The sequence below is a fragment of the Aphis gossypii genome, chromosome 1, assembly GCF_020184175.1.
Source record: "Aphis gossypii isolate Hap1 chromosome 1, ASM2018417v2, whole genome shotgun sequence".
NCBI classification, from domain to species: domain Eukaryota; kingdom Metazoa; phylum Arthropoda; class Insecta; order Hemiptera; family Aphididae; genus Aphis; species Aphis gossypii.
Window position 1 is genome coordinate 52,267,038 of NC_065530.1, and position 113,169 is coordinate 52,380,206.

The 113,169-nt window shown below is 30.3% G+C and overlaps 2 long non-coding RNA genes across 3 annotated transcripts; both read right to left on the reverse strand.

Moving 5' to 3' along the window:
- Positions 1-10,222: 10,222 nt before the first annotated feature.
- On the reverse strand, positions 10,223-32,235 carry LOC126548983 (uncharacterized). Its single transcript, XR_007603118.1, has 3 exons — positions 32,173-32,235; positions 12,637-12,710; positions 10,223-11,005 (listed from the first exon to the last, which is right to left on the reverse strand). It is a non-coding gene; the product is annotated as an uncharacterized LOC126548983 (long non-coding RNA).
- An 18,349-nt stretch (positions 32,236-50,584) lies between these two features.
- On the reverse strand, positions 50,585-82,789 carry LOC126548981 (uncharacterized). 2 transcript variants are annotated; one of them, XR_007603115.1, is made up of 3 exons: positions 82,632-82,789; positions 51,880-52,158; positions 50,585-50,862 (listed from the first exon to the last, which is right to left on the reverse strand). It is a non-coding gene; the product is annotated as an uncharacterized LOC126548981 (long non-coding RNA). The 2 variants fall into 2 exon arrangements; XR_007603114.1 differs by lacking the exon at positions 82,632-82,789 and adding an exon at positions 63,966-64,166.
- Positions 82,790-113,169: the final 30,380 nt, after the last annotated feature.

Here is a 113,169-nt window from a genome sequence, read left to right on the forward strand (position 1 = left end):
ACGACTGTACATGTTATACGTTTAACGTTAGTCGTCGCTCGTCAGTCATTTTAGTTTTTTAATGTAAAAAGTATAACTCCACCGTTGGAATAATGAAATAATAATAATAATAATAAATAATAAAATAAATAATGATATTATTATTATTGCTATTACTATATTTTATATTATTTTTATTGAAAATAATAAATGTTTACAAACTCTACTTGTACAGCAGGCAAAATAATATTTACTTGCCTATTATATACAAAATGATAATAACAATAATACAACGAGGTCGCAGTGATAGAGCGTTTAGTGAAAGAATATTATAAGTACCTACTTCAAGGATGATACGCACTCAGAATTTTCTGATAGTCATTGTTTATAATATTATTGTCACTTTGCAGCTGCAGTTACAGGATAGCAATGCGTATGATGGTAATCAATCGATAGACTGCTATGATGTTAATTAGACCATTTAGATGATAGTGTGTGTGAAGGAAGAAATAATTATTTATTACATAACATAAGAACCGGAACATTATAACCCTGCGTAGGCAAATACTCGTCTTAGTAATATAAGTACCTAGCTATATATTAAATTATAATGTATGTATAGTACGCGTTTAAATAATTTATTTCAGTGCGATATAAAGAATATAACTTGTACGCGTGTATAGGATTTTTTTATACATCTGATCGAGTCGATCGAATTTAGAGCTTAGATGTAAATATAGGGACTACAAATGTGTGTAGGTCCTACAGTACGTATTTGTTATATCATTTAGGAATATATAAACGAAGTCGTAAACGTGCGCGCGCGCAGCAGCTATATGACACTTTCGTAAATGTCTATAGGTACGATTTAATCAACAGATTTACATTTTATTTTTTATTTTTTTAGGCCCCCATATTATAGAAACTTAAACGAATTCCATATCATCATATAGCGCGGCCGGCTGGTGTGAATTACATTTTGTTTATTTTTTCCGTTTCACGGACGTTGCCTGTAAATTGCCTGTTTAATGAGAAAAAATACGTCTCGCTCGTGTATATATTATAATACATTGTATGGGTGATGCCTTCTCCAATGATGGCCGCGGTGCAGAATCAATTCTATTCGTTGTTAGTATATTTTAGTCGTCGTTGTCGTCGACACGTGCGGTAAATCGGTCGATTACCGCGTATAATACCTGTTTATAATATTATAATAATATGCAAAAATGCGTGCATACATATTTCTTACACGCACGTCGTGCGTGCATGTGCTTATGGCTCGTCATAATATTTTGTATAGACTATACTACTTTACTTGACCGGAACTTATGCCGTTGCAGTCACTGTCCAAATATTGTCTGCGCCCTATATAAAGCAACAGCAGCGCATAATATATATTGTAACGGGGTGGTGGCTAATTATTTTCTGCAGCATACCACAGTACGGGAAACGGTACATCTGTACAATGATGGATTTCTACAAAAGAAATCGTTATGCTTACATGCAAATCGATTGTTCACGCCTATAACACTTGTCGATATCGTCAAAACTGTTTAGTATTTAACGATAAATTCTGAGATTATCGATTTCGATATAGATACCTACCTATCTACCGGTTTTTTTTTTTTCAAAAAAATGTGGTTTTTATTATAACCGTAGATGAAGATCTAAGATTTAACCCATATTTCAAAAACTGTATAATATGAAAAGTAAAATATATTTAAACGAAACTATATGGTGTAGAAATGTTTTCTCGAGTTAAAACACTTAAAACTGATACAGCCGTTAGCAGTCCGTCGTATTTCTCGCATTGAGTTATTGGTATATATCACAAAATATATTATGCTGTCTAACATCAACAGCCAATATATTATTTGAACACATTGTCAATAATAATGCACGTTGGTCACGAAAACGTATCTTGATAATATCATAGCATTATGACTTGCATGCAAAATCACGCAAAAAATAATACGGTTTACCGGAAGATAATGACCGACAAGAGTCGTGACACGTACGTTTGTCACATACGACAACCCACAATTTGTCCATATACTGTCCCGAGACTCAACGTTTGTAAATCACATCTGTATCAATGTCATTCAGAAGATATTGATGTATGTTGTACCTATATGCGAATTTATTTAGCAATTTAAGCGACGATGTGACGACAAAATCCTCAATTTCCGCTCAGCGACCGGAGAATCATTATGACGTAATACATAATAAACATCTCAGGAAAAAACTTGATCACAGACATTTGGAAACCATTTGTGTGAGGCGTAAATTTGAAACTTCGTGCTACAACCAATTGCCCTGTACCTCTGTCCGCTATCGTTATTCGTCCGCAGAGTGTACCTATATACGTGCATTGCAGTCTCCGATGACCATAATGGCTTTCAGGATTATCGGGATTATATATTTTCGCGCGTTGTATACGTAATACGTATAATACGTTATTATGCATACATTAAAAGAGTATGTCTTTATTATATTATTGCTATAAAAATATTTCGAAGATTAAATTGTAAACCGTGACATTGTATATCGTATAATAAATGTACGTCGATGATGGGAAAATCCTGTGATGTATAAACGAAAAAACCTGCAGCTGATTTCTATATAAAATGTAAATCGTAAATATCTATATGTCCAAGTGTAACGACATCATTGCTTAAACCGGCTTAGCTGTTACATTATATGTATAAAATTTACATATTTAAATACTTTTAATTATAACGAATTATACCTATAATAATTATTACCTGTAGGCGTGTAATAATTTTCGAACTTAGGGAACTAAAGTTCTATTTTTTTAATTTACCGTAATGATTTTTCAATACTACTTTATTTGTAATTAATCTTAGCATTATTAATTATTGTTAATCCTGTGTAGTTACTCATTTTAAAGTTTTAATTAGCTTAAAAATAAATCTTTTGTTTTTATGTGTGCCAATTAATATCAACTGTAACTATATAAACACTATATTTCTAAAATACATAAAAGTCTATAGATTAATGATAATAAAGTAGAAACTTATTTTTAAAGAAAATCTGGAAAGTTCGATGGACGAAAGATCTCTATATAGCAAAATATTATTCTATGATTGAATTATACGGTCATCCAAAGATCATAATATCGTTAGTATTTCATTTTAATTGACTGGTAACTATATATATTATTATCGTCACCACGAGAACAAACAAATCATGTTTAAATACCTATAAAAATAGCTAAACCACTTGTATGCTGTAATGACATCATTGGTATAGAGATGTGGTTTGATTAAATAAACTCTCTAAAAGCTAAACCTTCCGAAGCCAACTTTAGTAAGAAGTGTAAGTACAGTCGGAGAGTCGAATTAGAATACCACATCTCTTTTTCATTGTTTTTGTTTTTATGATTTAGAAAAATAACGGTTATTTTAGTAATTATGTAGAGGTTGAATTGAAAGTTTCTGATCGGTATCTAGAACAAGACTAAGTATAGGCCGAATGAATAGCTAATAATAATTAATATAGACTTTATATTTTTATGTGAGCTGTAATAAATGACAAAGATAGTGAACTGGATATTTTGATGTGTGACTATATTATACTATGAAGTCATGAAGAGCAATGGTTAATTTGGTTTTAAAAATGTTTCAACTTTTTTTATCTAGATAATATAGTCTATAATAATTATTAAAATATAATATGATGATAAAAAAAATATAATTTTTTTTATAATCACAGTAGGAATAAGTATATATTTATAAAATATGTTAGTAAACAACTACCCGCTCATCAAATCTGTAAATACTTTTAAGTTTTAACTAAATTAAATATTTGTGAGGAATTTAATTATTTTATACTTATAATAGGTATGTATAATATTATAAATTTATAACTGAATCTTCTTTTATTGGCTCACATATAAGACCTAATTCAGATCTTTCCATCACACAAGTGATAAGACTCAAGTTTACGAATAACATGTGTACCAAAAAAGTATATATACATTATAAACGTATTATATTAAATCCTTATTATAATAGGTTTTACGAACTGTAAAATAGCTTCCCCGCCGGCGGAAACTGTCTTTTCTTTTCCTATACGTTTGGTATATTTATTATTTATAAATTATTTTTTCTACCCATGACGAAACGTGTCCTTCTCGATATCCACAGTCTTATACACTACGGCAATATAATTTTACATACTTTTACATATGTCACGAATGTGACTTGGGTGCCATTTGTTTCCCATCATGTCGGATACATAATAATATAGTACATTCAAATAGGTATCATAAATCTTTGAGTAAACAGTGGTTGATTTGCAGCGTGTTGGGTTTCCAAAAAAAAAAAAATAATTTAATGATTGGACAGTTATATAATAATATCAAACACCAATCGTTTTCCTCGAAAAATATGCACAAGTCTATATTAGTATACTTGGGAAAATAGTATAATCATTAGAACGCATTTTAATGGCATCATAATAATATGTTAATTTTAAAATATTATAATGATTTTACTGTGTTAATAAATTCAGAATGTTTTTACTATTATGATAATCGTTGCTATTTCTACAGCTTATCTCAATTTAAGAAATGTAGGTAATTTAAATTTTGTTTTTGGGAGGAGCTGCAGTGGTTGCCGACTGTTGTCTACTATAAAAATATATGGAAATAGTCAAAAATACTATAAAATTAGAATATTTTTCTTCATTTTCAATTTATAAAGTGGGTAGACTGAAACGTTACTTTTTCTTTTATATGTACTTGCTGTGATTGATCGCATAAGTTTAAAATATAAATCTATACTTACTGAATGTTTTTGAATTTAGTTCCTAAACTTTATGATGCTACTTTTCTAAATGTTTGTTATATAAAGACACTAAATATTAAATAATTTACTGAAATATATCGTCGTAAAATATACAACCACTTTAAAATAATAATATAGCAACTATAGGCCTCTGAAAGTTATATCTAGATAATAAGTAAACATGATAGATATCAGGATAATATGTATTTTTATTTTCTAGTATAGGTTATTTTGTACGTTCATAATATTACTAGATTATTTAAATCATAATGTGTGTTCATTAATAATTATCAATATAAATAATAGTAATACAGATGGGTCAATAAATTTACCTAATTTTTAATATATAATATATTGTAGTTTTGATTCTCAATTCTGGTTAATATCGTCCATATACACGTGTAATACCTATTAATTTTAATTCTCAATATTTAAACCATTATTAGATTTTGTATGTATAAGAATCCTTTTTCAGTATCTCTTTACACAATATATCATTCTCCTCGATCTTTGAATGTTTTTTTTTTTGTTTATTATCCGAGGTTGTGTGTATGGTACGTACAATAAATTATTCTCAACATGGCCACACACGATTATAGAGTATAATCCTATTTAATATTATATTGTTTATCGAAATAAATTTTTTCAATGTTCATAATACCTACACATATTGTAAAGGACCACTAAATATGTAAAATAAGAACTAATCTCGATGAATCTTCTACAACAAAATATGCAGATCTTTGAAAATATATATTATACATGCATTATATAATATATATCATGTATCTATGTCCTATGATTATTTTATTTTGTACTTCAAAATCTTGAATTCCTAATTAAAAACTACTGGTTGTATAATAATATTAATGCATTTATATTATTTACGCAGAGTATCAAAATCACTCCTATAAAAATGTAAAATAACATTATATAGTAGTAACTAGTAGTTATATAATGATATTAAAATACTGTTAATTTAAAAGTTAACATTTCATGATGACATGGGTTATTATTATTCTGTTGATATTATTTTTATATCTGATCATAAATATTATTTTTTTTAAACTTTGAAGATGTACCTAATATAGTTTATCTAATTTTTAAAGTATAATATTAAATTTGCACATTCAAAAACATGTTATTAGAATTCTTTATAATAACTATATAAACTATATATATTATATATATGTTCATTTTTATTTCCTTTTTAACTTATCTTAATAATATTATTTGAATTAAAAAAATTATATATTCATAGTATTCATTTTCACATGTTATATAAAGCCAAATGTAAAGCCAAAAAATGTCACCCCATGCAGTATACCTGGTAATATCTAGATTTGTTTATGTATACTTAAGCCACGCGCTTATAATATAGGTACAACTATGTTTAATATAATATCTACAGCATTCAAGCCGGTTAGACGAGCGTTCAACTTCGTCGTACAATTATGTATACAGTTGAACCGCTATTAAACGTCCGGATTCGTTATTAAATCTAGAAATATTAATCTTGGCCCTGGCGCATTATTTTTAATAATAAGTAATAGAATACAGTCAGTTGTATGCTATAATAATAATTTACTCTTTAATAGAAAAATATACAAAATACACCTACTTCAATAATATACTGGGTGCGTCTCACCTGGTTTATCCTCCGGTATGCACTCCTACATATTATATTATCTACTCATAGTACATACTTAGTATTTAGTGCATATATCACTTTTATATGTATAACCATATTTTGCTAAACTTATAAAACTATTTGATTATTCAGTTATTGAAATATAAAATCAATTTTTAAATTTTTTATATGATTCAAACCGTTGTAGTCTTTTGAGAACCGTAAAATTAAATATTTATAATTGTAAATATAAAGTTGATACATTATAATAAGATTATTTCAAACTTTATAGTAAAAGATTTTTGATACTCTGAGACAGTAGAAGTAATTTTTCTAAATGTCAGTAAAAAGATCGAATTGACGAGGATAAGTGATAAAAATTAAAATTCAAAATTTAAGATATTTTGTATAATAATGTTGACATATGCAATAGTATGCCTTAACCTATAATATGATACATGTATATTGTATAATAATATAATATAATATATAATACCTACCAACATCATATGATATAATGTGTATTGTCTGTTAAGAAATTTCTGTTTTCATCTCTCATGAAAAATATACCGGAAAGTGTTTACCAACTGTACCACGCTGTTAGATTTATTTTTCTTAGCTATAGGTTTCATATTGCATATGTTGTTGTGTATTAATTATTGTCGTGTTGGATGTCGGTGCCCAGCAGCTGCCATCGTCTATGGCCGGGGACAATAATAATTTGTCTTTTTTATCGTGATGATTTTCTGAGAAAATTACTTACCTCGTGCCGTGCTCACAATTTTCTAGCGTACTGCTAAAATTAGACGTCCAAATATAAGTCTCAGCGGTACTTCTTTCAACGTCGGTCGTATACTTAAAAATAACACTCCAATTATGCTTGTTCCAATAGCGGGATTTTAATTTGTTTTTCAAAGTCGTTTTCCCGTAACCTAAGACACCTGCTCTGCGTTACGTGTACATCAACAGCTGAAGCTACATGTACCAATTTATAAACATACTATATTATTATCATGTAATAAAATAAATATGATGTGTATTCGAGAGACAAAAAGTCAATGGTCGAAAATGAAAAAAAAAAATTGAAAATACTGAAATTTAATAATATAAAACCCTATGCTGCTACAGTATTATGGAAAACAAAAATCTAGCACGCTTCATGTGTTGTACATATTACTTTTAAAACACTACATCATTTTACGGGACCGTAAATTGTGAATTTTTTTCCTGTTAACACCTATACGTATGAACACTGATTATTTAACTATAAATGTTTTAACTATCTGTCCACTTAATAAAAATAAAAATGTTTATTATTATTTGATAGTCGTCATAAAATTTATAGGAAGAGGATGAGGAGGGAAATCGGCAACCTGCAGAAGTTTCGTCCTTTATGTACTAAATCTACGATTTTGATTAAATCCTTGTTCTGTACGAAAAAAAAATTTATACACTGATGTCTATCGTGAATAATAGGTATGCAATATGTTTATCTGTGGTAAATTGCAGCGAGTGATAAAAATAATACGTAATGATATTCATAAAACGACAAATTGAAAAGGATAATCAATATTGTTATTATAATATAATAAGCACGCTATGTAATAAACCTCGCAGGTAAGAATATTAAGATAAAAATTTACACTTTTTTATTATTTAGTATATTATTTAGGTACATATATTATACATTTATACTACTGTTTATTATTGTTATTATACATATACATATTCTATATTACACTTATACAGTTGTACTCGGCGTGCAAATCCATTTTTCCCTACACATCCATATAGTGTGTGTAACTTCAACACATTTACCGACATGTACTGCAGATGTTAATTTCGTTTTTATAACTCAATTTAAGAACGTACTAGGTGCCATTTTTACGACCAATTAAATTTTTTAAACGAACGACTTATCGTCCACGCGCATACACCTCATCGAAACGAAAACGTCAGCGGCAGTTGCAGTATAGGCACACATGTATATACCGCGGTAGCTGCGAATCGCGCGAGCACACATTATACTTGCATAATATATTATTATTAAAAAAAAATGCGATTTTTTCATGGATAATTTTTTTTTGGGTATAAAAAAAATTAATAATAAAAACGAATGTCATGGTAATAACGACGATTACATCAACAAAATAACCGATTACATGTATATAATATTATATATCATGAAAATAATTATTGTTATAATAATGTGAAGTAATATGATGGTCGCCGACGCCGCTGACGCCGCCGCCGTGGGAGGGCCAAAATACGCGCATCATACTACCTAATATATAATATTATACCTACGTACGATACGTCTTTTTCTTTTCATATTCTCGAACATATTTTAATAGTTTTATTATACACACGCGTATATACCTACATAAAAATATAATATTTTATACGCGCGCCATCGCTGTGCACGGCTATTTTTCATATAATATTAAACACAACTCGCGTACGCGGGTAGGTATACAATATTATTATAATACCGCCATGCCTACCTATGCTACTCATTATTATTACGATGACGGTCGACGACGCCGGGTCCGACGGGCGTTCGGAATCCGACGTGTATAATTATTGTAAAATACGTCCGTACTTACACGCGTTCCGCTTTAATCGACGGCCGAGGCACAGCATCGCGTTCCCCGTGTGTCGTGTGTACCTACGTATGCGATATTAAATATATATAGGTACGTATATATAATAATAATAATAATAATATATTGTGATATAATAACACATTTGCGCCGGTCGTTTGTACGATCATGTTTTTTTTTTTTAATATATAATACGCGCTATTGGTCGGGTCATAATTTTCCCGGGCCCTCCTCGAAATAATTGACGGGGGGAATCGCTTTTACAGTAATAATTAGGTAGTACATATATATACGCGTACAGTCTATAAGATAATAGCCGACCGTTTCTTCGCACTATGGGTGGCTCACCGGCTCCGGTATTCAATGTGTACCTATACCTACCTACCTATCTTACGTATGTTCGAAGAGACCGAGTGCTGCAGCGGGACCGTTTGAACGCAGTCGTGTCCCGACGATATTCGATTATAATATGTTTGAACGGCAATTATAACGAAGATACTGCGACAATAATATGCAGTCATATTTATTGGGCATGGCTTGTTCGTATATTTATATGCGATAGGCGTCGCGGGATATTAAGGATTATTTTATATATTATCGTACGGTAAAAGATTTGTGGAGATACAACGCTGTGGAGACTCCCCGCGAGGTCTTTTCTACAGTCTAAATTTAAAGTTTTTACTAAGATCCTAGTCCGAAGAAAGACACTAGTAGACTTGCACCATATTACGGTCTCATACAAGGGTATATGTGTACGCGTTCGACACATAGGTTAGGACTGTCTACTTTACACGCTTACTTACCACGTATAGTAATGCATTCAGTGTTGAATCCAGACAATTTCTTTGGGGGGGGCTCATTTTTTTTCATTGGTAAATGGAGATACAGTCAGTAGATAGTTCCTATACTGGCAATATGGTAAAAATAAATTATACTTTACTGAACGCCATTGCAGAGTGCGGTAATCGTATAACGAGTATTGTGCATTTAATAAATAAGTACATTTTGTTGAAAGTTGTAATTGTCAGAGGGTGCGAAAGAGATTTCAAAGGGGGGCATTCGCCCCCTAAAGTATACTTAGATTCAACACTGAATGTATTTACTCGTATTATAAAACCTACTCATATTTTAATTATATATAGGAAGTAAATTATAAGGTATACGCATTACGGCACGCAATTTTTCGACGCACGCGAATCGGGAACGATAAAACAATATAATAGTATACCACTGTCGGCTTGTCCTCCAAGTGCATACTCATGTATTCGGGTAAAGGCGGGTAAAGCGCCCGTCGACGTCGCGACATTATATTATCATTATTATTATTATTAATATTATGACGTCGTCACGGGCCGAACGCGATACGCGCCGGTTTGATCTTCGCGTGACCGGAACGAGCACATATATAATGTTATATGATATATATATAAAAAATAACTTTATTTACGTATGTTGGTGTACAATACCTATATATGTACATAATAATGCTATATTACCAAACAGCACGCGCAAGCGCACTTCACACACGCGACAAACGTACTCACCGATACTTATACTATATATATATATACTATATACACTTCCCGGCTTTCAAGCCTACCCGACTCGTATGTAAGTCTTATTACACAATAATACAATAATAATATAGTAATATAAAACGTCGTTTCGCATGGACAAAAGACGTTTTTGTTTTTGTTATGTTTCATTAGTCGCGGTCGTTTTGCAGCGTTTTACATCGCATTATCGCGACTAAACGGAAATTACGACGTCGACTGCGCGAAACCGACTGCAGCAGCAGTAATATGATATTGTAGACGGTTTCGCGCTGAGAGGTCGTACCACGGCGGCAATATAATATCGTAATCATCGTCAAGACTGTAGGACCTTTTCGGTGTTGATTTTGCAATGTAGTAGATATCTGAAAACATTATGTATTAATGAATCGGCATCGAACCTAAAAGTTTATGAAACGATACGGAAACCTGTAAAAAAAAAAAAAAATACGTTTATAAAATATATGTGAACAAATTTTAGTAAATTATTAAGTACGAGCAATGGGCTGATTAAGAATGACACTATTATACTGCTGTTTGGGCCCTTTAAATTGTTTGTTACCAAATCCGCTGAGAATTTTTTTACATATGCTATAATTAGTATTTAATTTTAAAAAAATCTCATAGACATTTAATTCCCACATATTTTGTAAGGTCATCATTTAAACAGTTTAGTTTTATTAGAATATTTTTCATATGGTAAAATAATAGAACCGTTTTTGTTTAAAGTATTTTAAATTATTATTTTTCATTCAATAATACGTATAATATATAGTCTTGTAGATGTATTTCGTTATGCCTACTTTGTGTCTGTATTAGAATTTTTGTTAGTACATTGTCAATGCTCATTTTTTGTGTTTTGTATTGGGAATAATATTATATCTTTCATTGATGATTCATAACTAAATAATTCAATTTATTATGTATATTTTTAGTGTTGAACCCAAAATTTAAGACCAAAATAATAATAAAAACATTTATAAGAATTATGCTAATTTCAATAAATTATTTGTCAGATACATAATGAATGTGTAGTATGCTTTTATTTTGATTTCCATTTAAATTATACGCACATCAGCATTTCGTATGTGTATTATAATATATTAACTAACCTAACCTAACGACACTATATTTTAACATAAATTATTAGGTATGTGTTGAACGAGTTGGTTATGTTATAAATATATAATATACATCTTATGAAAATTAATTAAAACCGGTTTAAAATCGCGAAAACATCTTAATTAATTTTTTGTATTTTTTTTTTATTATTTTCTTCCGTGACTTGTTTGGCACCGAAGATGGCTCTTATATAGTAATATGTATATATATATATTTTTAGTTCATGTCGAGTTTTTACGATTTTATCCAAACAAGATGGATTCAGTAAAAAAACTTTATATTTTTTTTTTGTAATTTATTACTCTATCAGACTTATTATGTTCATCGTCTAAATAAATATATATATATATGTTGGTATAAGTACGTAAAGAACCAATCGGGCAATCGGGGTTGGACCCTCAATGCAATTTCCTTAAAACGCCTTTCGCGTTCGGAAAATGCTATATAATATTGCGTGGAACCTATAATTTCCATTCATTTATGTCGAAACTATTTTTTTTTCGTTTTTGCCCCGTTCGAATTTATTTATTACTAGTAGCGTTGATAACCTACATTTGTTGGGTTTTACGACGACCGCAAAAAGAGAGAAAATAATAATAATACTGTGGAAAATAAGTGCACCCCTTTAGCAATGGTATTATACAACTATATATGTATGATATACTATAATTAATTATTATTTATTATATATTATGGCTTTATGCTATGGTACTATTTTAGTAAATGTAATAATCTATTATGCTGAACAAATACCTATATTGCCAGTTTATACTGTTCTAAGCTGATATATTTTAGCCATGTTAAAAATATATTTATAACTTATATCATTATTATACAATGCATAATATAATAATATACCTGTACTTAGTATGGATACAGGACAGTATGATGTCTTTTTATTAATATAAACTATACTAATGTGATACATAAACACTCACTTATTTTTCTGTTGACTAATTTTCTCAATTTTGAAGGTATACGTGATTGGTGCTATTTGGTTGTCATTCAAATTCTAATTAATTACAAAAATTAATAAATAAATTAACAACCTATTTCTTAGGTATTTTGGCATTTTTGAATTATTACCTAACCATAGAAAAATAATAGTTTTTCAAACATTTTTCTATTTGTATTGATTGCAGTTATATATTGTTATAGTACAATATGAAGTGTATAATATTGTTATAATTTAAAATCACTTATAGAAAAGTAGATAAATGTTATTTTGTTTTTGTCTATAGTGAAATAAAATTTATTATATAAGTGTGTAGGTATAATATATATGTATACAATACACGTGACGTCTCTCAATATAAGCTAATAAACGATGTAACTTAAACGAATGTGTTCATCTATACTGATTGACACAGTGTATACGTTATATAAATATTTACATCGGGTTTGTGGACAGTTTTATTAGTTTTATATTCGACCATATAATAAATTGTATATGCATCGTAGTCGATGCGTACACAAGTCGGACGTAGTTTTCCTTCGCGAAACGGCTGAGAGTGTTAACCTATATTTATTATATATTCTAATATAAACACTCGTCCGATCGATGTTTCGGAGAAACGTCTTATTTTTGGCGCACCCGATTACGTTTTATCGCAAATACTCGATTTTCGGGGTGCGAAACACACGACTTTAGTTGCAGTTTCTATTTCGGATTGAGCGATCCGATATTAGATCATCATATTGTTTACGCGGCCGCACGGTCTGTGTGCAGTATTAAACGGCTCTAAAAAGTTCACTCGACGACGCGATGTTTATAGATTGAGAGACCACCATGGCGATGCTGCGATTAAAAATAGCGGCGGCGGCGTTTACATCACGATATTATTGGTCGAACACTGTTTCCATTTTCTGTACATGTATAGTCTCTGATATAATAATATATACTGTACGCATACACCCCCGTCGAAGACTCGTTTTATTTTGGTACAAAAATAAGATATTTACTAGGTACGTATATATGTATAGTATAATATATTATTATGAAGTATGGACGCGACGCGACGGTTAACTAGAAATGTCATCTTCTCGTGTAAAATCTTCGGATACTGACGTCATTGTCGAGAGGATTGACGACCAGTATACACATCGAAACAAGTTTTCGGTCAAATTTTCGATATGAAATCGTATAATATAATATTATATTTTATAATTATTATAAGTATTCGCTTTAAAATGTTTTCCACGGTCGGTAAAAATACATGTTTTCGAGTTCACGGAAATTTATATTAATATTATGGTTGATTAAAAAAAGTGGCTGCGGTTCAGTGATTCGTTTCGACGGCGAGGTACCTACAACTAGTGGGCATGTTCAATATAAATACATAATATATACTATATAGGTAAGCATGTTATCTTACGATAGATAAGAATGTACAACTTCAAGTTTAATTTTCTTTATTTGCCCATGTACATCATCGTCATGTGTGTCTATCATTATTTGTTATATCAATCCAAAACTATTATATTTATGTTTAGCACCGTGTGAGACTGTATGTGTATAAGTATATAATATCGAACATATACTTATGTATATATATATATATATTTATAAATTGCTTAAGTTAACTATAATTTTGTCTGTTATAACATTAAACTGTTATTGCGGAGCACGTTCGACGTATAACGTATATATTCCTCGCAAATACCAATTAATGTGTAAATACTAAATTGTTTCATTAGTCTCCATTAGCCGGGCGCAGACAAGTCGAGTGAGTTGAAATTTAATAATAAAAACCCTACATTATTACACCGCGGTGACGACATGCTAATTTATACGTTCGTTTTAAATTATCCGATTAACAAATATACTAACAGAATATATTAATATAATGTATAACGTTTTAGCTCGTATTTGAGACGCACGGGAGATAACGAAAGGCCTCGACGACTGACGACAAAAAAATCATTTGTAATTTGGCTTCCTTTAAAGTTTAAAGTATAATTCAACTGTATAACCGTACAGATAATAGGTATTAAATTATATTGTATACTCAACGCAACTATCAAAAAACAACTTAACTCTCCCATTGGTACTCGTCTAATATTATACAACCATAAAAATATATCTGTTAATATTTACTGAAATTTTATTGGCATAAAATATTTAAGGATAGATACACTATGAAGCGCAACCTGCAGGATTTTTCAAGTGAAATTCATAAATAGTTAAACACGGAACATTGAAATAACGGACACTGTCGGTCACCGAATTATTGTCTACTATTCAGAGAATATTTTTTTTTTGAAATTCATAAAAGTAAATATTAAAGAGAAAAAATTGTGCTAATATCGCATAATTTTAATTCAAATATGCTTTAAGTATCTAATGTTTTAATATTATAAATAATAGTTTTAATATTTTAAAAATATATAAAAAATACATACAATAACATAAATTACAAATTCAATTTTGTATGAAAAATCAGTGTTTGTTGTACATTCTAGTGTTAGCATGTTTTTCTGTCTTTAATTTGTCATTATTTTTAAAATATATTTTAATATTAAAATATAGGTATCTAATATTCAGAGGTTTTCCCATTAAAAATTAGTGAAAATGGTCCGCCAAAAAATAAGTGCATTATTGGGAGGTGTTCGTTTGAGGAGATTTTACTGTAATTTGTTTTATATGTGCCATACGTCAGGAATTATTTTTCATACTACCTATACCTATGCAAGTTGCATGTAATACAATCTTCTAAACTATTACAATATTGTTATTATATATATTATATAATATTATTATAAAAACACCGCACTAACCAGTCGCCATTTCTGTTCAAATTAATTTTAAAAGTGTGCCAACAGATTGAAGGAAAGCCAATTTTAATCCTTTGAGAGCAGTTACTTCAAAAAAGTATATTTTTTTTCAAATGTCTATTAAATCAACATTCTTGAATAATTTATTATGTGTACTTATATAACGGTCAAATAGAGCAAAAAAGCGCTGTTATACAAAAAAGTTTAAATTTGTTCTACGTTATATAATATAAAAGCAATAGTATTAGATTTTATTTATATATTATATATACACATAAAAGCAAAATACACGAGACAGAAAACATGATTTATTTAATTTAACTAATAATATATTGTTGTTCATAATTATAATTCTTTATATTTTGGGTCAACTATATTACAAAAAAATTAGAGCTTTTAAAAACGTGTATAGTATGAATAAAAAAAACAAATTAATTAAAGTTAATGTATTTTAGTATATATTATGTTGATAATTTGAAAATACTGTGTTTGGCATCTCAACAAAAACATTAATAATAATGTACAAAAGAGCTAACCGTTACGGCCACACGAATCTTCTAATTTATTTCGTAATAAATAATAACCGTATTTAAATAGGCGTATTTTACGATGCGAAACTCCTTCGATAAAGTGGCCAAGTGCAAAATAAATTTGTGTTTGTCACTTTGTAGCGGCATTGGACGTTTTGCTAGGCGGACGTACTCGTACGCGTGAGTGATGAGCGTATACTTTGATTTATAATATTGTTCTAAATTTACTTGAAAGATGCCTTTCAAGTCTTTCTAGCAGACAAGTAATTAAAATGGAATCGTACATACTAGACAAAATAATATGAAATCGTGGCATTATTATTTTTTTTCATAAAATATATAAATTATTTCTTAAGTTGAAAATATTATCAGTAAAAATTACAGCTAGGATTATTACATATCTTAATAATATACACGTATACGCTTATGTGAGTGTCTAAAATATACTTGCATTTTATAGATATTAAAAAAAAAAATTATTTCAATAATACCTATTTTTATTTGAAATCTACACATTAAAATTATATATTGAATTCAACTACGGACCTCATATTTATAAGTACGATATGCGTATCTTATAATTTTTATAATTGTACGTGTAAGATTTACGAGTACGTTCACACGTTGAAGTTGTTATAACAATTATATTGCGTTGTATATAACTATTATACATTCAACTAATCTTGATAATACATAATCTTAACAAAACAGAATTTCACAATAATCTAAGAATTTTCATTATTTATCTGCACATTAGTCATTAATTACAGAAGACGTAAAGAAATTTAAAAAACATATTATACAGTAAATTATAAAAATGTAAGCGTTATCGAAATATCTTCTGCAGTTTTAACATACTTATTTAATATTAACCAAAGGAAATGTGAAAATATAAAAACAAATTTTATGAAATTGTATTCTACAAAATACATAATATTATGGAAAAGTTTTATAAATCTTTTTTTCCCCAAAACTCATTTGTATGTATTCATAAACACAATTTATATAATATGTATACCTATAGGTATTACTGAATGTACATATTCATAATTATTGTACAAGTTTGTATAATATATTGTATAGATTAGATGAAATTAATACAATCTGTACCGTAAACCGACGACTAAATCGTATACATCATATATATAATGCTAAATACAAGTGTATTCATGCAGTATATAGTTTTGTTGTTTTTTAATATTTAAATTAGAAATTTTATTACACTCACGCGGTAACCGGTGATAATATTAATTATATTATAATATAATATCGATATAATATGTAGGTATATCAAGGCACTGGCGCCCTGCTTTACACAATATATTTTATTTTTGTATGATATATTAATATATTATACAATTATTTATAATACGGGTTTTTATTGTTTTCCCTTATTATTATTTTAATGACGCGTATACGCTATATCGTGTATGTTATCCGTCTGACATAAAAGTCCGGAAACGTAGAGGAAAAATATATCGGAAAACGCCGTCAAAAGAATATTATGTATTTGTACTGTCGGAAATCGTATGATATATATATATATATGTATACGTTCGTATAATATAACCCAAGACTTTAGCCCTCTTCTGTACACACGACACGGACGTTAGCTTTTGTCGGTCCGGAACTCGCATATGCGACGATCTTACATCCACAAACACACACACACACACAAACGCGTGTCTGTCCTATATAAGTAGCCGCCGTACACGCGCACACAAACACACTATATATATATATATATATAAGGTCGGCGATCGTTCTTGGCTCCAGTCGGTCGGCATCTTATAATCGTCTCCGTCGCCGCCGCCACCACACACCACCGCCTCTTCTCTATTCGGCACACTGCACTGCCACCGCACCGGATTTCTCGTACACACAATAATACACGTGCACACACACAGACTCACACACATAATAATATATTATACTCGTATATATATACACACATGGAATGCCGATGCCGCCATGATGGCCGACGACTACGACGGGGATGGCGGCGACCGTATATAACACAATAATAATAATAATAACATGTGTATATCGTATACGTATATACGTATGTGAACGAGCAATGCGACAACGTGGTGAGCAGTGACAGGACGAAAGGGAGGTGTGTGTAAGAGACAGAGAGAGAGACGAAAAACACACCCCATTTCTGTATATGTATATACTTATTATTATTATTATCCCTTGACGAGCGCACCATCCCGATGTACAATGATATAGTATGATGTCGGCAACGGATTTCTCGTAGTGTCCGAAATTTGGTCGACCGTCGTGATTTTAGCTATATATAACCTATATATAATGTATGCATATAATAATATGTATATTTATAACTATATACTATATATGTAAGTAAATTTCTTTACACATTCATCGCTGTATTCATACACTCGTCAAATGTGTGAGCTTTTATACTAATCCCATTAATATAATATTGTATTTAACATAACGCTCATTGTTCACAGCATCCACCTACTGTAATACTACCCGCTGCATACTAATAATACGCGTTAACACTGCATTTTTACACATTAATATATATCTTTTAAGAATATGACTACAGGTATTTGTTTTCTGTACATGGTTTTCTATGTATACACAAAGTATTTGTGTGACGACTATATTATTTATTGTAGTTATACCTTTATATGTTATGATACCCTATTATTCATATAAAATTGACGTGTAAAGATTTTATTGGAGCAAAGTGGAAAATATACGTTTATAGGTTACATGCATTTGACTCATATAATTACTAACAAAATATTAATTATTATGATATGTATATCTGTTTTAAAACTTGCATAGAACATTTTTCAAAGTTATATTTTCCAGTATGCATATCTGCAATATCATATTATATTCACACAATTAATATACAAAATCGATTGTACATTGTAAAACCTATATAATATGCATAATATATTATTAATTATACGATATAAACAATCGTATATTATTTTAAATAATAAATAGGTATACATAGATAGATTCGTATTATACGAAGATAATATTATGCGCATAGTATACCAATACATGTATATGTATGTATATACATATATTTATTTTAGAAGCTTATTAACATAGATTATTTACCTCCACGATTAAAAATAAAAAGTCGTATTTGTATGAGAGCATACGTCGTGCACTTTCGTGCCGGAAAACGTGTTTTCTAACGATTATAATTTAAAACCATATAATACGATAGTATCACAAATATATATATACTCAATACTGTAGCTAAAACATGCATATTAATATATTATATTATTGTGCGACAACGATTTTCACTCTGTCCATACCGATTTTAATATTGTTTCACACCCGCAATACTAGCTGTATAGTATACATATTGTATACGTATATTATACGATGGCGGGAAAGGTTACGCGACCATACACGTGCGATATTTTGAAAAACGTCCAGACACCTCGAGCAATTATATTACTATTTTATTATATTATGCATCTTCCGTTAATAATCATTTTCATTACGCAGACATATTACAGCGCAGAACGTTAATGTGTTGTCAGTGGCTATGCGTATCATACAATAATTTACATAAAAGTGAAAAAACTTATAATTTACTTAGAATTTTAAGCGAGCAAAAAGTTGTTTATGCCATCGGTACAGGTACACGTTCAATATTTTATGTGTAGTCCTCAATAAATAAAAAAAATTTGACATATAACTATTATTATATTAAAATATACGTTTGTAAGTAACGAAATTCAGTTGCACTCTCCTGAATAGACTATTGCACAATATTATAATATTTTAACCATATTATAATATATTATCCATCGTGTCTGTTATACAAATTTAAATCGCGGGAGGTGGAGTTGTCGTTCAAAATTCTTTGAAATATTTTATAATTTGGTATATTTTACATCTAATGATTTCGGGTCTTGACGATCATCATCTTGATTGTTATAATATATTATGTATAGATAGTATGATATATTCATATCGTACGCATTATTCTGTCGTTAAGTTTGATCGTTTGGATAGAACCGTTTGTTTTATAAAATATTTTTACCCACGGATATTATATACTACATATACAAAGTATACGAAATAATCTCGAGCGTCTTCTATAATATTATATATACCTTACATGGCTATACGAATCGAAAAGAGATTATATCGTCGGCGCAGGTAATCCACATGTATAATATATTATTATTTTATATACTCGCCCAATCGCGGTCTGGGAAAATCGTGGCGATCGGGAATTTAAATTAAAAATTAAACTCCACCCAAACTGCACCGCCGTGTTCGGAAATAATCAGTTTCGTGTCGTTCAATATCACGACGGCTATTATTTTACAGATTAAGTGTATATAATTTTCGTCATTGACGTTTACAACTGCAGCGTCGCGTTGCTATCTGTCTGTCCATCGCGGATTACACTATTATAATACATACACGACAACAGCTAAACGCGTTATGCTCGAGATGCTTTTGTTGTTTAATTTTTTTTTTTTTTTTTTAATACGTGGTCTCGTATGTATACAGCACAAGTTTTTTTTTTAAACGTAGGATCCACACACATTATTGATATAATTTATTGAAAAAAATGTTCATGCGAAACGTTGTGACAACTCTTTTTATCATTAATAATGGGTAGGTATATATAATCCGAAATTCGGAGTTTAATTTCTCGCGGTCGACTCGTGCATATTTTTATTCACGTTTAATAATAATATATAATCGTAATAACATCATAATTACGCTAAACGCTTCTATGTTTTACGGATCAAGTATATATTATACGCCGACAATGTTTCATGGGAAGTTTCATAAAAAAAAAAAAAAATATCGTGAAACCGCTCATATATTATGATAATATATATGATACCTACATAATAGGTATATTATAGTTATATAATCATCAAACATATATTTTAGTATACTAAATATAATAGTTTAAATACTAAATTTTATCTACACGCAGATAACCATCAAACACATTTGAAGTGTATTTATTTTTTATTGATAAAAAGTAAAGTGCGAATTTATTAATATATTTAAAATATTATATTTTATTATTTGAATTATACATATTGTATATTATTAATGCATTAATAAACAAAAACCATGCAATGAGATAAAATATTGTAATACAAATATAGTCAGCAACTTTATATAAGACTTTAAAATGTAGGTATATATAGATAAGTTCATATAAATAATAATAGAAAATAATAACAGATTTAACAATAATACGTAACTATCAAAATTACTTATACCTATTTAATGAATTTTAAGACACATTTTAGAATAATGTTAAAATATTATTAAATATTAATCTATTGAATTAAACAAATAACTAAATCATCGCCACAGCGTTTGTGGTATACCGTTATAGGTACTTACAAAATAATTATTATCATGATGAATATTTATTATTTTCCTTGACCCATTAGCTCATTTTATTGAAATGTCGAACATATTTTACAGTTTTTTCTTTTTTTGACAACTACGGTTTTCTGTGTGTCTATAATTTGTAATTTATATTTTAGTACTATGTTCTTTCGCCGTGTCCATTTACAGTGTGAAACATTTTGTGATATGCACGATGATAATTTATAATATGACGTGCCCACAATGGTCACAGTACGTCTTGCATATTGCATGTATATAGCCTTACAAGTTATATTATTTCTGCCGATAATTTAGCCGATGTGCGTTGCCAAGGCTGTGTTTCAAGGGAAGTCTAAAATAATGATAGTGATGAATACCATGCAAAGTTAATAATTATCATATCTATTCTGTTGTTTTTTATTTTAATAAATATTCAATTGACTTTGCATGTTTAAATTTATAGGTGTTAAAATTATATTAGAGATAGGCAGGATCCTACCATAGATACGGAAAAAATAGTAACACGTCGATGTTACTTTTATAACATATTTAATTTTATAATTTTATTTTTATTCTTCAGTTAATTATACTATTGTTAAATAACTCTAAATTCAAACTCATTAAAAAAACGATTTAGATACATCAACATTTTTCAAATTTTATTTTATACAAATATATTGGAAAAGTATTGATTCTTGTGTAAAAAAAAATAATAAATAGGTAGGTATCATAATAACAAGACACTCCTTTAATAACATTAATATCTTAGTATTTCATAATATAGTATGATAAGTGTAAGTATACTTAAAAATACCCAAAATCATATGGTAAAGAAAAATATGCTTAGCATCATGCTTGAGTAAATTATCCTGTATATAGTTATAGATCGAACCATCTAGGTAATTTTTTTGTTAATAGCTGATTAATAATACGATTTAAATATCAAGCGCAGGTTCCTCTGTTTATATAATGAGCTCGCTGAAAAACAGTCCGTTCTGGATTGCTAAAGTATTCAATTAATAAGTAACTAATCGATAATCATATAAGTGCTGTGTACATATATTATAATTGGCGTTACATCAGATGAGTTTATGTGTATGACTGACATAGCATTATATAAACTCAAATATCGTGTGGTTTAGATGGATATAGACTATAGATGTGCACCTCTAAGGAGCTTAAGGGGTAAGCCATAGATCCTGGGAAAATCGGTTTTCTCAAACATACGATTGATATTGTTAAGTCTAAGTAAAATGTGTTAAACGTATATCATATACGTATAATTATATATTATATACTCGTAAGTCGTTGAGGTATTCAGGATCGTAATTTTTCTTTTTCAAAAAACCGACCAAACATCGGCAGCACATAAGGCGTGTCTGCTCGTGACTTACAACTACATTTATATTATATTTCTGTATACACACGGTCGAACCGCCGCCACCGAATATTTGTACGCATACTTGTAAAAATCTCGTGCTATACATCCACCACGAACCAGTTGTAAACCACACACAATCGTAGGCTTCCACGAACTATTATACTTATGCATATCATATATATATGTATTTATTGTTATAATACGTTATACATGAACGTATATATTTATGTGTGTGTACTGTATAGCTATCACGGGCCGAAAGGCTTCCGACCGTATCGCCGCCGCAATTTTTCTTCTGATTTTTTTCGTTAGAAACCGCCTCAAAAATCTCGAATATCGCAGCGGCATATAGTGGAGTGTCGTTTTCTCGATAACATATATTACTACAAAGTATAATAATATATTCGTTCTTGTATATATATATATATATTATCATTATTTACGCACTGCATATTCAATGGAAAATATATATACGATGCACATAATTATATCTATATAATATGTATAAGTATATAACAAGTAAATACACGCTCATATACATGTGACTGACTGACGCGCGTGGTCGGCTAGGCGATCATTATCGTTGTCGGGACATCCGTTTTTTTCTTAATTTTATTTATTATATATATATATATATAGATGTAAAAATATAAAATCCTATACAGACCTAATTAACGTTTTTTTTCTACTCTTCTGTCATATATACACGAATTTACTCGAATATGTCAAATATATATATATATATTAGAACAATGTGTATTCGAGAAAAGGTCGTATAATAACGAACGTCGTCGCGCATGTGTATACTTAAAATACTATATAATCCGTAAATTTCGAACCCTTCATATATATTTTTATAAATACTACAGTATATAATACAATGTATATACGTATATTATACAGTCTCGTGTTTTTAAAACCCTTCTAATTGGGATATATAACCGTCGGCTTTCGTATATCGAAATTCTCACACTCGTCGCAGCGATTATATACACTAATATTATACGCATTTCATATCCCTCTCGAGACTTTTTTTTTCACTCGGTATAATATAATATATATAGATAGATACGCCCCCATACGCCAGCCGTCTACAATACACGAATAATATATATTCGAATTCGAAACCGGCATCATTAAGCTACGGTTCCCTTTTTTTTTTTTTTTTAATATTATTAATATTATTTTTTTGTTTTCTCTAAAATACGGTTGTCGTTATAAAAACTTATTTCTAATAATACATATGTGTAGGTTTAAATAATATAAGGATCGCAAATAATGTATCACACGAATGACGAAGAAGGACTCGTGCTGTACTCGAGCGATAACTACGCGATAAAATGTCGCGGCCTTCGAACTTTTATATAATAAATAAATGAAAAAAAAATCGATACAACTTACACGATTGTATATAATATATATAATGCGTATACTGTATAATATAGCGAATGAATGATGCATAATAACAGACGAGTATATATACATAACTTCGCAAACATAAACATATATACGCGTTATGACGACCGTGTACAGACGGAGTGAAGACTTAAAATGTCGCGAACGCGTATGTATACATAAATAATACGACAATATTTATGTCCGAAGTTGTCCCGGAGAATATTGTGTACATCTCCGGAATTGATCGAATAAAAAATATAAGACGTCCGAACGCGCGCGAGCAGCGCATATAAAGTCGGAAACCATTCGACGAGATAATGAGCGCCGATATAAAATGGCGGAGGAAATGTGTATGTTTGTGACAAATTATATAGCGGAGCGTCACTGCTTGTGGAAGTCGTTCGATTTGCTCGGAGCAAATATTATACGAACTCTGTATAGCATTATACTTACACATATATCGGGTTAATGGACCAAAGTTTCTCGTTGGTATTTATATTTATTTATTTTTTATTTTTTTGCTGCTCTTTACCGCCCCATACATTGTATATGTACATAAAAACCACATATATGCATGTACATGTACACGACGTATATACGACCGAGTTTTGGAGAGTGGTGGTTTTCATTAGCCATACTTCCGAAATGATATTCTATGGGTTTTTACAACGCGCATTGCGCCAGTGCAATAAATTCCGAATGTATCTGTCACTCCCCGCACACATAAACTGAAACTATACATACAAACATACATCCGTGAATTATATTATACTCATCAGTCATCAGTTATCTATCATTCAATCCAATATTGCCATGTATGTATGGATATGAGCTATACATATTAAATCATAGAATATTTATCAATGCACATTTTATGTTTAAATATATATATACATGATAGGTATATGCACTATATTTTATAAATTTTGTTTCTACAGTGTATATTAATGAATTATTTCACGATCAACGTGACTTTTTTTCTTCGAAATGTTAACAATTTTTTGAAAAACTAGCAAGCACAGGTACAGGCGCAATAGCATCATTTATTTAAGCGTAATTTTTTTATTGTTGGTTTATTTAAAAAATATTAACAATTATTAAAACATTTTTATAAATAATTTTAGACTACACATAGATAATTTAAAATAATTAAATAATACACCTAAAAAAATTAGTATCGTTAAAATTCGTTTAATTTTGCACAATATAACTTTATTTATCGTGTTATTACAACCATTTTTTTTTTTTTTGCAAAAACGTTTCAATTGTTTTATTCATTATTTTTGATCTTGAATATATTTAAGTAGGATTTTCAGTTCAGATATACCCCATCTATTTCTATAACTTTTGGCCTATAAAAAACATCGTAAATTTCACTGTTATCGCGAGTTCACAACAGCTAGTATAAAACCAAAAATATGACAATAACAATGGTATCGGAACAAAAAGGAAAACGTGCATTCGCGTCGTAAAAATATTTTCCAATTACAAAAATGATTGCAACCACGCGATATAAATTCTAAAAAAATAAAATAAATAAATAATAATATTTATTAAGCAAATTGATGCGCGCATTTCCATCATCCGGCGTATATGGTGTTGTTATACTTGTTTCCACATAAAAAACTTCACTCTATGCGAGATTGAAATAAATTATGGCGTTCGTATAAAATATTGTATGCTGCATAAAAATATATAATATTGACTATAATATTTATATGTATATATTATATACTGTCAGTCATTTTCTGCATAGAGCCCTATATATACTGTATATAAAGTGTAACCCGAATGGAACTCGTATTTTCAAAACCGTATTTTCCGTACGATATAGTGTATAATATATATAATACACATGTATTTTTATAAGTTTATTCAAATAGTATTATAATAAAGAAAACCCCCGTTAAATATAGTAACAATCTTCATCAAAATAATAAAAAGATTAGGTTATTGTATACAGCCTCATGTAAATATATCTAAAATATTTTATACTTCTATTGTGTTTGCGCATCTTAGGTACTACGTAGCTTTCTGAAAGTTTGAAATGATTTATAAAATTTGTAAAACATCAAACATACAACTATCATGGTTGATAAATTAAACGTAACTTTTAGATGAACTAATGAGTTCAAAACTACATTATACATTATACATATAATAATATCACGTAAACCTCATCGACACTTTAAGTTGGTGATGCGTACATTCTGTATTTTATGCAGCGAACGATCCATCTGAGCTTTTTTTTCGAGGGCTTCATAAAATACAGTTATTGTCATATGTCAGAACTATAAGTAGGTATACATATTTGTCAATAGAACAAATTTATAAACATGGCATTAGGTAATATAAAAAACGAAATTGTATCCCTATATTTTAGGCACTCATACAATTATTTATTATTTTTACAACAGTTCTTTAAATTTTTTTTAATAATAAGCATAAAATACTATTTTATTTGAAAGAAGAAATACAATTATTATTAGGTATATAAAATGTTAAAATAAATTTTCAAAAGCTATATTATAAATAATTGGATTGCTCTGTGAGACATTAAATTTAATATTTTTAGTAAAATGTGCCTTGGATCATGCACATGCCAAGATCCAACGTGGAGATCATTCATACTTTTCATTCACTCAAAATATCTTAATATTATTGAATTGATAATTATACTCTATAACTAGCATAATAATGTGTCTAATAATTGAAGGGATATCTGCATAATTATAGTAATCACAAATGTTAATAATTTATTTATCTTAAAAATGCTTTATAATATGAATTTGATTTGAATTTTTAGGCAATTTTTTCTTAGAATATAAAGTTTAGAAATAAGTATAGGTGGTTCTGAGATGACTTTAATTTGATTAAGAAAAACTGAGGAAATGGGCCGAACGATTTTACGTCACGATACACCTGAAACTATATATATAGTCGTCTCGTGACTTTGTATATGCTTATGAATGTATACATAAAAGTATAAAATACTTATACAAATTGTATAGATAGTAACGCGTTTGTATTTACCCGCAAGGCTGCCATATTGTCGGGTCGGTCTCACGATCTCTGTCGGGGCGGAAAAAAATATAAAATTATACTTAACATATATACCCGATATACGATTATGATATAGGTGCCTCATGAATTTTAAGCACCATTTTTTGCGGGTATACGCGAGGTAGATACATATTGTTGTATGTCATCTTTTCGTATATTTACTTATACACAACACGTATTCAGAAGTCGTGGGCTTGTACAATGTAATACAATATTATACGCATTATATACGCGCGCGACAATGTACGAGAGTTATTTCACACGTGTTTCGCGGTAATTCGATTGCGCTTTTCTGGTCGTCTGTAATACCATTTTATTATCATTTTATTGTCGCGATGTATTCAATATAATAAGCGACAATTTTATTCATTAGGTACAACTATTATAGTACATAATAATGTGTACACGATTCAGTAGCCCGTGCCATATAGTATACACATCTTAAGCAATAGCGTACAAGGCATGCATATTATGTATTTGTCACTATTTTTTTCTTCTCGTCCAGGAAAAAACCGACAGTCCATACACATCTTATAGAAGGCGCGTAAGCCGTATTTAGTACCTTCTGTGACTGTATGATATTTTATTATCGTGCAAAGTGGGATATTATTGTTATAGAATAATATGAGTGAATGTGAGTGCACGCCTGCTAGCTCGTTATTTACGCGGGGGAGAGCCGCGAAATACCGAACGACGGGAAAATCATTTTCGTTGATAAATTTCAAACAGCATTGTCCACGTCATATAATATAATACCTATACACACTAAAAGGCCCAGGTTTTATTACGGGTGTCAACGTGCAATGGTCTATGGTTATATATAATATTATAATGTGCATATCGATCCATTAGTTCTGAAAGAATATATTGTATGCTATTATTAAAAAAATTGCAAAAATTTTTCGTCATTCAAAAATGGGGGAATCGTAGCACAAGTATTGATCGATTCAATATGATGTGGTCATGTGGGACATCTATACACACTATAAATCCGTCGGAATTCGTTAGATTCGTTTCATCTTTATTCATTATTGTTTTTTTATTCAGTGCGCGAGAGAGAATGACGAAAATAATATCGTGATATTATAATGTAATATGTTACTGGATAAATCTGTGCCTTCCGATGTCGTTAATTTTCGCGAAAACAAATTGAGTTAGGCACCGGTTTTACGACGAGAATCAGTTAAGTACGACGGTGTATAATAATTATTGTGGGCATGTATATAAAGTAATAACACGAATACGATCGGCGGCGGAGGTCGTACGATATTTTGACATTAAAATATTTGTTTTCGCCGTATATTATACAGCTTGAAATAGGTAGCCGGTAGGTATATGTACAGTGTACACATATATCTCCTGTTTGTATATTTTATATATACATAGGTACGCGCACTTACATGCGATAAACTAATATGTGGACAGCAGCGTAACGGTAAAAAGAAAATAATAATAATAACAAATACAAATTACTACCCGCGTTTGACTTTTGGCTCGGTTTATGAAATGCATAATTGATTTTCATTTTTCTGTTTGAAAAAAACATCGAGTGTGTATAGGTATTATATTTTAATATGCGAATAGATTGATACTGCTACACATTCTCATAAACGAAAAAATATAGAATAATATTGAAGGAAAATCTAATAATATTCATATTCTATAGGTATAATACCAGCTATACGTCATAATATACTGTTATATGTATAGTGTACACTTTTTTAATAGTGAACTATAATTTTGATTTTTATCCAACGGGATCATTGCCAATATAACGTTATTGTTAGTCTTTTAAAAATATTATGATTTAAATGTTCAAATATATTTTAATTATCGAAATTGTTTTAGATTATTATACTATAGTTGCATACAAAAAACAGACGTACAGGTTATATTTAATAATCAGCACAATAATACCACTGCTTTATTTCAGATATAAAATAATAATTACAAAATTACTTTTTAATATTGCAGAGCTGTGTACAAAATGTATTTGATATTTTATATACACGCGCAGTATATAATATGCAGTCTTCACATTTTTGATACATTTTTAGATTTTTATTGAACGTTTTAAAAATGAAAAATGTATCACAGAAATGAATAGTAGTTATTTTCATGATTTTTTATTAATTTATATGTATTTAGTTTTGGGTTTATAAAATTACAAACCGTGTGAATAGAAAACAGTAACACAACACGCTATATATTAGGTAATAGGTAGTATTTTTCTTTGCTTGTTTTGTATATTTAAATACAATATAACCCCGAAAAAGCAAAACAAAGATTAATATTTTTATTTTTTTACTACAAAAATGCATGTTTGTTTGTAATAATTCGTTTTGTGAATTTACGATCGAATAAGAACGTATAATATTTTAATTGTTACCCACCGGAAAGTTTAAAACACGCGCCGTTAATGAAAAATGGCGTTTTTTCGGGAACGCCATTGCACTTTATATCGTATTATATTATTGTATCGTACAAAGTATAGCTATTGGACGGAAAAAATAATAATAATATAATACGCATACTACAGCTGTACAGTATATATTATATATATATTCCTATTGCTTCGCAGAGTCGTGAAAACGACAGAAAAAAAACAATAAATAATGCAATCGCGTTAAAAGCGGGTGCGCCCTTTTTTATATTCCTATTTTTGTATTCAAATCCCTTGCGAGAAATCTTTTTTCCCTCGCTCGAAATTTACATAAAGCAGCAGTTTTTGGTATTCACCACAAACCTTCAATGATGCACACGTCAGTGCGCAGTACACACCGTAAATATATATATGTGTGTGTACGGGGTGGTTGCAGTGCTGAATACAGAATACTAAGTATTATACGACCTCCCACGCGAAACTTTTGCCACGCACGCATTATTCCAGAGTTCCTTCCGGCAATTTCCCTCGGAGTTTCTACAGTGTATTCCGTTCTTTCCATCCCACCTCCTCTCACCGTACTACTATCGCGGCAGTTTTTATATATTTTAGTCGTTCCCAACCCCATTTCTATGCTAATCGCTCCGATAGAATATACGCGTCGACGGATTTTCTGGTTTCCCCTTCCTTCGCGCCTACGACCAATGTTATCGGAGCTGCTGCAGCGATCAAATAATCTACATAGATGTACCTGCCGCAGCATCACTCGTAGTCGATAAATTAGGAAATTCTTCGACCCGCCCTTCTCATCCCGTCGTTTGGCCCGGAGTTTGACGATTACTTTCGCGTCCGTCCGGGATTAAAATCGAATATATTTTTATATATCGGTTTAATATGTATATTATGTGTACGCCGCGTTCACGTGATAATTTGAATATAAATGGGCGAATTATAAACGGGCCGCAGTAAATATATACGCGTTGGAATTACAAATTATTTTGTATCATTGATTATAATTTATAAATATATACCTACTAAAAACGTCTAAAATTTACAACGACTGTTTTACCTACGACACAATACGCGGCAGGCAGCACCGAGCACCGATTTTTTCCCAGTCGGCTAACGTAATTATTTTAAAAAAACAAACCAAACCAGAGTACACTCAAAGCACCTATATAACCGTTATTATAATATCGTGGTATGTGTATACAATGGCTTATATTATATATTGTTCTTTAGTATCTGTTTGTACGCTTCCGATTTGTTCGACTCGCGACCAATATTTACCGAAGGCGGCATGGAAAACGCGGGCAAACAGACCTTGTGCAAACACGAATAAATCATACGGCTTATGGTAACGTAATTTTTATAATTATAATAATATATTATACATACACTGCTATGACATACCTGTGTGTGTCTACTACCGTGCTGGACGTCGTTCGTCCGTATTACAATACACCGCACGAATATGTAATACAAACACGCTTATACCTATACGGTAGTAACAGTCTCACGATGTATATAGATGCATAATAATATGTGTGTGTAACAAGTTTCTGTTTGTATGTGTTAAAAGACATTATCACCTATACGACCACTGCTACTTTACAGGGTGAATTACCAAGAATGCTCGTCCCGTTTTTCTTTAATATCGTAATTATTTAAACAAATTTTTAGAATTTTTGAATAATAGGTAGGTACTATGAAGACCATATTTTTTTAATTCTGAGATTTTTTGTACTACTAACGATTTTCAAGTATAGAGATATAAATAACTTTATTTTTCTTCTGTAAATCATTTAGCGCATAATTTTTTTTTGGACGTATTAAAATCAAAATTTGAAAGAGTAGTTTTAGAGTTATTTAACTTAGTGTATGCATAAGGATAATAGATCCACGATAATTAGTTTGCAAGATATGAGGGCTATAATGATGTGAACATTTTAGAAATTTGTATTAATTTATCGACATTTACAATTCATCAAAATAGTTCAAGTAAAATAAATCAAATATCATTACATCTATATTAATTTTTTTTAAAACCATTTTTAAGGACTTTTATCCTTTTTACAAATATTTTAACTACTAAAAAATTTCTAGTTTTAATTTTGAATTTAAAAATTTTTAAAAATATATTTGCAAAATAATTTACAGAAAAAATGTCATATTTTCTTGTTTAAAAAATGTTGTATCGCCACCAGATACTTCTTAAATAGTACTAACAATCTCAAAAATTTAAAAGTATGGTTTTTAATAACATTAAATTTAATTAAAAATAATGAACATATTTTTAGAGAATCATCATGACGTATATGACCACGGATTTAAGTTTAAGTTCGAAATTAATATTTTTTTTAAATCTTTCTATACGACTGGAGTAAAATATAACACATTTAGTGACAGGACCGCGGAGTGCGATGGCGATATACTACTCAAAGTTCAATATACACCTGTGAGACTTATACGATACAACATAAAATACGTTTTCGAGAGTACCTATCACACAATACGTAAGTTTGATGAAACGACGAAAAAATATAATAATATTCTATGTACTTACTCACAGATCGCATTTGGTCCTTGTACTTTGTTGTGCGGCCGTGGACTGAAGACTGCAGTCCATTTCGTTCTTATACTCTGGATGACGATTTTACAGTATATTTATACTTGTATTATGTATTACCGAATATTCATATTTTTTGCTCCTTCGATAGTCTTCAAATACCGTTATTGTATATATCTAAAGTCGAGACACGGGAAAAAAAGTTTTTTTTCTTCTCCGTTCGGTTTTGTTGTTGAAAACAATTCAGTTTTTTTTCTCCCGACAACGCGTATATACCTAACGGGATCGTTCGGCGTGTTTGTGTATGGTTCGTTTTATAGTCTTGTTTTGAGCATAACATAGATTTTTTTTCATTTACTTTTTTTTTTTGTTTTTCGTTTTCTGTTGATTTGTTTTGTGTGATGTCCAAAAAACACTCACGCACCCTTTTTGGCTATATACATAATATATATATTATTCGTTCGTTTATAATATATTATAGGTACTGCGTAACCGCACTTAAATGGTAACACAACAATGCTGCTGTAGCTAAATTTATATAATATGGAATTGAGAATTATTGAAAAGTATAAATGAGTCTTTCTCTTTCTCTCTCTTCCCTTGATTACTCTCGACAATACTCACACATTATTTATATATATATATTTAGTTATTGCGAGGGCGTTGTTCATGATGGGTGTCAAATCGTAGATTTAGATTTTATGACGTGTTTCTAAATAATAAGTTTCTCAAAATACTTACTACATGTGTGAACATTTATACATAAAATATTATGGTAATGGAGAAACACAAGGAAGTCAGAGTATGGTTTCCGTAAAAAAATATTGTCGAAAAACTATATTTTTATCTTAAATTATTCTATGATAACCAGTTTGTAGTAGTATTTAATTTTTAAAAATATTTTTAAAACGTTTATTAACACTTAATGAGTATGAAAATAATTTATCTTGATGTTTTCTTTATTGTTATATAGCTGATTCTTGGAGAAATTTCATTGATTAGTACACCAATAACTGTAGTTTGAATGACACAGAAAAGTATTTTGTGAGTTTAATTGGTTCATACATTGTAATAACTAATTTTAATTGAAAATTAAGAATGGAAATTGATTTTTTCTTGAATAATGAATTAATGAATTAATTTTTATACTATAATTAAATGATTAGTACCTATTGGTATACTATATAATCTTAAGTTTTTGTGTATTTTATTTTTTATTAGAAAATATATATGGGTCTATATCTTTGCCCCCACCGCGAGAACTAATAATTCACTCACACGTCATTGCAGTAGAACTTTCGACTGCAGTTTTGGTAAACTATTTGACTATTATAATCAATAATCTATTTCAGTACATACATTTATTTATTTATTTGGTTGATTTGTTTTACACGGCTGAGAGTTGAGAAGGACAATGACTTAACACACTGTGGTTACAAATAATGCTTTAGTATATGTATACGAATATAACGATGTGGGCTCCGCACTCCATGTACGGATATAAAATATGGGTCTTATAAAGCCGGTGATTATTTCGGCGTCTGAGAGCGTGCTCGAGTATATACATACCTAATACGTATACCTATCGTATATCTATATATATAGTTGAAGTGTTCCTATGTATAATAATAAAAAAAAAGTATAGGTGTTGATTTCTAGGATTACGGCGGCCATGAAAAAAACAGATTTAAACGAGATCGATGGATCGATTGTAGCGATACATATTATTATTATTATACGATCAGATGATTCGTCCGGAGTCTGAGCGGAACGTTATTTATGGTAATACCTAACGCCCGTCTCGAACGTTTTCGTCGTCGTCATATTTCAACCGGCCGAGACACGCACACATGTATCACACTCGCACGACGTACATAAATCGTACACGCGTTCCCCTTGGCCCGCAGTGTTTTGCGGTGGGGAGGAGGTTCGGTACGAAGACCGAAATTCCGTTCGGGCGGACGAGGAGAGGGTTGCACGCGGTACCGTAAAGCGACCGGACGAAAAACACGTGTATCGTATTATATATCGTGTTCAATATTATAATATTATTAAAGTATTATATAATATGTATAAATAATCGAGTGGAGTTCTTCTGGCTAGGCGTCACGCAGAAACTTGTCTCGTATCTTGTGCTTAAACGTCGGTTATATTATATTTTTTATAATAATAACATATCTATAATGTACATTGTACGTATGGTAATCTCGCGCTAAGGCGTCCGGTGACGTACGTGCGTATCATAATAATCGTCCATATTACTCAAATAAAAACAATATAGGAACCTGCTCTGACGACGTTCGCTCGTGTGAATATTATGTGATTGTATTATGATTTAACGAATACATAGGTACAAACGGTACAATAGTTATTTAGAAAAATCCTTTAACGAGCTTAAAATCTATACGAATGCGTTTACAATAAATAGATGCTTTCCTATTGTCTATATATATATAATGAACAGTTTCAAATAGGTATATAAACATTTTCAATATGTGTTCTAAATAATTTGCAGATACACGAGTAATTTTGTTATATTTTAAATTGAGTAAAGTCACGTTTTCACGACCTACATAAAAATTCCGTTTTATTTGGACCGGACTCCGGGAGTCTATTAGTAGGATGAGTTTGATGTGTCAGACATTGTTTGGGTTTAGTCGATATCTTTAACTGCCGTCTCTATGTCCATAATATTATTACTATTTTTTTTATTTCAGTTTACATTACAATATTATGATGATAATATTATAAAGTATAATACCTACACTACACGTGTATATAGATGTGAACCTACCTAAATACTTGTAATACTTTTTTCGAACGTCTCGGGCCTATCTCCAAGCCGTTATTAGTTTCTCCAGTGACACAAATACTTCATAAAAATCTTCCATATACAGACCTTAGTACAATATCTATACAGCTATCGCGCGTGCGACACAATACCATTATTATTATAATGCGGACGTGCCGGCGTGTGAGGCTGTATTATATTATTTTATCGTTGCATGTACAATTTGAGCGATTGGCACACTAGCCACACGTGTATAGACACATATAGTATACCTATACTGTTTAGTTGTAGCTTCTATGCTCATACCGATAATTATTACCTACTGATTACTTTTGTGCGGTCACCACGAGCCAAAGTTTCATAACCGCGCCCGACGACCGCTACGACCTGAGTTCGACGCGATATAATACAGTCATTTCGCTGAGACTGCAGTTGCAATAGCGATTACACACGAATACACGACTAGTAGATAACCCGCGATCGTACACGTATATAGGTACTTTTGCAAATCACGGTATACCGCAATACGTATAAACCGTTATACTATATATTATTATTCTACGTTCTAAACATAATATTTAATTTATTTATACAACTTTACTGTAAAAGAAGATTTTATTATAAACGTTTTCTAAGTAAATTTAGGTGTTTTAAATTTTTTTTTTTTTTGGTTAATTAAGTTTGAAGTCAATACAATATTTTACACATATATTTTGAACATACCTATATTTTTAATTTCATATTCTATCCTAGAGAATTTTTTGCTGAGGATTTCATGTATGAAAATGTAATTATGCAGTAAAAGAAACTCAAAATTATAACAATATCTTTTAAGATACTTTCTATTTAGAAATATATTATGCCCTATTACTTTTAATCCGAGATACACTAATATAGCCCCGTATTTTATGATTGTTAATATTTTTCTCAGTCAAAGTTGGTATATGCTGTAAATGATCATCTATAAAAAAATTTTAATATAATTCAATGTTTTTTAATATTTCTATGGCATCGATGAAAAGTTATAAACATTGAAATATATAAATAGAATTTCACATTATATACCGGAGGTTGTTAGTAAAATCTTAAGTGTAAAATATAATAAATATTACATACGTTAATATAGTCTATATTATATAGAATCCCTTTTATTTTTTGAAAGGTATAAATATATGATATAAATGTATATGTTGCACGATGTTTTTTTTTTACTACAATTATGTTAAGTTACTTTATAAATATTTTATATTTTAAATATAGGTACTCGTATATCCATCAATATTATATCAACGGTTGTTTATAATATGGAATTTAAACTGTATAATGTATGACTTAAATTACATATAGTGCCTATATTTATACATTTTTATTTTAAATAAATAATAATCCAAACAACAAATTGCTCTTTCAAGCTTTAGTATCTATTATTATTATTATTATTTCCAAGTTACACCGTTATGACAATTTTCAAGGCTTGTTATTAGAAATTTGAATTGCTGAAATTTGCGCAGAATCCAGCTTTCTAACTTTATTCACTTTCAAGTGGTATGCATACACAATAATATAGTATAGGTAATATTTAGTAATAAAGAACCTCGGAGCTAAGATAAATTTGCCATCAAAGACGTGATTGTGGATAGATAGGTAGAAAGTATAATAATATTTAATAACGTGCATTTTTTTTCTCTTTGGCGCGCGCTTTACAATATAATACAACCCGTGTTTAAAGACCTTCGAGGAGACGATTGCCCAACCATTAGACCTATGTATACGACCTTAAATTATGAGTTGGCGATTTTCATTATTTTTAAACGGCGTACCCCAACTCCCCTCTGACAGAAATCTAATAACTATTATCACATACCATATAATATAAATTTATATACGTATATAATTTATAATATATATTATACCTTCATGTGTAAAAATAGGTCGGGTATTTGTATGTATGCAACGATTGTGTTTTGTTCGTAGATAATTATATACATGATACGTTTTCACATGTATATGCACTTCCAATAATGTAGATAGTACGATCGTGTGTAATAACCTAGGTACAATATATATACGTATGGTAGCTAAAGTATTCCTATACTAAAACGTGATCTCTGACTTGTTTTTTAAAGAAAGAGTCGACCTATGTTATAACTTAAAATAATTAATCGGCGAATTGGAATGTGGATAAATTTAAAAATCAGAAACGTATAGGTTATCTGTGAATTCAATGTACAATATAAATAGAATAAATTATTTTCAAAATTATCACTTTGTTTTTACGAATATACCTAACAATTGTTTTTATTATATATATTTTTTTTCATTAAAAAGCTACCTTCGGTATCCATGACCATTGACCATCCGAGGCGATATTGATTTTACATAAAGATATATTTAGGGCTAGGGTATATTATTGTATTATTTATTAATAGAATTTACATACAATGATCAAATTATTTAAATTCTATACTTAATTTTTAGTGTATTTTATTGATGAAATTTATTCTTGATATGACGTCAAATTTATTAAAAACAAACAATATAGGCCGTGCATATTTACATTTCTCAAATTATTTTGTACCTATATGTGATTAATTCGGTTTTACAACTAAATAATTTTAAAAAATCATTGATTTCGAAAATCCATTTTTCTAGATAAATGTTCGAAATTTTCTATTGTATGCATACGACTTGTACGCTTCTATTTAAGTGTATACATATTACATTCATAATGCGTTTATATATATTTATAAAAAAAAAAAAGTTCATACTCGATATCCGTACGAAAATGTTTTACGAGTTGGCTAGTATATAATATGCAATAAGGTTTTTTTATTTTACGAGACGAGCGCATTATATATATATATATTTGATTGCGAATCAACTTCTTCAGTATTCTAAAGACCTTGTAACTGGTCTCAGTATATATATATATATTTATACATAATAAGTAGTAGATATTATTTATAGAACAAGTACTATAATACAATATTCTCTATTTACAAAACGAATTAAAAAAAAAAAAAAAAAATCAACTTATAATATTTTTAAACCGGACACTAAATCATATTTCACAAGGTGCGTGAAATAGTATTATAGCGGTTATACACAATGTATTCTTATAGGCATGTCGGTTATACCCATCAAATGACAATAATCGATTATAATAATTAATAGGTATGTATCAATTACAACTGACAATGCAAATTTTTCTTTACAATAATTTTACCGTACTGTCTATAATATATTCTATACTAAATTTCGTCAATCTAAAAGTCTATATGATAGCTTATAATTTGCTATTTTATATAATATACAAATAATATTATTATACATTCATATAGCGTACGGGACATAAAACGCATTCGGTGCTGATTTTGTAGATTTGATCTTTTAAAAGCGCATTTATTTAGCTTACCTACCTGCATTATACCAGTTAGTAATTATTATTAAGTCAAAACAGAGACTCAAGTATTCCAATAAATCGCTATTTATATTATTTACCTTCTAAATTATGAGTTATAATCATGTAAGATGTAACGATAGGTTGAAAATATGTTTTTCGTCACTATAGAGATGTTCTTTGGTTGGCATTTTTGCATTTAAATATTTTTTTGTACTAATATAATTGCTTAATTTTTAAATTATACTTAGATATTCGCACTATTTGAGAAAATGAATGGATATTACTCCATTACCATCAGTAATATATTGTGTAGCCTACAGGTATAATAATGTAGAAGGTAACTTATTATTAATTAAAAAAAAATACACCAAGTACATTTGGAATTGGAAAAATAAATACGTATATAATACGTTTCTTAAATTTTCGAAAACAAGTGTATTTACACACACGCATTAGATATATATATATATCTAAAAAATAATATATATTATAGTCGTAAACACAGTCCGTATGTACATGTTATTAAATAACGCTAAAAGTTTAACGTGTTTTCGTTTTATTGGTTGTTAAATAGGCTAATAAATTAATAATGACGGATGTAGGTGCGCGCATTAATTTCAATGGATTTATTTTTTTGTACCAAAACCGTAATTATTATTAAACACTTCATAATTATTATTGTATGGTCGCTTTTTACAAATGGCAGTCGATAAAAATCTTCTAGAACTTTTATGCGTTTATAAACGTTCTGATTATTTTTCACATTTCGTTGTACGCTACAAGGCAATATAATATGCAATTAAACGAACAGAGGCTATTTTAGTGGAAAAAAATACTTCTAGACACTATATTAATAATAATTAATCATAAACAGCTCACAGTTATGGTGAAAAAACACAATTTCCGACGTTTGTATGATATAAACATTATATACAGCCTGCAGGATTCAACTACAAACAAATTATACAAACCAAATGAGACTAATTTTGTTAAACTCGTCGACTAAACTTTTTCTTTCACATCATACTATATAGGTATTTATTTTTATTCTGAATTTGAAATATATTTATTATTTTTCTCTGTAATACTTAAAATAATTATTCTGTGCTATTCTTTTAAAGTTTTTCAATAATCTATAAAATAAATAATATTTTAAACTTTATCTTCGCTTATTTTAGACTCATTTAGAGCAGGCCTATTGTATTAAATGAATCTATACTTTTTGATTTTCAATATTTAATAGTATGACTTAATACATAATAATTACACTTAAAAACAATTCATTATGTTTTAAAATCGTTTCACATGTTCAATTTTTAATATATGTATCTGATCATTTTAAACACATTCGATTTTTATTTAAACATTACAGTTACCTATCAATTTAGTATCATTCAAAAATGGTATATTAAATTAAAATACCTATTAACTAAAACATGTAATTTATTTTTATCCAAAATTTATAGTCTACTTACACTGTTACACTGTTCAGATTTTAACTTAATATCTGTACTTATTATAAATTTTTTAATTTCGTATAGGTATTATTGCATTTTTTTGGTAAAAATAAAAAATATAAAAAACGCCCGTGTCTCGTAGTCACAGGCAACTCAACGCACAGCTGAAAATACAATATTGTTTCTTGTTCGATAGCCGCTGCCGAGTTCTTGTCGTACACATCTTTTGACAGTTCACATAGTCGTTAAGAAATTATTTATTAAACGAAAAATAAGTGGCCAATCGATCTGATAATATTTACGAATAAAGACATCTTTTACGGTAAACGTTTTAACGAATAAAACAAAATATTAAAATTAATTCTATACATTACAATAAGACGCGCCTTCGAATTCCCACGTTATATACCAGACGCCATCTAGTACAAATTCTTTAATACGCGCCACTGGTGGTGATGGCCGTAACGAATTTCCAAGAACCATGTTGAAATACAATATTAATATTATCCATACGGCTGCGCACGTACACGCAACATGATGGTTAACGTCGGCCGGGTAAAGATGCACTTATTGCACTAGCAAAGTATTTCGACGGCAATTTTTTCTTTTTTTTGTATGCTTTCCTAAAAAATTGATACACATTTGTTATTTCGGTAAATTTTCAGTTATTAGACTCTCCAGTATTGATCTTTTCAATTAAACATTTATCAGGCAATTTGATTGTTTTTAGACGAGTATAAACTATAGTATTTCCAAGATATATATTTGAAAGTCAAAGTAGATAAACCGTAACTCATACTCTCTAAAAATCAAATCTATATTACGACGACTGTTCAATAGGTACAACAGTACAACACCATAAGACGTAAAGTGTAAAAAAAGGGTTATATAAAAATGTATATTGGTAAAATAGTATTTAGTTCATTATTGCGTAATAAGTAGTCACGTGATGTCGACTACAAAACAAATACATTTATTTTCACCAAGTATCGAGGTAATTAATAACTTTAAGGTAGCAATTGTCTATTATTGACACAAACACAAATTTATTTTAATTTTAAAAATCAATTGAAAGGAAAGTTGAAGTTGAGTCTCTCAAGACCGTCACTTGAGGAATTGTCTTCCTTCGAAAATGCACGTGTGTGGTTGTCATATCGTTATGATATTGGAATAATATTAACAACTTTATAATAAAATAATTTAACGTTAAACTACTATTTAAAAAACGCGAAAACAACATTTTGTTATCATCGGTTCAATAATATAATATCTGCAGGTTGTTTGACGTCGAATTTTTTTTAACACTTCAATTATTACCGTCCAACTCCAATCGATTGGTGTAGTTACGTGTTTTACACGCCTTCGATTGTTTATCAAATCCTCATATCGAAAACGAGTAGGTATATATATATTAGGTATATACCATATTTGTTGTACCGGCTACATTATAATCCAAGCGACGGATAAAAATAAAAATAATAACAAAATATTTATGGACATAACATTGAACAATTTATGTGTAGGCAGTTTCGTTCAAAAAAAAAAAACATTTCTATTCATTATGGTCGCTTATTTTAACCTCTGGCATCGCACCTATACGTTTTCGCCGACGGTGTAAATAAATTATTCGGTCGCCACTCGCTACTTACCGGTTGCGACAATTTTGCATAAAAACATATTATATATTATTATGTTCGTCCTATAATAATAATAATACGTCATATCCTATGCGTGCTTATATTATTATCGATGTATTAGTAATATTATTTTATAAAAATATGTGGAAAAAAAACAAGCGTCATCGGCGACGCGCGAACCCGCAGTGCACGGGGCATGCATATACGTGTGTAATAATTATTATGGTAATTCGGTTAAACGAATGATTTTCCTCCGAGAATTTAAATATAATAAATAAAATGGGGAAAAAAAAATAGACAGAGAGAAACTGGTTTTTATGCAAAACCGTTGGCCTGCGTGCCTCGCCAGTTGGGTGGCCATTACACGTAGCGCGTTGTTCGGACTATTATAATACACGTACACTAAATCTCATTAAAGGTATATATAGGTATATATGGGCTGCACGCACACAGCGGTATATTATAAGAACAAAATCGGTACACGCCGAAAGGACGCGGAACGGGAGCGGTGGTGAGGTGCAACGACGAGTGGCATGACGAGGTAGGGTTAGATGGACATTATTAAAATACGTATATATTGGATTACGGAGAAAAAAACTTTTGAAAATTCAGATATAACTCGATCAAAGATTTTATGTTTAGATATGCGAGCTAGTCAAACGGTAGCCATTATAAGTAAATACCAATCCAGTGTTTTTTTTTTTATATATAAATTCGATTTTATTTTTCAATATGCAACGTGACTGTACATAGTAATATGGTGTCTAGCACATATATAATATATACCTAATCGTAGTTGAATCTATAAATGTAGACTTTCGAAATTGGATTAGTACTTAAAAATACACGTTTAAATTAACCACGGGCACGAGTTCGTATACGTATATTATGTTTTTCTTAATAAAGTTAAAATACAAACCGGACAGAAAGCGTTCATTCTTTGGTGCGTAAATATGTTCTCACAAGAATTATTCGTTTTTGTCAATCGAGTAGTAATGGAGTTCTAAAACGGTCTACACTTCACTGGAGAAATGAGATATCTAGCATTTAGTTTATGTGTCTTTATTTATACGTTTAATATTATATAATATTATATTGTTAGAAAGCGTAAACAGCTTGATACAACAACTTACTATATATACATGCGATATAATGTCAATCGCCGAGTTCCTCTTGAATTCTTAACCCTAACGCGACGAGCGTTATAATATAAAGGCACGTACTAATTATACATAATGTCCTTTTTCAAACAAGATTTAAAATTGTTCATAAATAGATTAACACATTTATATGAATCGTTTATCATTGTTTTAGAAAATCACAGGAGGTCGATGTACTATAATTCTCTACGGCATATACGCTATATATATTACTATCCCATTTATGATTTCAACAGTATAGGTAGAAGTATTTTTGTTTATGTTGCCGTTTATAGTTGTCACTTGTCAGTACATGACACTCATATTATATGCCTATAATTCAAACATGTTGATGATTATCAAAAAAAAATTGACCAACGGGGTTATAGATTCCTTGTACCTATAATTAATATCAATATGATATTTTTTACTAATTTGTACCTATTAGTGAAGTAATGTTCATACCAATGTATTATAAATTATAACACCTCACAGTAACAAAAAATAATAATAATCAAATTGATATAGATAAACAATTATTAACATGCATATTGTAAATTATTACTAGAACTAAATTTTTATTAGCAATAAGAAAAATAAAATTAAGTGTAATATACTAATATATTTTAAGTAAAAAACTGAAAGTTAAAAACATGTTTTATGTATATATAATGTATAATTATTAATATGATAATTCTTATCATTTTTCGTTATTTTATTTCAGCTTCCAATTTCTTAAAAAAATAATTTTAAAGACAAAATATTTTCAATCCTTTTTTTGTTTATATTAATGTATTAGGTACACATAAATTATGCACAATGTATAATATATTCCTCCCTAAGTTAAAAATGTTAAACTTCCATTCGGCACTGTTATTACTTAAAAGCTAAAACTTAGCAGGTGTACCATATAGTCATGATTTAAAAGTACCAAAATAAGTATGAAGTTACTATAAACGTGTAGCTTATTGATATAAGTAACATACATAATATTATATTATTCTCCACTTTCTAAAACTAAAAAAAAAAAAAACATTGCAATTATAATGAACTTTGCCACTCGTAGATATACCTATATTTTCTAGTTCCGTTTTATATTTATCTAGATTGCAAACAGCATTTTATAATAGGCGCACCTACACTATATATTATTATTTTTTATTATTAATTATTCATTTAATATGATAATACTTAATACAAAATAATAATATGTGAGATGTGACCGCAAAACTAAACGTTTGGATTTTTTTTACAACATTTAAAGCAGACATGCGCAATCACCTTAGTCCTTGTCAAAAAAATAATCGTCACAGAGAATACATTATATTTAAGCTTATGTAAAATCCAGAAATTATTGTCACTGGAACTATATTTCGGCTGATAAATTAATAAAAATTATAAATGATGTAACGGTGTACATCAGCGTAGTCTAAGTCTAGATTTGGGGCGGATAACAGTTTTACGCGCATTTTATTATATCCACTGCAAACTAAAAACTACTGTTGTATTATATCTAATATACCGGCTATTAAGCTATTATGACCTATTTACAAATTTATTATGCCCATAATACTATAATCCTATATTAATATGTTTCCTCGTCCGGTAAAAATGAAAACGTCATTTTATGACTATATTATCACGATCGAATAGTTATTTATATTAAAATATGAATAAAATATGAACATTTCGATTGAGTGTTACTGTGTGTGTACGGTGCAGCATTTATAATATTGAATGTAATCGACGCTACTTAAGATTTTAAACTTACCTATGTATAGAGGATAAACAAACATGCAGTGACGTTTTATTTTATTTTAAATGCATTACATATTTATGTGTCTTATTATAATACGTTGCGTGTTTTCTTTTAATTAACGGAGGAAAATACTGACATCTATCCGAGGCTGCTCATTAAAAAAAAAAAAAAAAATACGAAATACAAAAAGAAGTAACAAAAAAATACCTTTAATTGTCATTTATAGGTTTTATTTCGATTTTCTATACACAACGGCGTAACTCGAGGCCACTGCCGCAGCGTAGGTATATATACACTACACAACACGCAATATCATATACATATATACTCATAATATATAGGTATAAATATATATATATATACTGACGCGTTGTTATATTGGGACACGGTTAACGATAAACGAGTAAGATTATATGAGAATTTATTCGGTGAGTCCGAAAATAGTGTTCGTTGGTAGTTGGGATTTAAGCTTGGTGGATTATTATTTTTATTTTTATTTTTTTTCGTTTGGTGTGCATATATAATTATCATATATCAGTGTATAGAGTCTTTGTCCGGTTAGTCGTGGTTTGAAGTAATAATTATAATGATACATCCGTTCAATTATCGTTATAGTCGAGTCGAGAAAAATTATGATCGTTCTTTTAAATACATATTATTATGAATACATGCGATTATTAATTAGTAATTTAATATCTAATCGTCATGTTAATCATATTAATTTTTGAAAAATACTAATAGATAATTGATAATTAAATTTAAACAAAGCAAAAATTTACATATGGATGTTGATCGGTTTTAGAATATTATATTGGCTAAAAAGCACAATGATTAAAAAAAATCAAAAAAAAAAAAATATGAAATTCATATAGAAAATATAAATAGTTATACTGTATAATTATTAATATTCACATAAATATTTACACGTTTCCCACCAAAATCAATTTTATATAAATAATATATACCTAAGTATTGAGATTTTAACGAAATATTTATTGAATAAAATATATTTTGATTACGCGTGCCTACCGTATTAATATGAAAACTATACACAGTAGTAGGTACTATAAAAGTAGATTATTTAAATAAATTCAATTGTATTCTCCCATAGGCCATAATCTTATATTATATAATTTATAAACTGAACATTTAAATAACTGATTATTTAATGTATGCATACTTGATTAATAATTAAATCAATATAGCGAATATACTATAATATATAGTAAATATGATAATAGAAATTATCTTAAAAAATATTTAAAATCAAACGAATAAATAAACATTTTTTTTTAGTTGCACAGTGAGATAGTACAATATTTCAACCAAATATTATTGTGAAAAAAACTTGTATAACTGATATGATTAAAAAATAACACAATATTATGAAACTTATAAAAATATTAAATTAAACATAGAATATCTATAATAATATGAGGACTGAGGAGGATATTTTTTATTGTTATGAATTTACAAACAATAAACTGTACGTATTATTATATTTTTATTATTATTATTACTGTTATTAATCTTATTTATATTGTATTTATAATATATTATACGAGTACGTTTAGATAAATTAATAAATTAATAAGTTCCGATGATCATGCCATTATTATTATACATCGTATACCTATGTACGCAATATAATGTGTAATGATTTAGGTGGTTGTGAATTGTAGTGATGGAAGTTAGGTTAGATTAACTTGGCTGAAAATTGGCTTGGATAATTTTGACAAAAAACGATGGCAATATTGTACTTCTATATTAGCAGTCTCTGTACGACATTGTCGTAGCAGTTTTCCTAAACGAATAAGACGACGCCACGCGATAGGTCAGACGTTACGCGCCGCCGCCTGCAGGAGAGTACCCGATCGCACGAGCGGTATATCGCCGCCGGGTTGTATTGATTTTTCATCCCTCAGCGTGTGGGCGGAATATGATGATAATAACAATAATAATAATAATAATAGTAATATACTTTTCCAAGTTTTGCGCACGCGCCGCGTCCAACTATAAGCGCCCCCTTTGATTATTTGGGTCAAAAATCCACACCTCGACGGATGTCCGTCGTCATACAGCTTCCGAACCCCGCGAGAGAGATCATCATACGTATTCTAGAGTAGTTCCGTTCATCTATAATCTTTCGTTGATCGTTCAATTTGATGTCAGTATAGTATTTTACGTATTTGTACTATATATTATTATGTAGGTACCTACTTACTCTGCAATATCATTTTAATTTAGGCAAAAAGCAACAAAAAAGTTGTGTTAAGGAGTGTCGCGTGTCTGACGACATCGTCGAGGTCAAACAACATTGATTAGACGTATAAAATACGCAACAAACGGGTACGAAATAAGTTTCCTCGAATTTCAAACATCAAACGCGACACGAGTATGTTATGATTTCATGACTATGATCCATCTACGGTCGTGTGTGGTGTAATATATTCCCTCTCCTAAACTTCATACTCGTTACTTTTCAAATAGTTTACAAAAATCAATATTATAACTCTTGAAAATTGATTTAAAGCAAAAACAAAAATAGTATAATTCCAGTTGATTATAATATAATTTTATATAGTTATATTTTACATTTTTACCATAACTTTATCGTATATTTACATAGGCACTATAATATAGCAACATATTTTTAAAAATATTAATTAGAAGGAAATGACAATAGGAAACAATTGTGCTTCCCTCCCCTAAAACATTTTTTCAAATAATTATCGATGTGCGCTATGAAGGGCATTAAAGAGTCTGTATAAAAACTTATATTATCATGCATAAGTAGGACGGCCAAACCGAAGATAGCATAATATTTAATATTTATCTAATATACCAACAATATAGCACACTATCGAAAAACGTCTTTCCTGTTTTTCGTGAATGTTATGGGCTGCTGAAGGTTTCGCGTAATGTGTTTACTTAATATACATATTTTAATAAGCTTGCCGTCTCGGAAGTATTATCCTGTCCAGAATTTTTCAAACGCCACTGTTTGTTTTTCTTAAAAAAATAAATAAATCTAGACAATTTTCCTGCATTGGCTCATATTATTTTTTCATTATTAACATACAAATTGTCATCGTATTTTTAATTATAATAAATATCTATTATTTTTTGAATAAGAGTAGTATATATTTTTCATTTAAATTGCTTAATAGCAAGTAGGAAATATATTAAAACAAAAAAAAATCATTGTAATAAAAGATAGTAGAATATTAATTTTCATAAATTATTACAGCAGAAATATAATATAATAGCTTTAAAGTAAAAACTATTATCAATCTTTTACTTATAGCTATACACAATTAATAGATTGAGAGTTTTACTATGCTTTATAATATTATATAATTTAAGGTAAAACAATATTTTCTATACTTTATACAAATAAAATAAATAATTTTAACGATTAAAAAAATAATAATAATATAAAGTCATAATATTTGGAAAAAAATAGAAAGTACCTATATAGTATATATATTATTATTTTTTTTTTGTAAAAAATTAACATTGGAAGAGATATGTGAAAATGATATTTAAACATGGTCCCGTACGTTTTGCATATCATAATTATTATTGTGGTGGTGGTGGTAGTCGGGTCGTTGAGTGCGTTAAGTATATCACACGGCATCCGAGTTTCCAAGAAATTGTTCCGGATATCTTTACACGTCGGTAGTCGTATTTGTGGGCACATGGCGTGAGTGTAATAATTATACACGGGAAACGTGTACAAACATTTTCTCCGCTATTTTCTATTCTTCCGACGAAATTCTACGCATCAGATTTGTTTTCAACAAAATATGTTGATGGTCGTCCACCCCGACTATCCGACGACTAACCACGCGCGACCATCCTCGACTTCCGACCGTATAAATACATAACATAAATATATTAAACGAATATACGCATACTAAAGGTCACCTCCAAATGAAATCTTATTGGTGTTGCGATTGTTCGCAGTGGTCCTCGAGCACGTTTAGGTAATCGTATATACTTGTATTCAATATTTAAATACCTACGTCGTATATTGCGTCTATACTAGAATGAAAATGTCCTAATCAGATTCCACCGCGATGTTGTTAAAACCGTGAAATGCCAACAGAAATAAAGTACTAAATCCGATAGGAAAAGAGTGGAAAAAATAATTCAATAATGACGTTTTATATGGAAATTATGCACATTAGGATTATAAAATACTGCTGTATATATTTTCTTTTCATAATTTAGTCGTAAGATAATCGGGCAACCGAAAATTGAAAGAAATTAGTGACATTAAAGCGAATAGATTTTTTACCTTGAACCTGTTTACTTGGGTGCTTATTTTATCTAAAAGTCTTATACATAGGTAATATTTTTTTTCTCCAAAAAACCTGTTTGTTATGTTTTCAATGATTCGCACTGCAATGTTAACATCATTTTTTTATAATATATTATTACTATAATGCATATTAGATGTAAAATAATGTCTTAATGGTTAATATTTCAAGTTTGCATACTTAATTATAATAATTATTATTATTTATATGACGTTTTGTCATCAGAAACATTCCAAAAATTATTGACATGATGCACTTAACGAGTATACTTTATACAGTGTATTATATAATATGGATGTTTTAGTAAAATAATTATTTAGTTTTATCAAACTCCGGTTTGATAGTTAAATTATTACCTATTATTGTGTATGCATATTTATGAAAAATAAAATATAATTAACGGTTACTAGATTTTATATAGAATATTTGATATAAAAATTGTTTGATTCATGATTTGACTTTGCACAATGCTTCTTAGTTTAATTTGCTTTAAGGAAAACATCTTCAATTCATTATATTGTCTTAAGATTAGTTCATTCACTGCTTTATTTGCCTATGTATAATTTATATGTAGGTACTTGTATATTATTTATTTACTAGACACTCTTTTCAAATCCATACTGCATACTTTCAATTTCATCTTACTCTTTTTATCAGTTAAAATAGAGACTAATATATTATAATGTGTAATGCCTTCTCATCGACAAATCGATTCAAAACCTGTACTATACAATAGTGTGACTTCCGTAGTTTTTTTCATGAAATTGTATCCTAGTGTTTAAGTTTTTACATACCAGCTGGATTTTAAATAGTTTTAAGGAGTGCCTAAAGATGTGATAATAATAAGTTGGGACGGCCGGGAAAATGTATTAGACATAGTAATATATTTTTTTAGAATAAAAAAACCTACCTAATTTAAAAAAAAATAATGTAAAACAGCCGCCCGGCTAATGACGAATTCCAATATGTTAGGCTGCGGGGAACCTCACGGTATCACTCGTTAATCGCACGTTCATACATAAACCTACACATATATTATACAAAGAAACGGCATAATATTATTGTCAATTAGCATCATATTGTAACAGTTCTTTATACATTTATAATAAGGGTCCTCGCTGTGTATTCGACGAGGTGTTTTGATGTGAGGATGACTTTCTAAACTATATATTATAAAAATAGGTACCTATACATATATTTTTCTCAGATAATATGGTTCTATGTGGTTATAAATAAACAAATACGAACCGCCCCTCGTCTTGTCACACCCTAAGGTAAATACCTATGGTAATGCGATTGTGATCTATAAAATACACGACAGTCATATGAATACTATATATCGATTATTATAATATACCATTTTGTGCACTTTAGTAGGTTACTTATTTTACCGGTGATTTTTTTCGGCACAGACAGTTTTCAATATCGCTCGACGTATAATGTATATTATAATGTTTATATACATATATACATGATTATGATATTTATGTTATGTAAATATACATGCGGTAGCGTATAGTATTATTACACTGGCTTTAACTTCTGGTGGTGTATGTATACGGTTTTAATTTTTTTTTTTCCGTTTCGAATTTGGAACGTAGCCAAATGAGATTTTTTCTTTTTATATTCGTCTCTCGTACTGCATCAGTACCTCATCCTGTACTCAGCCTTTGACACGACGCATATTATACAAGACTGCACGCGGAACACGCCCCGCGCCCGCCGCGAGAGAGTTTATTGCGCGACGACGACTGTATGCATTTGGCGGATCTTTGGTCCCGCGAGCCAGAAAAAAATATAATAATATACATATCTGTTATTCACACTGCACGTCGAGTCAAAACGAGAGTACTGCTCGAACGGTACACATAATATAATTATAATACACATAGAGACGGAAGAACAAAAACTGTTATTTATCGCTCACGCCCGCTGTGCAATTACATATAATATGCGTTCGTATTTATTACGCGTACAAGCGCTTATCGTATATAACATTATGTACGCACTTGGGACCTATGCGACTGAGGTGCAGTATATAGTATTGTAAGAAATAACGACGCGACTATTTTCGGTGTTCAAATACTTGCTCACGTGTGATTTGTATGTGCGTGCATTAAATCAAAAAAAAAAGAAGAAAACGTTGACAACAAACCCCATCTATCTTCTCATACACCTGAAACAAATTAACATAATATTATAATAATATATAAATAGTATAATAGTAAATAGAATATCGAACCATATTTTAGAATACATCACGAACTATGTTATAGTTCTGCATTGTGTCGGACAGTTAGAAATATATTATAAAATAATAATAACACACGCTCTGTTAAGAGTAGGTTTATCGTTTTAAATCGTTTAAATCGTATATATATGCGTACACGTGAATCATGGTTCATGTAAAGTAATTAATGTCCAAAATGAAAGTGAAATAAAAAATGTGACAATTAATGCCGAGCATAAAAGTTTCGCCAAACCGAATCAAAACTTGCGTTAATATTAACTTAGGTTACATGCAGTTAATGAAATAATATATTATATTAAATAATTTAAAGAAAGTCAGATAAAACATTTAAAATATAATTATTCTACATAATCGAGAACTAATTCATATAAACCTTACGCAATAACAGCCTTTGGTTTGGTTCGAACCAATTCAAATATTTTAGAGCAATATTTAGTCTGCCGATGAATCGGTAGTTAATTTTGAATAATTATTATATTACATTTTTAGTCGCTACAATGCAGTGCAGTTGTTGAGATTAAAACATTAATTTTTGATTGACTTAAAAGGGTCGTAGTAAAAGAACATAGGTCGGTATATATATATAAATAGCTTAACCATTTAAAATAAACGAGCAAAGATCAGACCGTAAACTATATAGGTATAAATGGATATCATTGCTATCAATTGAGTTGTATAAAATATTACATTCGTACTGGAGTTCACTTAAAGCAATTGCTGTGTATATGTATATATATATATATATAATGTTCATAAGACATAATAACTATTTATTTACCTATATCCGAGTACATTCAATACATTATATACAAAATATCAACACCCTATAAATAATAATATAGAATTAACAATAAATGAGTTTATAATATATCAGCGTGAATGCAAATATTCTACCATAAAATTTGTGTATATAAAGTGAAAAGGACAAATTTAATTTCTCACATAGTCGTTTAAGGGAATTGTATAGTTCGTGATGGTAGTCGTCGTAGACGTTATAAGCACGAATTCCGGCATAAGAAGATGGCCATGCACGAGGTCAAAATTTATCAAAATAATATTAAAAATAAAATCTGGTTCGTGTTTGGTCGTCCGGTGAAATTACGATGACAATAATCCAATATTATATTATATTGGTCGTGAGACAACACATCTCAGTTGTCGCGGTAGTCGTGATCGGCGGTGGCGTATGTGGCGGCGACGACGTCCGTCCAAATTATAATTCTGAAAAAAGAAAAGAAAAATAATAAACAAACTGAATAGGTTCGGGTCGACAAATAAAATAAGTGACCGTGATTGGGGTGTATAAGAGAGAAAGAGATTCGAAGCCTCGGGGTGGGGAGAAACGTCTTAATCCAAAATACCATGTATACAGACATATATATATATATATATATATAATATATATATATATATATATATATATATAATGTAATATATGTGTAATGTATACAGTGTTCTCAGATTTACGACTGGGCTGGATTACTCGGCCGGAGCTTATATGCGGCTGTGGTATGTATATGTGCGTAGGACATCATTTGAATTGGTAATTCAGATGGTCGGACGGACGGTAGTGAGTTCTTAGCCTCCTCTGGAAGCATGCCATTTTCTTTTCACTCTTTCTTTGCCCCGTGCTTCCGACTCGTGTTTAAGGCCTTATATTCAATGTTTGTTTTTTTATTTTTTCATCTATTAGTATTTGGTCTTTTATTATTATTTTTTTCGTGTTTTTGTTGTATTACAAGCGTTGGACACGATCTCGCCGACGCTCACGACAACGGCGACTGTGGCCATATATTTATCCATTGTTTTCATCACAACTATATGTCTATACATATATATGACCTTATATCCTATAATTCTGGATAGTGTGTCCCCGACGCGTATTCCACAAAAAAGTATCGATGGATCAGAATATATGACCATAATATCGTTCAGAGAAAAAAAAATATACAATACAACGTCCAAAAAATTCCTCGCATTTATACACACACACGCCATGCATGCTTACACATATAATACATTTTAAATCAATATACAGAATGATTCCCCAAACATGATCAACACCATTTTTCATTGAAAAATAAATTTATTCAAATTATTATGACTGTTGAATTAATGATTAAATATACTTAAAGACTATATTTTCATAAATCCTGATATATTTTTATAACATAAGAAGTTATTTGTGTGCCACCTCTTAACGATGCATATTTCTGTTTTTAAAATGAGAATAATATCCTCTATTACTGTAAATTATTTAGTGAATCATTTTTTTTTTAAAATATTGATGTAGCTAATTCCAAATTCAAACGAGTATTTTTTTGTCTATTCAAATGTTCAAAGAATAAAATAACTTTAAAAGTGTTTTTACAAAAATATAAAGTACCTATAAATATATAATACTAGCTCTAATGTTTATTATTGTACTTGGACCATTTTTACAAATTATAAATATTGATAGATTAATATTAATAACTAAAATGTAAAGCCACTATAGCCCTCATAATATTCATATCTTCAACGTCTTCAAAAATGGGGATGAATCTTGAAAAAATATTTTTTCAATTGTTTTTTATTGTAATCAGCAAAAAATGTTATCATTATTATTTGGTTAATTTTAAAACAACATATTATAATATTGACTTTGAAGCAGAGATTAATACAATTATATTAGATAAAATTATAAAGGTAGGCAACATTTATTACCTAATTAGTAACTCAATAATTGAGCAACGTGATCTATAAATTTTAATAGATAATATTTTGAATAAATAATATTAGCATCTGTATTTAATATTAATATAATATATATTTAAAAAACGATTAAATTTTTATTTTTATGCCCGCGGGAATACAAATAATCATTATTATATTTAATGTGCACTAATTATAAACATATAATAATATTGAATTAAACATCAAATAATTCTTGCATGCGATGCAATGTGTCTCGTAAATAATGTTTAATATGATATTTGATGAATTTTATGGTGTAACTTATAAGGTATATGACGTATTAATAGTATTTGATGACTTATATTTTAAGAACAGAAAATGAGTGTTTAATATAAATTTTTTATTTTATACCGTCAGTTTAATATATTTGTATATTATACGTTATAAACACAATATTAGATAATAATATATAGGTGAACTGAATATACGAGCAGCCCGAGAAAACAATGTGCAAAAATATATTCTACACATTGTTTGTTACATGCAGTTGTATAATATTGGACTTTTAAAATCTCTTACTTTTTTTATTGGGTCGTATAACCGTTGCAATGCTGTACAGTGATGTTAAGTATTTTACAAATGACCATGTCTTCGAGTATATATAATATATAGTATGTGTTTGTGTATAATTTACAGTTGAATGAATGGCTATATATAACGTACACGTACCAATGACAAATCTCGACGTACGCGCCATCAATTATTGCACTTTATTTAAATTACAGTTATTTAACATCAATTGACGCCGTTAAACCGTAGACACATATTATACATTAAACTGAATGAAACGTTCCGGTCAATTTATTAGCGCGATAAAATTATTTTAAAACAACGTCGTATAATATTTCCAATATGAATAATAATAATTAATTACGACCGAGAAAAACCACTCCTCTATTAGATCTAGGTATATACGTGATTCTAATTCAGTGTGTACGCGTGCGCGTGTTTTATAACATAATAAAAAAAATGTACGAATACAAAATTCGTATTAGACTAAAATCGTTCATTTTTTTTTCATTTCTATATTATATTATAGCAGTGTAGCCCCAAAATATAATACGTACATAATATTATGTATTCTATTCATTAGCCTAACACAATTTTCATGGAAATAATACCTATATAAATATTGTGGCCGAGTTTTTCCATAACAAAACACCAAAATTCGAATCCTGCGTAGTGTGTATAATATTATAATATAATAATATTTTTACAAAACATACACAATAACATAATGACGGCTGAATACGTTTACTTTAAATATTTTTTATACGTTTTTACGTTTACGTGTACCTACCTACTATAGTCAAATTGACAGAAAGAAATAGTGAGCGTATAATAATCGCGTACATAATATGTCCGTTGTCAATGTTCTCACGATTTCAATATTTTATTATACTCAGTCACGATTTGCGAACAGTATAATGATATTCAGTTTTACCCATCCACGGTCTCGTTATATAACAAGGGAATAGTTATTTTGAGGAAATAAATGAGTTTTATAGATAATCCATAGATGAGCGTTCGGTATTTTCGCGTCGGTCTGATTTCCTGTTTTAGCGTGTACACATCAATATCAACTCTATTGTTGCGAGCACGAGTTATGTAGCGTTTATATCGACGATAATAATATCATAGACGTAATTAATTTTTGTAAATTTGTATCGCTCAGTCGCCGGCACATGAAACCGTTAAACGCGTTGCACGAACTATATAAAGTGATACGTAAATAATTCCATAAAATACGGTTCACCGTCGTCTTGGCATTGTTTTTGTTAAGGTCGTTCGAGATATTATATGCCTACGGGACGCCGCCGGCTAATGCAACTCGCGTATATATACGGCACCTATATAATGTTATATTGTATAAAATATGATATTGAGCGATGAAAAATATTTTATGTATTAAAAAACACATAGGCAGGTAGGTGTGCGTACTCGATATTATTTTACTATCTCGAATCAAAGGATTGGAAATTTTATGTGCGCGTTTCGCTGTTTCGCGACAAAAACGATTATAATATAGCCATATATATACCTGCCTATACCGTATAAATATAGGCTCAACCCTTTGCAGGGAGCGGGACAGATTCGTGAGTTTCGATATCGGGCGAGAATCGTAAAATTGAATTACTACAGCAGCAAAATCGTGTATTATATTGTACACAATATATAATACATCTCGCGTTATACGCGAGAAATCGGAAAACGCCATTTTACCTTCGTACGTATACCATCTATATATATATATATACGTTAAAAAAGAAACCGGCGAAAGTCGAGAGTTTATCCAATATAATACTATATGTATATAAATAGTTCGGGGGCGAGTGGAACGCGCGATAATAAAAACAACACGGTTCGAAGACTTAGGACGGGGGAGTAAAAACAAACGAAAGCGCGTAACTGTAGCAGAGGTGGAAAGCAAAAAAAGAAGAAAAACCGTAGGTATAGGCAGCCCCCGTTCCACCGACGCCTCTGTACATATATATATATATCGTAAAATCGACACAAAAATCCACTCTACGATCGACAGCATTGTATATACGAACATAAGTGCGCACAGGTGTATAAGGGTATATGTACGAGGCTGGACGCGGAAAGCGGAAATTTAATCCCGCGGCCATTCCCAAAGGGTTTCGCGAGTGAAACGCCGTGAAATAGAGAAAATGATTTCTCCGACACACAAAGTCCCTGGCGTATACCGTGATCCCAAACCTATTTATACAGGCGTGTGTGTGTGAGTGTGTACATTGTGGGTTAGGATGGAGGAGAAGAAGAAGTTTCTTCCAATCAACCGTATCCCCCGCGGGGCCGTGGACCGGACCGGGGGAGTCAAAGTCAACGTTTACGGCAACTGCGTTTTATGATGTCACCTGCTACGCGTAGTGAGTGCAAAATCAATTTTGCTCGACCCAAAACGCTTGTTGAGATAAAAATTGTATATGTTGTACCTATCTATATTGTAACCTACGTGCGATGAACAAATACATGTTCACCTTCCATCTTTGTCAAGTGGATTGAAAAGTATTTCTTAGGACTATCGTATGAAGTATATATGGTATAATATTTAATTAAAACACTCTATTTTAATTAGTCCTTGAGATTTTTATGATAAACGGAACTATATATAAAACAATTTCCACTTTTAAATGCACTATAAGATAAACTATTTTGAATTTGGCAAATGAACTATATAAATTTCAAACTTCATTTCACTTTTACAAATCTAATTATAATACCTACCGTTGAAAATTAGTCAGATATGTTGGTTAAAATAACATATTTTTTGCACAGACGTATAATAGCAGCCCTCAGCCCTTATCGTTCGCGATGGCTTTGCGAATTTAGAATATTATGTATTTAAATATTTTGGCGTCGACGTGGTGCAACGTTAAAATTAAACAACGTAGGTACTGTACATAGAAAATCTAAAAAAATTTAGAATCACGCGTTCGCGTTACACGTATAATAATATAAAATTGTTACGATTAAATGTCAAGAAAAAATTAAGAATAATAATAATAATATAATATGTTTACGCTCCGCAAAATAACATATGGCATACCTATGACTATGGAAGAATATTAATGCAATATGGTTGTTAACGCGTACGACTACTTAATATTGTACTTATATATTATAACAATTTAAACGCTAAGCGTATATACACAATAATAGTATATATATGTATTATATACCATGTATATTGTGTGTGTGTCATGATAATAATATGACAATAAATATATAACGTTAGCATCGCCCCACACTGCGAAATGTTATTTAAATATATTTAATATTATGTACTTATAATATATGTATACTACACTGTTACTTTTATTTTTGCACAGCGCACTATAAATAGGTGCGTGTTATAACTAACGTATTTAGACGATTATTGTACGTATTATTATTTCTGTCATTGTACAGTCACTTTATTGTGTAGGTGCTATATTGTAAATTATAAGAATAGTATGTTGTTTTTTTTGTGTCGAAACACGACTGCGGTGGTGGTCCCTACAACACGAGACGCACATCCAAAAACGATGTACGCGCCGAAGAAAACACAATGACATAATAACATGCTTAATTTCGTTAAATTTCAGCTGCTGAAAAACTGAAAAAATATGTTTAGCTACAATTTTTTTAACTACCAAAAAAGTGGACATATATGTCTATACAACTAATGCATAAGACCGCAAAAAGTTACACGAGTAAAACATAATATACACTCTATTATTACCTATGCAAGAGATGCGAGTCACTATAATAATAGAGTATAGAAGTATTATAGGCATAGTACTACAATATAGTCTGTTTGATTGTTTAAATTAATTAAAAAGAAGAATACAACTGTGCGCATTAAAAACCAGTTGAACACCAATGGTCAATTTACAGTAGCCGTGCGTGTAAGTTATTGTTGCAAATAAAGTGTACTCTATTATAGTCAAAACCCATGGCAATAATGACTAATACTTTGGACTCAAAGATACAGAAAAATAACACACTATATGGTGCGCGAGATCCAAAATATGTCAGAAAAAAAAAGAATCCTTTTGGTTAGACAATAAAACTATATTGAAAATATCATAATTTGAATGCCGTGATTTATTCAGCGATGAGCGACAACCGGTCAATCTGTTCTATATAATAGTATATATTCAAATAACACTTAAACGCGTACACACACACACACACCACACACACGACGTTCTAAACGATGTCAACCATGTTTTTCTCACGCGCCATAATGCGTCCGCGCGCGGACGGATCGTCCCACCACTTGTCTGCGTCGATTACTTTTTTTCCGACCATAGTTATTATATTATTATTTTAATTTGATTTTTGGATCATTATTGCCGTATTTGAATGACGGTGGTACGAATTTGAAGTGGTCAACATTCGTGTAGGACTGATTTTACGAAGAAAAAAATATTATAGGTTTCTACTGAGTGATCCGTAGCCCGTAGGTACAATAATATAGTATCGTCTTAACTTATAAAACTACGACCTGAGTATATTTATTTTCACACACGGGACGAAATTCACGTCTTCGTTCAACGGTTGTCTACAATAATTTGTCAACAAAAACAAATTGTAAATTATAAATGTATTAGGTATTCACCGTCCAAAAGCCAAATACAAAACACTGTTAGATTACCTATCTTTTTTCAAAAAATGTTCAACATCTTATACAGTCCCGACGAGATCCGTTGTGTATATAATATGTTATACATTTTAATGGATTTAATATTATATTATAGAAATTAGAAATAAATAAGATGAAAAATATGCATTTTAAAATAATATTAATTTATTGCTAAAATAATGATAATTTGATATTTTGTACGTGCTATTTGTGATACCTATAAATAATATTTTATATCACAATAATAATTTAATTAGGTGAAAAATATAGTCAATACCATATAACGTAGTTTTAATTGATGGATCACAGGTGTATTTACAATATTGCAGCTATAACGTCATTGCAATGTATAATAATGGGCACCTACACAATAATATAATATTATGTATCAGCTGCCATGCAGTTTGCAAAATGATTGCAAACGGTTGGCAATCATAAAACGGGTAATTAAGATTATTTTATATTGTTACTATAAATTTGAATGCCTGTGTATAATAATTATAATTATAATATCCAGTAGTTTGTACGATTGAAACTTTGCGTGTTTCTACAAATCGATAACGTAGTATAGTTTACTGATGTAGATATATACAACTTGCAATATCTCAAATTATTTTATACCTAATACATTAGAAATATTTTAATAATATGTATTGCGAGAAGAGAACACTTATCAAAATAAAACATACACATTACGTATTGAACATCAAATATATCAAATATGTGCTTATAGGTAGGTAGGTATATTCTGAAAATCTGTTTTCACTATAATATAAAAACCGATGTCACAATTCAGATTTCATGGTGTCTCGTGAAGATAACTAATTACATTTTGAACATGTTCCGTGATAACAATATGGAATCCATTTCAATTTGGTAAACTCTCATGGGAAATCACCCTGCATACACAATTTTATATTACTGTTGTTATCTGCTAACAAGTTAAAAACAAAAAAAAAAACGTTAATATTTTTTAAACCTAATTACGTTGATTATTTTATTCTCGTGGGTCAGTTAGCTGTCATCGTATGGACATATTTTGTTTCGTGCGATTCGTGATGTAATGTAAAGTAAATGGATTCATTAGTCAACGATACCTTATCATTGTTGTTATTGTTTCTTATATGGAAGCTATTATGCACCAGTCATTCACAAATCTAATATTTATACTAGATCTTTATAACATTGATTATAGCTAGAATTGTTCCTGCTATAAATACTTCTATTTAAAAAAAAAAAATTGTGTAATTCAATTAGGTGTAAGTCAAGTTATATAAAAATGATTTTTTTTCTTATATTAGTATAGTATTCTTGACTCGATAATAAAACATGTCCATTGTCCAGTTATACAATTACAATTTAAACATTATTAAGCGGATTATGGATACTTTCCTTACTATTGTCAATTATAAGCGAAACCACTTATACCATTTGGCAGTGATTTTTTATGGCATTTATAATTATCATTATTTTATTTATTCTGTGTACAAATCAAATTATATTCTTTCAATTAAAATGTAAAAAATATACTTTTTTTAAAGCGAGGATAAAATCAGCGAGACTTTGTCGTATATGTAAAATGGTCGTCTTTTGCGATTTACATAATATTGTATACGTATAATATAACGATATAATAATAATATTATGTAGAAGTCAAAAGTTGAGTGAAACAAAAACGTCTGCATAGCGACTCGCGGCTTTCAAATTTTCAACTCATTAATTCCAAGCCTTACCCGCGTGACATGCGCGTTTTCTTATCGCGTGTCTAACGTTTGCAACCGCGAAACGTCATGTTACTGCGCAAATGAAAAAAAAAAGAAAGGGCGAAAAACAAAACCCCCAAAAATACGAGCGAACTGCACGACGTCGAGCGTGCGGTCTAGTCGTTATAATATATTGTACCTACTGCGCGTATTACACGAATTCACAGATATCATAATAGGTTATATTATTATAGTGCATGCAGTATAGGTATAGTAATATTTATACTATTATTATGATTAAATATCATTATCGTCGAGAGGCAGAGAGCTACATAAAAGTAGGAGTCGTTCGGCTGTTAATTAATAAAAAAAAAAACATGGCGGAAAATAATATTCTACATATTATAGACATTTTAATCAAAGGCCGTGGTTCCGTGATATTATTATCATTTATGATATTTATTAACATCTACGGATCATATTGAATTGCTCTCACAATAATCATATACAATAGTATGTACAAACGGGTATCCTGCACTGCCGCGCATCTCGAGTATGATAATAAGGACTCTCCGCGTATTCTCTGCAATGGCTTCGCGTCGGACCAATAGCGCGGGTCGTCCTGCGCAAAGCACGCGCGCGTCACCTCTATACACAGGTAGTGTCGTTTAGACACACGTTGTGTATGTTATTATCATAATGTGAGAACTTCGATGCCTATATTAAACATATTCGTATAATAATATAACGTATAATATAGTGATGTAACGATAACAATTTCATACGTCAAATACGATGTCGTCGACAAAAAAAAAAAACCGGAATCTCCTCGTGTACCGGCTGGTATGCGTGTGATGAGACGGAGAGGACGTCCAGAGAGTCCGTCGAATTTGAATAAAAATCCGTCTTGGGTTCACCCATGGCCCCGCCACCCAACCGCCCACCCCGTGAAACCCGCCGGAAACCTCACACGCGCGCTAGTCCCCCCCCCTTCGACCACATTTATCGTGATACCTGTAGCATAGTAATATATATATAATGATACGACCATATATATCGTATGTACACATTATTATGCGCATCTAATGTATAACGAACTCGCGCGATTGGAAATCGTATACCGTAAACGCGCTGGGCTGTAGTGTGATGGGCTGTGTTATATAGTCATCGCCTGTATAATATGAGATTTCGAAAATATCTTAATTAGATAAACAAAAACACACTGCACGCATGCTCTTCAGACTTCGATCGACGAGATGTCACTTCGTACACGATAAGGCGTATAATATAATAACTATATACCTACCTACTTGATGTTATGCGACTGCGGCGGCGACGTATACCTAACCGATACATGAATAATACATATTATATTATTACTTTATATATTTTATATTATCATCGTCGTGACAGACAATCGGATTCAAAATATTTATGTGTAATAATAATGCATAATATATTTAAATTTCGACGGTTTTTGTTTCTCCTCGTCCATATATACCGCCGAACTTGCCCTGCGTGTATATTATATAACGCGTCTCACGCGAGCGGCAAAAACGAGATGGAATAATATGTTTAGGCACGCACTATCGGGGCGGCACCATCGCGCGCCGGTTCGTCGGTCTTAGAAACGTTTGATTTCTTCTTGAACTACGCCCCACCGCCGCCGTTTAACTTAAAAGGCTGACTTAACCGGTATACATCTTTTTACGCTTTTGACCTGCATGCCATTAAAATTGAAATACGATCAGTAGCGGCCTTAGCACTTGAAAGTCAAAAGAATAAACATATTCAAATCATTATCATTTAAACGTAAACGATTACAAAAAACATCATCTTGTAAAAACAATATTATACGCTTTGATATACGTATAGGCTTGGAAATTAGCGATTACCTACCCTTATAATATATCAACTCAGTTACTGTTTTGGCAAAAACACGATCAACTTACTAAATTGTATATTCATCAGGTAAAGACGATGGGGTTGTGCGTCTACTTTTGATATCATTATAACTACCTATAATGAAAAATACAAATATCGAAAATAACCATCGCGCTCGACTCCTAAATGTTTAAACATTTCTGCGAACTTGACTATAAATAGGTGCGCCATTTAAAACGCAGTCGGTCGTCCGCCAGTACGTCTAGCATATAGATCACTCACACATAATATAATTACATGAATTATTCTAAAAAGTTACACACACGTTAATAAAACCGAGTACGCGATATCTGCCAAGTATAAAACGTATAAAATAAAGAGATTAATCATCGTTTCCCGCGTCGATGAGCGTCATACCATATTGTTAGTGAAGTAATCAACGCTAAAGGTTTTTTTTCCCTACACCGTCGAATCTGTGAACCCAGGTAAATTAACTCGAATCGATTTACTTATATCCTGAGTATATTAGAGTATACCCAACTACGTTTGTGTCACCGCGCCAAGTGGGCGTTTCTATGACACGCAAGGCAATATGATGACATCTTTTCGTTTCTAGTCTGATTCTATCGTATAGAGATGCACAACCCGATTGTACAATATACATAGTATTATTTTATTTAATACTTTGACTATTTTAGTCGAAATTCTCATTAAATGTAAAGCATTATATACTCTTAATAAAAGGTTTTCGACACTAAATAGTGTCCACCGGTGGCTTATACGGAATGGGCGACCGTGTACCATAAAACGAGATGATACGGTGGTCCACCTTGTATACGCACCTACGTAAAGTGTCGACTCGTAAAGTGCGCTCAAAGTATAAAAGCGCGTGTGCTTTGAACGCGTGTCTTACACATGTACTTTCGCTAAAAGCGTTTTAGGGTTTTATGTACGAGCATTACACACGATCCAACTCATAATATGTATATATATATATATATCATACTATGATCATACTCGTAAGATATTTTATTAAATTAGAGATTGCGAATAAAAAACATGAAAAATATTTACAGTAAAACGTTAGAAGCCTATATTCGCGCGCATAAACGTTTTTATTTTATATTCCTGTACTATACAGACTATATAACTTACTAAGTAAATATAATCGAGACGAGTGCCAAAGACTCTCACACAAATCTCAAGAGCATCTATATAAACTTAACGAAGAGACCTCTAAAGAGTCTAAAGTGTTACGTAGGTAGTTAGTCATTTTTATAATAAAAGCATTAGGTACTGCATTTCGTTGTTAGTATACAGCTGGTCACATGACACTTTTGAAGTATCGAAGCAAGCTTATTTCAAATTTGTAACCACTTGATGTATAGTTAGAAGTCACGACTTTTAAGGTTTATTCAAGACTTGTGTGCTCGCGGCCAGTATATATAGCTATATTGTACAATATCTAAAAATAGTTTATAAATATTTCATACTCGATTGCAATATAATATTATAATAGGCAGGAATACAAATAAATAATATAATAAGCTTACTTGACGCATCACACACATACATATATTATAAATCATATGCTGAATGCGGTCGTGCATTCGGGACGTATCGTATAACAATATAATACGCTGACCATAAGGATCCATGAATTTTTTTTCGGTATTTTAATTTTTTTCATTTCTTTCTTTCTCTGCATAATACCGTCGTACCGAACACAACGACGCGTAGGCCTTTAGCGGATTTTCAATACCACCGATCGAAAAAAAACGACTAACACGCCCGGCGATATATACGCAGCCGGTGCACCAGGCCGCAGTTCATAACGTGCCTAATTCTCGCACACACCCACATTCACACACGATTTTACACGTGAACGTGTGCGCGTGTGTGTGCGGGCGTCGAACAATACGCGAGACGAATTCCCGAAATGGCCGACGAACGCAGTGGCGTAGGGTGGGCGGGAGACCGAAAAAAAAATACACTCCTATACGCGCGACATAATGTTCGTATACATATATATATACATTGTCTCCGTCGTCGTATACACATCCCTTTTTTTTTTCTTTTTTTGGTGTACATGTGACACGACCCAACTGCCGAGAGTCTGCGAGAAAAAAAGGAACACGCACGCACACGCATATGCCGCGACCCTCTCTATCGTTTATTTCCATTTTTTGTGGCGGTCATTTCGTATTATTATTATTCGATTTTTTGCCGGGACGTACGGCTAGCTATAATAATATAGGAATTCCGGAACGGATATTTGAGAATCGGGAAAAAAAAAATCGTCCTCGCAGACGGTATACTATTATTATAGTGTACGTACAATACAATATATATATATGCTATACACGTAAACCATTATGCGGAGGCGTCATAAACATTACAATATATACATACGTATATAAAAACCACATATCGTAAATTATTCACATATCTCTGTATACGGACGGTTCTATATAGAATATATATAAATTAACCCTTTCCCCAGTCGCTCGGTATAATATGTGCACGCAGTAGCGCGTGGAAGTAATTTGTACGAAACCTAACGATGGATATATTATAACGTACCTATATATATATATATGACATTATATATACTTTGGACGGTCTGTCCGGATAATAATAATGTGTCCTATAAGCATAACGTATATACAACCGTATACGGTATATAATATCGTCGTCGCCACAACGATAAACAGGTGGGACAGTCTCCAGACATTACCTATTATAGTATATATATTATTATATATAGTGACCGAATTTTAATGGGTGCTGGTCGAAAGGATTTGGACTGCGCATTGTCTAAAGTAGACCGGAGGCGGCTGTATAATAATAATATTACCATACAGCATACCTTAAGCCCACGTTATAAAAATTTCAAAACATTTTTCGGACGTTCATGTCGTCCGGCTGTCGTCGCCCCGCAGTGCGTATAGTCTACCGCAGACGATCGTATCGTGGATATGACCCGGCCGATCTCGAAACACGCGACGATACGAGTGTATACCTACTTGTAAGTTCTACTATAATGTTGTAGTATTATATTCTTAAAACGTTTGGAAGACGACCACGACGTTTTCTTATTTTCCCAATGAGAAAACCCGCCGGAAAAACTCTGTGTTCCCCGCGGCTCGTATCTTTGTACATTATTATGCGCCTACTTGCCTATGACACTAGCGTTCCACGACTGCATTCGACGTGTAATGCGTACAAATGAACAACAAATACACTACTGGACGCACACAATATCGTAAACATACTATATGAACATATTTCGGTACGTACCTGTTGTGTAAATGCACATATATATTGATGTATATAGTATATTATTGGGTATTCGGGTTGTTACCATTCTCTCAATTTTCTTTTACTTGGCGTACCTATGTTTGCAGGGACTCCGTGACGTATACTACGGCTACACGTCTGCTCTATTTTCATAGTTTTCAATTTTTCCGAACAATTCAAGTACAACTTTTATGATATTACATTCGAAGTTATTTTCAATACTCTTCTATCCTAATAGTTTTATAACATTCGTATATACATATTATTTATTATAAGTTATAGATAAGTACTAATAATAGATTAATTTATTCATACGATCAACATTAAATTGCAGTGTACAGGAGTGAATGATATTAACGTGTCATTTAGTCATTTGAATTTTAATATCTATATTCTATATAGATATAATAACCTAGCTATAAGTATTTTTTTTTAGAATTCTTCTCTTTAATTTATTATAAATATATTTCACAATCTATAAGTTAAAGTAGTTTTACAAAAAGCGAAAGTAATGTGCGTGGGTCATTTAGTCTTGAGTGAAAAATCAATCCATTAATAAAACTTCTTTTTAATAATTAAGTCGAAAACATTTATCTCGCGTAACCCCTCCTCCCTGCCCACGTTCAACCCTATTATATAATATACATGTATGCTGAGGCCAATTTATTGGGCGTACCTATATATATATGTGTGTGGTTTTCGTGCTCGAGCCGATGACGTCCGGTATTTATTTATCTTATAATAATATATCAATATACATATATTATCTTCGTTATAATATAGTCGTCTCTCATAGCCTAGTCGTCTATTTACATATAACTATGGCTTGTATACACGTATATGTGTTGTGTAAATGCGTCTCCGATCGGAAAGACACTAATCAATGCCGCCGCCATTGGTTTCCCACGTGTTTATCGTACACGATATTATATAGAGATGTTTCGCGTGATAAAGCTCCGCGGCAGAGGTGTATGATCGCATCGGACGACATTACAATAATCACAATAATAATAATAATATAATAATGGTCCATACGCGGTCGTGTGATCCATCGGATTTCGCTCGTTATATACGGTCATCGCGACATAAATCCGTTCGGACGCTCGTTTTTTACGACGACAGCGGTGTGTATAGTATCGTATATTATATCGCATGATTCATCGCACACATTTACATAATATACACTATTTTTTACAGATATAGAATGGTTGGTAAGTACGAGCCGAATTTCGCTGTTGTTTTATGTCGTGAAAGACAATCACTCGACGTCCGTTAGTGCGCGGTTTTCCACCGGATGACGATATAATATATGAATGTATATAATCGATAGTATTATTCATTTCGTATACATTTCGCGTGAAATAAACGATCCAATCAACAACGGACGCAGTTTCATCATTAATAAAGCGCCGTGTGAAATGCATCTCGTCAATATATAGACGTATAGACGCTCGTGAGAAACACTGTTATATGGGAAAACGTTACGATCAATCATTATATTTTGCAAAATTATTTATACGAATACAAACATTACCCGAGTAGGTACTAGATACGTGCGTTAAAAGTTTATGACGATTTTGAGTTTGTCGCGGATTTTCGTGCCGATGAGCCTAGATCTCATTAAGTATAGATATCTATAGAAGTGTACCTATACCACAGACAGTAAAACAGACTTGGGCATATATTACATACGGTTTGAGTCTTATACATTATAACCATCTATATTCTGAAGAATATTTTAATATATTATACCAGAAATTGGAATTTCAAGTACCGTTTGAATAAAACCCCCGATCAGTAGCTGTATAAGGTTACATAAATCAAAATTACTTTTTTAAAATGATGAAAACAGGTGTGGAGACGACAAAGCGGTGTATGAATCAAAATTATCAAATTCTTCGTGTTTAGTAAGTTAAATCGGACGAATTATGTAAATCACGATAAATGTATACGCTCATTGATTTTAGACACCACTATCCCATCACTGCTGGGATAGAGACTCGCCATGATTTTACGATGTTTCTAAAGTCCGAATTTTCACCAAATGCGTATACCTATGAGTATAATATAAATTAATGTATCGTATATTTTTTTTTATATATTTTCGCTTTATCTGCCGCTTTGCTGTAGCGTGTGCTTTTTTACAACATGACGATGTTAGTCTTCCACCCTATGTATGTATACCTATATATCCGTATCGTTCCCGTGCTATTTAGCTAATGAACTAATCTTGTTCTTTTTCTTTCGGCCATTTGGAGAGACGACCCTTCGGAAAAATATATATAATATAAGATAAGCTTTCGATACGTGCACACACACACGTAAGCCGTTTAATATACGAATATACCTATATATACGCGCTTGTTGTATACTGCGCTGTTATACTGTTGCAGGCGAATCGGCAGCAATTTGGTTTGCTCACGATCGCATCATTTTGGAAATAAAAACACCGGGCACGAAGAGTGTATCATATACGGGCGATCGTATAATATTTTTATGCTACCGAGCGATATAGAACCGTATAAATATATATATATTCGGATCTCACACACACCCACATGAGTATCTCGTGTGTATAGTTTACGGACGAAAGTTGAACACACGCGCACTGGGAAAAGTGCTCGGATTCGGGGACTAGCTCGGTGGTAGTAAAATCACTATTTCGGGTCCCCGTTTGCGCGGATTAAGATTTCTGTACATTGCGTCTCTCAGCTCTCTATACGTGTCGTGTGCGTGCGTGTGTGTGTAATCTCTCTCTTTACTATAATTTTGGATTTTCGGGAAATTGCACACAAAACCTTCGGTCGATTTTATATTTATTATAACACGAACTCGGGTTAGGACTCATATAAATTATTATAAACGTACGACGCGCAGAGGCTGAGTGCTCGCTGAGCTTCTGCCGAAACCCAAATATATACATAGATACGAGTATATATAGATATATTTTATCTGCAAGTAGAGGGTTTTTGAGATGGGCGACAATCGCATTAGTAAGCGAATGGTGCGCTTTTTCCACGAAAAAATTAAAAGGATCGTAAAACTTTCACAAAATAGTATCCAAAACAATATTCACGATCATTCGACTACAGATATAATATTTATTATACACCAGCTATACATATATATACTGATACATTTGCTTCGTTTTATTATTGTTATACAGCAATATTAATAATTGCATTAATATAAGTGCTCGAAAGTACATAGTCGGTCCATAGTAGTAATATATATTGTACTCTGCTGCAGTTAATAACCTATATATTGTTCTTTATCGTCGTACTATATACTATAAATAAATTATGTTTAAAAGTTATCGATTTGCTTTTAACACGATGCATAAGTGCAGATTTATCCACTAGAAATATATATATGTATATGCGCGCTCGTCATTCTCAAAATTATTATGATATGACATAATATACTTAAAAACTTTAAGCATATTATTTTAAGATATCTAGCTACTTTATGAACACAACAAAATCTAAATGATTGTTGAGAGCAAGCGATAAAACGGTATTTTATAATAGTGGTTAATTTGAATTACGTCCAACAAAAATGATTGTAAAAACCCAAAAGGTATTATTGAAAAAATAATATATTTTATTAAGTATTGATAATATTATTTAAAACTCGTTTTTCTGCTTTGCTTTTCTGTACACTTTCTAAAAATATATTTTGTATACTTTAATCTTCTTTCTTTTTTGTAGAATCGTTTTTTCATCAACTATTTACCTAAATTGATATTTATTTATTTAATTATTTATGATTTGACGGGTTATGTTCTTTTTACATGATTATAACAACTTTTGTAACATTAATAACAAAATATGTATAAAGACAAGTATTATAATTACATTTTTCTTGAAAGGATATTTTCATAAATATATATTGTTGACTAAAATACATCTTTGTAAATTTGTATATCATAATTTATTTACACATAAATTATTCTTCAACGAATACACATTTTATGATTCAAATTTGAAAAAGTCTTAAAAGAAAACTTTTAGTTGTGAAACATCAAGATGAGGTGGTTACGTTGTTCATAAATGTATGAAAGTACGTCACGGCTTTGCAATGGATTGGCGCAGCTGAAGAAGCCCATAAACAAAATTACCAAAACGCCTTCAATGTTTTTGCATTTTGACATTCGTTAGAATTTACGAGGCCACTCAGAAACGAAAAAGCTTTGAGTTCATTATTAAAGTATAAACAGAGTTCTCCGTGACAAAGCAAAATGATGTGTTATACTTTACGAGAGAACTATATAATATAACTACTAAACAGAGAGTTCATAAACAACACATAAATTAAACAAACAAAAAATAAATACATTTTTACATTGGTTGTAATTTAATTTAAATTTTAAATCATGCTAATCATAACGTAACTTTTAAAAAGGAGTGTTAAATCTAATAATTAGTAATATCAAAAACTATTCTAATATGGTATATGAACCTTGGTAGTCAAAAAGTTATTTTTATTTTGTTATTATGTTAGGTACATATTATAATTTTTAATATGATTTAACTAATTCTTTCCACAAATCTTAAATATTAGTGTATTAATATTTTCATATTTTGTATTAGGACCCAATTAATTCCGTATTTCGGGTATTTTTTTTTTGTTTATAAATAATTAAAGTTCTTAATTATTGATAAAATTGTGAGTAAGATATATTTCATTTAATTTTGAACTACCTTTGTTAAAAATTAAAACATTTTAAATAAAGTACTTCAAAGAAAATGTATTAAAAAAAATGGTTCTACATAATAGGAAATAATATAATTATTATAGTCTTAGACTCTTAGATCTACATAATATTAGTTATTACTTACTAGTTATTGTTATTTGATTATTATTATACTTTTTTTATTTTGTTATTAGTTATTTAATGTTTCATTGATAGATCTGTTATGTATTTTATGAAATACATATAACACCATATATTTATAAATATTAAAATATCAGTGAAATAATTATCAGAATTTTAACTTACACCAATTACTTTTGGTTTAAAATCATAGGGTTAATTTTTTTAATATATAAGTATATGAATTGTACACATTTATTTTTAACTTGTAGTTTTCTTTTTTCTCCGGGTAATCGAAAAAATGAGAAAATTTTATATTTTCCAAACTGCCGCTGTCTTGTTTTATACATCGTGCCTATACCTATATAGGTACTGTATGTCAAGACGAATAATATCTACATATATTTTTTTTCTTGGCTTATAGAAATTTAATATTGATCAAAAATATAAAAGGAAATACATAAAAGCACGAGGAATTCAAATTTAGACGAAAGCAATTCAGTCGTAGAAAATATGTGCGCGCACATGTGAACAACATTCGCTTGTCTCCGTATATACTACGCTGCAGACACTAATATAATTGATAGGTATTGAAAAGTCGAGAGTGCCAATATATTTTTTTGCAAACCATTTATCCGATCGGTTCTGAGTTTCCTAGGAAATAATATATATGTGTGTGTGTGTGTATCCTATCGAGTTTTTTAAAAGCGTATTCGCATAATATGTTATTTTAAGAACACAATATATACGAATAACTACACGTGTATTATACCTATATAGAGAATTCGAATAATATTTCCTCGTTCTATTATGAAATGCGCATTAAACGGAGTCTTAAATATTGTTTCGATAACGTATGGTGTACTAAAACTTATGTGTTATGTTAAAAATACCTACTACGATTCGTATTTTAAATTCGCCAAGGTATCTATCGCTAAACACAGAGCTGAGACGCTGCTCATATCGCAAACGAGCATCAAAATACAATGCCCGAAACAAACAGTTGAGTCGATTACACTAGCCGTTTACGGTATATTGTAATATGCGCGTGTCGACGTTGAAGAGTAAAATATAACATATTATTGAGACTTATATACAACGAAACCGCCGAGGTCGACAAATCGAAAACGGATCTTTGACCATATAACCAATAGATATATTATATTATAATATTATGTTAAGTTTGTGCACGCGCTCGTCGTAAATCGGAAAAGAGACAAACGCCACGAGTGCACGTCATTTTATACATGATAATAAAATATATAAATTGTGTTTAATATTATAGTACTATGATTATTGTACCGCGACCGTTTCTGAAGTCAAGAGATCCGAAAACCGTATACGTAATAGTAAAAGGTCAACGTAGGAAAACTACGCGTATATATTATTATGTGTTTGCCGCGCGGGGATTTTCTTTTTCGGAGAGGCGAATCGCGTGTAGCTGCAGTGCAGTACACGAACCGATTCGTATATCGTATACTCCCGCCCAGTGTCGGGGTGCCCATATTGATTTACCCCGGACGTTTCCTTTTCTCTGAACACGCAGCCACCCAGCGTTGTACATCCCGTCGAGATTTCAATCCTGTACACAATATCATATACATATACAACATCTCGCCGTTGTGTACAATATGTGCACTGTTATAGTAGTACGTTACGGAATTTGCGGTCATTGTACCTATTATATTCTATTTTATTTTATTTAAAAATAAATAAGAGTTGTAAAACAAACGTTTAAATAAAGATATGATTTTTTTTTAATGTTATTAAAATTCTTTTGACATCGTTAAAACGCTTTGTTTGAAGTATTATAAATTAAAAAAGTAAATTTCTTGAAAATAGAAAATTATAGATATAAATATAATAAATATGATAAATTATAGATATAATATGTGTGTATCAGAATTAAATTCAAACTAATTAGTTATATATTATTTTTGTTTGAATCTAAATAAATTATTTTACACATAGGTATACCTAGTTATTAAAACGTCTTCAATGCATATTGCATTTAATGTTATAAATACACAATCAAAACATTTTATTTGAAATACTTTCCAACCATGATTGTTATAATTTATAATAATATTTATTGAAGCATAGTATTATAAAATTACACATTTTAGATTTAGATATATTAAGTTCAATATGATTAATATTATTTATATATTTAATATTTATATATAAGATTTATACATATAGGTATATCGATAAACCAATACTATGTGCTACTAAATACTATGTCCTATATCATAGGAATCGATGAAATGCAAATTGCAACATTTCGACTAATTTGCCACGAAATGAAATTCAAAAAATCATTTTATATTATTATAAGAAAAACTTTTTCTCAATCACATGCATTACAAAATAATTATAATAAGATCTGGAACGCAGCTTATACGTTCTAATGTATGTAATTTATCATTTGTTATTTTATTATAATTTATTAAGTAGGTATAATATACATACATTAATGAATATATATAAGTAATCTAAGTAGCCTTAGCCTTTAATTATAATTTTAAAAATATTATACTACATGAGTAATTATAATCATAATTCGATAATTTAAATCTGTGGGGTGTATGCACTTGCAATTTGTACCTAACTGATTTTTTCTATACAAAATTAATTTACCGCTTTAAATAACATTTATGGCTCGAGTATGATATTTTTTAGTCATATCAGAGCGTTTGATATAAAACGGCATAGAACCGATCCGCGATAATTTGATTTTGGCGACAAGTTAGAAAATGGTTTTTCTTAAAGCTTAGGTACCTTAAATCAAAACTTGTATTTCTTAAGTTTTGCTGCTAAAAATTTTTTAGATAAACTATTTAAAATATTTTCATTCAAATGAAAATTTCTTTAATTTGCATATTATTCATTATTATATATGTATATTTTCAAATAAGACTTTTGGCAACATTCAGTTATTACTGTCACAAAAAAATTCTTAAAAAAAAAAAGCAAATACTTTTTTCATTATGCGATTACATAGTGTGCCTAACCTATCTAGAGCATGCAACAAAATTCGAAACACCACTAAAATATAATATTATATTGTCTACTGTAATTTGGGGTGGACTAAAAGTCGTCCACCCCATAAGGGTGACTACGCTTCAGCCGAGTCAGTCGCGTATTCAGATGCCATCGCAATAAATATGCTTTCAGTAACCAATGAACAGGTAGTGTCCTCTATCGACACACCGGATGCATTCAAAGATGCGATGGGCACCCAAGCCCAGATGGCGTCGTGGTCGGACCAGGACGGGTTTTTTTTTCACTCGAGACAGGACGTTTTAGTACACTATTTGTTATTTTTTCTTTTTCTCTCTGTGTCACTCGTTCTTTCCTTATATTTTTTCGTTTTATTTTTTTTTTCCACATCCACTGGAACCTATACGGCTGCGGCATCTGTCGGTCGACAAAATAGTTACACGTTCCAGACTGGTTTAATGACAAATTAAAACGCTAGGCATTACTTCTGTTTTATGATTTTTAAATATTTAATTTAAATAAACGAACAAGTAACTATCTACCTAACGATGCATCACAGCGCATTTTTCTTTTGGCAGTGATAAATTCTTTCTTTCACGTCGGTCTTGATCCCTCCGAACTTCAAACATTTTCGCGTTCGAAAAAAGGTTACTAAAATGCATTGTTAAGGGCCGAGACATAATGAAAGTATATTCCGCTAATTTCTATTTCTTTTTCCAACTACTTACACGAATATTCATAATATTATTTTCACAATACGATTTCCTTTTGTGTGGAACTTTTTGAAGAAAATAATAAAAGCTTTCTATTCGAGAAAAATAATAAATGATTTTACAAGCATAAAAATATTAGTTGGCTTATTAGTCATTAAGTTAAGTGAATTGTTAAGTTGTAGCATTTCGTGTTTAATAAAAAAAATTATTAATCATTCATACGAAATGTAATTAGTTCGAAAAGTTTTTGATTTTATAAATTAATTTATATAACTAAAATTATATTTATAAGTCGCGATCGTCTGAACTGTTCGTAATCGATTCAAACCATTTAAGTGTTAGCCTACATAAAGTATATACCTATGCCTGACCTATGTATGAACTTTAACCAAATCTAAAACGCCTGTAAATAATCTACAATAACACTATTGATATAGGTATATTAATAATCGTCTTATTTACTAACGTAATAATATAGAGGGAACCGATGGTGAAAAAATATTTTAGTCAATATAAACGAACGTACAATCGTACAGATAGATAGATGCGTTTATGAGTGAGAAACAACAACGGGACGAAATTCGAATACTTATGTTCAGCTTCTAGACTACGCTTTGAAATATCGATGCGCGTTTGCGCTTTTTGTCACATTTTCACACGGACTATATATTATACTATTTATTGATTATAATTCGTCGTCTCTCGAACACGAAAACAGACCGTCACGCCGTGCTGCACATTACGCAGAGTGTATAGACATAGTGCCTATCTACTATATATATTATATGTGTGTAACTGCAACAGTATACAAACACTCGTCTACACAACAATATATTGTCGTTCTATCGCACAGTACTTTTGGCGGCGCATTTTTCGGGCTCGTGTTTTGGACGAGCTTGCCGCACGCGAGCACACGTTGTTATTACCATTACATTATATTTAGGACCGACTCACCGATATACACACACACACGCATCGTTTTCATGTACTTTATGACGCATAATATATCGTACCCATATAGATATCCGGACGTTTAATAATATAAAATATATAATAATTATTAATAATCTCGTGCGGCACGGCACCGCGTCGGATTATAATATTATAATACGTATTACGCGTATAATATATATAAGCTCCGACTACGTACAGCTAACTACCTACGCACAATATATAGTATAATCACGTGTATATTATTATTATACGGCGGCTGCGGTATACGTGTTCGCTGCGGCTTTTAAAATAATATTTCGCGTTGCGCGCGGTGGGTCTGTCGTCGTAATACGTGTATCATCGCGGCGGTAGTCGCCGAGCGGTCGATTTTTAGGGGTTTTGAAATGTTTTATTTTTAATTGGCGCAAACGTTAATTGGGACGACGGCTGCGAGCGGTCTCGGTGATTTACGGACGAATATAATATATTAATATTATACGGCTCTAGAAAAATGAAACTTTTTGAACGCGTCAACCGTGGTGGCAACGACTCTCCGTATAATATACACCGCGCGTATATATATTTTATCGTTAACGTACATATGTATTAATAACCACACACACACACATGAGCGAGTCAAATATTTTACCGCCTTGTGATGCGCACGAAACCTTCGAAACGGTTGCCAGTTATAATATATACGCGTAGAGAGCCAGCGCGGGATGACGGCGAAACTAAATCATTAAAAAGCGGAACAACACATGTCGTCGTGTTCGGTCGCCCCGACGCGCACATATGAGCTGTACAATATTTTAATACCTATACTATAATATGAGCTGCAGTTGAAAACAGAAAAATAAACGTTTATATCGCCGTCGTTTACCGCAGAAGACGACGGAATATTTCACGCGAAAGTTTGACAAAAATAAAAGCCGATCCCGTGATATGATTCGATAACGGCGGTGGTCTCATAATTTTCATCTAAATATTCTTTAAAGGTTTTTTTTATGCGTTGAAACGACACCCGCAGAGTGTGTTGACCAGACGAAATAGTTGTATAAAAAATATCACTTTAATACCGAGCCGTTACCTACAGTGTTTACTGATATTTATGTGTGTGTATACCTATAAAGGGTGAACGGCGATTCACAATCATGCTCAGGTCATTTTCTTCTTCAAAAACCCAGTTATTCAAAATCTGATTTTTAAAATTTTAAAATTTATTTAATTCTTAAGAACTCTTACATTTTTTTTTTTTGCAGTATAAAAGGAGCTATAATGTAGCTTAGATAATTTGATATCTTTGGTGGTTTTAAAATTTTTTAAATGTTTTTAATTAATATTATTGTATCAATGTATGTAATTTTAAGAACGGTCCAAATATAATAAATCACGTATCAAATATATCATATATACATTTTTAAGGACTATTATCATAGATATACATATTCTAGAATCGGAAAAACTATTCGTTTGAATTAGAATTTGGTAGCTACATCAAAATTTCCAAAAAATACTGTCTATATCACTCCTCGAGTAAATAAATTAACATCTATTAAACATAATAAAGAATTTGAAAATATGGTCTAGAAATATACTTAAAAATTCTAAAAATCAATAAAATTAATTATTTAAAGAGAAAAGAACGGGGGTAATAATTGCCCTAGAATAATATGTATTATATAATATACCTACAGAGTGATTCTTTATCGCTAAACTGTATACTGTAATACGAAATTAAAAAAGCATGTTGTAATTCAAAAAAATAAAAACTTTAAAAAATTGTAACGATAAACAAATGTTACTTTATTTCGACTGTGCATTATGAATGAATAATGAATGTCGTTCGATTAAAGATCCGTCTTGTGTATCATATAGTATACATACTTTAGATAATAAACTTACGATATTATGATAGGGAACACACGACAGCTTAATGGCCGACTGTAGAAGGGGTGGAGAATTGAATAAGTGTATGATATTACAATGTGTCAATGTATATAACAGCACCGAGCTGCAAATGTCTGCCAGTCGTCCGAAACGGCGGCGGGCAAAAATCGGCGACTCGCATCGTAATAACAATATAATATTAATATAATGTGATAGGTATATACGATATTATACGTATTATGATACGGAAGGTTCTTGTTTAATATATATATATATATAGATGTTACTATGTACGCATATGTGGTATTATTATTTTATTATTATACCTTTACAACTGTGGTGGATAGACGTACGTCGCGGGACACTCTGCAGCAGACTTCGCGGCGGCACGTAAGTTTATGATCGCATAAACGGACATAATAACATACATATAAATTATATACATCATAGTCGTATAAAACGACCATACAATAATACGCATTGCCACGATGCGTTATTTTTACGCGATGGTGGGCCCACGTGGTTAACGGTTTCAACCGTATAGGTACAGCCAGCAGCTCTTGTGGAAGAATGTGTCTCCTATCTATATGGAGGCATAATACCTGTACCTATATATAATATGTATGTCTGTGTGTACATTATATTATGTTTTGCGCGCGTCTTTATATGGTTTTTTGATTTTTCTTTACGACGTATTTATTTCGTATTATACGAGTGTAATATAATATAATATATAATAATGATATGTTTATAATGACGTATAACGTATATCATATTATATAATATTATATGTATTATATAGATGTATAGTAACTGTATATATATTAGGTATATTTATCATTTTATAGTATAAAACCGACGAAAATATTATGAACAGTTCTGTGACCACACGCGTGACGTCTCTTTTCACTTACCAACTGCAAGTCGTAGGTATATACCGCTGTAGTGCGTATATTTTCAGAGGGTCGTTTTTGGCGAACCGGTGGCGTATATTATACATAGGTACTATCTACCTCGACCGGAGTGCAAACCCCACGAATAAGTCTTTTAATGTGAATTCATAAATGATAATATACTCAAACTAAGTAAGAATATAATATACTTTTTTTTTAAATGTTTTTTTATCCTTTTCTCGAGTTTCCATGTGTGAGCGTTATAAACAAATAACAATCACTTATATACCTATGCCGGCATTACGCATTTTCCATTACTCACTGATAATTACGAGGTTTCTATACAACCGGTAAGAAATATAACCGTATACGCATTTTAATGAGGGAAATAGCTAGCCTTAAAAATAATGCATAAACAAAATGCCTTGACACCTGCACTTAACACTGTACGATAATAAATATTAATTAGAATCCGTATTATATCTTATAAATTAAAATTCTATTTAAAAGAGTAAACATGACAAACTTCAAGCTACAGTACGATACGATAAGCCTTTTACATTTGTCAAGCGCCGTCAAAGATTTATTAATACATTTATTTGTTATTAACTAGAAAATTATTATTTAATATCAGTATCGACTACCCCAACTACAATTATTATTATAAACAAAACTATATTTTGTTATAATTTTATATATATTTCTCAATACTGAAGTGATATCACTGGATTTTTCTTTTTAGTTATTAATTATTACCTATTAAATAAATAATAATAACAAAAAAAACAAAATAATCATTTTTGTTTTTGATTTGATTTTTGATGAAAAGTCGATTTTTTTTTATACCAGTTTAGACAGTTAGTGAAACTAAAAACATTTTATGCTATGTAATGGTCTTGTTTACCGTTGCTTTCTGTCAAGTGATATTTTTTTTCAAGACATTCGCTTATTTACAAAAGGCCGCTTGTAAATAGTTGTAATGAAGTTTAAAAAAAGTTCTGTGCACTTTGATACTGCCACTTGATTTCTACAGACACTCTACTAGAATTACTCAAATTAGCGTGCTCAAAATTATTTATGCACAGATATTGTATGAATAAAGGTACGAATAATTATGTTTAAGCTAGTACCCAATTAAAGATAGATTAGAATAAACACATTATATTATAGTTTATTCGTTATCATTTATTGATTGTTGTGGAATCGTGCGTGAAGGGTGTTCATAAAAAGCTGAAAACTGTATATGTACTTTTGGAATTAAAATGTTCAGAACTGTTGACGTTAATTACTTACAAGGACAAATCCAACACCTGATAACTGGTGATCATAGAGGATAAAAATATGCCAGTAAGGTCAGCCACTTTGATTTAATAGATAATATTATGTTATATAATGATTTATTGATAAAAATTTACATCAATGTCGTCTGGTGGATTAAACTGATAAATTAAATCGTGTGCAAGTTTGGAGTACTGAAATATATGATTTTAGCGCTTTACGAAAAAAAACAACATTGATTTGACATTAAATTCAAATTATTAAGTATACCTTTATGACAATCGAAATGGAATGGATGGAGGGAATATGTTGAAGGATAAGTACTTTTTGTATTAGGTATTACTCAATATGAACTCAAGAGTGCTATACCGTGAGGATAATACATTGGTGGAAGTTACATGCACTTAGTGTTTAAAATACGATACAAACTGGTTTCACTGATCGCCTGAGATGAAATCGACTGACAATAATTAATGTAAGTACGGTGATCATCATTAGGCGGGACCAATGGGACGGACGGATAACGACGTCCGACGAATATCGAATCAAAGGTTACGAAAATAACATTAATTGTTGGTCAAATAGATTTCATCCTCGTAATGAGATATAATAAAAGAAATTCTTGCTCAATATCAATTTCGTAAATCACAATAATAAAAATACAATTCTTGTAACTAACTGCACCTTTTTCATATTAGAAAACTAAAAAAAAAATTCATATTCAAATCTATATCAAATCAAAGACTTTTAAGTGTAAATACATTTAACAAAATTAAAACATTTATATTTTATATCTAATGTTATGGGTAACAAATTAAAACCGGTATATTATATTTCATAAATGTCGACTAATATTATTTAGATATAAACGAAGATTATAAAAAATATAAATGTGTAAAAAACCAAAAAATATGTCAAATACTTTAGTAGAATTTTTATAATTAGTAGAAGTATGATGCTTCACAAAAAACAATCGCTGTATTTATAATGATCTTTGTTTATATAACCAAACAATTAAATTTAAATTAATATTCCTTTATTTATTTTTATAATATTTTCATCTTATTATAAAGATTAAAGATAAAAATAAAAATGACACATTGTACGACTTTCAGGTAGGTCCTAAATACCATAATTTCATTTAAATTTAAACCAAGATAATTTTTGTGATATAAAATATTTTGTAGATTATATTGGAAATTATTAAGTATATTATACAAAATAAAATTTAAATTATGATAGGTATAGTTAAATAATAACCAAGTATATATGATAATTACAATCATTATATCTAATTATAATAATAATTATAATATTTATAAAGGGGCATTAAAATACTAATATACTTAGGCAAAAATCAATTTTTCAGTAATAATCGTTCAAAATATATGATGCATATTATAATATATTTTTAATATAAGAACTATTCTTATGCATTCTTAAAAATACTGTAAATATCTTAATTTAATTTTGTTTTAAAGATATACTTAATAAAGAAAAAAAATTTATTAAAATATAATTATTCCTATACATTAATTAAATAATATCTATTTAACTATTATTATTTAAAACCATTTAATATTAAATTACGTATTTTTTCTAATACTACATAATTATCAAAACATTTACTTAATTATATCCATATATTATTGATTAATAATATTATATAGATACATAATGACATTAAATGCTAACGGAAATAATTTGTGGAAATATATCAATATGATAATACATATTATATAATGTGTTTTTCTAGAACCGTAATCACTTTGAATTGAAAAAAAAACAATGACCTTTCAAACAAATGATAAGCAAAAAAAAAAAAAACTACTGAATAAATTACTGAATGAATTACTTTATAAATTAATTGATCCATCTGTATAATATTTTCTGTATTTTAGTCCTAAGTATATAGTATTTTCCTATATTTTATGGACCTAAACGTCACAATTCGGGGTGTATAATTGTCATTATACTTAGGCACTACTATGAAAACTACTTAATAATTATAATTTCAACGTGGTCTGTGACAAAAGTGAACCATATAATGTGTACATATATGAAACCACAGGGGTAAAATGTCAACGAAAAACGATTGGAATTTTCCTAGAATGTGAAAGTAGTTTTTTTCTTGTCAAAACAAACGCACGTTTTTTTAATTTATAGCTTATACCTACCAGATACATTGTAATTTACTGTCTTAAGTTAATTAAATTGTTAGATGACGTTTAAGAAAACGGTTAAATACAAAAACGTCGTATCGTCATAAGTTATTATTTTATATTAATCACATATTTAACTCGTCATTTATATGCAACTCGATGGCTTTGTTAATTAAACGGGTACCTACAACTTACACGAAAAACCCACGCCACTGAAATCCTATGCGCGCGTATATGTATAGTTAACCTATAGTGAATAAATTATCTGTGGTTGCCTACTGGAAAATCTTGTCGCAGCATACATACGCCATATAATATACTTGAATGAAATAAATCTGAATACAGCTGCTGCAGTTTCACCGATAGGATTTCGGGCGTAGGTACGACGAGTTTTCTATTATTATTATTATTATTTTTATGCTGACTATATTTCTGTTATCGTCATCGAATTAACTTGTCATTGTGGTATAGGTATTATTCCTCGTATTATTGTTATATTAATATGAACCGGAGAGACGGTAATTATTTTATTCGTATGGCGATCCTTTCAGCCCCGCTCGAGTAAACATTCGATTCCGACAGCACGAGTGTGATCATCTCCGCATGCACACGCCTACCTTATAGGCAGTTCATGCACGTCCGCGTTACACAGAACAATATATTATTATAATATTATGTGTTTATTCGAAAAGACTAAGCTCAAATGCAAATGCGTCGCAATGGACGAGCGTATGGTCGAATTTAACATTCCGACGAGGAGTGAAACTAGTTTATAACGAGATAATATTTAAAACTATATAATGACGCTACAGATAGAACCTAACCCAATCTACCTATACGGATTATAAAATATATTATATTATGTACACGTCGTTTACGGACAAGGGGCATACCCGAATAGATGACAATTGTCAAAAAATAAAGCCACAGGATTTCTATTTCTACACGATATAATTATACAATAAATCTAACTCTTATTATTACTGCATTTCCGTTTACGTACCTACACATATATATACTGAGACGATTAGACTAATTTAAGACGTGCATCTTAGGTGACCACAGGGTCAAGGAACAATAATATAGTATATCTCACCATATAAGTAATACAAAAAGTTGATTAGGCAACCTGGAAATTATATGAAGAGATCCCCTAGACCCCTAACCACCAAAATACCCTCTTAACACCCGTAATTTCTATATAGAATTAACAATATAGTATACGACTTACTCTGTAATATGTTCAATGTTTAAACACGTGATCGAGGCATATTGGTGACAATATAATATACACGGATGTATCCTGCAGGAATGCACCGTCGTTCTCGACCTTCACTGGACACGGTGCGAGCGGCGAGGTCGACGTATGTCCTTCTATGTTTAAACGAAATCACCGCATCATGCTGCGGACGCGCGGACGACTGACCATTACCCTTTTGCCACAGTCGAAAAGGGTTTTTACACTTTTACTCTTATTTCTAGTCGGGGGTGGGGAAAATGAATATAATGACAAACAAAAATGTTCTTTTTTATCTTCTCGGTTTTTTTTCACTCATTTCTTATTTTTTTACCAACTGTCAGTTTTTTCGTAGACGTCGATCGAAGTGGTGCAATTGTATTGTATTGTTGCAGTGTCGGCCGTCGCGTGTTTTTTTTTTTGAACCAGTGAAGTGTTTTTACTCCTTTCCACCCGGAACAAACCAATGCCCGTAACTGAGTGATATATGTACTTCATTACGTCGGCGTTTAATAATAATTAGTAATTCTCATCGAAAATAATTATCTCTCGACGAACCCTGCACAGAATATTATCATATACGTACACTCGTTTCCCACGGAATATGAATACGCCAGCACACGACCGTTTCGTTAACCGTCGTCCTTTTAACAAAAAGGAAACTTATTATTGTTTATCCTGGCCGTAGAGCAATAGTCACACATAGTGTAGGCATATTATTTAAATATAGGTGAGTGTTAGTGGTAACATTTTTAATCTAGTGGAACGAATCACATGCATTGCGAAGTATATTATATGCCTAATGGCTATTAGAACAACGCTCGTGCACGTACTCGGCTATAGTAATATATATGTATATATCATCGTTATAGAAGTATGTGTGGCTTTTGTTGAGTGTAAACAAACGGTAATATACATATATTATACAATTTCCATTAAAGAACCTTGGTATATAATAATATAATATAATATTTTTGTCACGGGACGAAAAGCGAAACGGTTTTTTTTTCTTCTCGAGGGAAATCAAATTCTCATGATAAACGCACAAACGGATAACGCGCGCGCCCCATGAAAATGCGTATACCTGCACAATATATTATATTATAAACATTAGGGGAGAATTTAAACAGCGTAATATTATATCGCGCTTCGAGAAGTTCACACAATAGACATATAAGTGCGTAAATATGGCCGCCGACTTGCTAGTTCGTTATTATTCGACCGTAGTTATCGTAATGCACACACAAAATGAACGTGTCCTCATATCCTATATAATATGATAATGTATTATAATGAATAATAATATACTATCTATGCGACGACGATCAAATCTAATAGATGCAATTAGTGAACCTCTGAAGCGTGCGTTTGTTTAACGAAGGATTGCCGCTCGTATATAATATGTTAATGTTATTTATGTACCTTTAATATATATATATATTATATATTATACGCGAGTGCGTCATTCCGGGAGCAGAAAGTCGGTAAGACGGTAAATCGCTGGCGGGGTCTCCGTTAGTGAAATTAGTTAAATCCCAGGGATCGCGTATTATACTTTCTCGCGTCCGGAAAATTCACCCCTAGACGAATGCGCCAATAATAACATTATACAACCTTTGGGCAATCGCGGAGGAACTGCAAAGGCACCGGTCTTATTGTAATCCTTAAATCTACGAGCGTATATATACTAACTAGTAACTTATATATGTAAATACATTTTATAATCGTCCTATTTACAACCTTTAAATAAACGCGCGCACTTTCAATTTATACACATTCAATTGAATCTAACGAGGAATAGATTAAAAACGACATTATACTAATGTAATATAATAAGTATTCATTATAATAATATGTCAGTTAGGTAGGTGTACGTATTTCGACAAAAAACTATAGCGCATATATACAATAGCTAGATAGCTACAATGACTCTCCACATTTTCCGTTTTTCTTTGTTAGGCAAATGAGAAAAAGATAAATCATGATAGGCCGTTTTGTATGTATAATTATGTAATATTTATCAATTAATTATATGTACAGCATTGAAAATCACCAATACACCATAATGGCATAATACCATGTTAAATGTTTTTTGATCTTAATAACGTCTATATAAATTATGATAATTTTGTGTACTTAATTATATAGGTGCATCTATACATACGAGCATGTAGTGATAAGTTTTTTATAAAAATCATATCATTCTTAATAGTCATAGTAAATGCTTCTAAATAAAATATTTTTATATTTTGTTTTCATAGTCTATACATCATTAAATCATAACAATTAATTATTATAATACACAAACGATATACTATAGGTAATACGTCTCGATCTCTCAGGTTAAGGCCAGATATTAAATCATATTAAGTATATTGAGTTGATATAGACTCTTATTTTAGATTACATTATAGATTCAAAAATTTCTGAGAAAAAAAATCAAAGTTCAATATTATCATATAATGTTTTTTTTTACTATTCATAATAATACAATAGCCGATGTAACTATGTATACACGATGACGTGTATATTATTATACATTTAATCAGAATATTAAACATCAAAATAACATTTATCAACATAACCATACCGTTTCTCGTACAATTTATTTTCATTAAATAATATGGTATTTTAGAAACTTATTTTAAATCATTATAATATTATGTACCATACAGGAAAAAATAAAATACTTTATGAACAAGAAGTCTAAAAGAGTTAGAATCTGACAATGTTAAAATTTAAATCCATTTCGACTCCTTGATATCCAAGTTATCCAGTTAAATTCACATAATTATATAATTAATATATTACCATCAAAACAGCGTATTTATGCATATATCCTAGCTGCTGATTCAACTTGAAATAATTAAAAAGAGACCCTGGGTATATTATACTAAAGAAACCTGTAGTTATTATTGAATCTGTAAATCGACGCAAAATTCTGCGATAATCTAGCGTTACGCCCAGAATATTTTATTTAGAATGTATTATTTTTGTCAATAAAATTATAATAAATCTTAATTGTCTTCCTACATATATTCGTATTACACATATTATATCGAAAATATATTCTACACCCAATCAAAATGGGAAAAAAAATATATTTTTGGAGTTTTTTTTTAGAAATACGAGTATATATTATGTGTATGCATATACCTTCCATTACGCCTATTCATTATAGTCACCAATTACCGAAAATAAAATACTCCGACGGAGGCCCATTTGAATATTTTATAATTCGCTTTTCTGAGCATATAATATAATACGTGCCCTCGCATCTGTTAAAAATCCATTTGCGGACCTGAGATAAAAAAAAAAACCCGTCATAATTTATGTGAAATTTATGATAATAAAATACTTAGTTTAGCGTAATTATGCCCAAAAATATATGTTGTACGACGTGTATTATAAATTTCGGTCGACTATAATATGCGCATTATAAGTATACAAATTATATATAGGTACCTACTACTCGTATAGTTATTTATTTACAACGACAATCTGCTGCTGCGGCAACGGCCTGATGAAAACGCAATAAATAAATGTATGCTTAACCCGCGTGACATAAAAGATTCGATTAAGCATGCCAATTACGATTTTTCAGAGATATTTCCTGTAAGTGTGTATAATAGAGGTATATATTAGTATAAAGTGACGCATACGATACTTTTATTATATATTAATGTTTTTCACTGTGATATTATGTAAAACGCCAAAATCGTGAACGGCACCGCTCGCGTGAAGGTCGTATCTATAGAACTTTAGCTACCCTAAAAATATTGAAATTTAATATCAATAGCACACGTCTCGTTTCATCATCCAACACGATTTCTATAACCGAATAAAAGCCGTTACCCTATTTCTTATGTATAATATATAGTTACTAAAGTTGTTATAAAAAAACTTATTTTCAGCTGTTGATTTTTTAATCTAAGACAATTGATTTTTTTATTTAAAACAGTTAAAGAACTACATAATCTAATTATTCTTAAAACTATAATTGCGTATAAAAAATTTAAAATTCGCCAACGATAAAAACATTTTGTATTTTTTTATGGAATAATGGTAAACTCTCTTTAACATTTTCCGAATTAAATCATATACAAATATTGGAGATTACTGTTAATTATACAGAATGGGATACCGTGTTTTTCGTTTATTTTTTTCATTATCGGCTTAAAATGAGAAACCGAGAAAATATAATAATCCATTCCGATTATGCTTTTCTCATTTGATGTGCTATACTACTTTATAGCTCAACATAATATTATCTTATTATGATCTACCACATCACCCTGTCATCATGGATAGTCCTAATCTCTCGATATTAGTATGGAATAACAACCACGAGCATCACATAACTTTAATAATTAACACCATATATAACATTATAATCTGCATTGTACGTGCACATTAAATAATAATAATAAAAAAAAATAAGAATAAAATCAGAATTAAGTCATTTCCCCGACGATTTCGTCACGCATCGTGATCCCATAACTGCAGCGCACCTCGCGCGTCGTAAACGTTAAAACGGAAAACGTGTACCTATATATTACGCCGCGTGTCCAATATATAAAGTGTAGTTATGTGTTTCGGTTAAAATATATTATTAAAACAACTAGAAATAATAACAAAAATGGATACGAAATATGAATTTCGAAAAAAATAATACGAATAACGAAATATATTTGTGCGCCATCGGTGCATACATATAGCGTCTATATGAAAATATATGTATATAATAAGGTAGACCTATAATAATGCGCTCAACGGGGAACGTATATTATCGTTTTTAATTATATGCGTCTTCCGTGCAGTATATTTAATATACAATTGGACACAGACAAATAAACTATGTAAGCAACCGGTTCGTTTATTTTTCAAGATGTCAGCGAACAAATACATATATATATAACGATGCGAATGAGATTCACATTATTTATGAATGTTTTTCAGATTTCATTAATAACGTCGAATCGGAAGGACATAATAATATAATGTATTTACTGTCCTGTAGCTTTAGAGGCATATTATATTATTCAGACGCGACGATTGAGTTGACGTTTTGTAGTTATTATACCTATATATGAACAATAATGTATATAAGATTAAAAAATTACGATTATCGTAATAAAATTGTACGTGTTAAGCATACATTACATATTAATATGATTATATTATGGTTATCGAGTGATTTTATTGCGAACATAATCTAAAATCTGTAAGCACAAAAGAAAAAATTAATTAACGTTATAATCGAATTTTGAAAAAAAAAATAATAATAAAATACTTTAACGCATTTATTAAAGGTACAAAATAAATAATTAATGGTGTATTATAAATCAAAAATGTCTAATGCAAAGTGATTTATGTTTTTCAGGAGGTACGTTCATCGAAATTATTAAAAAATTAACTATGAAAACCTATTTAAAAAAATAAAAATACGCGACAAGACGACGATAAGTGAGTAAATAATACTTGAATAATTATAAATATTTATATGCGTGTATGACGTACGTGTACGTACGATAGATTAACGTGTCGGGTATAAGGTAAATAATTGCTCTATTTCAGCGATTAAAATATTCTCTATAATTAATTTAAACTCATTTAAACTCATTACACGAAACGCCCAACTTATATACATAAACAGTATAATATATTATATAGCAGGGATTATTGATCCGTTGATTACCAAGTCGTTGTTTTAAGTGTTTGAATGTTTTCGAATCTCGATATCGGAATACTATGATACGTATTATAGTCGGGTTCACGGGGTCGGGTCAAGTCGACTAAAGAATATTATTCGTATAATATAATAATAATATATATATAATATTCTATTTTAGAAAATAATCGTTTTAAAAACGAGATGATTATTATATTAAAATACGTATATTAAAATATTATGTTTGTAACAATCACGCGGTGTTTTTTTATTTGGACGGAGCAGCAGTGATCTCATTTCTCTTTTGGACTTATAACAATAACAACGATCCGCTCGAAACGCGTGTTCAACATATATAATATATATCACGTTGAACGGTCTCTATACATATATATATGATATACAAAACACTATATAATATCGTGACTAATCTCGTCGTGCTTTTATTCGACTTTGGCCCGAACAAAACGACAACGGCACTCGTATATTATTATTGCTACGCGTACACAATGTATATGCAGCATATAACGTTCGTTCGACACAAAGAAAACTTTTCTCCGGTTATATTATATATTATACGCGAATCTAAATCGTCGCCAACATAATATATATATTATTTATATGTACAGAGACAACGGTTTTATCTCGGGAAAATATATATTATATAATACACACGTATATATTATCGTGACGCTGACGTATATTATATATATATATATTATGTATGGTATTATATTCGAGTCGGTTAAGACGAAATTCGCAAGTTTGGCGAGCACCGTATAATTTAAAAACGCGATATATGTATATTATAATTTACTTGTACACAAAACTTTTCCATGTGCATTATGTGTCTGTTATGTGCGTGTCGTGTATATATGTATATCGCGCAGCACATCTATGGAGAAAAGAAAAAGAAGAAAAATCGTGGGCATATATATATATACGGTGGTCCGATGGTGGTCGTGTGTGGTTAGCGTTTTGCCGACCAATAGTGCAATACGTATGATAACGCGTTTCGGACGTGGTCAATAAATATATATACACATATTATATAGATAAATATATAACTATATCGTATCTGCTCGAAAAAAAATACATATATATATACTCCTTTGGACAAAATTGCGGGCGTTCGGATCGATTTCCGTTTTTCTCGGGCCAAATTGGTTTCCGCTCGCGACAAACGTCTCCCCGCGGACGCCAAGCCAAGTATACGTCTAGCCCCCCAAGTCGCCGTTATAATCGGTCCGACACACTGATATATTATATATATATATCGTAAGTTCAACCGAAAATCGCTTGGGACCTACATATATATATATATATTATTGAGCGGAAACGGCCAAACGCTCTTATGATTATTAAAAACCGCCAGACGCGTCCGGTATATAGGTAAACTACAACGGTAATACCACTGCACCTCCGTGAACACATACAACATGTATAGGTCTAATATATGATTTCGTGCGGTGCAGCATTCCTAATGCCGTATTATATGTACCTAAAATAGCCCACTTTTCTGCAATAATAATAATATCTATTTGACTGCACAAAATTCATTTCCGAGTATATAATATTATGTGTGTGCTGCTCATTATAGGCCTTATTATATTAATCTCGCCGACTTATTCTCCTAGAAAACCGATATATAATATACTCAGGGTACCTATGACGAACAGTGTTTTTTTTTTTAACGTTAAAGCTTACGATAAAACGGCAAAACTCGGTGTTTCATACTGTATAATATATGTCATGCATATAATGCATTACTATTGCAGCAGTTCGTCCGACGTGAACACGCTTGGATACCATACCATTACGATTTATGAGATCCTCTTCGAGCCTTCGATCGGCACACGTACAACTATTCGACAAACACGTCACACGTAGGCTTGCGCAGTTCATATGGGGAGTACGTTATTATTATAGATATAAATGCCGCACCAGAACCATTTTTTCCCCGGTGTGAATGGGTGGAGCAACCACTCGTGATTAATGAATACTTAATACACCTCCGTATAAATTAGACTTTCGTACGCCGATAGTTTCCATTCGTCGTTGAATAGCAATATAGGGCCTACATAGGATTTTGAAAAAATATTATGTTTACAACTCACACTTTTGCTATATATTTTTGTAAGCCTATTGTATTTCAAACTAGTAATCGACAAAGATTTGTGTGAAACGATAGTTTAATTTCAATTAAATTATACTACGAGTATACTTTTATTTTTTCTGTCTAAAAATCGAATGTATACGACGTACAGCGTGTATATTGTACATGTATTTCGTTATTTTATAGATAATACTACTGAGTTTTTCCCATTTTAAAATCTTACATTTCCAAACAAATTGGTTCGATTACAATTTGTTTCAATACTTATAGAAAGAAAGTCCATAATACATTTTTGTATATAAACGTTTACGATATTATACTACGCACTTGGAATTAATATACTAAACGTTTTTGCTCAATATCAATGCAATAATATAATATAAGAACAGTCACGGACGAGATTACGAGAATAAACATTTTACTGCATTCTTTTTATGTGAACACACAAACATTGTCAATTGAAAATAATATTTTGCGATAACTCTCAACATAGACAAATAACACTCAATCAATGCCCTGTCTTACATTGTTTTTATGTTCTAGTATTTGGAAATAGAGTATGTATATAGCACTATATTTCTCACTTCTATACATAGCATAGAAATTGAATTTTTTTTAAATATACACCTAATCGTGTAATGATATAAAGTGATGATTCTTTCATCGTGCATTTTAATACATTAAGATAACGCTTAAGATACTATTTTATATTACGTTTTACTTTTATTAGTATTACATTTGTTCTTATAATTAAAAATTAAAAAAAAAAAAAAAATTTAAACGTTAATTTAATATATTTTATAATTTATATAAAGCTAAACACCAGAGGTGTTATTATTATTTATACTATACATTATTCAACTATATATACTATACTAAAGCCTAAATAAAGTTGGTTAACCGTAGGTATTACAATATCTTCTATCTGTGCTAAATGTTTTTGAAACAATACCATCTTAGGGCTTCGCAACCAACGAATAATGTATAATAAGTATTTTATATTATACGTTTATATATTTTTGCTGACTTTATGGCGTCTGCGGCACGTTAGCTTAGGAAGACATGGTCGTGTGTAACGAATGGGTGTAAAATGTAAATTTGTTTCAATACGTGCAACAAAACAACTTTGGATAAAATGTTGACCATTATATTTATATCTATATATTTTTTTGTTGGGTGGCTTGGGTGAGGGCTTAGGTTTAGGCCTTCGGGGTAAAAAAGACTTGCCACGAGGTAAACGCGCATAAATAATATATATCGTTTTAAACACGCACATAATATAGGTATAATATTATAATAACGTAATATATAGGGAACCGGATGAGAAAAAAATATTTAAAACACACATACATTGTAAAAGTCTACGACGAAATAAGAAAAAACGCCCCTACATTATGTATAGGTACTCTAAATAAAAACAAAAGCGATGACCAATAAACGTGATATTTTTCATTTCACAGGAACACTAGACATATAACTTGTACCATTTAGGTATATTTGTTTTTCAACAGTGTATTATTTTCTACTCGTCGTTGACAGAAAATAATATATCGCATAACTCCATTATGAGTCATAAGATCTAACAATAAAATAGGGTTATGAATCATAATATGATATTAACATAAATATAAAACGTTGTTTAAAACATACATCATTATACATACATTACTCGAATGAAAATCATCAATTAATATTATAAAATCGATAATATACAGGATGGTGAATAACGGAAACTTTGACTATATATTACACACACACACACACACACATATTTATATATTTATACGTCGCATCCATTTAGCGTTCTGGCCCGTTTCGTGAAATAGATAGAAATTTCATCCGGTTCGCGAAACGGAACTACGGAACTATTTTTTTTTACACATCGTGTAATTACACAATGTGGATAAATTTGCACGAAACGGACATGGACTTTTAGGGCCGACCCACACTGTAGAGCAGTTTTGAAGAGCGGCGAAAACGCTCACTGTTTTCACAGCACATTAAACACGCCGCTTGAAAACGCACTGCATACATAATATAAAGCACGCCAAACCAGTGCGACGAAAACGCGCGTTACCGCGTGCAACTGCTGTTTTGCGTTTTCGCACGCAGTAACGCTTCGTTTTGTCGCACTGGTTTGGCGAGCTCTATATTCTATGCAGTGCGTTTACATTTAGCGTTTTTTAAAACCACTGTAGTGTAGCTCGGCCCTAAAAGTCCATGTCCGTTTCGTGCAAATTTATCCGCATCGTGTGATTACACGATGTGTAAAAAAAAAATAGTTCCGTTTCGCGAACCGGATGAAATTTTTTATCCATTTCACGAAACGGGCCAGAGCGCTAAATGGATGCGACATATATATATTACATATTAAATTGTTATTGAATCTTATTTAAACTCTCGATATAGCTACAAATAAAAAAGTAAAATATATGATGAAAGTGAATTTTGCAGTACCTACACCGCGTCGCTGTCTGAACACATTGTAATATATTATTTTCAACTACACAATCTACGTCGAATGGGTTAAAACAATTTTAAACCCTCACAAACAATCCAATACCTATTCTTATTTATAACTTTTAAGATGACATGTTTCGATTATTTTCTATATGTTCAGTATTTACTTCCTTGTAAGTCCGGTAAGCGGTGAGATGGATATATTCAAAAAAAAAAAAAAATTATTCAGAGAAACTGAGAATGCTGAAAGACAGTATTTATTTACAGTACATAGCTTTTTATTAGGATGCGTGTTCCCCAAGTTCAAAAGATTTATCTAGCGTAAGGCGGCCCGTGTACATGGAGACGTGTATGCTATATATACATAGTCGAATCCCCCATCTTTGAAAACAATTTTATCGTACAAACGCAAAGTTTCTTCGTTGCGCTTTGGGACGCTGGTAAAACGAACTTCCGTATTATACGAGCATTTGTAGTTTATAAACTAATTTCAAGTTCGACAAGAACCGTTTGTTTTTTATGAAAAAAAATATAATATATCCGTTGAAAAAAATACATATGCATATATATCATTGTTCGGTTCGTGTTCGGAATAACGCCAATAATAATAATATCACCTGCTGCGCTCGTATTATATGTATTATTTGTATTCACATATCTAAATGCATATATATATGTGTGTGCGTGCTTGTGGGATATTGAATGATAGTTGAAATTGTTCTTCCCGCTATATTTTACGAAAAGAAAATGGAAAACACGCACACACACACACATATCATATATGCGCGCGTGCATTTCCGTAACGCGATCAATCCAATTCTAAGGGTGAACGCGTGTGTGGGCGTGTGCGTAATATACAAGTCGTCTGTTTCCGGTAAATGACTTTCGGTATAATAACAATAATAGGAAGAGCCAAAGTTTCCGCTCGGTTCGCCGAAAACCCGACGGGAAATAAAAGAAAACGATGCTGTATATCTCTTGTATTATCATATATCTTTCATCTATACTTTTTCCTCTCTTTTCGTACACGTCTATGTGTGTGTGGGTTATGCGTAATACGGTTTTCGATTTCGTATATCTTTTATCTATACCAAACTCACAGAAAACCCATATGCACGTGTTTGACCTAGTATTAGTTTACAAAATTCATATTTACATATTTTCTAGTTATATTTTGTATATTTATATTATACATTTTATTTTAATATGATATAGTAATATACGATACCAAATTATAATTGTCGGCTTATCTTACTACAGCAGCGACTTTGAAATATTTCTAAGCGCAACACATGATATTATCTCAACATATGATCTTTTGGGAATCGAAATGAGTTTTAGTCGATTTCCTTCCATTCATGTTGGAATATCGTATACAAATCTAATGCTTGTCATCGTTATTTTATCGAATTATATATTTATATATGGTTTTGACTATGAAAAATGCCATTATCGTACGGAACTGCTAATGTATAATATCGCGTTAATACTACAATGCTATTACTCAATGAATGATAAAATCGAAAGATAATATATAAGAATATATAAATGCATTTTAAGGTTGAAATACTATAAGTTCATAGTTATAACTAAGTCTCGGATTTTAAAGCTTAATAATCAACTAAAAAGGCACACAGTTGTTTTAATAAAGCAAAAAAAAATATGACCAAAAATTAACTAGTAATAAAAATGAATAAAAAAATATTAATTTAAATTAAAAAAAGAATTAATTACCGTGTATTTCTCTAGATTAACAATAGTGAAACTGACTATTGTCTGACAGAATATTTGTATACATCGAAAACGACTCTCTACATCCACTGAACTGATCGGTGTATATATTTTATACAAGAGTTTTCAAATTACAACACTAATTCGTAAATTTTTAAATGGTCGATATCAATGTTATAGGTATACTGACGTATAGGTACTGCTTGTGATAATATGTAGATCGATTTTAGTACATTAATTATTAAACAATCCGATAACGAAAACCATAATAATCAAATATCTATAACGTATTCTGGGTTTTTACGTTTCTTATTAAGTCGATTTTTTGTTATTACTAAAGTCGCATAATAAACATGAAAATTCTATAGCCGAAATAACTGAAAAAAAAAAACAAAAGTAAATTGGTTTATTTGGAGTCAGAATGACGCGAAATAAATTTATAAATAAAAAATAGATTTCTATCTCATTTATACATAAAAAAAGATGCAAATGCTTTAAAATCCGAGCCCTATAGTTATAGGTAACTATAATATATAATTACTGTCATAAATCACGTAATAATAATATTATAATTGTAACGATAGTACAGGTAGGGTGTACCAGGTACAGTGTTACTGCAACTCGGTGTAGTCGGTACCGACGAAAATAAGTATTGGAAAGTTTTCAAGTCGAAATTTTACATCACGCACGTTCAACGTCAATGATGGGCGGGTAAGCGTGCGTATGACAGACGGCAGTATAGTATGGATACCTATATATAATATATAACACAACGAATTGGCATTTCGAACGTTCAAAATAAATTGTTTTGGGGCGAAAAAAAACTTAACATTTATTATATATAGGTACAATAGCCCCAGGGTAGTCGTATACATTGACTCGTGCTGTATTATATATTATATACACCGAACAGGCGCGCATGAATATTTGAAAAAACCACCAATATGTGTAGACGCGTTTTATGGCGTGGGCGAATCGTCGAATATTCTCTCCTGTATAATGTGTGTGTATGTGTACACTTTTTGCATTAATATTCTATTCTATTCTATGTGTTAATAATTTATATTGCATGAATCCGTTTGTGCACTCGTATATTATAAGTTTATGTAGTAAAAATATATATTTTAGTATTCGTATTTACTCTCACAGACGGTATACTCATATATAATTATATAAAACACCGAAGTCCTCAAGTACGTATATGATGTAATGTTGGTAGAAGGTAGTAAGTTTTTGGGGCTTCTGGTTCCATTTTTACAGGGAGATGAAAGAAGTTTAATTGGAAATATCCACCTTACAGTGTATAAAATAAATACATAAGATTAACTAGTTATTACATTGTTAATTTATAAATTACAATATCAAATAAGACATCATTTATTTAAAATATTTAGTCAGTAACTAATTTATTTTTATTTATTTCAAAAATTTTAACGAAAATGATTCGATTAATTAACTATTTTTATTTTATGTCAAAATGATAGGAAGATTGGATACATTATAAGGAGAATATTTTCTTTTACATTTTTTTTCCATCTCCCTGTAAAAATGGAACCAAAAGCCTCAAAAACATACTACTGTTGGTTAGTCGTGAACTTTGAATCGATTTTTTTTTTAAGTATTACACACAAACAATTTATATATATTATTTACTGCTACAATACAATGATTATATCTTTATTTACACTAGAGTGTTATCTCTTATCTGAACGCTTAAACTTACTTATGGTATATCACTATAACTACTATATAGCTATTATATAGGATCATTCAAAATTAATTTAATAATAATATGACTAGTAGACTTTTTTTTGTTGTTATTTTCGATCGCTGACGATAAATTTCACGTTCATATTATCTAACTTATATACAGACACATACACAAATATTATATAATATATATTGGTCATTCGATCTTCATCATAAAAATCACTTATAGACACTAATTAAAAAATAATAATTATTATAGTAGGTACTCGTTAGATTACATACACATTACTGTGTTGCGTGAAATATATTGTATTATTTATATATTATAATTTAAAACATGATATTTTTTTTTGCATAATTTCTGATCAAACTAAAAATTATTGTGTTTTAAATGATATGATATTAAGTACACATTGTAGTATCGATTGTGTAATATGAATATAATTAATATTTGATTTAAAAACCCGATAATTTTATTCAAGAATTAAAATAATAAATTCGCGTATGCGATAATAGTCATTGAAACGAAATTAAATTTAAATTACCTATATAAACATAAATTATAATATTTATAGCCGTAAGTTCACTGGTGTTCATTAAATACAATATTATACAGACGTAAATAAAGAAAAACTCGTTAAGACAAGAAACGAAGAATATACATTTATCGTTCTCGCAAAAGTAATGTTATAATATAATACACATCCCGGGGCGATTGTGCCGAGCTGGAGCATAACGAAAAAAAAAGAGAAAGAAATTCTCGTAAAATATTACATCATGGCTTTTAATCAAATGTATAATAATATAATACATTTAGTATTATATAATGCTGCAGCAGCCACGATAGCGCACAGACCTTTCTACCGAGTAACAGAGATGTAATTTGGTCTGCTCTTTCCATACGCGGCAAGCGAGCATAGACAACAATCCCCCAGGTGCAATTTGACGTTGTGCTAACGCCTCTGCGGGGGTGGCCAGGGGGATGGGGCTGCAGATGAAATTAACTCGCCTGTAAATCGTCACGGAAATTCGCTATCGCGTTTCCGGCATTAAAAAAAAAAAAAAAGAAAAGAAAAAAAATAGTATTAATACAACAACGGCGACGACGATAGTAGGTATATATAAATATATTACACTCTGCATCGTTTTTATTACGTTGCTCAATTTCCTTTTCGTATATACGCTTTGGCAGCGGCCCGCAGCGCCGAGTCCGCGGTACCTATATACGCTTTTAATGAAAATCCGTCGGCGGCGTCGCCGGTTTAAGTCGCTTCCGGCCGCGATATCTACTGCGCTGCTGCTGTTGCTGTTGCTGCTGGTGCAGGTAGGTATACGCCTTTCGAGATTTTTCCCGACGACCCTCGTGTAGTAGGTATATACACCATCCACGGACTATACACATAATATTATACGTATATTTATACAGGCGAACCGTCGTTTTCCCGCCGACGATCCGCCGCACAGTCGTTGTCTTATATATATATAAACACTGTATTATAGCTGTGTTTGTTTTTCTTCGCAAATATATTGTACGTATATATACGCGACGCGACTATATATACTATGTATACATAGACACACGGCTGTTGCTCATCTCCCGACGAGAAAAACGAGCAATATACGCGTAGTTGTTCGGTATATATACACGACCTATGTACATCGCGAGGCGTCTACCGACTTTATCTCCGGTTTTTATAGCAGGCATCGAATCCGGGCGAAAAACGTTTATAAACTATTGCATACAACAATATAATGACTGCAACGTACCGGGCGTACGGAGTGATGAAATAAAGATGATTTTAATCGGATAATATATAAAGAAATTATAACATTAAATAGTTCTACCGTTGATTATAATATAATACACCAAATATATATAATTAATATGTTAATATTATTACGTATATTTCAATGATAGAATGTGTAGTGTTAATCTGAAGTCATCTATACAATGTATAGTTTATAATACATATGGACACTTATAGTTTAATAACAATTACAATTTGTCTACTGCAGTATAGATAATTTAAAAAGCTATTTAGAGGTCGGTATGAGTTCGTATTACTATATATTGAGCTTGGTCGTTTAAAAAATATCATGATATATTAATATGTACTAATAATATATAGTTCAGATCAGAGGTTCCCAAATTGAAGGCTGTGATATGCGTTTCATTAAAGCGGAATGCCAAATACCACATGATAGTATATCATATATCTAACTAAGTTTATTTTTGATGTGGAGATAAATGATAATATTATTTTATTATTTAAATAAATTATCAGTCTTTTAATTGTTATCCTGAATTGCTGAACAAGCCGCACGGACGAGTACAATTGATTCAATGACTTAAAATGTAAAAAGTATTTATTTTTTTATGCCACATCATTTTGGTTATATGTATTGACATTTTGATCAGTTTAATTTGTAATCATTGGGCAATGTTGTAAACATGAATAGTACTCGTAAAACAAAGTTTTTAAGGATTCTTCACTGACTTATGAATGAGTATATCATCGATGTAATAATATTATGCATATAGTCATACAATTATGTATAACACTTATATATATTCATGTAATCGATTTCTGAGTGCGATAAACTGTTAAAATTCCGCATGATTTCAAATTATTAAAAAAAATTACGTTTTTTATTTATAATAGTTATCAATTATTCAAGTTTATGAATATACCGCTTTAAGTACAATAATAAATATGATTGTAAAAACTATGAAAATATTGTTGAATTTCAATAAAGTACTTCATAACATCATAATAAATTATACCCATATGAATAAAATATATAATTTATATATATGAGATATTTAAATACAAAAATATACGCTACATTGTAGCATATCAAAGAGTTAGAATAAATATTAAATTAAAAATAGCATTATAGTTATATAAACCAGATACAATCATTTTGCACAAAAAAAAAATAAATAATTTTATCATGAATCAAAAACTAAAACTGTTTAAATTTATAAACCAATAATTGAAAAATATCTTCAGCTATTGTTCGTTATTCCATTTGTATGTAAATTGTATATCAAATATTTTTTACACTGATAATAAATTTATTCTTCTTTAAAACTGAACTTTTCAATTCCAAATCGTATACATGCAATAATGCGGTTATAAAATATAAGAATAAAGAACTATATTTTAGCTTTAAGATAATATATTGCCAATTGTGTGCACAATTTATTGTATAAGTCATCCATTTTCTGGTCAAATAATAATACATATATTATATTGATCAAAATAAATTTAAAAAGATTTTATTTATATATAATGTATATATATACTTAGATCTTAAAAAATTATCATATAGAAGTAGTAAAATGTGTGTTAGAAAAACAAAATACACAAAAAATCAATATGTTCGAAATTTAAATCGTGAATTCATATTATGTGTATAATAATATATACTGTGTACAAGATATTATAATATTATGGAAATATAATTCAAAACAAATCTTGCCTTATTTATAATCAGCATACAATAAATAAACATTTTATAATGAAACGTGGAACGAATTTCCAATGTAATATTCTTTTAAAAACGGTATTTTAAAAGTAAACAACATTGTGGAACACACTCCGATAATACGACGGTATAACGAGTGAAAGGAAAAAACGAAAGTGACAAAAAAAAAAAATGTTAAAAAGGAGGATCATTATATATTAGACATCGCCGAGGTCAAGTCCCTTCCGTAAACAATGGTCAAAAAAATGAACGAAAAAAGGTTCAAGGGCAACTCCATCGACAAAGAAACACACAGACGCGTGCGGTAATTTATTATAATATTTCAAGACCTCTCGCCGTGGTTTTGTTAAGTGGACCCTTTTGCCGTCTTCCGACTAGATTCGTGCAGTAGATCAGTATTATATTATACGAAACCCGAACGACTAATACTATATAATGTACAACGATACGACCGGGACGAGTTAAAAAAAAAACTTTTTTTCTAACGAACAGAATACGACTACAGTATTTTACGTATATTTTAATAATATAATATTATAAACAAGACTCTCGTGTTACACGTCATACGTAGTCACGCGCGTTTGCGTACCTTCGACATACCTACATGGGAGTGGCGAAGTAAGCCAGAAATAATATACAATGTCTCTAAAATCTAAACTATAGGAATATGTATAGTTAAGACGACGATATAGTCGTTGTTCTATAAAACTTTTACGAAATAAAGGAAATTTCGAAATAATTATTACATATAGGTACCTTATAAATATTACACAAACCATAAATAGTAGTATAATAGTATAATAATAATTATGCTTTTAATGAACAGCGCATTTTCCATTATGCTCCTTTCATAGATATAATTATAACGATTTCTCGATTATTTGATTATATATTTAATGTAGGTATGCCGGTTCAATAATGATTTTATTCCATTCCTGATTTTTGGAATTTTTAAGTAGACGAGAACAATCGAATACATAATTAACTACATAAAATCCACCATATTTTAAAATACTAAAAATGTTATAGAAATTAAGGATAGTGCCCTATATATTGCGTTAACAACTTTTCTTTTCAAATAAGAATCAACTTTTTACTGTAAATTATTGAGCAGGTGAATTCCTAATTTAGTAATAAATATTCCTGTGTTTCAACGAACTAATGGACGTTAATGCATTATGTCACCATACATAATACATACACCTATACAAATATTACTATACATACTACCTACTACAAACATTTTTCTGGGTATACACTTTGAGTACGTAATACCTACATATTCTTATAAAAACATTTTTAAGCTTAAATAGACTTTAAAGTGACTTTCTATCTCACTTGTTTCCTAATTGTATGCAGAACTGTGTTACTTCTACAGAAATTCTACTAAAAAAGCAGAAATATTTAAGAAAAATCTGATTATCAATAATTTGTAGAGACATTAATTTCAATATGAATAATGATTTAAGCATTCGTGTAATTATTATTGTATTGAATAATTTAATTCAAACGACACTTATTCTTTACATAGTATGAAACTCATTATAATTTTATACAGGTACATTATGATAGGTGCTTTTAAATCCAATAAATATGGTAGCTGGTACTTTGTAATTTATTTAGTCATAACTTAACACTGCTCGAATACGATAAACTCAAATAGAATCAGTGTTGAACAAAATTAACAATTTATGATAGGTATTTTAGAACGTTAACAATTTGATTTAATTGCTTATTGAATAAGTAATAAAATAAAATTAATTAAACCCGTTTAAATTTGTACCCCGTGAGTGTATATATAGTAATATACCTACTTACTTTACCTACCTACATACAGTACATAGGTAATATTTCATTTTGCAGAATGATATAAACTATAACCATTATTAAATACATACGCACAATAAAATGTAGTTTATGACTTATGTGCGACGTTAACGCGAGTAAACGATTTTCTTTGCATATTAAACAGTTGCAAGATTTGAGAAAAAATACCGTATAATTAATTTCACCAGCAGGCTTGGGTAAAATAGTGATTAATGTATGTATAATATATATTATATATAGGTATAGGTATGTTTGTGTGTGTAAAAACGTTATGGGTACCTATATTTTTAAATTACCAAATTAGAATTTAATTTTAGTAAACTCTGACAAATTAAAATGATATATCGTAACATTTTATTGATGGTATTATACTTATCGTTTATATTATATTTTATTATTGTTATTTGTTGATAATGTAAAAAAACACCATAGTATTCGACCGCTAGAAAGTAACGCATCGAGAATTATTATCTTTATAATTTCACTTTATATTTTATTATAAATAATAATTTATTATTGTATTCTGCAGTGTCTTCAAGCAAAATATCGCCCGACCTCTAGAGTACCTACACAAAAGTTCAAGTCAATAAGATGTGTTTTCTATAAATATGAAAAATATGTAGGATACTGTTGCAGTTTATAGTATTTAAGTAGTTGCATTGAAATTATTTTATGGAATAGTATGAGGGGCCCGGTGGTTCTGATATTTAAGTGATTTTTAAATTTGTAACATGACCAATCGTGGTTTTAATTGACATAATTATTTTACTACAGCGCGTTGATACGACTCTAGGACATCCGGTCATCCTCACTCAGTTGACTTCAAAGTTCAACCTTTTAACCTTCATTATATACATTATAGTTAATAAAAGTAAACTAATTTCATTATATAGCTTAGTTGTTCCTATAGAATTTATATATACCTATAGATAATAACAGTTAGATTTTGAAATGCGAAAGATTTAAAATTTATTTTTCACTTTCGTTCTTAACAAAAATTAATATATTTATGTGGCACCATGTATAATAATTAATAGGTTTATTAATAATTATATAGTTGATCAAAATCTTATAATAAAGTTACGCATAATAAGACCGTTAAAAACAAAAATCATTTTATTTTAAATAACTTATTATTATTTACAATTATATTATATGAAGCAGGTACAATAAGCAAATTTGATTGCGCGTAGATATAGGTAATAAGTAAGGAATGGCAAGACCGCATTATGGAGAATATTATAAGAAATCTTAAAATGAGCTTAAGACGTTTAAGTATTCAAAAATATATAAAAAAAAAAATATGGCCTCTATACTCCAGTTATTTTTTCGTGTATATATTTAGGTGATACTTAGTTAATTTTTTATAGTAAGTGTGATATTATATGTTTATTAATATTTTTAAGTGTTGGGGGTCAAATCCGGTCAATTGAAACGCATAACCGTGTTTGTGTTTGAAGGTTTAGCTGAGTCCCACAATCGAATTCCGTAATACATACCACACATGGGTCTGAGAAGTAGATAAGTTTTTTTTATAATGTAGCTAAAGTCGAATATTATATACTTAAATAAATGATGTTCGATAAACGCGCTCGTATTGGATGTCACGACGATTTTGAATGTAATACTATACATATACGCGTACATCTGGACATCACGGTGGCGGCCATCTTACACATTATCACAGTATGTAAACTGTGGATATGGTGCCGCGGCGGTGTGGTGGAGGTGAAGGATCGATGAACCGATGGAGACTGGATCGTCGTCGCGCATCCTACAATACGCGTACATACCAACAGTAGAATTTAAATTATACACTGTATTATAATAGACATTTACATCGTTTTAACTCTTTAAACATATTATACCTATAGTGAGTAAACTCGCGTGCGCCTTTAAACGAAGTCAATATCGTTTTTAATTACCAATAATTATAGAATTATAAAATTATATAAAGATTATTTCTAAAATTTTGTAATACTATTTTCAAATGATATACGTGTATAAATTAGTATTGTCTATATTATGACAAAAGAGAATGTAATCTTTTCTCTATAAAACGTATACCTAAACGATTTGCTGTAATGTTGAAAGTTTGAGTTAAAACACTGCTGCAATTACCTCGGTGAGAGACTTCGACATAACCGATAAAAATATAATCATATTATGTATAAATTATATACGAAATTCTCGTCTTATTATCGCAAAACGAAATCGAATCTCATTATTCATTAGGCCGATTAAATCGCAGGAAAAAAAACCTAGTTAATTGCAATGGCACGATTGAATACCTGTCGCGACCGCGTCCCCCGAGGTCCTGCGTGCACTATAAAAACCAATAAAAAGTACGGACTCCGTGTAATAGTAATCTGGACAAGAAGATAATAATATGATGACATAATACCCTCTAATAACAGCTATATACAAAGTATATATGTACATTGTACAGGTATAAACACATCCGTGTACACGAATGATATAGATTTAAGTACCGCTATATATATATATACAGGATTATCAGACGGTGGGAGTTTTATACCTTCGATAAACACAGTCGCAAGCTTTCATTGTTGGATATACGCGCATTATATAATAATATCATCATTGTCTGCCACGGCCAATATATAAGAATATATATATACCTATGTGATGACACGAACGTCCTTGACCTCGTGCCGCGACAAAAATAATAAAAACGATAAGTACGTTATATACCGCGAGAGCTATATAATATAATATTATTATATATTATAAACGCACAGCTGATTATTACACACATAATATAAATAAAACGAGGCAAATAAAAACGACTGGACCCTATACACTAGATTTATATAGATATATATATAATATATTTACAATAAACGTCGGTAATGACGTCTTTAACGCCACAAACCGCACAATGTATATCATGCACATTGCACTAAAATAGTCGCGATCAACACAGTAACGGCGGCGGTGTGATAACGGCCAAGCGCGTTTTTATCGGTCGAAGATCGTCGCTCGTACTCATTCGCACAACTCAACAAAAACGGATTTTTTTTTTTTTTACGACTGTGTATTGTCAACCACTGTGTCCCTTAATCGGATGAGGCACGTTTTTTTATTCGGTTCATCGAAAATTAAAATTAAAACGAATAATGATTGTCTATCGTTATTATATCGGCAACGCGTCAGAATAGTTTTCGCGTGCTAAAAAATCCCATATGTATTGCATTTACGATTTTGTGGTTTTGTTGTGTTTAAATTCGGAAAAAATAAGCAAACATTTGATTTTGCAGGAATGTGTTATCGCTTAAATCCATCGAATAATTTTTGAAAAATAATAATAATCAAACAAAACATAATAAAACATCCTAATAAGTGGTACCTACTATATGAGTAGGTTATTAAGTTCCTTCTATATGTAATAAAAAAGTTATAATATAAAATAAACAATAATTCAAAGATCTTCTATGTGAGTTTGAAATAAAAACCTCCAATGTGACAATTGACAACTAATAACTATTACACAATATTTCCACAAATGTTATACTATTTTGACTTCGATTTTTTTAAAAAGTTTAAGTTATTTTGTTTCCGTAGATTATTGGCGGTTTTCTTTTAAAAGTTTTTTTTTGTCCTGAAAAAACAAGTTTTATTATATGCTAAACAATAAACACAAGATATTACTCAACAAGACTCGTGAAAACCAAACAATGTTTTTTTTGTTGTTGTTAATTTTATGATTTATTCTTAAAGTTTCTAAAATAAAATAAAATATTACGAATTTAAAATTTAATCAATCTCCCTTTCCCCCCCCCCCCAAAAAAAAAGCCACTTTCCCCTAAATCTTAAATCCGAAATATGTGTAATTCATCGGTATCATTATTTGGTAGTGTAAGATTTCTATATAGAAACGCCATTGGTTTAAGTACGCCTAATATATGGAATGAAGATAGTGCAGCGCATTATTGTATTTTGTATCACAATAATTCGCAGTACAATAAGATGATATTGTGTAGGTCGTCGGATCGAACGCATATTGGTCGGTAAAAACCTTATTATTATACCATATTCATAATATATACCTACTTGCAGCATCGGTGTTAGTATAATATACGTCGTGTATTGAATGTATACAGTATAGTAGGTAGGTATACAGTGTACCTATATAGTATAGATGGAACGGCCATGTTTTCGGTCCATGCAAACGGCAGCTGCCGCAGTAGGCGACCATCGTATAAATGTGATATCGCTATAATAATAATAATGCGTGTAACGTGTCTGAATGTTCATCATATAATCATCATGAGTCCATTTGGCCCTGTAACATAATATATTATGCTTAGTGGGGAGAGAATATCTATACGCTCGTCGTGATTTTTTTTTTTTTTTTTGAGCACTAACTTCGATATAAAATGTATTTATATAAATAATAGGTATTATAATATGTATATTGCAGTTATATTGTAACATGATGATTTCGGTAAATTTTATCCGAAAATATAAATTGAAAACGAGTTATTATTACATTTAAATTGTAAAGGACAATTAATAATTTAGGCCACAAGAAAGGAGGCGGATATTAGGAATAATTTCGATTAAAAAACATAATGTTTTTGTAAATTAGTCGGAGCTGAAAACACGATAATATATTATATCATTATGGGAATTATATTATTATATAATGGAATATAATACTTTCCATAAATAATTCTGCTGCACATAGTCACCATGATCGGCCACCGACGATGAAGCTAGATGACCATCATAATATATTAGACACCATACAACATTATTTTGTATTATCAATTTTCATCTTGCCCGCTTACAGTTTTTATTCCGTACGCAAGTGCATAACTCTTCGGTTTAATTCTAATTACTTTATAATATATTAATATATACATACCTATAATATTCACGTGCCACTATCTATGCAGTCAATCATTGCTAGATTATAGTAATAAAAGTTTATTTATACAATCATTTTCTTCTCTAAGTTTTAACTTTTAACCAAAAACATCTTTAGCCACTATACATTTTCTAGTTTTCTATATTAAGTAGGTATGATATTATATATACTATAATATTATAGTAGTTTTATTTTATAGTTTTTTTAGTTTTTAGTTATCGTATGCCTAACAGAGCTTAGGACTTTTTATTTCAATAGATTTTTTTAATATGTCCACTAAAATTATATTCTATGTATAGTGTGTACATACTACATAATGTACATAGAAATTAATCGATTAATAGACAATTTAGTAATTAAAATAAAAGCAAACGTCAGTCTATGTCGTGGTGTTTCCCAGTGTTCAGTGTTCGATATCATTTTGCATGATTGTTTCTCTTAGTCCATCCATACTTTATTATATGTTATAGAATTATATTATATTACTGCAGTACAGACCTAGGTGCTTTTAAAATATGAACAATGATCATTTGTATAATCGTATATTACTTATATATTGAACTTAACTGCAGTACAAAAAAAAATATGTGTTCTGCAGTATACGCCAAGGGAATATAAACAGCTCTTATATAATTTATTAATATTAATATAGTTTTTAAGTACCAATTTAACTACAATAATAAACACTTTATATTCCAATAGAATTTGTACTCTGAATGATTTAAACTAAATTAACAACAATATTGTACAAACCCGTGTATTATATAACCGTACTTATTATACCAATTGATATGAATCTCGACAGTCAAATGCGTATGTACAGAAACAATATAGTGACAAAATTCAATAAACTATAATATGGTGATAATAACCTATGATATACATATAGGTATACCATTCAATAGTATATCGAACACTGAACGGAATCTTTTAAGAAAATTAGAAAGTGGAAAGCTATTTAATATCCCTGTATCGTACAGTGTACCTATATAAATTATAGATACCTGTATTAAGATAAAATAATATACCGTCTAACAAACTCAGTCACTTTATTCCATATTTTTAATGAACTGTTTTCTGATGGGAATAAAATTCTTAGTACCTATATTATACGCATATTATATTATTGTAATACCAGAGCGCACGTGCAGGTAGTACTGAACAATAATTTACTTATATAATATATTAAAAGAAAAAAATGTTTCGTGTAACACAATATTTCGATCGCGTGCATAAATATAAATTACAATACAATATATTAATATACGCACCCACTCGTAGCCAACGTTTTCGTATACAAAATTATTATCAAACGTACCAGCCGTTTCACGAAAACATTTTACGAATTTCCCCGATCGTTTTTCATTTAGAATTATGACCCGTCCGGATTAGTTTTTCGTATATACCTAAAAGCACGCCACGCCGTCCACATTATGTGGGTATATAATATGTATACTATATTATGTACTATGTAGTCATATTACATAGGGGGAGAGGGGGTTCTTTTGTATGTTGAAACGGGAATTGTCTCAGAAAATAAAAGGACTATTTGAATTTTAAAAATAAATATCCACTGATAATTTATTAAAACTATAACTACATATTATACTACATTACTACTATATATGTTATAAAACTTTGAAAAATAATGTAAAAGTTAAGTGGAATTGGGAAAAAAAACTGCTTTTTAGGGTGAACAATTTAAAACGTTCAGTTATTTTAATATAAGTTTTTTTTTAATCTGAAGACTATTATATATTTCAGCTAAGATTCTCGCTAAAGTCTTTTTAAAGTATAAATTAAATATATTACCTAAATTTCAGACAAACTTGAAAAATTTACTGGGTATAGGATAATAATAAATTCGAAATTTACGATTTACCAGAGAAGAATCGTATCTAAATAAGAGTGCTTATAATATCGGTCAATGGATTGCTAGCCGGTACAAACACCATTCGAATATGGTGTTTGTAATAATTTATACTATATTATGATATATAATAAGTTCTTTGGTAAACAAAAAAAAAAACCATGATATTCAATTAGTTCGTTTGTATTTTTTTCTCGATCGTAAACCGTTTTATTTTATATTATATATACATATTATTATTATTATTATTATTATTATTATACCCGATATTTAACATCTAATAAAAAACGTATATTTCTATTTTACACGTTTATAATGTGTTTAACACGCGTCTTTATTGCGCCATAAAGGCGAAGTCGTCGCTCATCGTCGGCTGCCGTATGCGCATATGTATGCAAAGTGCGCGAAGTCTTTCATTACAGTCACAATATGGATATTATATGTAGGTACTTTATACACCTACTAGTTGCTATTTTGCGGCACCTAAAAAAAAGTAATAATAATATAATAACCATAATAAACGTTATTTTGTTTTCCAACAACTCTGTTTTGCTGGTTTCCGGACAGTAGATATTATCAAAATAAGTGCGTCAATCTAACGAGATGTGTTATTAACAAAATATAATACATAACTATATACGATACATTATTGTTATTATTATACGGCATTTATACCTACTATTAACTATGATTATTATTATTACGATTACTATTATTGTTGAATATATATTGAACAATATATTATTCATAATTCGTGTTTCGAGATTCAGATAATTCTATAGCAGTAGTCCGCAACGCACGCAGGTGACTATTATAATGAATAATATAATATATGAAGTAAATATATAATATATAGGTACGAGTGAGTATATATTATACTCGTAATTATACCCATGTATTCGTTTGAAAGGTTAGCGCACGTTTTTCTCTTCAACCGTAAACGCATACACGAATGACTGGTCAGAAAAATCTAAAATAAAATATCTAAAAAATAACAAATAGACCTCATCGCCCAGTACAATACACGTTGCTGTAGCGAGTTTTATCTTACACAGAGCATAATAATATATTATAATACTGTGGCTGTGGCGACGCCCTTGAGCCGTTCCATGGAATGTGCTAATGACAGATATACACACACACACAGTACATAGACCCACAGCACGTTTATAAAAATATGAAATTACATATTATATTAAACATAATATAGATTTATGACGTCATTTTTGTGTATATTTTTTTTAAAAAGATTATCGACGCAAATGCAACATTTTTATTTCATCTATTGGTTTTTAACATTTAAATTATTTTTTTAAATTTATTTAGTAATTCTAACACCTTTATATTCAGTTGAGAAATTATAATATTTTCTATAAATTACATACAATATAAATAGCTGGGCTGAGACTTTTATAAAGAAAATAATTATTATTGATAAATAATGGCTGATTTTGTGCTGTATCCTGTGTGTAAGAGCTATTCAACGATATTTTGGCGGTCAAAATGTAGAATTTGGTATATAATAGCTAGCTATAAGTAATTTTATTTAATATATTATAATATATGCCATTGATGAAATAAGCAGGAAATTATTATTTAAGCAGTAAATATCGAATTGTATTATACATTGTGATCTCACAGTTTTTGCATGAACAAATTTACCTAACTATTATATAATATCTATAATGAATAATAATATATATGTACTAAACATGTACTTACTTTTCTCTGCAGATCTATCATTTTCTAATCCTATTCTATATAATATTTGAGTTTTTGGCGTTTTAAATTTTAATTATTTTACAAATATATAATAAATGTTGTCTTTAAATATTATGTACAAACGTTCGTGTTATTCATAATTATTATATAATAATGTAAAATCATCTATTAAAATAATATTGTCACGAACAATATATAATACTGTTTGATTGATACAATGTATACATACTACATTTGTATATTATACAGTTTATTAACCTTATATTATAGTTATTAAGCTGAGTATATTATTTTAGGTGTATTTTATAAACTATAACTGTGGCAAGATTAATGTATGTAATATGGACGTACACATTATATACATGAGTATATGACTGACCATATTAGCTTAAATATTGTTCAAACTACGTTGTGTTTAATGCTATTATAGTATATTTTACAAGCACGAAACACTTAAATATATTATAAATATTATACTGACATATATTTCGATTTAGTCCAATACTGATCAACTCGAGTACTTAAGTATATTATATATTGTATATTTTGTTTTTGAACTCCATTTTATCAATACTGTATACGTACGTTGACCCCATAATATACATAATTATATTATATATTCTACATATTTGACATCACTATAATATACCCACTATATAGTTGTATACAGCATAATATTAATAACTGTGAACAGTATTTAAAAATATTATGTTAAAAGCTAACACAATATATTAAATAATAATGTCATGTTTTGAGTATATATGGCTTATGGTAACGTCAAGTGGAGTAAACAAACTATTATAATAATATATTTAAGGGTTAACATAATATTATTAGTTTATTAATAATGGCCTTGTAGATGGGACCTTGAAAGAGGCCAATGTGGTTTCATTTCTTAAAATATACTCGTTGGACTGGCAGAGTGTATAATCATGCAGGTTTTTTTGTCTTTTAATCCCAATGATTTAAGATTTTTGATTCTAAACTTAGTTTTAGTGTAGCACTATCTGTCTAAAATGAAAATTTCTAATTAATAAATAGTTTAGAAGTAAACCAATCTTGTAAAAAATACAAGTATATAAATTATATTAATATTTATCTGGTTTTTCGTTTCCATTAATATAGTTTTTAAAATATAATGAGATGATACTGTAGATAATGAATATATTATAAAATATGTAAATGTAAATAATAATGAAAATAAATATATAATAATAATATATTGTTTTATACTTATATATCCAGTATACCTGGTATACTGGAAGTCTGTAACTACCTATAATAACAACCGCCTATATTATTATATTATATGTAATGTTGTACTATACTATTCATTAGTCACTACATAGTATCTACATTCTGCATACAGCATTTAGTAGATGATTATCCGTGGTCATATAATTCAATATCTATACATTTTATTATATTTTTATCAATGTGAAACGTTTAAATAATAAAACAATTTCATACAATTATACGAATTTGTTTACAAAACATGTAGATAAACGTGAAATCAATACCTATAATAATAGAGTATGTATGCATTTTTATAACAATATACAATTGGAAATTATTATGCGTTGCCAGTCAGTAAGTATTAACTTACAGTACTAATATATTTATATATACTATTATATTAATATATTATGCATATATATATATAATGATATAGAGTATATAATGTATGATTTTTGAGGTATTACATTGTTGTTAAAGACTTATAGTGCGGACGCGGGTACACTATACAGGTATACGAGCAATATAACCGCTAACTGCAACATAGAATTATGTAACTTTAGATTTCCAAAATAATATTGTCGTTTATTAATGTAAATTTGTCGTTCTAATATTCTGCAGTCCCCTCAACTCGCAGTCGGACAAACGATAGACAATTAGTGTTCGCTAACGAACACGGGTTTGACTTTACGGGGTCGCCGACACATATAGGGGTAAAATTTGACTATAGCTACGGTTGTGTAGATGTTACCGGAACGGTCGTCAGAAATCAAAAGTTCTAATGCAGACCGATTGTCGACGAACTGCAATGTCGTTTTAGATAATATTATATAATATATTAAAATATAGTGCAGACCAGTGTTGAAAAAACGGGTAAAAAGCCACGGGAAGACGGCAGGCGCAGTAGTCGGATCGCGCGCACACGTTCGTCGTTGCCGTAATAATAATAATAATAATAATACACGTTCCCGTCGGTTATCATTATTGTCGTTATCGCGAACGTCGTGGCATCGATCCGCCTCCGCCCGGCACAGGAAACATGGTCGGCGCGCTCGTTGCCCCTGGCGACCGGAACCGATGAGTCGCCGGGACCGACGGAACGGGCGCCAGGCAGTCGGAGGAGTGGCCGTCGCCACGGTTACCGCGGCAATGGCCGCCGACGGTGAACCGGTGGTTGCCAAAATGCGGAAGATAAAGCTGGTGCGGACTCGCGGCAGCGGCGATATCGTCGTTTTTTAACGAGAATTCGGTCCACCGGCGGCGGCACAGAGCTCGCAGCGACGGACACCGTCGTCGTGTCCGACAGATACCGCCACAGCCACGAGTCCACAACAGACGCGATGCCATCCGGACGTGTTTTTTACCGTATCGATTTCCGCCGCCGACTCTTGCGAGCTCTTGCTGTTTTTTAGACGCTGCGGTCGTTGAAAATTCGCACAGCCGAAATCGCGGTCGGTGGCGGCTCCCGAAGACCGCGGCGATATTTCAGTTCTGCAGATGCGCGGAAAAGTCGAAACTTAGGTATACCTATATATTCCCGAAATATTTTTTTTATTTTATCTCACGGTTCCCCGCGTGACAGAAATAAAAACATTATCCAAAAAAGCTGTTACACGAGCCTTATAAAAACCTATAAATTATATAGTTTAGGGAAAAAAACGCCGTGTTTAAAGTTTTCATCTCCTAAAACCTATTCATTAGTGATGGCGCTATTCTATTTGACTTAAAGTATAAAACATAATATTATATTATATCCACTTATCTCGAGCTATAATTTTTTGACAAATTATGCGCAATGGAACA